General features: G+C 51.7%; 7 protein-coding genes across 8 annotated transcripts; 4 read left to right on the top strand and 3 right to left on the bottom strand.

Moving 5' to 3' along the window:
* Nucleotides 1-7082: 7082 nt before the first annotated feature.
* CSTL1 (cystatin like 1) lies at nucleotides 7083-10344 on the top strand (the record flags this gene model as incomplete). The annotated part of the gene is made up of 3 exons (XM_082360703.1): nucleotides 7083-7298; nucleotides 9491-9604; nucleotides 10261-10344. 3 exons carry the CDS (start codon nucleotides 7083-7085, stop codon nucleotides 10342-10344), a joined length of 414 nt encoding a protein of 137 aa, XP_082216829.1.
* Nucleotides 10345-16465: 6121 nt separating this feature from the next.
* On the bottom strand, nucleotides 16466-17695 carry CST11 (cystatin 11; the record flags this gene model as incomplete). The annotated part of the gene is made up of 3 exons (XM_082362350.1): nucleotides 16466-16519; nucleotides 16793-16897; nucleotides 17471-17695. The coding sequence occupies 3 exons, from the start codon at nucleotides 17693-17695 to the stop codon at nucleotides 16466-16468; spliced, it is 384 nt and encodes a 127-aa protein (XP_082218476.1).
* Nucleotides 17696-42880: 25185 nt separating this feature from the next.
* LOC309613497 (cystatin-8-like) lies at nucleotides 42881-50279 on the top strand (the record flags this gene model as incomplete). The annotated part of the gene is given in 4 exon segments (XM_082360346.1): nucleotides 42881-42940; nucleotides 42942-43112; nucleotides 46164-46277; nucleotides 49901-50279. Coding segments are annotated over 4 exon segments (429 nt in total). The 3' UTR covers nucleotides 49985-50279.
* Nucleotides 50280-60329: 10050 nt separating this feature from the next.
* On the top strand, nucleotides 60330-72183 carry LOC309613583 (cystatin-13-like). The gene is made up of 3 exons (XM_082360540.1): nucleotides 60330-61366; nucleotides 69095-69208; nucleotides 70920-72183. Exons 1-3 carry the CDS (start codon nucleotides 61139-61141, stop codon nucleotides 71001-71003), a joined length of 426 nt encoding a protein of 141 aa, XP_082216666.1. The 5' UTR covers nucleotides 60330-61138; the 3' UTR covers nucleotides 71004-72183.
* A 2228-nt stretch (nucleotides 72184-74411) lies between these two features.
* On the bottom strand, nucleotides 74412-105892 carry LOC309613411 (cystatin-9-like). Of its 2 annotated transcripts, XR_014235711.1 has the most exons (4): nucleotides 96807-105892; nucleotides 76685-76866; nucleotides 75590-75703; nucleotides 74412-74818 (listed from the first exon to the last, which is right to left on the bottom strand). XR_014235711.1 is itself a non-coding variant. In XM_082360193.1 (3 exons), exons 1-3 carry the CDS (start codon nucleotides 76928-76930, stop codon nucleotides 74726-74728), a joined length of 453 nt encoding a protein of 150 aa, XP_082216319.1. In that variant the 5' UTR covers nucleotides 76931-79379; the 3' UTR covers nucleotides 74412-74725. The 2 variants fall into 2 exon arrangements, 1 of the variants encoding a protein (XP_082216319.1); XM_082360193.1 differs by lacking the exon at nucleotides 96807-105892 and having other exon boundaries at nucleotides 76685-79379.
* Nucleotides 79828-83934, top strand: LOC309612694 (cystatin-9-like). The gene is made up of 3 exons (XM_082358706.1): nucleotides 79828-80830; nucleotides 81986-82096; nucleotides 82866-83934. Exons 1-3 carry the CDS (start codon nucleotides 80585-80587, stop codon nucleotides 82956-82958), a joined length of 450 nt encoding a protein of 149 aa, XP_082214832.1. The 5' UTR covers nucleotides 79828-80584; the 3' UTR covers nucleotides 82959-83934.
* Nucleotides 105893-114584: 8692 nt separating the features above from the next.
* Nucleotides 114585-118447, bottom strand: LOC309612706 (cystatin-C-like). Its single transcript, XM_082358723.1, has 3 exons — nucleotides 118096-118447; nucleotides 115475-115588; nucleotides 114585-114925 (listed from the first exon to the last, which is right to left on the bottom strand). The coding sequence occupies exons 1-3, from the start codon at nucleotides 118339-118341 to the stop codon at nucleotides 114842-114844; spliced, it is 444 nt and encodes a 147-aa protein (XP_082214849.1). The 5' UTR covers nucleotides 118342-118447; the 3' UTR covers nucleotides 114585-114841.
* Between the last annotated feature and the right edge of the window lie 21768 nt (nucleotides 118448-140215).

The following is a 140215-nucleotide window of genomic DNA, read 5'->3' as shown; positions in this document are numbered from 1 at the left end:
GGCAGGTGGAAGAGGCCAAGGTACAGACCTCACTCTTCTCATCCTTGCCCCGCAAGGCTCTGCAGGGGCAGTCCTTTCCCACTCAGTGGCCCGGGTACCAGTCAGGAAAAGGGGTGGTGGCAGGAGGGGGACTCCAGTCTGAGTGTCTGTTCCACAGGAAGCTCTGTGCTTATTCCTGCCCACCCTTCATCCATCCATCCATCCACCTGCCCACCCACTCACTCATCCATCCATCCATCCATCCATCCACCCAACTGTCCATCCATCCTTCTATCCATCCACCTGCCCACCCACTCACTCATCCATCCATCCATCCCTCCATCCACCCAACTGTCCATCCATCCTTCTATCCGTCCATCCACCTGTCCTTCCATCCACCTGTCCACTTACTCATTCATCCATCTGTCCATGCATCCGTCCATCCATCTGTTCATCCATCCATCTGTCCTTCCATCCACCTCTCCACCCACCCACTCATCCATCCATCCAAACTGCTCTTTGGAGGTATAATTGACATACAGTGAACTCACATATTTAAACTCACACTTTGATGAGCTTTGACATACGAATCTCCCCTGAGATCATCTGTACAATCCATAAAAATGAACACATCTACCCCCCAAAGTTTCCTCATGCCCCTTTGCATTCCCTCCTTCCCACCCCTTGTTCCATGGACATACACAGGCCCCATATTTCCATGCTATAACCAGGCCATATTTTCCCCTTCTTCTATTGACAAGAACAGGGTTCCCATTTTTCACTTTTCATGAACATAATCAACGAATGTACCCTTATTCCATGGAAATAGTCAGGCTCCCTATTTTCCTCTTACCCCTTGGCTGTAACCAAGCAACATATTTTCCTATTATTCCATGGAAATAAATACGTCCTCTATTTTCCCCTTGTTCTGTGGACATGATTGGGCCAGATACGGAGCCAGGGCCTCTAGTTCCCTGTTAGTTATTTCATGGACATAACCAAGTTCCCTATTGTGAGATAATAGAAAATATACATACTGGTGTCTGCCCCTGGTTCCTGGCACAGGGCTCCTGGAACCCCATAACTTCCTGGGTGATGGGGTGTCTTCTGTTCTAATGATGTGACTCTGGGTGGCTTCTGGATGGATGGAAGCTGGTCACCAGAAAGACCAAGCCATGGTTGGAAGCTTGGGATTTTTAGCCCTACCTCTGCTTTCTTTTGAGAAGGGAGAAGGGCTGAAAATGGAGTTCGATCATGCCTACCTGATGAAGCTGCCATAAAATCCCGAAAGTATGGGATACAGAGACTATCGGGGTTGGTGCACACATGGAGGTGCTGGGAGAGTGGCGCCTGGGCGGGGCGTGGAAGCTCCGTACCCCTCTGCACACACCTGCCCTACGTGTCTCTTGCATCTGGATGGTTGTCTGTATCCTTTATCCTTATATCCTTTTATAATAAACTGGTAAACCTAAGTAAATGGTTCCCTGAGTTCTGTAAGCCTCACTAGCAAATTAATCGAACCCGAGGAGGGGGTCATGGTGACCTCCGATCTCCAGCCGGTCAGTCAGAAGCACAGGTGACGAACTGGACTTGCGGTTGTCCTAGAAGTGTGGGGCGGGGGCCGTCTTGCAGGCCTGAACCCTTACCCTGTGGGGTCTGATGCCATCTCCAGGTAGGTGGTGTCAGAATGGAGTTGAATTGTAGGACGTCCAGCCAGTGTCACAGGGAGTTGCTTGTTGTGGGGAAAACACCCACCTATTTGGGAACCAGAAGTGTCAGAAGATGTGTTTAGTGGGAGTAGTAAAGGAGATTCATGGGAAACAAAGACACAGTCGGGGAGAAATGGGTTTTTCCTACACAGGTGGAAAGCTGAGCTTTTCCTTTATACCGATTTTCCCCTTTCCCGTAGAAACGTCCAGAGACCCTCCTTTCCCTAATCCCATGGGTATGCCCAGGTTCCCTGTTTGCCCTGTTAATGGATGTGATCAGGCCCCTTCCTCTGACTTCATGGACTTGCCCAGGCCGTGGGTTCCCCCTTATTCCCCGGACATAGCCGCGTCTTCTCTTTTCTTCTCACTGCTGGACACCAAGGGCTCCACTGTCCCATGACTCCACGAAGCAATCAGGCCTCATACTCTCCCTTTCTATGCATTTTATCAGTCTCAATATTTTTCTCCTAATTTGTGGACAGAGGCCCCTATTCCCACCGTATTTCATGGACATGACAGGCCCACGGTTTCCCCTTATTTTATGGACGTTAAGTTGTTGCCTTCCCCCGCAGCGTGTTCCAGCTATTTTCCCTTATCCCATGATCTTAACCAAGCCCCTGTTTCCCCTTCTACCGTGGACATGACCAAGGCCCCAGTTTCCCCCTCAACTATGGAAACAATCCGTCCTCTGTGTTTTCCCTCTGATTCATGGATGGAGTACTGCTGCCTGATTCATCTTGCCCCGTGGATGTCATCCGGCCCCTATTCTTCCCTTTCCGTGGATGGGACCAGGATGCCATTTTCCCCTTAGTCCATGATCATGCCCTGCTGCATCCTTACTCCTGGGGAGAACCGTAGCCCTGCTTTTTCCTCATTCCACAGGCATGACCGGGACTCCTACTTTTCCCTTAGGTATAGAATTGATGGGGCCTCCTATTTCCTCCCATTTCCTCCTGTTTCCTCGGATGTGTTCATTCCCCTTCTCCCTTTCCTGGGACGTGACCAGGGCCCCTGTCCTCCCCTTGTTCCATGGATATAATCAGCCTCCGATTTTCCCCTAGTCATCGTGTGATAGGCTAAATAACGTCCCTCCGCAAGATATTCACATCCTAACCCCAGGAACCTGTGAACATAATCTTAAACGGTAAAGAAGGACTTTGCAGAAGTGATGAAGTTCCAGATCTTGAGGTGGGCAGACATCCTGGATTCTCCAGTCTGGCTCTGAGTGTCGCCCCTCTATCCTCATAAGGGGGAGGCAGAGAGGAGCAGAGAGGCCACGTGACCACAGGGGCAGGGATTGGCGTGATGAGGCCACGAGCCAAGGACGTTGGCAGCCCCCAGAAGCTGGAGGAGCCAGGGAACAGATTCTTCCCTGGAACCTCTGGGGGAGGACAGGCCCCGCCGGCACCTTGATTCTGGTCCAGTGAAAATGACTTCAGACTTCTGGCTTCCAGAACTGCAAGAGAATACATTTCTATAGTTTTAATGCATCAATTTGGTGGTGCTGTGTTATAGTAGGCACAGAAACGAAAACACACGACCCTGTACTGTCAATTTTCTTCTTATACCATAGGCGCTTCAGTGGGTAGAACTGTGTTACCCCCCAAATATACGGCCATGTCCTGACCCCTAGTACCTGAGAATGGGAACTGACTTGGATACAGAGTCTTTACAGATCTAATGAAGTGAAGGATGTTAAGATGAGATTATATAAGACTGATATTCTTTTTTTTTTTTTATAAAATTTATTTATTTATTTATGGCTGCATTGGGTCTTCGTTGCTGCGTGGGCTTTCTCTAGTTGCGGTGAGCGGGGGCTACTCTTCATTGTGGTGCATGAGCTTCTCATTGCAGTGGCTTCTCTTATCACGGACCACAGGCTCCAGGTGCGTGGGCTTCAGTAGTTGTGACAGGCAGGCTCAGTCGTTGTGGCTCACGGGCTCTAGAGCGTGGGCTCAGTAGTTGTGGCGCACAGGCTTGGTTGCTCCGTGGCAGGTGGGATCTTCCCGGACCAGGGCTCGAACCCATGTCCCCTGCGCTGGCAGGCAGATTCTTAACCACTGTGCCACCAGGGAAGCCCCAAGACTGATGTTCTTATAGGAGAAAGATGAGACAGGTTTGAGACCAAGGGAGGCAGGGGAGGCCATGTGAAGATGGAGGCGTGGATTGGAGTGACACTGCCATGAGCCCAAGAACTCCGGGAGTGACACGACAAGGCTTCTTTTAGTTTTATTCTATGGACATAGCCAGGGTCTATATTTTCCTCTCATTCCATGGAAATCACCAGAGTCCCATATTCTCTTAATTTATGGGTGTCGCCAAGGCCCACATTTCTTAAGCAGATCTATTTGGTGTGTGTGTCGCCCCGTGTTCACGGGTTTTCTAACACAGCTCATGGACGTCACCTTCCCCTCCTCAGGTCCACAGTCTGATGGCATGTCCAGGGTGGCTGTCCACCCAGACGTCCAGGGCGGGCTGAGCTGGTCCAGACCCAAGCATCTCGCACATCCCTCTCAATCCTTCCGTATCTGTTTCATAATGGCACTCCGGCCGCCCAGGCTCAGGTATTCCAAAGTGGCCACCTCCCCCAGCTGGACAAGCCCTGCAAGGCCGTGGGGTCAGGGAGGACACCGTGGCAGGTCCTAGCAGGACTTTCATGCCAGAGGGTGGTCTGGATTCCAGGACACTTGGGGTCCGGCAGGCCACGGGCTTCGGCGTGTGGGTTCAGAGTCACAACAGACTAACATGGAGGGTGTTCTTGCCTGGCTTGAGAAACAGATTTCTCGCCTACGTTGATTGTCTCCACCCCAATCCAAGATTAGTCGTTTTCCCCGTTCTCATCTTACAGATGAGGAAACTGAGGCTGGGGAGACGAACCCAGCAAAAACCCAGGAGAGCCAGATTGCAAGGCCTGTGCCTCCCCCGCCATATCGTGCTGCTTCTCAAAGTCCAAGATCCTATTTATTTATATTTGAACACTTTAACCTTTATTTTGAAATAATTTCGGACTTACAAAAAAGATTACAAGAATAGCATAGTGTACTCATATACCCTGTACCCCACTTCCCCTCATGCTAACATCCTGCATAACTCCAGGACAACGGTGGAAACCAGGGAGTTAACATTCTTACTAATGGAAGAAATGTTCACATATTGAGGTAAGAGGTAGTCATTCTGGCTTATACGTGAGTTGACTTGAATTTTCTGCTAATTAAAACAGCCTGTTTGTGGTCCATCAAACATACATTGCATATCTGCTTTAATCATTAAAGAAAAAGGCACGTTATCCAGAAGTAAATAATGTCTGAAGATAGAGATAAATGCCTTCCTCCCTGGGACGTCAATGCTGGGACTCCTTTGATGATAAGACTCCCTTCCCAGGTGCCAAGGCTGTACTGACTCTCTGTATGCATTCTGATCCAGTTTTTTTTTTTTTTTTTGAAACCTTGAAGGAATGTATCCCTGACTTTTTGATGTTCTTTGTTCTGACAAGATATAAAACTGTGCTGAAGACCATGCTTCTCCGAAGCAGTTCTTCAGAGTTATCTGAGAGGCTGAGTCCCAGGCTATAGTCCTCAGTTTGGCTGAGATAAAACTCTTTTCTCTTCCTATTACAGATTGGTTATTGATTATTTGTATCAGCAGTATTATGCTATTAATCTACAGACTTTATCCACATTTCATCAACTGTCCCACTAATGTTCTTCTTCTGGAGCAGAACCCCATTCAGCATCCCACCTTAATGAGTGTTTTAAAAATAGGGAGCTTGGGCTTTCCTGGTGGCACAGTGGTTGAGAATCTGCCTGCCAATGCAGGGGACACGGGTTCGAGCCCTGGTCTGGGAAGATCCCACATGCCGTGGAGCAACTAGGCCCGTGAGCCACAATTGCTGAGCCTGCACGTCTGGAGCCTGTGCTCCGCAACAAGAGAGGCCGCGATAGTGAGAGGCCCGCGCACCGCGATGAAGAGTGGCCCCCGCTTGCCGCAACTGGAGAAAGCCCTCGCACAGAAACGAAGACCCAACACAGCCATAAATAAATTAAAAAAAAAAAAAATACAAGGTGCTATAGAAGCACTTTAAAAAAAAAAAAAAAAGGGAGCTCTTACAGGCTTCTGGGTGCAGGTGATGGGGTTCAGGACATGCTACCCCCAAATATGGCACCTTGGCTTATGGACTGTCTTAAGCTAGAGGAGTCTGAAAAAATGGCAGAAGCAGGAAGGTCACTCTGACCTCCCACTGGCCCTTCCTCCCTGAAACAGGAGATCAATGTCCCAAGTGAAAGGTCCCCTCTCTGCACATGAAGATAGAGGATGTCCTGGTAACCAGAGACGGGAAGGCAGGGCCAAGGAGACTGCTTAAACTAACTTGTTACCCCTTCACCACTGGGCACCCTGAGCCCAACCCCTTTGTCTTGGCAACTTCACAGATTTATTGTGTCCCTATCTACAAAGCATGAAAGCTCCCCGTTCTGGTCACTTCTCTGGGTCTTCATTCTCTTGTGAAGTCTCCCACGTACATGTCAAAGCCAGTAAAGTTTGTATACTTGTCTCCTGTTCATCTACCTTTTGTCAGTTTAATTCTTAGGCCCAGCCAGAGACCCAAAGAAGGGAGAGGACATTTCCCTTCCCTACACGGGCAACACCTAACCTTCAGGGGTCTGCAGGGTTAATTTCTGAATAAGGCCCACAGCTCATTCCTCCCTCACAGAAGGGCTGGGATTACCTCACAAAGTTCTGCTGGTGTCACACCAAGATGGTAAGAGCTGGCGCTGGGGTGCAGGCACAGTAGGATCCAGCAGGCCGAACTCTGTGGTGAGTGGGTGTCAGAGATCCAGTGTCTAGACGAAGCAAGGAATAGTGGATGGCCGGGCTAGACAGCTGGAACCCGCTGTAGGTAATGAGGAATGTATCCCGTTCTGTGTCCCTGATTCCTTGCATCCCAGTTCAAACACTACCTTCTCCATGGCCTGCCCCGAGTCCCACCAATGGCCCTTCTCTGTCTGATACACCAGCTCTTCTTGCCTGTGGGGTCTGTTCTGGGGGCTTTTGTCCTCACTGGGTGTGAAGGTAACGAGAGGGTCTTGCCCGCCTTGGTGGGTGTTTGGAAATCACACTTGCCTCAATCACTGAAGAACCCAAGAGGCAAGAAAGGTGAACGAGCTAACAGCGGGTTGGGCAGCCGCGCGGGAAGACTTCCCCGGCGGGTCCTCCGGTCAAGTCATGGGCAGGCCCCGAAGGAAGGGGTTGGGGCCTCAGTCTCTGTTTTATGGCAGGCGGGCATCTCCTGGGGAAGCCTGCGTGGGTGACGGCTGCGGGGAGAGAGGGTGAGTGGACGAGGCTGGCACCTTTCTACCTGGAAGGCCCGGTGGAGAGGAGGCTTCTGAGGCCACAGAGATGGGAGCTGGACCCTGGGGGAACCCTCTGCTGCTGCTGGCGGCCCTGGCCCTGGTGGCCAGGCTGGGTCAATTGCAACAGTGGAGTGGCTTCCAGGAGTCCACGAGCCCGAAGAATGTGAACTCCACCCTCGCCTTCTTCATGGAGACGTACAACAACAACAGCAATGACTCCTACCTGTTCCACGTGGACCAGCTGCTCCGAAGCCAGGTGCAGGTGAGAGCGGGTGAGCAGGGCCTCGTGGGCACAGGTATGTCTCCCAGAGGGGACCAGGGGGCGCCTTCCCGGGAGCAGGGTTGTTCAGACCCAGAGCCGCCTGAGCACCGAGGTTACTCTCATTTGAACGGAAGTGTCCCTGAGCTCCTTAGCTGCTCTCCCGAGGGAAGTATCGCTTTCATTCAGAAATTTGCCAGAAGGGCAGCAAATGAGGATGGTCTTGCCTCCTTTATTATTCCTGTCGTTTGGCAAAACATAAGTGTTCTCTGTAGGTTCCCCTCAGCGATAGTTTTTCCATGTCCAGGGTTGTAAAATCTGAGTCTGGATGTTCTAGCTGTGTCCTTCAGAAAGCTAGAATGACACAGAGGACCTCTAGTAGGCTCCTATAGGAACCTGGAGGTGCACGTCATCTCTCATTTTGTTTTACATATAAAGTTTCTCTGAAATACATCAATTGAAGGATAATAGAGGAAAGAAAAGTTGTTAAAAAACCACTTTTGTTGGTCCAACCTGCCCTCAAGGTTAGATAGTAAACTATATGAGTTAGGGCAGAGGCAATAATGCATCTTCGTTCAATTAACTGGATTTGGAAAAAATCTGACTAGGAGAAAAGGGCTAGAGAGAGGGACAGCAGGAACACAGAAACCAGTCAGGGTGGGGCAGGGCAGGCGGGCAGTGCTAGTGTGACGCTAAGGGGCCTCACAGGGGGTGGACAGCAGCCTGTCTGCCTGAGTCACACACTCTTGCTGCAAGACGGCGGCTTATGGCGCCAAGGACATTGAGGTGACATGGCCACAAGGTGGCAGCCATCCACCAAATTCTGCCCAAGTTGGCATTTTCTCCCCCATCAGTCTCTGGGGTGAAGCTGGAACCCAAGGAGGCCAGTCGTGTGGAGTTGGTCCTTTATCACTAACAGTTAACTGAAATCATTGTTTATAAGCAAACTTTTGATGTCATTCAGCCGGATTAGTGGACAGAGCGGGTGCACCCCTGGGTAGCTGGGTGACAATCGCCTGCTGCCCCGTGATTGTGTCCATCTGTACCTCACAGAGGGCAGGGAGGGGATGCGGTGGCCGTCTCTGCTGGGCTCCTGGTCCCCCTTCTGGGTTTGACACCCAGCTCCTCCTAATCGTGGAGTCTTGGTCAAGCACCATCCATACTCTCCAGGCCTCAGTTTCCTGACCTGCAAAGTGGGCAGAATAAGAGTGAAGCGGCACCTGTGAAAACATTTGTATCATCACGATTATTCCTATTATTATTTAACTAACGAGCCTAACAATGAATAAGAAAACACTGCGCACTCTGAAATGTTAGTTAAATTTGCCACCAGTGTTTTAATTTCTTCACACATGCGGGGTGTGCTGAGGGTCAGTGTGAAACGTCTAGGCACCAGCCCTACAAGCAGGATAGAGCCGTCCTTCGATGGAGAGCCAGAAGCCCTGCATCCTGAGGTCCTTCCAGTGGCTGCCGGGACCACGGCGGTGGTCCTGCCCCAGGCCCCTTCCCCTGCTGCTCTGCCCTGAGGTTTTTTGGGGGTTGTCCTCCCAGGGGCCACCCCAGAGAGTGCCCAGCTTTCTCACTGGTTTGACCACTGACTTTGGGACAAGGCAGTGGGGAGGGAGGAAGAGGACAGAGGCAGAGCCCAGGGAACAGATGAGGATCCATCCATGCATTCTGAGGACCGTTGTGCAGACTAGGGGGTACGATGGGGCTGCAGCCAAGTTGCCTCCCTGGTCCCAAGGATGCGAGGGAGACAGGTGAGAAGCCACCTGTGGCTGCAGCAGTGGAGCCGGTGCAGAGCAGGGACCGGGCTCCGCACATGCTGGGCGCTGACTGGGGACCACTGGGCATCCTCCAGCCAGGAGGGGAGGAGGGAATGGGGACAGAGGCTCCTGGGACTTCACTCTCCAACCCAGCTCCTCCTGAGGAGCATCAGCAATGTTTGGAGTCAAAACTAACAGCCCTTTGGGACTTTCTTGGCGGTCGGTAGGTAAGACTCCGTGCTCCCAATGCAGGGGGCCCAGGTTTGATCTAGTTCTAGTCAGGGAACTAGATCCCGCATGCATACCGCAACTGAGTCCACATGACATAACTAAAGATCCCATGTGCCACAACTAAGACCTGGCGCAGCCAAAATAAATATTTAAAAAACAAACAAACAAACAAATCTAACAGGCTTTGCTTCTTGGTAGCTGACGACAGGTGTAGAGTACCTGGTCACAGTGAAAATTAGCCGGACCAAGTGCAAGAGGAACAGCACGAACAACCCTTGGTGCCCCATTCAGAGCAAGAAGAAGCTGCAGAAGGTGTGTGCCCACAGCTGTCTGAGAAGGCGCTCCAGTCAAGGGGGGAATAAACGTTTTACAAGGAAACATGGACAGGATGTCAGAAGCTCTGGCGGCCGTGTGGCTGGGACGGAGCGAGGACGCAGCCCCAGGGCTGCCTGATGCCACCGGTGGTGCCTGGGGCCGGGAGAGGGGGAAGGGAAGCCCTCTGACTGGGTGTCTCCCCACCCTGCACTGGCACAGCCCTGGCCCCTGGCCTCCCGGCCACTGGACGCCTCACCCACCTGGCACACTCCCCGGCCCTTAGGTGGAAGCGGCTTTACCTTCCTCGGGGACCTTGTTGTGTCTGGGTCTGCACCGCTGGGTCCACGTGGATTGTCCAGTCACCTCCTTGTCTTCCAACCTATGTCCTCCTCCTGGTCCCTCTTGGCAGCACCTCCTGCAAGCTGGCAGGTGCAGGAGGACTGGGCGGGGGAGCCCAGGGTGACACTCCTGTGCCAGCTCGGCTGACCCTCTCACCCCCAGCATGTGCCAGTGAGTAGATCTGGCCTTGCCCACGTGTCAGGCCGGGTCCAGACTCCCCAGGCAGGGGCTGGGGGTGGGGACAGGAATTTTTGTTGCCTTCAAAAAAATATTTCCCAGAAAGCTGATTGTCCGTTTCCTTTCTCCTTCCACAGAGTTTCATTTGTGACTTTCTTGTATACACTGTACCCTGGATGAACCATTACCAGCTCTGGAACAACTCCTGTCTGGACGCCTAGGTGCATATGTGCAAAGATCCTTGATGAAACGTTGAGTGGTCGTGCTGTGTGCTTTGCATTGTAGAATCTGAAAGGCCCTTGAATCCCTCATCAGGATCTCGATACACGCTCACACGTACATGCACAATCACAGCCACCCAAACCTCACACATGTGCACTCACACACTCATGCCCAGAGTCAATGGTCTTTAGGCGGCTGATGTGGTTTGAGTAGAAGGTTGTTATTCCTTTGGGGGAAGCTCGTCACTTAGTTTCTACCTCCAGCCCGCACCTCTGAGGCTTTTCACGCGTCAGGCACATCCTGACTTGAGCTTGGAGACCCCAGTTTCTGTCCCACGCACGTACAACTCTGTGACTGACACCTGTCTTTGTGAGTGTGCCAGGGGTCCCCACGCCCACCCTCTGGCTCAGGAATTCACTAGGAGGACTCCCAGGACGTGGCAGGTGTACAGTCATACTCAGGGCTGTGAATTTTACAGTGAAGGATACAGGACAAAATCAGCCAAGGGAAGAGGCTCGTGGGGAGAAGTCCCTGAAACCAGGCACAGGATTCCAGGGTCCCCTCCGGGGGCAGCCACACAGGACACGCCTCATTCTTCCAAGAATTAGGTAAATTGTGTGCCAGGGAAACTCCCCAGGGACTCAGTGCCCCGGGATTTCACTGGAGCTGCTCACATAGGCAGCCTCTGCCCAGCATGTACCGAAATTTCAGATTTCTGGAAAGAAAGCAGGTGCTCAGCATAAATCCCATTGTTTGTATAAACATTGTAGACCTAGTGAGGCCCTCTTATCACTTAGGGAAAGTTTTATATCGGGAATGGTTTACCGTCCTAGTTCCCAGACTCCAGCCAAGGCCGACTTTGCAAGCAGGCCTTTCCAAGGACCCCGTGTCTTGGGCTGGCCGTGGGGTGGTCTTCCTGACAGAGAGTTCTCGAGCCGCTCACGGGCTCACTGCTGGTGGAGTGAGACCCACGGTGTCTTCCGTCATGTGACTCACAGTCAAGCAGAGAAGGTGTGCCCTGGATCACACACAGGGAGCGGCTGTGGGCTGAGATGTGCCCCCAGACCAGCTGGTCTCCTCCCCAGGGAGCAGTCCCACCATCAGTCACAATGGCAACTCGAGAGAGTGTTTCCGGAGGGGCAAGAGTAAACACACAAGCCAGAAACTCACATTTGCCGGAGGGGCCTGAGGCAGAGGGGAGGATGGAGGTGAAGGGTTAAAGGTGGTGAAATTCTTGTGCAAAAAAGAGGGAAGCTGGAAGCATCTGGTTTTGCAAATCTGATGTCACTGGGGGCTGCCTGGGGGCCTGGTGCTGCCTGCTGCCCTCACTACCTTACTTGACAGCCCTATAAAACGGCAGCTTATCCCCACATCACAGGCCAGGAGCCTCCAAAGGAAACTCTGTCCAGATCCTAACATCCCAGCCAAGGCTGGCCTATTGGCTGAACTTCTAGAAATGGAATGTAAAGGAAGGTAAACTTTCTCTCAAACTGGTAGAATACTGACACCAGTAGACCAAATTTTATATACATAATGTAACATCTAAGCAACCACTAAAAAGGCTATGCAGAGATACACTCAAAAACAGTATAGGGCTTCCCTGGTGGCGCAGTGGTTGAGAATCTGCCTGCCAATGCAGGGGACACGGGTTCGAGCCCTGGTCTGGGAAGATCCCATATGCTGCGGAGCCGCTAGGCCCGTGAGCCACAACTACTGAGCCTGCGTGTCTGGAGCCTGTGCTCCGCAACAAGAGAGGCCGCGACAGTGAGAGGCCCGCACACCGCGATGAAGAGTGGCCCCCACTCGCTGCAACTAGAGAAAGCCCTAACACAGAAACGAAGACCCAACACAGCCAAAAATAAATAAATAAATAAATAAATAATTAAAAAACAGTATAGATATGTGCAAGTGGAATTCTTAAAAAAGTGTTCAAGAAACTCACAGGAAGAATAAAGAAAACACAAATAAAAAGCAGAGAGAACAGAGAACAAATAGTAAAATAGACGTAAGCCCTGACATGTTAATAATGTCATGCATGGTATGTACAAACCACATGTAAATTGTCTAAACAAGCCAATTAAAAGACAGATAATGATAGAGTGGATTAAAAAAGTGACCCAACTGTATGCTGTCTACAAGAAACTTACTTTAAATATAACGATACAGGTAGGTTGGAAGTAAAAAAGTGAAGAAGGTTATATTATGCGAACATTAATTGGAAGCAGGAGAGCCTATATTAATATCGGATGAAGTTGACCTCAGGGCAAAGACTATCACCAGGGATAGAGAGGAACATTACGATACATCTACTCTGGAAAAGTTTGGCAGTTTCTTTAAAAAAAAAAAAAATCCTAAAATATACTTTAGCGTACAAGTCAGCAATTACATTCCTGGGCATTTAACCTAGAGAAACGAAAACTTAGGTCCACACATGAACCTTACATGCTTGTACGTAGAAGCTTCATTTGTAATAGCCCAAAACTTGAAAGCAACTAACACACCTACAATAGGTAAATAGTTGACTGTGGTACTGAGGATGCCATTGAATGCCACTAAGCAATTAAAAGGCACACACTACTGTTGCATGAAACAACTTGGATAGATCCCAAGGGCATTGTGACCAGTCTCCAAAGGGCACACACTGTATGATTCTATTTACACAACACGTTTGAATTGCCACAGTAATAAAGATGGAGAAGTGAGTGGTTGCTGGGAGTTTGACATGGTGAAGGAAAGGTGTGACTACAGAGGGGTTAGTGCAGAATGTCTTCGTGGTGGCGGCCACACAAATCAACACATATGACAAAATGACACACATACACACTGTACGGTGTCAATTTCCTGCTTGTGATATTTTTCTGTAATTACAAAAGATGTAACCATGGCGGGAAGCTAGATGAAGGGTACAAGAGACCGCTCTGTACGCTTTGTAACTTCCTGTGAATCTACATTTCAAAATAAAAAAAAGTTTCAAAAACCCACTGGGCTGAGAAATCCAAAATCAATGAGCACAAATGTCCTACCTTTCCTTTATTCTCCCCTCCAACCCTCACCTCCAGACATAGTAACCAAAGTGCCGGAAGAGAGCTGCATGGCTGATTAGTATTAAATTAGGCTGCTAGTGCCCGTATTCTTACGAGTCACTGTTTGTTTGAATATCTGCTTTGTGTTAGGCATTGTGTTAAGCAACTTACAAGCATTATCATCATTAATTTTTGCAACTCTTCCAAGAAATAGGTACTGTCATTCTTGTTTAAAGATGAAGAAATTGTAGGTTAGCATTCTCCCAGACAGTTGGCGGAGGGAACTCTCACCTGGGTCCCACCTGAAACGGGGTCCTGAGGACTCCGGAACTTTCATAGGGAGAGTAGAAGTTGAAAAACATTGTTCTTTCAAAGCTCCAGCCTTCTCCAGCTGGTGGGGACGTGGGTGGCCGCTGTCAGCTCACTATTCACCTGTCCCTTTGGTGTTCTGCCTGTGCCCTCTCACATCTCATCCTTCTGTGCACACCAGCTCCAGATTCCAACACCTGTGCCCTGTCACCTCTGGCTGTTTGCTCTGCCCTTGAGCCACCCCAGGCCAGAGGTTCCAGGGAATTAATGCCCCACAGGAGCTGTCCTGCAGCCAGTAACTGGGGATAAATGCCCCAGCTCCCTCTCTCTGCCGGTTGATGGATGCTGTGTGTGCTGGTGTGTTTTCCACAGAGTCCCTAGAATTCCCCTGCGATATTAAACCCCAAGGCTTTTGCCCGAACTCTTGCGGATGGGCTCGTCCTTTCCCTACTGGATGTGAACGAGGGCAGATGTGACCCAGTGAACTGCTGGCACCGTCTTGAGACCACATGGAGGAAGTCGAGGGGAGAGCTGAGCCTGATGACATTATTTGAAACACTGAATCAAGCTGGTGGGTGAGGGATGCTTATTCCTCACTGCTAATGTGACATCCATGAAAAGGGCACCACTTTAATGCAGCACTCCTGGTTTCACTCTGCCCTCGATCATTCCCCTCCTGCAGGAATTCATCAGATGGGTCTGTTTGGGAAGAATAAACGGGGCGTTATACCCACGTCCTCCTCCTCTCACAGGCGCCCACGGTTTCCTTGCCAATTCTGGGAGAGGAATCCCTCTGGGAAGGGACCTGCTCTGGTCCAATGTTGCTGATGCTGGAGGTGTGAGTCTAATTCTGGAGTCTGGTATCAGAAAGTGCATGTGTCTGCAAAAATAAGGCACATCTCCCAACCTAGCTCTTACCAGTAACAAAGGCCCTCCTCTTTTCAATTACTTGCATTATTTCTCTTTGTTTCCCCTTGTTTCACACTTTAGGCAAGCAAGATTCATTGGGTCCCTCAGAGATGCCATCACAGGCATTCTTGCCAGTATCTCTTAGCTGTTCATTTAAGTAATTAGAGCATCTTCCCTCGTTCTCCTTCTCCTTTTTCTCATCTCCTTATTTTAAAATCTAAAGAATCCTACTTGATATAAGGATGAGGTTGAAGGTCTGCTATCCCGCGGGTAGAGGCTATAAGGCCAAAAATTATACATGTCACCTCATTTGGACCCCCAAACTGCCCTAGCCCAGAAGACCTTCAGATCATATTATTATGAGTTGAAGAATTTTGGGGAAAAAAGAGTGGAATCATAAACATTCAAAGCATTAAGAGAATAGGCTGACCAACATTTATTTTCTATATTGAGAACTGCTGATAATGCAGGGTTCTTTTACACACAGTGACTCCGTGTGGGCTGCACTCTGGGACACCTAGCCATCCGTGCAGTTTTTGGCCAGAATTTTATACTTTTCAAACCAGGGAATAACAAATACTGAGAAGAAGCAATCGATTTTCTGAAAAAGACAAGAAAACAAAATATAAAAAAAGATCAACATGGAAAGAGGAAGGTGTAAGACAAGCAGATGGGGAAAATGACCCTGCCTCACCTGCCTCCAATCCACAGGTGGGTCCATCTTTATTTTGATTTCAATGACTTGAGAGTGTCACTGCTGAAACCACCCCACAAAACGTCCTTCTGCTTGTGGTTAGAATTGGAGACTGGAAATCAAGTGTCCACCCGCCCACATCACCATGGTAACGACTGACTCTTCCTCTTCTTTTCTGCTCAGGTGCTGTTCACATCACACTTACCCTCACTTAGCTCCCTCTCTCTCTCCCTCCACCCACTCTCCCACCTCATCCCTCCTGCTTCCTTTCCCCTTCCTCCCACCCAACCCCTCCCCTCTCCTTCCCTCCTGCTGTCCTTCCTTCCTTCCTTCATCCATCCATCCATCCGTCCTTCCACCCGTCATCACATCCTCTCCTCCCCCTTCCCTGTTCTATTCCAGGATCCCCTTTCTTCTCCACCTCCCTCTTCTCCCACAAGGAAAGATCAATCAACATATTTTGCACATTATTATCATTTCGTAGTGCGATTTTGCTTTCCTGCTCTTCGCTGGAAAGCCAGAGCGGGGACGAGGTGGCGTGGGAGGCATAAATGTTGACATTTCTCCTAAAGTAGAATTCAGAATATTAACCTCACAATTTAATCTCTCACAGTGATGAGACTCTCTAAGTTTACCTTACTGTTATCGTCAATTAGTCTTTTCATAGATTTCATGATCTTCTCCAGGGAAGAACCAAAAACATCTAACTTGCTAGATTTTGAAGACTTCTCCATGGAGTGGGGAGCCCGTGGATGGACATGTGTTTGTCTTGAGAACACCTAGGCCATTAGAACTAGGGTGACCATGGAATCTATGAACCAAACGAGGACATGTTGTAGGCAAATGGGGATGCTGTTAAAAATGACACTAAGAAGCTGGGCACAAATCAGGACTGTTCTAGGCAAGGTGGGTCATGTGATCACCGTCATGTTAGTTCCTTTGGGTAAAGAGCAGAGGTTTGCAGGGCTTGTAGGACTTGGGACCTTCAAGGCCCCTGAGCACGTGGGCCCACCTGTTGCGTGTGTGTGTGTGATGGTCCACCACTTGCAGTGATGATGGCCCAGCCGGCTTCCCCGATGTGACAACACTGGGTGGGGACGAAGCCACTGTTGGGGAGGTGGGCCCGCATCGGGTCACTTGCCTGCAGGCTTGTCCCCTCCCTGACCCATCCCACCACCGGTTGAACTATTTCTGAACGCATTTTCCCACCTCCTCCTCCTCGTCTTTGCCTAAACACTGCTGGATGAAAGAAACAGAGGCTGCAGCCCAGCGACTGTGTCTTACGTCAGGCTGAGGTTCAGATATTCAGTGGGTGCACCAACAAGGTCCCCCGGCTGCTAAAATATTATTAAAATCAGCTACTTCCCTCAGGACCAGAGTGTCCCCCAACTCCTCTGCAGTTCAGCCACCTTGGCTTCTCCCTCTGGACCCCCCAACTGCTTCATCATTCTTCCAGCGACAAAGGAGCAGAGCACTGAGAAATAAGCTCTTTCTGGGTGACGTGCCCAGTACCTTGTAGAGCTCGCCTTCCTGGAAGGAGCAGTTGTTCACCTCCATCTTGAGGCAGATGGTCCGCCGCATCTCCAGGTTTATGCGATACTCCATGTGGTCGGTCAGCTGTCGGAGGCAAGGACAGGGGGATAAAGGACCTCCTCTCCCTTGTCTGTAGCTTCCGGGGCTGGGGACTCCTAGCGTGGCGCCCCAGGTCGAGGGCCTGCACTGGACAGACCCGTGGGCTCCCCCCACCCCCTGTCTGCCTCCCGTGCCCCTTTCTGCCATTTGAGCAGAATTCCCCAGAAGCCACTCCATGGGCAAAGTCGCCCTTGGGTGACCCACGTGATGCTCACGGTTTGTAAAGGGCAGAGAGCAGCAGCCCAGACTCTGAGGGCCAGCCCGTCTCAGCTGCGGGTCCTGGCGCTGCCGCCCCACGTGGAAACAGCCCCCGACGTGCACACATGTGGTGCGCCTGGCACCCCGGGGACCCCTCACGCGGGGCCACAGGCGGCTCGGGCCCTCAGGCTGGGGTGTGCAGCCCTGGTCCTGGGTATCAGTTAAGCAGCTCCACTTCATCCACTCCAGGGGATTTCTGCTTCTCTTAAAACCTCCACTTTGGACTAAACGAGGCTGAGTTCACTTGTGTGGCCACCCCGAGCCTGTGGTGCCCTGGCGCGATGGGAGGGGGGCACTGACCCTCTTCAGGACCTTGAGGACGCGCACAATCCGGAAGTTGTACGTGTCCTCGCTCTTCTGGTTGAAGTCCTTGGTCACAAAGTCCAGGGTGGTCACCACGACAGGATCTGACACCGGCACCTCGTGGACACTTATGAAGGTTTTCCTCCTTGTTTGGTAGGTGAGGGCCACCAGGGCCCCCATGATGGCCAGCAGCAGCCGGGCGCCCTGCTGGGGTCTGGCCATGGTGGCTCACCCTGCCAAGGCTGCTCCGCCCAGACGGATTTAAGGCAGCTGGGGGCGCCCATGCGTGTCCTCCTCCCTCGTTACCTGCAACCGAGCCCGCGGGGAGACCAGGGCAGGCTCGCGTCCTCCTCGCAGGCCTCCGCATCTCACATGCACACACACGCCGAACTCCCCTCTCCCTTGGGGGGGCTGCTCTCCCAGCAGCACAGACCCTCCTGCTGCCCCAGCATCTCTGGGTGGGAGCCAGGCCGGGGGTTTCTGTCCGCTGAGCTTGGCCCAGCCGGGTCGTGGGAGGCCTGAGCAGCAGGCAGGAAGCGATGGGCACTTGGGAGCGCTGGATCCCAGGGCGGTGGAGCGAGACAGAGCCCTGAACACCTCGTCCTCCTGTCCCTGTGATCTTCCTCAGACTTTCCGCTGGTCGTCCCCTCCCCACTCCTCGGGCTGGCTGGGATGCAAGCTCGCCCACAAGCCCAAACCTTGGCATCTTCCTCCTGCTAATATTTCTTAGCCCTGGGAGGTACCTGGGCCTCCCTGGAGAAGCTGATACTCCCCAGAAAACGGAGGGTGTGCCCCGTACGGGAAGCTTGCGGTTGTGGCCACGACGCGGCTCTGTGTTCGTGTCCTGCTGTCCCTGTGGATGCACCAGCCATGCTCTCCATCCCTGCGACCCTCTGTGGCACTCGTACAACACACGCACCCTCGGTCCAGTACCAAGGGGCCAGGGTCTTCAGATGCCCAGAGCTTAGAAGGCACTTGGAGCTGCCCTTTTCCATCTTGGAGGCCTGCCTGGAGAGGGAGAGATGGTTTCTGTCATTCTCCCCTGCCCTCTGTCTGCCCTGCCTCCCATCTCACCACCCATGGGTCCTGGACCTTCCTGGTCTGGATGAGGCGAGGAAGGGGAGGGACTGGGAAGGTCCAGCTGCGGGGCTCCCGCCCCGGCGGGATTCTGGAGCTGACTGCCAAGCGGGTCCCTTCCCTGTTCTCCCCCAGCCTCCACAGCAGTGACCTCTCCTCTCTTGGCACCTGGTTAGTGTCCTGTGGCTGCGGTGACAAGTGACCACCAACGGTGGCTTAAGACGACACACACTTATTACGTCACAGTTCTGGAGATTGGAGGTCCTAAAATTACGGTGTGCGCAGGGCTACACTGCTTCCAGAGGCATTAGGGAAGAACATTTTCTTTGCCTCTTCCAGCTTCCAGAGGCATTGCTCAGCCTGGGCCCCCTTCCTCCATCCTCCCAAACAAAAATATCAACATTCCCCATAGGATGTAAATAAGATATAGTCTCATAACACAATTTTCAAATGTCCCGGATACAATCCAAGATTACTCAGCATATGAAGAACCAAGAAAATTTCTCTCTGTTAAAGAATTCCCTTAGCCCTTCTTTTATAGCAGGTCTGCTGGCAATGAAATACTTTAACCTTTCCTCAACTGATAACATCTTTATACCACTATTATATTTTCCCTAAATATAGAATTCAGGTTTGGCCGTTCTTGTCTTTCAGAATTCAGAATCATGTTCTACTTCCTTCTAGCCTCTGTGTTCCTGGTGAGAAATCTGCAAGCATTCAAATCTTTGTTCTTCTGTAAATTATGTCTTTTCTCTAATGGCTCTCAGGTTTTTTCCTTTGTCTTTAGTTTTCAGTAGTTTGAGTATGATGTGCTCTGATGTGGATTTCTTGGAATTTACTTGTTTTGGGGTTCTCCGAGCTTCTTAAATCTGTGTTTTTGACAAATTTGGGAAAGTCTCAGCCATTATCTCTTCCCTTTCTTCTCCTTCTTCTCCTTCCTCCTTCTCCCCTCCCCCTCCCCCCTTCTCTTCCTCCTCCTCCTCCTCCTTCTTCTTCTTCTGGCACAACACTTTCTCCTCTCCCTCTGGGAGTCAAATGACATGAAAGACTTTTTGATATTGTCCCATAGGCTGCTGAAGCTCTATTCATGCTTTTTAATGTTTTCTTCCTCTTTAGTGTTCATAGTGGATAATTTCTATTGATCTATCTTCAAGTTCACAGGCCCTTTTCTCTGACATCTTCAGTCTGCTCTTGAGCTCATCCAATGAGATTTTTATTTTGGTTTTTGTATTTTTGCAGGATATCAGTAAAATATCCATTTGGTTTTTATGGATATCTTCTATTTCTTACTAATAGTTCCTACTCTTCCAATTTTTGAAGAGTGTTTACCCTTACTAGGAACCTTTTGATAACAGCTGCTTTAAAGTCTTTGTCAGATATTTCCAACATCTGAGTTATCTCAGCATCAGCGTCTGTTGATTGTTTTCTCCTGGGAGAGCTGAGATTTTCTTGATTCTTCATATGCTAAGTAATCTTGAGTTGTATCCTGGGTGTTTTGAAAACTGTGTTATGAGGCTCTATATCTTATTTATGTTCTTTGGGGAATGTTGGTATTTTTGTTTCAGCAAGTGATTCACCCAGCTGCATTCAGGGTGCAAATTCTGATCAGCCTTCTGGGGGTCGTGATTTCAGCGTCAGGTCAGCTCTGTGTCAACCCTCTGCAGGGCTGTTTGGGTCTGTGCATGTGTGTTCTTCTAGGGGCTGGGCTGGCTGGGTGGTGGTCTGTCCCTTCCTTCAGTTCACATCTTTCGTGTGCCATTAGGGTTATACCCACACTTGTGCTGTTCAGGGTTCACTTTCCTGAGCTCCCATGATCCCTCTGGTCCTTTCTCATTCCCCGGATCTTCCTCACGTTGCTCAGCTTTGCAGACCCACATCTACACCCAATTCTGGGGCCACAGAGTAGGAGGACAGAGATGGGAAAAAGCAGTGGAGGTTTGCCCCACCCTCTTAGAACCACAGCTGCTCTGATCAAAGAGGGAGGCTCCCCCCTCCCCCAATGTTTATGTGGCTGCAGTATCTGCCATCCCTTTTCTGCTATCAGTACTGCTGCCATGGATCGCCCAGGGCCTGGGGCGGGCGAGGACTAAGGAGAGAAAAGACAGGACTTCTCCCACTGTTCCTGTGCTTGCGAGCTCCCCATCCTGCTCCTAGAGGGCTTCTCCCAGAGCTGTCTGTCAGCTCAGCCCCAGCTACATACATGAGGATGGGCACGCCTGCTCCACCCCCGGTAATAATGGGGCGTCAGGAGGTATGTGCCAGCCCTCCCCAGAACACTTCCAGAAAGCCCCCATTCTCCCCATTCTCCCCTCACAGGGGCTGGAGCAAGGACACGAGGCTGGGCCAGCACAGCCCTCCTGCCCCAGGGCATTGCCAGGAGAGGGACAGGATCACCCCCCAGGGGACAGAGCAGCAGAGGGCCCCGACGTGCCTCCCAGCAGAACCGGGCCTCCTACCATGTGCCCTGTGCTTTGCCTGAGGCTTCTCTGGCCGCGGGCATGTGTGCCCATGGGTGGGGACAGGCCAAAGCGGCAGGCGGTGGGAGAAGCCTCTATACAAGACAGACAGGAGCTGGAGACTTGATACCCCCCTCAGGTGGGCCCCTTCGAGGCACACACTCCGTGTTGCCTCCCAGGAGCCCTAGAGGAACGGAGCCAGTGTCACCTGCTCGCCAGCATCCGCGCACCGGCTTCCCTCCGCCGCTCTCACTGTGCGCCCTGAGCGCCACCAGCACCATGGGGCCTCCACCTGCCTGAGGAAGGCGGGCCTGAAGCTCTGCTTAGGGCCCCCTCTGATGGTCTGGGGACTTCAGCCAGAAACGCTCCCACGGAGCTCTGCTCCCCTCCCTGTGGAGGCGGCGCTGGTCTGTATTTAAGTCACCTCCAGCTGCAACAATGTGTGATTCCGTGTCAGAAGCAGCAAGGTGCGTTCCCGTTGCTGGATCAGGAGCGGTGGTCCCAGGACTACCCGGGCACACCCCCCCATTGCAGTTGGTGTCCCCCGGTGTGGGGACAGCCCCATCCTGCTGGGCTCACCTCCCCTCTTCTGACCCATATCCACATACTGAGGGGATCGCTGTGTCTCAGTCCTGCTGTGTTTTCAAAAATAGGTTTCATTTTTAAAAGAATCTCAAACTTAGGGAAATGCTGTAATTACAATGCAAAGAAGTGTTTCCCTTGAAACATCGGAGAGGAAGATGCCAACGTGTTGCCTATCACCCCCAGCATGTTAGTGAGTGAGGCCCACACACAGGTGGGTCCTTCTCTCCAACTGCAGTGCAACCAAGAGATCCCCCTGCTGGTCCTCAGACCCGTCTGGCATCAGGGGACATGCATACCCCCTGCCTCAGCCAGTGACCGAGCACCAGAACATGGAAGCACCTTTCCTGCCAAGAGCTCCTATAGAGAAGGATGTGTTGATCGTCTTCCATCTGGGACGATCAGTCTTTCATTGACTTCACGACCTTGAAGCTTTTGAAGGGTCATTATTTTGTAGCGTTTCCCTAAATTTTTGTTTCCCTAATGTGGACAGTAGCCCGGCACCATGGCTCGTGCTCTCTCAGGGCAGAGGGTGATCCGTGTATCTCTCCTGTCTGTGCCCACTGGCCTCCGTGAGTGCACCCCCTCACCCCCCACTCCCTGACATCACCCAAGACCCCCTCTGGCCCCACTGCCCCGAGAAACGGCAACTCTGTTCTTCCAGTGGGTGCTTGGCCAGCTGTCCTGGTCTCTCCCGACTTCTGAAATAGCAACAATCAGACCCGCTGAGAGCTAAGGAGTAGGCATGTCCTGTAGTTGCATGTTTAGTCACAGTTCTATCATCCCAAGGATAAGGTTGGAGGCATGGGATGAGGCAGGAGAGCAGAGGCCTGCTGGCCTTGGTTTGCTCCTTGGGCTTTTGAACAGCCTTAGCCAATGTCTCTGCTTTTCCAACCCCCATGTTCCTTTTCAGCAAGGTTCCCTACGATGCTCACAATGGTATTTTGCCAGATGCTGGGGAGAAATGTCACTGGAGAAAAGGCATGTTCTTTGCTTCAACTGGGGGAACAAAACCTGGGGTTCAGAACCTGCCAAGAAGGGCTGTGGTAAATATACCAGGATTTCAGTTGAGACCATGAAGGGCTGCATCCTATGAGTGAAAGTCAACTGGGAGTAGATCATTCTCAGAAGCCTCACTTTGAATCTTCAAAGAACTGAAATCAAATAGGTAACAACCTAGAATTCTATAGCTAGCAAAAGTAGTCTTCAAAAATGAAGGCAAAATAAAAACATTTCAGACAACAAAAGAGGAAAGAAATCTCAAAAATTTCAAAAGATTGACATGGTTCAGAGTATGTTCTCTGTTCACAGTAGACAACTGCAATAAAAACTTAATGTGAAAACTTCTAGCTGCCCATAAATGTAGCCGTATAATTCTAAATAATCCAGGGATCAAAGAAGAAATCGTATAGGAAATAAGAAAATACTTTGAATTGAAAGATAGTGAACATACGACATAGCAAAACTTCTGAGATGCAGCCAAAGCAGAGCTTAGAGGAAAATTTATAGTCTTAAATTCATATATTAGCAATGCTAAAGGGACACAGAGAGGAGAGAGGAGAGAGACTTGGCTGAACCACTAGAACAAGGGGCTCCCATAGAAATAGAATTGTTTAGTGAGAAGACAGCTTTTTCCAAAAACTGAAAGATGTATTAATAATATCCAACCCCCCCAAAATCCTTAGGAGAGTTCTTTAGGGGAAGGGGAAATGATCCCTCTGGAAGAAAAGTTATGTTGAGGGAATGATGCCCAGCAGAAGGGTAGGTATGTTGCTAAGTCCAAGTGAATAGTGAATGTGTAAGGCAACAATCATATTGTTCTATGGACTTTCAAATATGACAACAATAACACACAAGGCAGAAGTGAGGTTAAGAGCAATAGTGTTCCCGCCATCCTTGAAATGGTAAAGGTACTAATTTACAGTAGATTCAATTAAGTCAGTGGTGCTCATTACGATCGCTTGAGTTACCACTGAGAGAAGAGAAATAAGGGCAAATAAAGCCATTGAGAGGAAGAAATGGAACAATGAAAAGACCATGAATAATCCAAGAGAACACAAGAAAGGAGAAAAGAAGGAACAGAGACAACCGATATGAAGAGAAAACACACAGTAATATGGTAGATTTGAACCTGAATATACTGATAACAATCAGTAATAGGAGTCATCGCAAATGGGATAAATCCCCCAAATAAAAGAATGCTAGACTGATTTAAAAACCTACATGCTGTTTACAAAGACACATCTTAATTATGAAGGTACCATCTTTGAGTAAAAAGATGGATAAAGATACATAATGGAAACGCTAATGAGAACATTGCTGATGTGGCTACTCTGATGTCAGACAAAGCTGATGCTAGAGCAACAGCATCACTGGGAGGCAGAGGTGTGATTGATGAGGATAAAATGGCCTAACAGTTCTGTTTGTACAAGCACTTAATGACAGAGTCTCAAATATATACAGCAAGAAATGAATTATGAGAAAAGAAGACCAGACAAATCCACAATCATAATCACAGTGAGAGATTTTAATGCATCTCTCAGAAACAGACAGAACAACAGACCAAAACCCAAACCCAAACCAAAGAAAACTCAATAAAACAAAACAAAGTAAAGAGAGTCAATATGTGGAAGGTTTGGTCACATGGGCAACCTGAGATATGTCAATAGCTAACTCTGCACCTGAAAAATGCAGAACATACAGTCTTTTCAAGAACCTGTGGGGACCTCCCTGGCGGTCCAGTGGCTAAGACTTTGCCTTCCGATGCGGAGAGTGTGGGTTCAATCCCTGGTCGGGGAGCTAAGATCCCATGTGCCTTGCCGCCAAAAAAACAAAACCTAAAACAGAAGCGGTATTGTAACAAATACACTGAAGACTTTAAAAATGGTCTACATCAAAAAAAAAAAAAAAAAAGAACCTGTGGAATATTGGCCATAAAACAAATCTCAACAAATTTCAGAGAAGAGACATAATGGTAAGTATATTCTCTGACTGTAGTGGACTTGAGCTGGAAGTCGATAAGAGAAAAGACAGGAAATCAACTATGGTTAGTAATTCCTATCAGGGCAGTGATGAGGACAACTCCTCCTAGACACCTCCACTGCTGGCTGCACAACCTGTACTCCCCTGTGCCCGGCTGGTGGTGTTGGCTCCAGCCAAGGTCATAGGCAGGCTTGGCTTCCTGGAGCTCCCAGGAAATCACAGGACTCTGGCAGTCCCTGCCTGCACAGTCCCCAGGGCAAGCAGGGGGCATGCAGGGCCGTGCGGAGTGGGACCCTGTCAGGATGAAGCCCTGAAAACAAGGGGGACAGAGCCTGCTCCGTGCGTGTCCCTGCGTCCAGGCTTTCTGTGGTGAGGCAGGGATGTAACCCCCTGCTCTGCCTCTTTAGTGCCGGCAGGAGGGACAGACAGGGGATGCAGAGGAGGAGCTGGGCACAGGCGTCTTCAAAGCGGGAGGCCAGAGCGCAGGGCTGCGTGGGCTCTGGGCTGCGGAGGGCCACCCCCCCCCCACCGCCCCCCATCACCTGTCTTTCGTGCTGACTCTGGACAGCATGTTCCCAAAGGCAGCTCTGCTTCTGGGGCTCACTGTCGTGGGCATTCACGTCCGGACCATTCAAAAGGAATTTGTAGACATTAGTAAGGACCACGATTATTTTGCGGTGTCTGTGGAGTTCGCCGTGGCTTGGTTCAACAGTGGCCATGAGGAGGGGCACACGTACAAGCTGCTGGAGGTCAGGCGAGCCCAGCAAAAGGTGAGTGGCAGTCGTGGGCCCAGGCTGCCGGATGGCCAGCCCCGAGCCGGCCCAGGTCAGTGAGGCTGTGATGTGAGGGTCCCCCGCTGCACACACTACTGATGGGACAGGAGGCTGGCCCCCTCCCTGCACAGACGGCCCTGGCTTCCCTCATGGGTCCTCATTTCCTGACCGGCTGGCCCTCCTCTGGGCTGCATCACAGCCCTGGACCTGGGGAGGCTGAGGGCCCCTCGAGCATCACTGCGAACTCAGCTGCCACCCCCGCCCTGCCCTAAGCCTGTCCTCGCCCAGGGTCCAGCGGCAGTGCAAGGGGCTGGGCATGTGTGTCTCTGTGTGTCTGTGTGTCTATGTGTGTGTGTGTGTGTGTGTGTGTGTGTGTGTGGCTGGTGGCATCAGCTGCAGGCATTCCTGAGCCCCTAAGGAAGCCAGCTTTCTAGACAACTCCAGGTCAGGGCCGTGCTCCTCCCTATGGAAGTTTCTGGTTACATTCCTCTCCGTGTTGGAGTTCTTCCGAGTTTTCACGACCTCTCTGTAGGGGATGAAATCCTACCTTGTGTTAACTTCTTAGAGAAGCTGATGAACACACAGAGCAGCACCCGGTTCACAAACATCCACCTGATGAAGGTTTACAAGGTGAGCCCTTTGGTGCCACAGCTGCCCCAGGAGAGACAGAGCACCCAGCCCCCAGCCCCCTGTCCTGGTCTGGATGCTGCCCCCGAGGTACAGGGCAGCTCTGACGGCGGCTCGGTGGAGAAGCGCCCCCGTCCACCTCCCTAGAAGGAGCCGTGCAATGCCCTCCGTGTGTCTGGCTGATGCGATTGAGAGCTGGGTCTCGTGTCAGTTGTGCTGTGCGTGTGCTGTCAGCGCCGGGGCCCTACCTCATGTGCATATTGTAGTCTTTTGGCCCAGTTTTCTACTGGATTCTCTGCCTTTCTGTTTCCTAATTTCTCCTTGAGAGAACTGGACAATGATATAATATATTTAATGGACCTGGAGCTGGGCCGCACAATTTGTAAAAAATACGACGAAGACATTGACAACTGCCCCTTGCAAGAAGGCCCAGAAGAGAAAAAGGTTTGAGAGTAAAATCAACCCAAAGCATCACAAATCTGAGAAGGAAAAATCATATGACGGAGGGTGTGTTAGGAAAACACATAGTTCCCATGCATCTCCTTTATTCCCCACACTGAACACCTCTCTCCTGACCCTTCTGGTCACCAAATGTGTGGGGGTTTTCCCCCACCGAACAATTCTCGGGGACACCAGTTACCTACCTGGAGGTGGCATCAAGTCTCACAGGTTAAGGGCTCAGGCCCACGAGACACCGCGACCCATTCAGATGCCAGTCACAGGGAGTAGGTCCCCAGGCTGCCCACAGCTTCTGTCCAATTGACCACAAATCGGAGGTTCCCATCTCCCCCTCTTCAGGGTTGATTAATTTGCTAGAGTGGCTCACAGAACTCAGGGAAATACTTACGTTTCCCATCTTATTAAAGGATATGGTAAAGGATACAGATGAACAGCCAGATGCAGAGATACACAAGGTGAGGTAGAGGAGGGTTCTGAGCACAGGAGCTTCTGAGGATCCAGGTGTATCACCCCTCCCTCCAATATGTGGATGTGCTCACCCACATGGTTGCTCTGAACGCCACACCATCAGGATTCTAGGGAGGCTTCCTCACGTAGGCAAGACTGTCCCGAGCCCCATCATTGGTCATCATTGGTCTTTCTGCTGACCAGCCCCCAGCCAGGAGCCCACCCAGAGTCACCTCAATAGAACAAAACATGCTCCTGGTGTTCTTATCACTTACAAATTTACAAGGGATCCAGGTGTTCTGTGCCAGGGATACAGGCAGAGACCAACATAAACATTTTCTTTATCTCACAGCATGCCGAAGGGAGGGTGTTTAGCGAAGTCCTCAGGGATGACCGTGGGGCAGAATGACAGGTCCTGGCCCCTCCCCACCAGGTCCCAGGGCTCCCCCTGTACAGAGATGCTCCCAGCACAGCAGCAAGCTGGGCCCTGTGCTCACAGCCCGGCTGGACCACCAGAGAACCCCACAGACCCCCATGGGCCCTTCCCTCTTGGATGGAGCCTCCCCGGGCCCCAGCCTCCAGCTTCCTGAGAACTCGGGTTCAGGAAGATGCTGTTCTCCCTGTGGGCCTCTCCTTCCTTTGCTCCGATTCTTCTGGACAGGAGGACAGTTTAGCTTGCTGGTCGCCCCACCCCTCCCTCTGGTCTCCTGGGCGGCAAGGAGGAGTCCTGGTCAGTCAGACCCCTTGTCATCACCCTATGAACTGATATCTGGTCCATTGGACTGAAATCTTGGGGATGGGCCTCAGTCAGGGTGATGCCCTCAGTGGGGCTGGGGTCTCCCCGGACCCCAGCCTTGGGGCAGCCTCTTCTTGGGGTGGGTTTGCAGCTGCAGCTGATGGCTGGGTGGGCAACAGCTGGACCATCTCCTGGGCAGTCTGCTGGCACCCCCAAGAGCTCACGGGGCAGAGACCCTTCAGGCAGCGTCACGTGCCCTGGGTGGGGGGGACCCTGAAGGGCAGGTGATGGTCCCACCAGGCACCCTCTCAGGAGCCCCTACCTTGATGGTGGAGACTTGAGCACTGGAGCCCGGCCCCAAGCCACTGTTTGATTCTGCTTTTCTTTCCTCTTTAGTTCTTAATGCACCTTGAGCTCCTGGTAAGTCCTTCCTGCTAAGTGTTCTCCTTGTTACATTGTTCTGACTTTATGTCGTACATAAAATTACTTTCTTCAGGTGAGCTGCACTTTCACTGTGGACTCACGGCCATGGTTTACCCAGTTCACCCTCCTGAACAGCACCTGCCGCCAGCAGAAATGGGGGGAGGAGCTCCCGGCTCCCACAGCAGCTCCTCTCCTCCTGAAGAATGAGGGTCTGGAGTCCTAGGTCTGCGTGGCACCAGAGCAATTAAAGGCATCTCAGAGCACGTTCTGGGTCCCTGTCAGTTTTCCATTCTCCCTGATGGTTTATTTCCATGGATGTTGCTGCCAGTGACAAGCGATGGAGAATCTACCATTGTTGTCCTCACCTTGGCTGTGGGTGCCGGGTGCTGAGTCAATCAAACTCCTCAGCTCGTGGGAGGGTGCCCTTCCTGGTTCTTGCAGGGTCCTCATGATTGGTGTGTGTACTCTTCATTCATTCATTCATTCATTCATTCATATATTATCCATCATCTGTCCATCCATGCATCCGTCCATCTTTCCATCATCCATGCATCCATACATCAATCCATTTATCCCTCCTTTCATCCATCCATCCATCCATCCATCCATCCATCATCCATGCATCCATTCTTCCATTCTTTTGTTCCTTCATTCTCCAATCTCTCCAGGCCCCCATCCATTCCACTCAAAAGGAATCCAGACGGTTTTGCCAGGCGACAGCCACCTGTGTCCCTTCTGTGTCCATCTCTGAGGCCAGATTCACAGTGAGTGGCCCTTCTGCGGTGGTGGTGTTGGGTTGATGCCCAAGCACAGGGGTGGGAGGTGGGTGACAAAGATGACAGAAGGCTCTGTCCTCTGTGGATTCCCATCAGGGCATCTGCCCTGGATCTACCTGACTGATGAGAAATCTTCTCAGGGCCTCTGGGGTCAGCTCAGAAGATGGCAGCTCAGTCACCCCCTCCCCTCCTACTCCCTGACCCCTTGTTCCCCCATCGGCACCTGGCCTGGCCTTCATGGCCGTCAACACTGATGACTAGCCCTGGGACAGGCCCTGAGGTGACAGAGCCCCCCATGAGCACCTCTCTCTTCCCGGGTCCTGGTGGGGGCAGCCCTGGAGGGGCCGAGGGATGGGGGCCTGGGGCCCTAAGTGGGGCAGAGAGGCCATGGGATGCTGTCTGGAGGAGGACTTCAGACGGAGGGGCTGAGGGGTCTTCCCTCCACCTTTTGAGTTCGGGGATCTGATTTGCGTGTCCCGTGGTTGGCAGACTGTCCCTTTCCTGACTGACCTATTGCCATGATGTGGCCATAAGCACTGGTGAAACAGGTCTCCCCCTCCCTGCCCCCCAGCTCCGGGCAGCTCCATGAGCACAGCTGGCCTGAGCCGGCTTTGGTCCTTTAGTACCTGTGATTGGGATTTCTAACATCTGCCCACAATTTGATAAGGGCAAGTACAAACTGATAAGGGTGGCTGTGTGGTCAGCCAAGCTTCCTTTGAGGGCATTTGGGCTCAGAGGGGTGGAGCCATTGTTCCTGGGCCCCGTGCCGGCCGAGGCCAGACAGAACCCCCTGAACAATGGTTCACCTTCACCTCAACTCCCGTTTCCCATCGGAAGGCCTGTGTCCTGCTCTTTTCAAATCTTCTGTGGTCTGACCTCAGGTGCACTTAAACTACACCAGGGGGCTTTGCACATGTCCCTCAGCATTCAGACCCAGTCATGGGGTGATTTTAAACCCACCACAAGCCTCCCGTGGGGCACCAGGGTAGGAATGCAGGTGCCAGAGGCTGACTGCAGCCTCCGTCTGCTGGCTGTAGCTCTAAACACATACAGGATTGGAAACGTGGCCTTTGGGGAACTGACTGTCACAGCTTTGCTTGGTTAAGGAAGTTACAACAGGTCTCTCAGGGGGGCCACCTCTTCTCCTGGTCTCTGGAGAAGTAAAGTCACACGTGAAAGGACCAGGGGGAGAACAATCAGATGTCTGGCCCCGGGGGGAGAGTGAAAGCACCCTCTCAATAACTGACAGAGCCCACCAGGTGAAACTCAGATGATATTTACAAAAACCTAAGAATTCATTTAACAAATTTGATTTTGATTACTGTGTTGAGTTTAACTAAGCTCCTCCATGGGGCGTCCAGTTTGTATGGTCAGGTGGCTTGTGGGGACCATACACTGACACCAACCCCTCATATGAGCATGTGCCCAAGAGAGCAAATAAAAGGCTTTGTGTGACTTCCCCCAAAGGCTCCCCTGCCCCCCAGGGCCCGCCCCTGTCCCACCCTTAGATAAGACCCCTGCGGAGCTTTTCAGAACCTGCTTTCTTGGCTTGAGTTGACCAGTCTGGCATTACCCGGGAGCCCAAGGCCTCGGGTGAGGGCACGTGCCTCTTGGTCTCTGTCTGCTTCCGGCTGTGACCACCCCCAGCCCACACCACGTGGAAACTGCCGGTACCTCCTCCAGGGCCTGTGAGCAGTAAACGTCTCTGTTTCAGTTTCTCTGTGGTCTCTGCTGAGCCATGGCTCACCACCAAGCGCCCTGGGCTGCACCTCAGTGTTGATTTGACAAATTAATAACAACTACGTAGAACATTCACCAGCAGCTGCAGAACATGTATTCTTTTTGAGCTGATAGAACACTTATCCAAATTCAGCACATTCTGATCCAAATTTCAGTGGATTTCGAAGAACCTACATCATATAGAATGAGTTCTCCAGGCACAGTGAAGTTTAGGTTGAAATTAAGGAGGAAAGTGAAAATTCAGCAACACACCCCTAGGTAACATGAGGGCTGGAGAAGCCCTCTCGTTTCAGGTTGGGGTATATGTTTAAAGTAAATGATGAAAAACTTTATGATGAAACATACTCGAGAAGCTGCTGATGTTTGGGTCCAAGGAATGTGAGATCTGGACATCGCAGGCGCCCGAGGTTGGACAGGGCTATGGCCGGTGATCTGTCCCTCCCTCAGTGGGAGGAAACTATCACAGGAAGCAGAAGGAACGGGAAAGAAAACAGAGCCTGTTGGAGACAATCGAGGAATCCAACAGCCGACCCTTCGCAATGTCTCATGAGGCTGCTCCTCCAGCAGGAGGTATCTAGACGTGGAGAAGGTGGGAAGGAAAACGGGGCCTCCTGACAGATCCTGCAGATCTCGGAAGACTGCAGATGCTACAGTCACCGCTGCCAGGGGTGGGGAACCAGCCTGGGGGCCGCAGCTTCTCTGTGGAGGAAACGATCAGGCCCGCACACACCTCAGAGAAGCTTGCTGCATCCTCATCGGGATCGCCCTGACGGGACCCTGCCGTGTCTCTTAGACCCCAGGCTGACAGCCGTCCACTGAGGCGTGACCGTGAGGGTGGTGACGAGGGTGTCCCCACTGTGTCCATACTCCCCTCTCTTCCTGGGCCAGCCCCAGTCCTGTCCTACAACCTGTCCCCACGGCGATGGCCCAGGTCCCGCATCCTTTCTGGGATCATCATTAACATACAGGAGTCCGTCTCCCTCCTCACCTCCACAGGCAGCACATTCCACTTTCCCGGCCTGCTCCCTCCCACGGCCTGGTGTGCATCCCAGGCAGGGCACATCAGTAACACGGTTCCCGTGAGAAGAGCCTGACACGGCCACACGGCAGAGGCCACAGCGCCACAGATGGCAGATCTGCGTGAGAATGCACATTGGCTGGGGTAAGGCAGGGCCTGACCTTCCCCAGCCCTGGAACCCCTCCTGCCCATGGCTACTACTCACATCCATTCCAGCAGAGCCCCTGCCTTGGCTGGCTTACCCCTTGTCCCCTGTCCACTGCCAAGCACGGCCAGGCCTCCTGTCATGTAGGTCAGCAGGTGCCAGCGGTGGTGGAGAGGATGGTGCCCCGGCCCCCGTGCTGCCCCTCACTGGACCTTCCCGTTGTGCCCTGAGGTCATCGGCTGCAGCCAAGGTCAGATGTAGATCTGGTTTTCTCCTCGGCTCCCGGGACTCGGGACCCACCAGCATTCGTAAGTGCCCGTGACTCTGCCTGCCCAGGGAGGCACTGCCATGAGGGCAAAGCCCAGTGGGCTTGAGACCCTCACCCAGGCCCTACCGAGGCTGGGCTGGGAATGCCCTGGAGATAAGGGGGAACGGCGCCTGCATGTCCTTGGGCCCAAGGCTTACGTGATGAGGGGTGGAAATTGGGACACGCCCCCGCCACCACCTCCCGTCGGGGGATGATGGGAGGGACAGAGAGGAGGAGCTGGGCAGAGCGCCTGGCCAGCAGCACAGGGCTGTGCGGGGCAGGGAGGCACTGGCTGGGGAGCTGGGGAGGGCGGCCCACCGAGTACTGCTGGCCTCCAGGCCGACGCCGGACAGCATGTTCCTGAAGCTGTCTCTGCTCCTGGGGCTTCTTGCTCTGGGGCCTCATGTCTGCAGCTGGAAGTTTGAGGACATCAGTAAGAGTACGCCAAACTTCCGCTTGTGTGTGGAGTTTGCTGTGTTTCACTTCAACGAACACGAGCCAGATGAGTACGCTTACAAGCTGCTTTGGGTGGGGCGGAGCCAGCGCAAGGTGAGGGGGATGGGAGTGGGGGATGGGGATGGGGGATGGGTGTGGGGGGTGGGAGTTGGGGATGGGTGTGGGGATGGGAGTGGGGGATGGGAGTGGGGGGTGGGGACCGGAGGGTGAGGCAGTCTCCCTGTCTGCGGCTCCACCTTCTCCCTGAAGCCGGGACCGCGGTCGGGGGAAGGGGCAGTCTGTGGTCTGCAGGAAAAGGTAAGGGATGTTTCATTTGGTCAAGGATGTTTAAAAATACAAGGTACCAGAATAGAAGGGCTCCAAGTTTCTGATGTGTTAGCTTTCGCTTGGAACAGGGAGAGAAGGAGAGGGAGGCAGAGGGCAGGTGAGGAGGGAGACGGAGGGGAGGCAGCGCTCCAACATCAAAGCCCAGGCAGGACGGGCAGCGCAGAGTGGAGCCGATCGCAGGCCTCAGCTGCCAGGATCACTGCCTGGATGCTGGCCTGAGGCCCCTCGTGAAGTGAGCCGGCCTTGGCCACGTGGCCGCCGTGGGTCAGGCCTGGCGGGAGGCAGCAGAGGCAGACAGGGCGCGATCTCGTGGGGCTGTTACGCTGGTGGTGAGAAGCACACAGGCCCCAAGTTCTCGGGTGAGATAGTGGAAGACCTGGACAAAAGTGGTCAGTGTATGGCCGCAGGGCTGAGGGGAGGGGTGGCCGGGGGGGCGGGCAAACGCTCTTCATGACGGGCACTCCTGGAAGGACCCGGCCACGTGCAGGTTTGGGGACAAGAAGGGCGGGCAGCCCCGGAGAGGGCCCTGGACTGAGCTGAGCCACGAGTTTCCGGCAGGGCCAGCCTGAGGGCTATGGGCCCATGTCTCAGGGAAGGAGGTTCAGAGAGGCGGGCGTGCAGGGTGGGCGTGTGCCAGGGCTGGGTCAGGATGTTATCCTCGGAGGAGCGGGGACTCACGGGAGGTGGTCGCTCAGCTTTGTCCAGCATCTCTCTGGACCCTGGTGGGGCAGTGGGCTCCACAGCTTGGGGGCAAGTTGAGACCAGGGTGCAGGAGCTGGGCCCTGGACGCCAGGAGGCAAAGGCAGAGCTGGCTTCTGAGTTGGCTTGGAGGTTGACATGGCGTGTAGCGGGGCGGGGGTCAGGCACAGACCCCAGGTCTTTGTCCTGAGCAGGTGGGCAGACAGCAGAGTGCAGGGCGGGGGAGACAGGAAGATGGCCGGGCCGAGTCCGTCACAGTCAGTGTTCCCAAGGCAGTTCTGGAAAAGAAGGTTGTGGGTTACAGAGCATCAGGGTGGGGAAGAGGGGGGACCCGATGGGAGTGTGGGTGTCCTTAGCACCTGGCTGTGCAGCGCTTTCCCACCGATGCTCATACCTCCCCCACCCCGAATACTTTGTCCGGATTAGTTTTTGTCCAACAGTCCTGAGCCCAGACCCATTCTTGGCCCCGGATGGCCAGCCCCAAGCTGGCCCAGGACAGCGGGGCTCTGATGTGAAGGTCACCCGCTGCACACATTCCTGATGGGACTGGAGGCTGGCCCCCTCCCTGCACAGACGGCCCTGGCTTCCCTCAAGGGCCCTCATTTCCTGACCGGCTGGCCCTTCGCTGGGCTGCACCCAGCCCTGGACCTGTGGAGGCTGAGGGCCCCTCGAGCATCACTGCGGACTCAGCTGCCACCCCCGCCCTGCCCTAAGCCTGTCCTCGCCCAGGGTCCGGCGGCAGTGCAAGGGGCTGGGCATGTGTGTCTGTGTGTCTGTGTGTCTGTGTCTGTGTGTGTGTGTGTGTGTGTGTGGCTGGTGGCATCAGCTGCAGGCATTCCAGAGCCCCTAAGGAAGCCAGCTTCCTAGACAATTCCAGGTCAGGGCCGTGCTCCTCCCTATGGAAGCTTCTGGTTACATTCCTCTCTGTGTTGGAGTTCTTCCGAGTTTCCACGACCTCTCTGTAGGGGATGAAATCCTGTCTTGTGTTAACTTCTTAGAGAAGCTGATGAACACACAGAGCAGCACCCGGTTCACAAACATCCACCTGGATGAAGGTTTACAAGGTGAGCCCTTTGGTGCCGCAGCTGCCCCAGGAGAGACAGAGCACCCAGCCCCCAGCCCCCTGTCCTGGTCTGGATGCTGCCCCCGAGGGACAGGGCAGCTCTGAGGGCGGCTCAATGGAGAAGCGCCCCGTCCGCCTCCCTAGAAGGAGCCGTGCGATGCCCTCCGTGTGTCTGGCTGATGCGACTGAGAGCTGGGTCTCGTGTCAGGTGTGCTGTGCGTGTGCTGTCAGCGCCGGGGCCCTACCTCCTGTGACCACCCCCCTCCCCACCGCCATGTACTCGTGACGCGGCTCCTGGGTAGCAGCCCTCAGGAGGGCGGCAGGGAAGAGTCCAGGCTGGAGCTGCGCTCAGGGACATCTTTTTGTAGGAAGAGTAGAGAATTAAAATGGAAAAGTAAAATAATACATAAATTACAAATAAGAAAAATGCACCTAGGTTTGTCCCAATTTATACACATGTGCACATTCATACCCATTTGCCCATTTTCTACTTTGTTCTCTGTGTTTCTCTCATTACTGCAAAGTAAGTATTTCACAGAAGTTTCTACAATCTCTCCTTGACAGAAGTATAGGTGGATATATTTAATGGACCTGGAGCTGGGCCGCACAATTTGTAAAAAACACGACGAAGACATTGACAACTGCCCCTTGCAAGAAGGCCCGGAACAGAAAAAGGTTTGAGGATAAAATCAACCAAAAGCATCATAAATCTTCAGAGAATGAAAAATAATGTCAAGAAGGGTCTATGAGAGGAGGCTTGGAAGTTGTCAGGGATGACCGTGGGGCAGAATGACAGGTCCTGGCCCCTCCCCGCCAGGTCCCAGGGCTCCCCCTGTACAGAGATGCTCCCAGCACAGCAACAAGCTGGGCCCTGTGCTCACAGCCCGGCTGGCCCACCAGAGAACCCCACAGACACCCATGGGCCCTTCCCTCTTGGATGGAGCCTCCCCGGGTCCCAGCCTCCAGCTTCCTGAGAACTCGGGTCCAGGAAGACGCTATTCTCCCTGTGGGCCTCTCCTTCCTTTGCTCCGATTCTTCTGGAAGGGAGGACAGTTTAGTTTGCTGGTCGCCCCACCCCTCCCTCTGGTCTCCTGGGCGGCAAGGAGGAGTCCTGGTCAGTCAGACCTCTTGTCCTCACCCTATGAACTGACATCTGGTCCGTTGGGCTGAAACCTTGGGGATGGGCCTCAGTCAGGGTGATGCCCTCAGTGGGGCTGGGGTCTCCCCGGACCCCAGCCTTGGGGCAGCCTCTCCTTGGGGTGGCTTTGCAGCTGCAGCTGATGGCTGGGTGGGCACCATCTGGACCATCTCCTGGGCAGTCTGCTGGCTCCCCCAAGAGCTCACGGGGCAGAGACCCTTCAGGCAGCGTCACGTGCCCTGGGTGGGGAGGACCCTGAAGGGCAGGTGATGGTCCCACCAGGCACCCTCTCAGGAGCCCCTACCTTGATGGTGGAGACTTGAGCACTGGAGCCCGGCCCCAAGCCACTGTTTGATTCTGCTTTTCTTTCCTCTTTAGTTCTTAATGCACCTTGAGCTCCTGGTAAGTCCTTCCTGCTAAGTGTTCTCCTTGTTACATTGTTCTGATTTTATGTCGTACATAAAATTACTTTCTTCAGGTGAGCTGCACTATCACTGTGGACTCACGGCCATGGTTTACCCAGTTCACCCTCCTGAACAGCACCTGCCGCCAGCAGAAATGGGGGGAGGAGCTCCCGGCTCCCACAGCAGCTCCTCTCCTCCTGAAGAATGAGGGTCTGGAGTCCTAGGTCTGCGTGGCACCAGAGCAATTAAAGGCATCTCAGAGCACGTTCTGGGTCCCTGTCAGTTTTCCATTCTCCCTGATGGTTTATTTCCATGGATGTTGCTGCCAGTGACAAGCGATGGAGAATCTACCATTGTTGTCCTCACCTTGGCTGTGGGTGCCGGGTGCTGAGTCAATCAAACTCCTCAGCTCGTGGGAGGGTGCCCTTCCTGGTTCTTGCAGGGTCCTCATGATTGGTGTGTGTACTCTTCATTCATTCATTCATTCATTCATTCATATATTATCCATCATCTGTCCATCCATGCATCCGTCCATCTTTCCATCATCCATGCATCCATACATCAATCCATTTATCCCTCCTTTCATCCATCCATCCATCCATCCATCCATCCATCATCCATGCATCCATTCTTCCATTCTTTTGTTCCTTCATTCTCCAATCTCTCCAGGCCCCCATCCATTCCACTCAAAAGGAATCCAGACGGTTTTGCCAGGCGACAGCCACCTGTGTCCCTTCTGTGTCCATCTCTGAGGCCAGATTCACAGTGGGTGGCCCTTCTGCGGTGGTGGTGTTGGGTTGATGCCCAGGCACAGGGGTGGGAGGTGGGTGACAAAGATGACAGAAGGCTCTGTCCTCTGTGGATCCCCATCAGGGCATCTGCCCTGGAGCTGCCTGACTGATGAGAAATCTTCTCAGGGCCTCTGAGGTCAGCTCAGAAGATGGCAGCTCAGTCACCCCCTCCCCTCCTGCTCCCTGACCCCTGTGTTCCCCCATCGGCACCCGGCCTGGCCTCCATGGCCATCAACACCGATCACTAGCCCTGGGACAGGCTCTGAGGTGACAGAGCCCCCCATGAGCACCTCTCTTCCCGGGTCCTGGTGGGGGCAGCCCTGAAGGGGCCGAGTGATGGGGGCGTGGGGCCCTAAGTGGGACAGAGAGGCCATGGGACGCTGTCTGGAGGAGGACTTCAGACGGAGAGGCTGAGGGGTCTTCCCTCCACCTTTTGAGTTCAGGGATCTGATCTGCTTGTCCATGGTGGTTAGTCTGTCCTTTCCTGGCCAGTTGGTTCCCTTGAAGTGGTCATCAGTGCTGATGGGACAGCATTTCCCAGGACCACTGAGGACAGCTCCACTGGGCAGGTCACAAAGACAGCGGCCTGGGTCAGCTTTGGCTCCTTGTCCAGCCTGTGTGTAGAATCTGTAACATCTTCACGCCCTGATAGGGGCATGTACACACTGACAGCGTGAGTCTTATGGTCAGCAGAGCCAGCCTGTTGCCCAGCCTTGGCTTAGAGCTCTTAGTTCTGAGGGTCGTTGCTCTGGGCCGCAGGCTGGCCCAGGAAAAACAGCCCTGCCCTGAGGGCTGGCGGGCTCTGCTCATAGGTGAGCACTTTCAGCCCAACCCCCATTCCCCTGGGGAAGGCCTGCCATCTACTCTGTTTCATTATAAGTCAGTCGTTTTCTACCTTGGAAACCCCAGTGGCTTCATTTCACTCATCTCCTAGAGACCCACTCCCCCCATCTCTGCTACCTGATGTCAGAAACACACAAAGTCCCCAGGTGGTTGGCACTTGTGCCCAAGATTGGGAAATGGTTTCTAAGGAAGCCCAATATTTCGAGGTGTGTGAACCGCAGTGAGGATATTTTGTTTGTGGCATGCATCTTGCCTCTGGCTCCCACTCTCTGGGAATATGGGGTTAAAACCATGGCCCATTCACCGAGCTGAGGCTCAGGGTCCTGGGCCGTGTGAGGGTCTTGGTGGGGCTGGTGAATTTTATGCCCACCACTGTTGTCACTGGCGAACCCACGTTAGCAGGTTGGGGCTGATGGTCCACCCCCTAAAGTCAGTCACAACCAGGAGTGGCCTGTCCTGTGTCACCGTGTCCTGGAGGAACCGCTCCAGATTTAGCCTAGTCAGTAGTCGTCCCAAATCAGTAGGAAGTGAAAATATACACACAAGCACACAATAGAAAAATGGACATGTATTTTAGAAATTCTTGATTTCCACAAAACACAAACTGCTTTCTGGGATTACCTGGTTTGGAGAAGCAGGGCCCTTTGGGATACCCATGCTGAGACTCCTCCTTAATCCAAGTCTCAGCACTGGGGAATGCGTGCAGAGGCAGCAGGAAAGGATGAGGAGGTAAGAGAGAGAAAAGTCGGGTGATTTAAGGGTAAAAGTTGAAGTACAAACATCTGTAGAACTGCAAACCTAGGAACACCAAAGGAAGAGAAAAGGAAAAAGATAGAAATATTTGAAGAAATAATGGAGATATATTTTCCAAAATTAAAGGAAGACACAATGCAAAGATTTTGTATCAATTAGCTCTTGCTGCATAAGAAGCAGCCTCAAAAATATCAGTGACACATAGCAATAAGCATTACTCCTTCCTGACAGGTGTGCAGGATAGGGGGATTATTATGTTCAGAGCTGCCCAGAATTAAACTTTTCTAGGTAATATCAACATGCTGTTGGGGTGTGTGTGTGTTTGCACATGCTTGTGAAGTTCAAAGGCTTATGAGAGTGTTAGGGGCATAATATTTGGTTCTTTTACAAAATCAACAACAGTAACCACATATTTCTACAAAATATCCAAACCCTAGAAATATCACTTCAGTTTGGTGAATTTTGGTGTACTGATCAGCTCTTGGCACAGAAATGCTGCACTACAAACCCCCCTTGACCTCAGCAGTGCGTCACAGCAAGAGTCCATTATCAAGTCATGGGTCTGAGGCTGACCTGGAGGCGTGGCTGTGTGGCTTCCCTTCAGATCAGCACAGCTGGGCTCACCCTGGAGTGGGGACAGGTCTGTTCCACCTGTTCTGGGGCCCTGACTAGGTGTTTCCAAACAGCTGGACCTTTAATAGTTCCTAGACCAGGTTGCTGGACGCTAGGAGCACCCACACCACGTGTTCTCAGGCTAGGTGCCCCCAGGGCACCCCTCACCTTGAGAGACCACCCGAGAGTAGGAGGAATCTTCACACCTCGTCCTGACACTGTCAACTCTGCCTCCACGGCACAGGTGGAAACCAGCCATGTGCCAGGCCCACCACAGTGGGAGGCTGGGAAGTCAGGGCAAAGTGTGCAGATGAGCTAGTCTTAACCAGGGAGGGCTTGAGGACCACAGTGGTGCTTCCGTGTGCAACAGTTGGTGCCATAACCTTGAATGGACAGCCCAGGTCCCAGGGCTGCATGTGCCATGATGGATACTCGTCTTTTCCCAAAGTACAAAACCCAGCAGAACTGGGCATGTCAGGGTTGCGGACACTGGTGACGGAGCTCTGAGTAAAGGCAGGGATGAGAAGCGCAACATCCAGAGTGGGGTCACAGGGCAGCTGAGGACTACATGTCAGAGACTGATAACATTCCAGCTCTCGGCTTGGGTGATGGATTCATGGGTGTCCATTGCGTCATACAGCTACACGTGAACCAATGCCAGGAGTGCCACAAACCAAGACAGATGATGTTTAAGGTGACTTTGGGCAACTAGTGTTCATAAGAAAAAAAAAGGCGAGCAAACAAAAACCTCAAACGCACCCTAGAGTCAGACAAAAGTCCAGCAGGTGCTTTGAACTTGGTAGTTCATGGGGAAAGGGCTGAGGGGCAGCTGGTGGGGTTACTCCATCAGCCCAGCCTTGGAGGACATGGGGGTGGGGGACTCCATGCACTGACGACCCTCGAAGAGGGCTCTGCATCTGCCGGGTTGGGTCTTCGGGTTTGCCCTCCATGACCCCCCGGCCTGAGGGGCCCAGTGGGGCCTCGGGAGCCTGCCAGCCTGCATGGGTTCCCCTCCCAAGGGCCCTCCCTCACCCCTGTTTCCCTGGGTCGTGGGAACCACTGAGCGTAGGAGATGGCCTGTCTGCTTTACATTCTCGGCCATGACAGAACTGGGAGGGGGACCAGGTGCCCCGATCCCAGGAGGCACGTGGAAGCCCAAGGAAGAGGCCGCTGTGGGCTCTGGAGCTTAATCTGCCCCCAGAGCGGGGTCTCCCCTGGGTCAGACCTTGTGCTATGGTGCCTGAGGCCTCCTGATCCCAGGAGCAGAGGGGCATGTGTGGCTAAATCCCTAGAGGTGAACAAATTGTCAGGCCTCAGGCCCGGTTCCTCTTCGATCTTCTGCCATGAGCACAGGAACTGCCCTTCGCTCTAACCCCGTTTTTATTTACGTACCATCATACCGTTGCTAAGGTTATTTTCCTTTTTTTCCTAATTATTGAAGTAATGCATATATAATATAGAAAACGTGAAACAATATAAAGAAAAGTCAGAAATGAATGTTTTTTCATCAAAGCAAAAGCATTTCTCACTCAGTCCACAAATATTGACACGTTCTCTCTGTGTCCCGCCTGGCTCCAGGTTCTGGGGGCGTCGTGATGAGTGACAGGAAGAATTCCCTACCCTTAGAAAGTCCGTTTTATTTCTCGTGGGGAAAGACAGGCAACAAAGATATTCACCAGTAACTAACTGCAGGTTGTGATGGGTGACACAGAGGAACAAACAGGGTGATAAAAACCGGAGCCGGGAGAGGCCCTGGAGATTTGGGGGGTGTCTGTGTTGAGACTTGCAGGGGGATGAGCCGGGATGAACAGCTGTGTGGAGGTGAGGGGGGAACCCCAAGCCCCCGAGAGAAGGCTGTGCCCGGCAGGGCAGGTGGGGTGCCAGCCTGGTGCTCGGTGCAGTGGGAGGGGCCGCCGGGGATGAGGGTGAAGCAGTGGCACACACGATCAAAGTGTGGTCAAGATTCTCCTACATTTTTTCACAACACATTTTTATTTATGAAGAATTGGATCATATTTAGTGTTTTGCATCTTGTGCATCACTTTTTTTTATAAGCATTTTCCAACATTGTTGAGAATTCTTTAGTTTTTAAGTCAACGTAATAGGCTTCTTTTATTCATATCATAATGCATTTGTATATTTACTAAAGGTGGGAACCTCTTAAACTCCCCTGGTGCTTTTAATATGCAGTAAAATTCAAAAATCATGAATACATTAGAGTTGACCTTAGAACAACACGGACTTGAACTGGGCGGGTCCACTTATAAATGGATTGTTTTCAATAAATACATATATGGACTGTAAATGCATTTCCCCTTTTTCATGATTTTCTTAATAACATTTTCTTTTCTCTGGCTTACTTCACTGCAAGAATACAGTATATGATACATCGAATATGAAAAATATGTGCCAATCACCTGTTTAGGTTATTGGTAAGGCTTCTGGTCAAACGTAGGCTATTAGCATTTAAGTTTCGGGGGAGGCCAATGTTACACGTGGATTTTCGACTGTACTGGGGCTCGGCGCCCCTCACCCCTGTGCTGTTCAAGAGTCAACTGTACTAGTAAGTGACCGGCAATCGGCCGTTTATACTAAATTTAAATTCGTGTAAAGCTTTTGCAACAATTCTCTCTCTGTCTTTTATTATACAGAAATACTTGCGTAATTTTTCAAAGATACTGGAAAAGTGTTGTCCACTACAGCACTGTTTGTAGCAGCTGAAAATGAGAAACAACCAAACCTCCAACAGTTTAAGTACAACGTGGAGGAAGGGTTCCCACCCAGCAGTGGTTCCAGCAGCCGGATGTATGCAGCAGGGCTGTGGTTTCCCATACATGGCCCAGTGTCAGGAGCCCATCAACCTTCACATCCTGGGACCAATGCCCACCTCTCTGTCCCTCCAGGAACGTCCAAGAGCCCAGGGGTGCCCACGCCCCCTCCCACTAAGGTGCAGGCCTGAGCCGCAGGGTGGGCTGTGGCCACTTCTCCCCGGAGGACGGGACAGCAGAGGGCGGTGCTGGGGCTCCAGAGGAGGGAGTCAGAGGCCAGACACTTAGGAAGCCAGGGTCACGGCGTGGGTGGGCCCTCCGCCCCGAGGGCAGAAGCAGGAGGGGCTTGCCTGCTTTGTGAGCTGCCAGGACCACGGGCCAGTGGCCGGCAGGGGAGAGGTGCCCTCACTGAGACAGGGTCACCGGTGTGGGATTATATCACAAAGTGGGAGCTCCCTGCAGGGCATGGACTCAGAAGGTGACCACACACCAGGGCTCAGGAGCGAGGAGGCCCCAGACCAGGGCATAGATGCAGCTGAAAGTGCTGGGTTTGTGGGAGAACCCTGGGCTAGGGCACCCAACTCCACAGGAGGGGGAGCAGACTGGAAACAGGGCCAGGGCAGGAGACCTCAAGGCAGTGACACCCTTCACAGCCGCATCTTACAGGCCTGAGACACAGAAACAGGAGTGGGCGGAGAGGCTCGCAGGGGAGGTGCGGGCCCGCCAGCTCTAAGCTCTCTCCCTGGAGCCACAGAGCCACCCAGGAGGAGAGGGGCTGGTGGGGGGGACTCCTGAACTGGCTTCTCGTGGGCAGGGTTCCTTGGAAGACAGGGGGAGTCCCACCAGGTGACCCTGACAGTTCTGTCTTCATCCAGCTGGGCTGATGTTCTCAGGGTAAGATCTCTGGACCTGTAGTGGCACCCGCGGCCACCCCACCCCACCCCACCCACAGCTCCAGCCCTGGGAGGACGAGGGCGTTCACTTGTGCCCCCGGAAGGAGGGACCATGACCAGACTCTGGGGGTCCTGCCTGCTCCTGCTAACCATCCCGGTGGTCCTGGTGGAATAGCACATTCCTATACAAGAACACAGGCAAGGTGTTGAGGGAATTAAGGGCCATCAGCACCTCAAGTGGCAACGTGAAGCAGTGTCTGTGGTTCGCCATGCAGGAATACAACAAGGAGAGCAAGGACAAATGCCTCTTCCAGGTGGTCAAGGTGCTGCAGGTCCAGCTGCAGGTAAGGGTGCTTCCTCCCAATTTGCATATTTGTTCCTGGCAGCACAGACTGAAGCCAGGCTGAGAGAGTGGGTGTGTGAGCATCCCTGGGACCGAGTGGTTCTGGACACTCGTGCGCCGGACCCCACGCCCAGCGTCTTTTCTCCACATGCTGCAACCTCTGTCCTAGGGGCCCCAACCTGTGAACTCAGTTAAATCCCAAACTGCAAATCACACGTCTGTGATCCGTGTTTGCTAAGGCTGGGAGACAAGTTGAGCGCCATGAATATTTTGTAATGATGCAGCCCCAGGCGACATTCAATCTATCCACGTCCCATGGAATGTGGATTGATATCAAATAGATAGGCTCATAAAGTGCCTCCTCCCAGATTCCTTCATTCTGTCAGTCCTACATTTCTTTAGCGGCAGTGGAGACATTCTGTCCACAGAACCCCTCCTCGCAGGACCTCAGGTGGCCCAAGGCTGGGAGACATTGCTCGCTTGATTCCCATGTGGGTGACGCTCCACATGGCCCCGCCTGCCAAGTCCAAGAAGAGGCCCTTGGCGTTGAAATTCCGCTGACTTGCAGCCTCAGTCGGGTGGTTGGGGCATAATTGCACCGGAGGTTTGCAGGGATGAGTTGTAAAGAGAGTCGGCAGGCAGGCCATTGAGAAAGACTTACCCCAGGTGTTGGACTCCACACTGCCTCCGTTGGCAGGGGCGGGGCCAGTCTACACGTGACCCCACCTCCCGGAACAAGTGCACCATCGACACGGTGTTCCCAGCACACGAGGCTGATGGCTGCACACTCCAACAGGGGCAACCCCGCTGCCCTTTGAAGTTAAGGCTCCCGGGTCCTGTAACTTCCACACCCCCTTCACAGTTCTCCCCTTTGGTACCCATTCATCATGGGCATGCAGCCTTTCTGTGCCAGCCGCTCTAGATGGGGCTGAGATGGACACAAGTGATCACAGCCTTTAGGGAGCCAGGGGACCAATTAGAAGACAAGCCGCCAAGCCAGGCCTGAGAGCTGGGATGCTGTCTGTGGCGTGGTGCTCGGGGCCAGGCGTCAGGGGGCTTCCTTAGACAGCTGGTGGGACCTGGGTCCCCTACACAGTCATGGTTGAGCACCACCTCCCCAGGGAGAGATGAAGGTGCAGCCCGAGGGCAGATGGGCTGCAGGGGAAGGAGGCTGGTGGGCAGTGTTTTCTGGCGGGTCCCCAGAAGCAGACCCTAGTGCTAGTGTTCCAGTGAGGTGGTTTATTTGAGAGGCCATCCAGGAAGCACCAGGCAGCCTGGAGAGGATTGAGAGGGGGCAGGGAAGTGGCCAGTGCAGGGGAGCCACTGAGCAGGTGACCACCAAGGGCATCTGGGCTCAGGGTCCCTGGGGCCTTGGGGAGAGGGGGCAGCACCGCCGAGCTGGGCCACCTGCAGGAGAGGAGCTGGGTTCCTCATCCACAAACTCTCACCTGTCATTGGCTACGAGCTGCTCCAGGAGCCCTTGGCTCCTGCTGGCAACAGGGAGCCCCGGGAAGTGACAGCGTGGGTGGGTGCCTGGGGCCCCACCCATGGCATCTGCCGCAGGAGGGGAGTGGGGAGTGTTTAAGGGTGCGGGGGAGGGGAAGAAGGAGCGTGGCCCATTTCAGCAACCCTAGGGAGCCAGTGTGAGCGGCCAGACGGGTGGGCAGTGACCAGGCCAGGCCAGGCCTCGTAGGCTGTGGGCAAGACTTTCAGGCCACCTTAGGAGGATGAAAAGCCAGAGAAACATTAGGTCAGGGAGTTCTTGGGATCCATATGATCAGATATGGGCTTTGAATCTGTCACTCTGGTTAACTCACCTCCAGAAAGGGGTGTGAGCGCTCAGGTTCCCGTTTCCCTGGAATCAGCACACAGCCATCCTCTTCCTTCCTGTGGCCGGATGAGCAGAGAGGCCGGGCCCTCTGGGAGGTTGGAGGAGCGGGGACGGCTGTTAGGGGTGTGCGTTCTAGTGCCCGACGCCCCCGTCTCAGCCCTGGGTCGGCCGCCAGCTGGCTAACCAGCTTCTCCCACTACAGTCCAGTCACCCTTGTTAGTTCTTTGGAAAGAAAATAAATGTCACATGACCTCGTTAAAGGCTGGAGTTGGCAGTGAGGGAAGGCCTGGCAGAAAAGCGTGAGTCCAGGTGAACCTGGACCCAAGCTGCAGACACACCTTTCATCTCCTGCTGTCATCTTCTTTTTGACCTCACTGGTCATCAGAATCACCTGGAGGCTTGTTCAAGCACAGACTGCGGGGCCCACCCCTGGAGTTTCTGATTCAGTAGGTTGAGGACCTGCATTTCCATCAGGTTCCCTGGTGATGCTGTAGCTGCCGGGCCAGGGACCCCACCTGCAAAGCCTGGAACACCACTGCAGAAGGACGGCCCTTATTCCTTCTGTGATTCCAAGAGCTGATGGGAGAAGGATTTTCTGGGTGGCGGGCTTGGCCATCTCTAAATCCTGCTGTAATCTTTTAAAACCAGATGGGAGCAGATTTTAAACGGACATATGAGCAGCCTTTACCTCACTCAATTGTTAGCAAATTCTGTCAATCACTGCTGTTCTGCTTCCTAAACACTTAGAGAACAGGAAGACAAACCCCGGCCACGTGGGCCCCTGGGGTGGTGGAGGAGCCTTGGGTGGGGAAGTCCCAAAGGACAGGGGATTTCAGATGACATAATCTGAGGGGGGTATGTGTGGGAAGGGACTCAGGGAGGGGGTCCTATGTGGTGGAGGGGCCTGTTCCCATGGGGCACACGTGAACTGGTAATATCCCGGGCCCAGGAGAGCCCAGGACCTGGAATTAGAAGGTCTTGCCTTCAAGAAAGCCCCAGGCTGGATGGAGCCTTCCCCGGGGAATCCAGCTCCACGTGGTAGTATCAGCGTGTGGTGGGCATTATAGGCCATCCCCTAAAGATATGTTTGGAGAGGGGGAGAGGGGAGGAGGAGACAGGGAGAGAGAATGAGGGGGAGAGCAATTTGTTAAGGGTTAGCTGAACCTTTTAAAAAGTAGAAAAAGCTTTTTTGAACAAAATTGCATGATTGCTAATCAATAGGTCACAGATCGTCTGGAATACTTTATTGATGCTGAAATTGCCCGCACCAACTGCAGAAAGCTTCCAAACGGTAACGAAAACTGCGTGGTTAAGGAAAACTTCAGACTGGAAAAGGTAGGTGACAGACTAACTGTCTGCGATGGTCTTGGCTGCTCTGAGCCCCAGGCAGAACTTGGGGTACACAGACCCTCTCCTTGAGGTCGGCATCAGTCCCAGTGTTTCGCCCCAGAAGTGGCCAGCCCTGTGGCCTTCAGAGCAGAGGGCAGGGCAGCAGGATGTGGAGGACCCCTTGTCCTAGGGACAGGATGCTGTCAAGGTCACTCTTACTGCAAAGACTCCATCCCTCCAGGCTCCTGGTGCAGGAAAACTTGCTAACACACATTCACTGGGAGTCTGCCCTCTCGGACCCTGATGCACCAGCCAGCTGTTGCCAGCCCCACAGTCGTTCATCCTTGTGAAGGCACAAAAGGGAGTCCATTCACTCAGTCGCCCATCAAAGCTTACTTGGCGCTTGGCGCTATTCTGGGTGCTGGAGATTAAGCAGTGACCAGGCCAAGTGGTGTCCCCACCCTCCCAGGCTCAGCCATGGTTTCCACAAATGTCAGGGAAGAGCCCCAGGCTCTCAGTAGAGGGCTGACATGGCCTGGGGGCTTTTGGCCTCCAGCCTGTATTTCTGACTCAGGGTGGGAGTGCCCGGGGCTCATCCAAGGGCTTCCTCTGAGGTTGGTGAAGGCCCCGGGCTCCCTGAAGGTGGGCCCCTTCCTTCACACCCGTGGTCCTCCAAGTGAGCCATGTCAGAATCACCTGGCGGCCTTGACACACCTGGATGGCGGGGTTTCCCCCTGCAGAGTCTGATTCAGTAGGTCTGGAGAGGAATCCAAGAACTGGCATTCCTCACGAGCTCCCCAGGCTGGGGGTCCGGGACTGCTGCTCTGGCCTTGCGACCATACTCAGAACCACTGCTCCATGCAGCTACTGCACGGGAACCACAAGGGCCCGTTGACAGGAGCCTAAAACTGCCCCTGTGAGCTCGCCATGAACAAATTCCATCATTTCCAGCAGAATAGAGGCCCTTCAAGGACAAACATTCAAGCAGGGAGCGTGTCTGATGCCATCTTATCTTTTATGTTAGTTTTGTTTATCTTTTCCTGGTAGTACAAGTATGGTTGGTTGAAGTTTATATTTTCTACTGGGAGCATTGTGGATAAGGGAACGTTGTCGCTTTTTACGTCTTTGTAGAAAATATTAAAGAGAATTAAGGAAACTTGTCTTCAGGAAGCTCTTTTATTCTCTGTAAGGTTTCCATGGCCCATCTTGGTTTTAAAGCACACGTTTTAAAGCACACATTTATCGATAATGAAAACTTTGTTCCTTTCTTTCCAAGTGTTTGGAATAATGCTGAAGAGGAGTAATGCTGGGAATTCTCTCTTATTCCTGGGGGATTTAATGGGATTCTCTTCAGTATTTATACCTTATTACTAAGTACTGTACCAAGTGTTGATTTCTCAAGCTCCTCCAACTCCCTCTCTACCAAGAGTTAGTTTTTAAATTAGGAATGTTTTCTTCTATCAATTATTCTTTCAGTATCTACCAAGTGTATTGAATAATTTTTTCTTCTTTGACCCATTACTATAATAAATTCAAATAATAGATTCCCTAATATTGAGTCATCCTTACGTGTCTGGAATATGGAGCACGTGTCTTTTTTTGGTTTTCTAGAAATATAACTTTCTTTGAATGGCGTGATTAGTTCTCATCCACACTGACTGAAAGTGGTGACAGGTACACAGGTCACCAGTGTGCAGGCTTGTTGGGGGAATCTGCATCTTCAGCAAGGTTTCTGGACGACTGCTGCACAAGGACACTGCAGGGGACTACCCTTATTCCTCTGACCCAATTAGCTTTGTTGAACCTGCTGTGGACATGCACACCTGGCATCCCCACCTCTTTTATGGCAAATTCTGGGTCTCTCTGAGTGCGGGGTGTGATTCCTGAAGGCCAATTGTGGACGTGCTTGTGCACATGGGGAGGGTGTTCTCCAGTCACCACCTCGTTGATGGCAGGACAGCCCCTTCTTCTTGTCACCTCCCTTTGTGGAGACACTCCGTGGGGCCCTGGCTGGAAGGGAGAAGTGGCGTGGGTGGTGTCCGCCCTTGTCTCTTAGAATACAGAGGGATCGATATGCCACTTTTCGTTTAGGAGTTTTGCTTTTATATATTAAACAGTCAAACTTCCCTAGAGAATGACTTGGAGCGTGTGGTGCACACAGGCACTCACGTGCACACACACGCACACACGGGCACACACACGTTCCATGGCCTCATCCCAAACCTACTGAATCAGAATGTCCCGGTACTGACATCCACACACTTCATGTCACAGGAACGCTGAAAAGCACTGCATTAGAGACAGTAACTGTTTACTATGCAGCTGCTTTTAATTTGCTGGTATTTTTTTAAGGCTATTTAGTAGGTAAGTTTGGGTTATAATTTATTTCTCAGCTATATTTTGGTTTCAGAATTTCTGTGGTCTGGTGTAATGAGAATGGGGGCTTTCCATTTTTTCCTGTGATCTGGATCAGTTTAAAGACCAAAAGAGCTTTGGGTTCTCAAGGCTTGATGTAATTTGCCTATAAAAATATTTTGACTTGATATTTTGTTGGTTTGTGGGGAATGAGGCCCCCATAATACTCCTTTGCGTGTGTCCAGAACTCAGCGGAGACCTAACGCCATTCTCTCTGACACCGTTTGCCTCTTAACTCCTGAAATGCCCCAATGTTTCCAGCCAATTATTGAAGATGCCCTTTGCTGTTTTTCCAGGACTGCTACCGACCTGTTCATCTATCTCTCCATCTCTCCCCTCACTCATCCGTCTATCACCCGCACATAGAATATTTCATTTGTCATTTCAATGGCTTTTTAAAAAAATTTTATTTATTTATTTATTTTTGGCTGTGTTGGATCTTCATTGCTGTGCGCGGGCTTTCTCTAGTTGCGGTGAGCAGGGGCTACTCTTCCTTTGCGGTGGGCAGGCTTCTCATTGCGTGGCTTCTCTTGTTGTGGAGCTCGGGCTCTAGGCGCATGGGCTTCAGTAGTTGTGGCACGCAGGCTCAGTAGTTGTGGCTCACGGGCTTAGTTGCTCCGTGGCATGTGGGATCTTCCCAGACCAGGGCTTGAACCCATGTCCCCTGCATTGGCAGGTGGATTCTGAACCACTGGGCCACCAGGGAAGCCCTCAATGACATTTTGAAGGGGAGAGAAGGGGTCTTTGGAATAAAAGATATGTTAGGCCCTAGAACCCTCTAAATTGTTCTTATCCTGACATATTTGTTGTTAGAACAAAAGGCATTGTTTGATTATTAAGATGGCTTACGTTAGTTTATACCTGGCATAGAATTGCATACAATCTACACTGTAGAAAATATTAAAGAGAATTAAAAATAAAATCAAGGTTACATCTGATCTCCCACCAAAATATGATGATTATTAGTATTTGCTGTCTATCCGTGGGTGGGACGGGGACAGATACCCCTCCAGTTACCTGCTGGTGGCTACAAAGCTCTGCAGCCTCCAGCCAGCAGATTCCTGGGGACAGTCCTTGATGGGTGACGACCCGTCTTCCAACACATTCCTAAGCTGACACTTAGCATCCTAAGCTGACACCTGGCAACAGAGCCATTTTTTTTCTCTTCCTCTTGGCACACTGCTGACTTTTGCTGTGGTGGTGGTCTTTTTCAGAGACGAATGTGCACCTTTCTGGTGGGCGCACTCCCGTGGCACAGTGATTTCACCGTGATGAAGAAGAAGTGTGTGGATGTCTAGGGCCTCTGGAGCTCCTACCACCATCCCTTCCTTTGTCTGTGAAGCAGCAATGGCCTGTGAGCCGTCACCAGCACGCTTGCCTCATACATGTCCCCCTGCTTGCTGTTCTGCTTTCTAGATTCAGGTTAGGTGGTAACGAAAGATGGGCGGGACCAAGTCCTCCTTCCTGGCCTCACGGGAGGCCACTTGCCTTTGGCCAGCATGATGGCCCGCCCCCAGGAATAAGGAACATTTGTCACTGAGCACAGAGGGTGGGGTGCGGTCTGATTCCATTTCCCACCACACCCCTGGGAAGGAATCTCTTTTTGATCTGGTAACCCCCCCCGCCCCACAGAGGGCTGAATGCAGTGGGTACTCACGGGTTCCTTCTGGAAGCCTCCTTTGGCCTGAGGCCCCTTTCTCCCTGGGTCCTGAGTGGATGGGTCACCGGTGGGAGATGAGGGGGACGCAGCTGGGAGACCCCCTGGCAGAAGCAGCAGTCTTCCCCTTGGGGGTTCTGTGAATTGGGAGGATTTGTGTTTCTTTTTATGTAAATGTCAACAGTGGTCACAGATCTAGAGGGGTGAGGACAATAAGGCCTTCAAAGGAAGCTGCAGTGTTCACATGTGTCTGTGGGTGCACGTGTGTGCAGGTGTGTGCTGGTGTGCATATGCAGGTGTGTGTATGGAGAGAGACGGAGGAGGGATGGGGGTATGTGGAGAAGGAAGTACACAAACAGAGATGATAACAGGAGATAAAACTCCCTCAAAGAAAGTAATCATTAAAAATAGGTGGGCTTCCCTGGTGGCGCAGTGGTTGAGAATCTGCCTGCCAGTGCAAGGGACAAGGGTTCGAGCCCTGGTCTGGGAAGATCCCACATGCCACAGAGCAACTAGGCCTGTGAGCCACAACTACTGAGCCTGCACGTCTGGAGCCTGTGCCCCGCAACAAGAGAGGCCGTGACAGTGAAAGGCCCACGCACCATGATGAAGAGTGGCCCCCGCTTGCCGCAACTAGAGAAAGCCCTCGCACAGAAACGAAGACCCAACACAGCCAAAAATAAATAAATTAATTAAAAAAAAAATAGGTGTGTCTGAGGGGGAATTCTTTAATGGATAGAGTTTTAATTTCACTGGAGGAAAAGCTTGTGGAGATCAATTGCACAACATTGTGAATATACTCAACACTACTGAACTATACACTTAAATGGTTTGGATGGGCGATGTTGCATGTATTTACCACAATTAGATTTTTAAAAAATAAATAGGCTGTTTTAAATGTGGTGTTGGGTACAATTTGGGAGAACAACTGTGTTTCCAACGTTCAGGGCTTCACCTCAGGGCCTGGTGGGTGGCGGGGATTCAGCATTCCTGCCCGAGACAGACTGAGGCCTCGGGACTCAAAGGCCACTTCTTTTGTCTCAGGTTCCTCCAAATTAAGGTCTCACGGTTGGAGACACCATGCCACCTGGGGTGACAGGGGACAAGTGGCATTCACCTTGCAGAGCCCTTGCCTCTCCTCTGATTGTCTCTTCCCCCCTGTCAGCCCCCCTAGTCTCTCTTCCCAGCCCACCCATGTGTGCCCCGCTCTCCTCCGACACAACTCCTTCTCTGCCCCCAACCCCGGGAGCCTCCACCAGGTAAGGGCCCAGGATTTGGATATGAAACAGGCTTAACATCACTTGGACCTAATACACTTATCCTGATTAAAAACTACTCTTCCCCTCAGGCCAGGAGGGCTGAATCCAAAAGTGCCCCCCAGATACCCTGGTGGGATGCCCCCTGCAGGAGCAACAGACCCACTGCCCAGCCCTGGTGCCCGGGTCGGACCACAGCTGCGCATCCACCCCTGCTCGCGAGGCACATGTAGGCACCTTAGGAAAGACAGCCTTTTGGGACCAACCTCTTGGGATGGTCCTTCCTTCCAGACAGTTGGGTGGGAACTGCAGGAATCCGGTGTCTGCAGCAGGCGGGCAGGGGACAGTGTGGGGCTAGCCGGACGTGCTGGGGGCGGGGTGATTGCCCCCCGGCTGGTACAGTTGTTCCTCCCACGTGGACAGAGATACCCCGTACAGGCCTACTTCTAAGTGTGTGTTAACTTATATCAAAATTTAATCTAACTTCACCTCTTTTCAACCTGTCTCTCCAAGTCTCTTCTTTTCATTTTCTCTTTCTTCACATGAAATAAGATGCCAGGCAGGCCTCGCTTTCCCTTGCTGGGTTTCATGTCCTTTCTGCTGAGATGTTACTGGAGTCTCTCTCTCTCTCTCACACACACACACACACACACACACACACACACACACGTGCTCACTTCCCCAGTGGGAGGTCAGACCCATAGCCTCTACTCCATTCTGCTGAAGCCCCCCTGCACCCTGGACCCAACACTGTCCGCCTCAGTCTGGGACGCAGGAGCAAAGGGGCCCTGGAAGGCCACAGAGATCAAGGAAATGCCGCCCAACAAGACTGGCCACGTGGCCTCGGAGGCTGCCCAAGCTCCGGACTGGTCTGGGGGTCCCGCCCTCTGTCCTGCCCCCATCCTTGCGGGGACCCAAGGCCTTTCCAGCTGGTGACCAGTCATGGCCATCCTCTGCGAGAACAAGGAATCCATTTAGCCCAATCCTTGACCGGGCTGTGGAGACGCCACAGGCCAGTGGGAAATGAGGCCAGAGCTGGCAGGACCAGGGATGGGTGTTCCAGGGATCACCTGGGTAGCAGCAGCAGGGAGCTCAGGGCCTCCAACCTGGAAAAGGGCCAGGTGGGCTGTGGGGAGGGTGCAGGCTGGTCCTGGTCTCAGAGATGTAAGCCCTGTCCCAGCTCTGCCGTGTCCACTGGGCGCCGCACCGCTGACCACACCCCAGGTCTGCTCGCCTTGACCCAGGCCAGCGTGGGGACCGCCTGGCTCCCAGGCCCTGCTGGACTGAGAGCCCATGGGGAGGGGCACAGACTCATCACCCGCGTGCGCCTAGCGGGTGATGTTCCCCTTTCTGTGTGGTAGGTACATGCAGACACAGGAGGTGCATTTCTAGGGTCTCCAGAGGAGTCAGGGACAAAGGGTCAAGACGCGGGCACTGGAAGTGTGCGGAGTGGCCACCAGTGCCCACCCTGCGCAGGGCATGGGGGGGGTGGCTACGTGGGAGCTCTAGGATGGACCCAGGCCAGCAAAGTAGCGGTTCCCCTCCGACCCCGGGAATGAAATAACAAGGCCGATCTGTTTCCAAGGCACATGAGATAAAGATTTGGGTCCTCTCCCGAGACCAACGGACTCAGCCAGGGGAGAGGAGAGTAAGCAGAAGCGGGGCTGCAGCCGGAGCAGAGGCCCAGGGGGTGAGACGGGCCTTCTGCGGTCCAGGGGTCCCTTGCCCACAGGCTGCTTTCCTTGGTGAAGGGCACTCTTGCCAGCTCTCCACACGTCCACCGTGGAGGGCTCCCTGATTCATTGGCAGGTCCTGGACGGAGGCAGGCCGCTGCACCAGCCTGGCCAGAAACCTCTCCTGTCTGCCCTCCTGGCGTCTCCAATCTGAGCCAGGGCCACCCCGCAAGTGTTGTCCCAAAACCAAACTGAGCAGGACATTTCCCTCCTCCCATAGTCAACGGCCCGTCAAGTGCACTCGAGCATACCTGGCACAGAAGCCCGTCTCTGCCCCAGTCACCAGGCCCCTGCTGGACGTGCAGGGCCAGGTCAACGCACTGCCGTGGATGTCACCTAGGGCCAGCCAGAGGCTCTTCAGCTCCCCCCGGGGGAGCCATCCTCTCCTGCAGATTGACTGGTGTGGATCCTCTGGAAGGAGAGGCAACTTGCAGGGCCTGGATGGCCCCTCTATGGGCCGGTGACCAAGCCGGTGGGGACCGGACGGTGCCTTTGTGCGCCCACTGTGCCCCGAGCATTTTATGCCCACCTGCTCTGCACCCATGGCCCACCCTGGGCCCCCTGCCCACCGGTGGAGACTCCACATGGGCACTCACACACCATGTCCCCACCCTCAGTGGGGCTGCCCCCCGTGACGGGCAGCCTCCTGACTCCTGGCTGCATCTGTGGGCCCAGCCTGGGCCGTGGAAGGATGGAAGCCCAGGAAGCCACGGGGAACAGAGGACAGAGGGGCCCAGGACAACAGGGCACACGCAGGGGAGCTCGGGACCAGGCTTGGCAGGGGGCAGGCCCTCTCCCCACAGCATTTTACGGTCTCTGCGGGCAGATCCTGGCTACCTGGGTACCAGTCCCAGCTAACAGCCTCCCTTCTTGGGCATGAGCGTGTCTGAGCACGAGGAGACGAGTCCTGGCTGAGTCACGGAGCCCCCCAGCCAGGGGAGTGAGGCCAGGTGCAGGGTGGGCTGTGTGACCACCTCCCGGACACCAGCATGTCTGAGCCGTAGGCTGCTGGCACCTCGAGGGCAGGGGTACAGCCACAGGCCAGCACAGAAGATGGAGTTCTTGTCCCAACGCTGCCACCTTCTAGTTCAAAGCCCTCATGGTGTAACTGGGCCCTCAGTCCGCTAGCCTTCATCTTGGAGGACAGAATTCCTGCTGGCTCAGTAGGACCAGGCGATGTGCTGGGTCAGCTGCATGTACGTCCGTTACAGCGGGGGAGGTTGACGACTCTGCTATCCATGTACTGACACAACATTTGCAGGTTTCTGCTGGGGTCAGGCCAGCTAGCGGCCTTAGGGACAGTTGGCAGCAGAGACCTGAGCCCTGGCCTCTGTTGCCTCCTCCCACTTTTCACTGTCAGCCTCGTCCCACCAAAGACTTGAAAAGCATTAGTTCTACGGTCACTTTTGTTCTTGGGCTGACACAGAGTTTAATTGTTGCAACTTCAAAGTAGGCCAGGGACAAAACAGGCTGCAAGGCTCTTGCCCAAAGAACAGAGGGTCCTTGGACCAGAGGATGGGGAGGGCTTGGGTCTGCGCGTCCCCAGCTCTTATCTGGACACTAGGTGTGCCGGCAGCGTTTACCCTTCCCCCTGTGAGGACAGGAATGTGAACCTGGGGGCCTTTCTCAGGAAAAGAATTGTCAACAGCAACGAACTGGTCTCCTGTTCCACATGGTCTCCCACCACGGACACTGCAGGGACAGGTCCCCGCGCTGTCTGACTTGATGGGCTCAACCCGAGTTGTGCACATGCCCAGTGCCCAGCTTGCTCTGCTTCCAGAACCCTGCCTGCGCCTCCTGGCCGGGAACCTCAAGGCCTCAAGGTCAGCACCCTGGGCACACGCAGAGAAGCCCCTTCTGCAATCACTCTCTCACTCTCACCTTGCCCGTGGAAAAAGCAAGAATGTGGGGTTGTGACCGTTGCCAAGATGGAACTGGCTGTGTGGTCGACCTAGCTTCACCTTGCTCAGTGTCACAGCAAACTTCACCCATGGGAGAGGCCCAGAGCCAGGCCGCAGATCAGGGGATTGCTGCAAAGTGCTGGGGACTGGACCGTGGCCTTCCTCGTGACGAAAGGGGATTTGTGATGAAATGAGGGTGATTTCTGCAGGATCTTTCCCAATTCAGCCACCCCTGGAGCAAGACTGAAGGGCATTGCTATAAGAAGAACTGCCGACTGAGATGAACCAGGCGGGAATTAATGTCACACAGCCCGGCTGAGTGCCGGTGAGGACGGGCAACTTCCCCAAACTAGGACTGGAGCCAGGTGTCTGGCCCTCGGCGGTGCCTCCTGTGAGCCCAGATGGGCTGGGCGCCGTCCTAGCTTTTGCTGCCCTTGCTTAGCACCTGCCTTGGTAAGCGGCCAGCAAATGTGGATGTGGAGATAGGTGATGGGGCCTTTTTCCTTCCAGGCTTTTTGCTTTCGAGGATGTTGGCCTGAACGTAACAGGGCTCCCTCATGGCGGAGTTCGGGCCTCAGCTGCACAGCCTTTCATGGGGGCCTCTCCTAGGGAGAGATCTCAGCCTCCCCCCCTCCGGCAGACCCTCAATCCTGCAGGTCGGGAATGACTTTAGGTGGATGGTGGAGAGCTTTGGCGGGGGGGTGGTTCAGAGTGGAGGGACAGAGGCCTGCAGAAAGGGGAAATAAATCACCAAACAACTTATTTCAGTAACGCTATCTGGCCCTACAGCCCGAATGGCTCCAGAATTTCTGCCGAGGAGGGTTCACCTGTATCGATCCGGGTGGAAGAGGAGTCCAAGACTTGTCTTGATCTGCTTCCCACGGTTTATACAAGAATGACAAAGACGCAGTGGTCCACGTGAAGAAGTGGAGAAGGTGCTGATGGCCGGAACTGTGGAGCGACAGGGGCCAAGGCCCTTGGCTGACCCCTCAGCCCCCCCAAGCTTCTGACTGGGACCCGTGTCAGTGTGATCCCCTTCCCTCCCCAAGCACAGCCTCTGATACAGGTTGTGAAGCTCCCTCTACACCAAGTACCCACGGGGCGTCCCTCCCCTCCACCTAAACCCTGCCTAGGATGTCGAAACTGATCTGTGCTGACAAAGTTGGTGAAGATGCCATTTTGTAAACAGTTGTGTTTTTCCTCTGTCCAACCCAAGCCTGCTCTCTCCAGCTGAAGGTCTGGGATAGGCGCAGTCTATAAAGACAGAAAAATTTAGGTAATAACTACTCTACTCCAGCCAAGAAAAAACTGTGTCCCCATGCCCTTTTGTGCATGTAGGCAAATATTTCTGTGGGATAAACTCCTGCATGTGGATGTGTTGAGGACTGTGTAACTTTTAAATGTTTAACAGAGATTGCTAAATCACCCTGAGCAAAGACATTGGATTCCTACTCTATCAGTGCTGATGAAGGCACCTTATCAACCAGACACTGTCATTGTTTTTTAACTTTTTTCCAAAGTGTAGGAGAATAGTGACACTTCATGGTTGGGTTCATTTGAATTTCTGTTGTTAAGGAAGCTAAGCATATTTTCACACATGTATTAAAGACATTTATATTTCTTTTTCTGTGACTTCTGTGTTGATTACTTTTCTCCAAGTTTCCTGTTGGATTTTTCTCTTTTTAAAAATTACTTGCAAGAGCTCTTTGATATTATGGAAATTAAAATGTTCTGCGTCACATTTGTCAAAGTCTAACCACTTGTCTCCCTTCATACCCACTAGGCTGGCGATCATCAAAAACAGAGATAGTGGGACTTCCCAGGTGGTCCAGGGGTAAAGAATCTGCCTTCCAAGGCAGGAGACGCGGGTTCAATCCCTGGTCAAGGAACTAAGATCCCACATGCCGCAGGGCAACTAAGTCCACGCACCACAACTACTGAGCCCGAGCGCCTCAACTAGAGAGCCCACCTGCCGCAAACTACAGAGCCCACGTGCTCTGGAGCCAGCGTGCTACAACTGGAGAGAAAACCTGCACGCCACAACAAGAGAGAAGCCCATGTGCTGCAATGAAGATCCCACCCATCCGTCGCAACAAAAGATCCCACGCGCTGCAACTAAGACCAACGCAGCCAAAATGTAAATAAATAAATAAATACAGAGATAGTAACCAGTGCTGGCAAGGATGTAGAGGAATGGAACCCTCATACACCGCTGATGGGAAGGTAAAATGGTGCAGCCACTTTGGGAAACCATCTAGCCGTTCCTCAAAAAGTTAAATACAGAGTTCAGGTAACCCAGTAATTCCACTCTGACCTGTATACCAAGAGAAATAAAAGCATATGTCCACACAAAAGCCCAAATATGAAAGTTTGTAGCAGCGTTAGTCATAATAGCCAAAAAGTAGTCAAAACCCCCATGTCCACTAATTGGTGAATGGATAGATGAAACCCAGTACACACATACACGAAGGAAAGTTATTCAGCGATAAAAAGAAATGAAGTAGCAATTCATGCTGTAACGTAGATGAACCTTGAAAACATGCTAAGAGAAAGCCATACACCACAAGACATATACAGTATGATTCCATTTATAGGAAATGTCCAGAATAGGTGAATCTATAGAGAAAGCAGATTCGAGGTTGCCTAGGATTAGAAGGAGGCGGGGAGATTGGGAGGGTATTGGTTCAGCCTTGCTGGGAAAGCCGACTGTGGTTTTGGATGTAAAACTCTGTGAAGATACTAAAAGCCATTGAATCGCACACTTAAATGGTTGAATTGTATGGTATGAGAATTATATTTCAGTAAAGTTGTTTAAAAACCACCCTGCCCCTGCAGTGAGCCCCGTGTGTCCCAGCTACCCTCTGGCCGCACCCCCTAAGGCAGCCGGGGTGAGAAGCTGCAGCCGGCCCCTCCTGGAATCCCAGTTCCCACCGTCAGGGGCAGAATGAGATGCTTCATTAGGGGCAATCGCTTCTGGAACAGTCAGTATCTGCCATTGCCGATGACCCCAAAGCAGCTGGGGTGAGCCCGCTGGGGGGGATGGAGGGGAGTGGGGCCATGCCCAGAGGGCCCGGGGGCTGTCTCCCCTCCGTACTCCGTCAGTGGAGGCCTGAGCACCAGCCCAGAACTCAGCCCCGTGGGTCCACAGCCATCGCAGCGTCGGCACCCCGCCCCCGCCCTTGAACGTTCCCCGGGACCAGCTGGGTGGGCCCGGGCCGATTCCCAGGGAGAGATGTGGGGGCGGGGGCGGGGGGGACGGCGGGTCAACCAGGGCGGCTGGAGAGAGGCCTCAGCCCAGGCCACAGTTTTCAAACGATTCATGGGGCCAAGAGGGGAAATGGACTCCTTTCTGGACATATTATATGCTCATATCTTTGGCTCCCTTTGAGCCGAGACAAGTGAGGAAATTGTCTTTTTCTTTCGGATTTTAAAAGCAGCCGCATAGCACAGGGAGATCAGCTCGGTGCTTTGTGACCACATAGAGGGGTGAGATAGGGAGGGTGGGAGGGAGGGAGACGCAAGAGGGAAGAGATATGGGGACATATGTATATGTATAACTGATTCAATTTGTTATAAAGCAGACACTAACACACCATTGTAAAGCAGTTATACTCCAATAAAGATGTTAAAAAAAATTAAATTTAAATTTTTTTAAAAAAAGAGCTTTTCCCATAAAAGGGAACTTAACCCTTTGCCAAATATCTTCCAGATAACGTATTGTGTTCCCATTTACCTGTTGACTTTGGGGGCGAGAGCATGTGAGTGTGTGTGCGTGTGTGAGTGTGTGCTGTACAAAATGTGTGGCCAGATTGATGGTTCTTTTCTACCTGGCTTCTGTGTTTTCTACAAGCTCAGAAAGGGCTCCTGATTTCCAGCCCAGGATTCTGCCTCACACATTTGACCCTCCAGCAGGTGACTCTCAGGTCTCACAGGCCTTGTCTGGATTTTATCTTATGGATCTCAGGTAGGAGCCTCCTTGGGCTGATGTGTATTTTATCCTGGAAAGAAAAGTAGTGATTTCCCAACTTCTGAGTTCTTGGGAGCCCCTCTCTGTGGCCGAGCCAGGCCCCAAAAGCAGAGTGGGATGGAGTCCCGACCATCAGGGCAGCCTGGCGTGGAATGAGAATCGCACACAAGAGAGGAAACCGGACAAGGGCAGCCTGCCAGGGACAAGGCTGGAGATGGGGAGGAATGGCTGGCGGGCCAAGGGGGATCTGCCCTCTGTTCATCCCACAGAGGCTTATCACGCCTGAGTCTGTTGCCAGCCTTCTACTTCGTGTCCTTGGCACCACCCCTGGCCTCCTGACCTGAGGGCTTCTGGCCCCAGGTCCCCTGAGCCTGGCTGTTTGGTGTCTCTAAGACTGAGGGGCCACATGACGAGACACTGATGGAAACAGCCCTGGAGGTGACTTCACTTCCAGCTGCCCATCCAGAACGCAGAAATTTAGAAAGTCAGGAGCCAAGGGATGGGAGCTGGGACTCAGCACGTGGGGCAGATGCTGGGGGCTCCTGGCGAACCTGTGGACTTCTGAGGGCAGAGGGTCCCCTGACAGAGGGGCCGGTCACTTAGGCAGCATCAGTGGGGCAGGGTTTACATCACAAAGGGGCAACAGAGGTGACCACTGGCAGGGAGGGCAGCTGAGGGCAGACACACCCTGATGCCAACAGACACCCTGAGCAGGCGCATGGCTATGAACTGAGCGTGCCAGAGGCAAGCGGGCCACGGGCAGGAGGCACCGAGCTCAGGTCCTGAGGAAGGAGAGAGACCGCCTGCGGCCGGCGACCAGCTCACGGCTCGGCCGCAACATCGTGGAAAGGAGCTTGGTGCTCAGGTGGGTCCCAGGTTTAGCCGTGCTGGGTGGAAGACGGCCCAGGGCAACCGCCCCGTGTGTCTGGGCAACTGCTCCAGAGGCCACAGAGCGGGTCTGAACCGCTCCAATCCCACGTGTGTCACGTCAATGCTGCCGTCGAGCGGAGGCTGGGCAGGAGGGGACAGGTTACCACGGGCCAGGCCGGCGGGCGGAGGGGACCCGGTGTCCTCACGCATCAGCCTCCCCACAGGCCCGTCTCTGGGAGGCACACGGGAAGGTCACCTCCCGCAGCCTGGGTTTGGTTGGCGATGCCTGGCAGAGGGCACGTGGACCAGAGTGGTGTCCTGGGTGGGCAACCGAGCTAAGATCCCGGGAGTGTTCAGTGCTGGGTGTCTGTATCTAGAGCCTGATGGACACCAGGCATCTCTTGGTTTGGCCATCACGTCCTCCTGTTCAGCTTGGACACTCTGTCCCCACTTCTCTGTGGCGAACACAACCCACGGACCCTGCTTTGTCTCGAGTGGCTTGCTCCTTGTCTGCATCTGACACATTAGCCGCTGCCTCTGCCTCGTGAGCCAAATCCTGGTGACCTTCTGTGGCAGAAGGGATTCCTCTAAAGCAAATGCACTTTACAAGCCGTGATCCCTCCTACACGTGGGTGAGACTGAGGCAGGGCAGCCCTGGTCTGAAGCAGACACACAGCCCCATGGCCGTTTCCTCCTGTGTAAAGGGTTTCGCAGCCCCACGGGGCTCTGATGATGAGAAGCCACACAGCACGTGCAGTGCCTACCACGGGGCCCAACCCAGTCGGCCGGAAGGACAGGCGTGTGTGTGTGTACACGTATGTGTGCATCCCGCCCACACGTGAGTGCACAGAGGTGTGTGTCCTTCCAGAAAGGAAGCATCCAAGATGGGAAAATGGACTGAATTGCACATTTCGCAGGCGGCTTCTTTTTTGGGCAGACGATGTTAACCGCTGTTCTCCCCTTTCTGCCCGCAGCAGAGCTGGGAGGGGCCGGGTGCAGAGGCAGCAGGACCCTGCCAGCCTTGCAAGGACAAGAGGGACTCGGCCGCGCCCTCTGGGCTGAGGTGCCATGGCCAGGCTCCGCCCTGGCCTGCTGCTCCTGATGACCACGGTGGCCCTCGCGTCCAGAGGTGTCCAGGCCTGGGGTTCATCGAAGGTGGTGAGGAAATTCCAAGACGTTCCCGAATCCTACGTATACGTGCAGCAGGCACTGTGGTTCGCCATGAAGGAGTACAACAAGGCCAGCAAGGACATGTACACCTTCAAGGTGATGCAGATTCTGAAGTCCCAGGAGCAGGTTGGTGGCTTTCACTCCCCGTTCTCTGTCCCCACACTCTCCTTTGTGGCAGGGCTGTCGTCCGTGGAGAGCAGCTGAGAGACACCTGAGCCAAAATTTATGAACTTATGGCTTTTGGAAGAAAGTTAATTAAACTTCCTCCTTTATCATTCTGGGGTAAAACATAATATATCCATTCAAATAACTTAAACTTAGTTATAGCCACATCAGAAAACACAGGTAAGAGTCCAGAAGGGCTCCTGAAGGGGTCAAGGTTGGGACAGTTTGAGCTGATATCATCAACCTAAGTGGCTACAGGGATGGATTATAATGCAGTGAACACGTGAACAAACTCCACATCCAGCTTTCACTGTAAAAAGGAACCAGGGCAGAAGGGAAGGCTCTTTTTTTACAGAAAAATGCCTACTTAGAGATGTGAAAGAATATGAAACTAGAAAATCACCTTTTGCAACCACCATGGTAATAACTAACTCAGGCCAAAGATCAACAATGAATCCTCCACCCGGTGTGGGGGGAGAGGGGGAGGGGGAGGAGGAGGGGGGGGTGGGCCGCTATAGAGATTGCTTGTTAATTAATTACAACCAGGACACATGGGACAAATTGACACCGTGTGCCTCTGATGTGACATCACTGCAAGGACACAGCGTCTCCTGTATACGGTGTTCCTGCCCCAGGTACCTGAGGGTGACCTCGAGGGACAATTAGGCTAGTCCATATTATGCAGCATTCTCTAAGACCGCTTAAAAATATCAGTGCTGTGAAAGACAGGGAAAAAGCAGGAAACGGTTCTCACTAAAGGAGGCTTAAGAAACATGACGTTAAATGCGAGATGTGATCCTGTATTGTCTCTTGGATTTAAAATTATACTGTAAAGGATGTTCTTAGGGCAGTTGGAGGGATTTGAACACGGACCATGTCTAAGAAGAGTGCATTGAGCCAGCGCTGTGTTTCCTGAGAAAGAGGGTTGTCCTGAGGTTTATGCAGGAGCCCGAGACGGGAGGTGGTGGGGTGAGCAACGAGAGGGGTCGGCAGAGGGTGAGGGGGCCCCACTGGGCCCGGGTTACGTGTGACGCCGGCCTAACCTACACCTCTGCTCCTCTTCCTCCTCCACTCGCCCCATCTTCCCTCTAACCTGTGCTGCCCACCCTCCAGCCACCGTCAACCTGCCTCTGTTTCCTGTTTTCTTACGTGGGCAGAAGTTTCACTCAGCGTCTGGATCCCCTAAGAGGCCGGGACACCTGGCTCCTGGCCACCTGCACAGGCCGTGGGCCCCGGGCTCCTGCTGGTTCTCCGTGTGGCCCCAGTTGTGTGGTTTGTAGTTTTAGGCAGCGACACCTGGGCCAGGATGTGCGTCCCCAGTGGGTGGCTGAATTAAAACCTCATGGATGTCGACACCCCAGGGGGCTCAGATTTGGTACCTGTTCTTAGTGAAGTTCCCATCTTTCCCAGGATTAGTCCACTTTCTTGGACGTTTTAATCTGTGCTCTCCATCTACACAAATAGATATAGATGGTTCTGCTTTAAAGGCAGGTATTTAATAATAAAATAAACCAAAGACCCACATAGCTCAAGACTAACGTATCATTTCATAGTGTTTGCTACTTCATTTCACGAATGTATATTTTTTGTGTGTGGTATTCTTTTTTTGTTTTTGTTTTTTAACGAAATAGCACCATTTGTTAAAAAGAGCATTATTTCTACACTATACCACAGTGTCACCCCTGCCAAGCATGAGGTAGTTCTGCAGATGTAGGACTGTTTTCTATTCTATTAAGTTTTTTTTTCTGAATTTTTGAATTTTACTTAATTTATTTTTTTATACAGCAGGTTCTTATTAGTCATCCATTTTATACACATCAGTGTATACATGTCAATCCCAATCGCCCAATTCATCACACCACCACTCCCACTCCCACCACCACCCCTGCTTTTCCCCCCTTGGTGTCCATACGTGTGTTCTCTACATCTGTGTCTCAATTTCTGCCCTGTGTCTCAATTTCTGCCCTGCAAACCGGTTCATCTGTACCATTTTTCTAGGTTCCACATACATGTGTTAATATACAATATTTGTTTTTCTCTTTCTGGCTTACTTCACTCTATATGACAGTCTCTAGATCCATCCACGTCTCTACAAATGACCCAATTTCGTTCCTTTTTATGGCTGAGTAATATTCTATTGTATATATGTACCACATCTTCTTTATCCATTCATCTGTCAATGGGCATTTAGGTTGCTTCCATGACCTGGCTATTGTAAATAGTGCTGCAATGAACATTGGGATGCATGTGTCTTTTTGAATTATGATTTTCTCTGGGTATATGCCCAGTAGTGGGATTGCTGGGTCATAGGGTAATTATATTTTTAGTTTTTTAAGGAACCTCCATACTGTTCTCCATAGTGGCTGTATCAATTTACATTCCCACCAACAGTGCAAGAGGGTTCCCTTTTCTCCACAACCTCTCCAGCATTTGTTATTTGTAGATTTTCTGATGATGCCCATTCTAACTTGTGTAAGGTGATACCTCATTGTAGTTTCCATTTGCATTTGTCTAATAATTAGTGATGTTGAGCATCTTTTCATGTGCTTCGTGGCCGTCTGTATGTCTTCTTTGGAGAAATGTCTATTTAGGTCTTCTGCCCATTTTTGGATTGGGTTGTTTGTTTTATTAATATTGAGCTGCATGAGCTGCTTATATATTTTGGAGATTAATCCATTGTCCATTGATTCGTTTGCAAATATTTTCTCCCATTCTGAAGGTTGTCTTTTTGTCTTGTTTATGGTTTCCTTTGCTGTGCAAAAGCTTTGAAGTTTCATTAGGTCCCATTTGTTTATTTGTGTTTTCATTTCCATTACTCTAGGAGGTGGATCAAAAAGGATCTTGCTGTGATTTATGTCAAAGAGTGTTCTTCCTATGTTTTCCTCTAAGAGTTTTATAGTGTCTGGTCTTACATTTAGGTCTCTAATCCATTTTGAGTTTATTTTTGTGTATGGTGTTAGGGAGTGTTCTAATTTCATTCTTTTACATGTAGCTGTCCAGTTTTCCCAGCACCACTTATTGAAGAGACTGTCCTTTCTCCATTGTATACCCTTGCCTCCTTCATCATAGATTAGTTGACCACAGGTGTGTGGGTCTGTCTCTGTGCTGTCTATCTTGTTCCATTGATCTATATTTCTGTTTTTGTGCCAGTACCATATTGTCTTGATTACTGTAGCTTTGTAGTATAGTCTGAAGTTGGGGAGTCTGATTCCTCCAGCTCCGCTTTTTTCCCTCAAGACTTCTTTGGTTATTCGGGGTCTTTTGTGTCTCCATACAAATTTTAAGACTTTTTGTTCAGTTCTGTGAAAAATGCCATTGGTAGTTTGACAGGGATTGCATTGAATCTGTAGACTGCTTTGGGTAATATAGTCATTTTCACAATATTGATTCTTCCAATCCAAGAACATGGTATATCTCTCCATCTGTTGGTATCATCTTTAATTTCTTTCATCAGTGTCTTATAGTTTTCTGCATACAGGTCTTTTGTCTCCCTAGATGGATTTGTTCCTAAGTATTTTATTCATTTTGGTGCAGTGGTAAATGGGAGTATTTCCTTAATTTCTCTTTCAGATTTTTCATCATTAGTGTATAGGAATGCAAGAGATTTCTGTGCATTAATTTTGTATCCTGCAATTTTACCAGATTCATTGATTAGCTCTAGTAGTTTTCTGGTGGCATTTTTAGGATTCTCTACATATAGTATCATGTCATCTGCAAACAGTGACAGTTTTACTTCTTCTTTTCCAACTTGTATTCCTTTTATTTCTTTTTCTTCTCTGATTGCCGTGGCTAGGACTTCCAAGAGTATGTTGAATAATAGTGGTGAGAGTGGACATCCTTGTCTTGTTCCTGATCTTAGAGGAAATGCTTTCAGTTTTTCACCATTCAGAATGGTGTTTGCTGTGGGTTTGTTGTATATGGTCTTTATTATGTTGAGGTAGGTTCCCTCTATGCCCACTTTCTGGAGAGTTTTTACCATAAATGGGTGTTGAATTTTGTCAAAAACTTTTTCTGCATCTATTGAGATGATCATATGGTTTTTCTTCTTTAGTTTGTTAATATGGTGTATCACATTGATTGATTTGCATATATTGAAGAATCCTTGCATTGCTGGGAAAAATCCCACTTGATCATGGTGTATGATCCTTTTAATGTGTTGTTGAATTCTGTTTGCTAGTATTTTGTTGAGGATTTTTGCATCTATATTCATCAGTGATATTGGTCTGTAACTTTCTTTTTTTGTAGTAACTTTGTCTGGTTTTGGTATCAGGGTGATGGTGGCCTCATAGAATGAGTTTGGAAGTGTTCCTTCCTCTGCAAATTTTTGGAAGAGTTTGAGAAGGATGAGTGTTAGCTCTTCTCTAAATGTTTGATAGAATTCACCTGTGAAGCCACCTGGTCCTGGGCTTTTGTTTGTTGGAAGATTTTTAATCACAGTTTCAATTTCTTTACTTGTGATTGGTCTGCTCATATTTTCTATTTCTTCCTGGTTCAGTCTTGGAAGGTTATACCTTTCTAGGAATTTGTCCATTTCTTCCAGGTTGTCCATTTTATTGGCATAGAGTTGCTTGTAGTAGTCTCTTAGGATGCTTTGTATTTCTGTGGTGTCTGTTGTAACTTCTCCTTTTTCATTTCTAATTTTATTGATTTGAGTCCTCTCCCTCTTTTTCTTGATGAGTCTGGCTAATGGATTATCAATTTTGTTTCTCTTCTCAAAGAACCAGCTTTTAGTTTTGTTGATATTTGGTATTGTTTTCTTTGTTTCTATTTCATTTATTTCTGCTCTGATCTTTATGCTTTCTTTCCTTCTGCTAACTTTGAGTTCTGTTTGTTCTTCTTTCTCTAGTTTCTTTAGGTGTAAGGTTAGATTGTTTATTTGAGATTTTTCTTGTTTCTTGAGGTAGGCTTGTATAGCTATAAACTTCCCTCTTAGAACTGCTTTTGCTGCATCCTGTAGGTTTTGGATTGTCGTGTTTTCATTGTCATATGTCTCTAGGTATTTTTTGATTTCCTCTTTGATTTCTTCAGTGATCTCTTGGTTATTTAGTAACGTATTGTTTAGCTTCCATGTGTTTTTGTTTTTTCCTTTTTTTCCCCTATAATTGATTTCTATAAATTTATTTATTTATTTATTTTTGGGTGTGTTGGGTCTTCGTTTCTGTGCGAGGGCTTTCTCCAGTTCCAGCGAGTGGGGGCCACTCTTCATCGCAGTGCATGGACCTCTCACTGTCGCGGCCTCTCTTGTTGCGGAGCACGGGCTCCAGACGCGCAGGCTCAGTAGTCGTGGCTCACGCGCTTAGCCGCTCTGCGGCATGTGGGATCTTCCCAGACCAGGGCTCGAACCCGTGTCCCCTGCATTGGCAGGCAGATTCTTAACCACTGTGCCACCAGGGAAGCCCACGAATGTACATTTTATTTCCTAGTTGACTGTCAGCTCAAATTCAGGTAAGGATGCAAAAGAATCAGGTAGAAACAGGTTCAAAAAGAGGCTAGAACAGAAGTGTTTAAAACTCCTTGGCATTCCAGCTACAAACTGCTGGAAAACATATTGAAGAAAGGGGATAAGAAAGAATGCAGCACCCCCCAAACAAAAATAACTCCTAACAAAAGCGAACAGAAAAATGCTGGGTGAAAATTCAGATAAAAATAACATATGCCCAGGCGCTATAGAAAGAAAACTGCTCTATTCCATTGGATGATTTAAGTTAAAAGTACAAAGATCTTTATCAGCAGTGGCCACTAACAGCCTGAAGCCAAATCTGGCCCACTGCCCATCTTTGTACATCCCGTGAGCTACAAATGATTATAAGAAACAAAAGAAGGAGACTATTTTGTGACATATGAAAATTACATTACATTGAAACTTCAGTGTCCATAAACACAATTTTATTAGGACACAGCCACACACACTTTTTGAGGATCCTCTGGGCTGTATTTGTGCTGCAAAGCCTGGAATATTTCCTCTCTGGCCCTTGAAGAAAAAGCACGTGGTCGCCTGCTCCAGTTCATAGCTGGCTGGGGTTCTGCTGCCGATTTCACACACAGCGAAGGCTGGTAGGAAAGACCGCCAATGGCAGCCTGGAGCCATGTTTACTTTGTGCTAGATCCAGTGGCTTTCCGTAGGTGCACTCAGGTTTTCCAGTTCACATAAGAGGAAACAGGCACAAAGAGGTCTAGCAACTTGCCCAGGGTCACACAGCTACTAAGTAGAAGAGCCAAGATTTAAACCCAGGCTGCCTGCTCTTAATCCGCCCATGCTACTGCCTCTGAGTGATGCTGGATGGGATGAAGGTGATGGGACATTGCAGCCAGCCAGGAGGGGACGGTGTCACAGGAGGCCAGGAGAGTCAGAGAGGCCTGGCCATGAAAGGAGTGAGGGGCTGCCTCCGTAGCTGGATCCCCATCTGCCTCCCTTTCCTGGGCAATTGGGGGTCAAAACGGGGCTGGTGGTCGGTCAGTGGTTGTTGAGTGTGATTTGGGAAAGTCTGTTTTCTTGATAATTTTCACTTGGATATATAACTCAAAGCTAAAGCACTCCTTCTCAACTGGGCATGGATTTTGCTCCACAGGGCATTTTTGGCAATGCCCAGAGATGTTTCTGGTCATCACAACTGAAGAGGCTGCTACTGAGATTAGGGGGGTGGAGGCCAGGGATGTGGGTCACCACCCTCCGGGCACAGCGCGGCCCCCCATGGCCAAGAAGGACCCAGCTCCAAATGCCAACAGCGCTGAGGCAGAGAAACTTAATATCCAGTCATGAAAAATGCGCTAGGGTTACATTTGGAAGTAGTTGAAGTAAAAAGTGAAAGTGACCACTGATTTCTTTCATCCCCCATGGACTCATCAATCCTGGGGGCACCCCACAAGTGTCCTTTCAGACACTTAGATGCATAACTGAAAATTTTTAAGTATAGTTTATATTCATGAAACTGTACTTAGAATTCTGCCAACACCCATTTTGTTCAATGCCCAGGTGACTTTTCTAGAACTTCCAAAATATTTACTGTATTTTCCAAATTATCTCTTATTCTTCTGGGCTCAGTTATGGTGTTTAACTAACTTGGTCATTGTCATTCACATGTTCTCTCCCTGACGTCTCGTAAACTTTGTTTTCCTGTTCATTCTTTAATCATGAGAGTGGACATTTGCCATTGTTCATCTGCATTTCCCTGTGAGACCCTTCTTGAGTACAGCGTTGACGGGAGCTCTGCATGGGGAGGGGAAGGGAGGGAAGATGCCCAGAAAGTCAGGGATTTGGGAGGGTGTATGACGTGGAATAAGGCAAGGGTGACTAAAACTACCAAAGCTTTAAAGGGAATTGATACACTCTCAGTGGATTTCAATGAAAATGCTGTTTATTTCCCAAGCTCCAGTGAGCAAACCATTAGTTTTCCCAGGAAAATGGTCTTTAGGGAATAGTTTTCTTGCTTTATTTTGGTGACAGTTGTCATTACTTTAAAATTAAATACCATAATGAGAGAGACTGAGAAACAGAGAGAGAGAGAGCAAGGTAAGAACCACCTCCGCGTTACTCCAAAACTCTGGTCAGAAAAAAAAAAGCTGTAGGAGGGAAGGAGGTGAGAAGACATCTTTTGCCCTAAGCTGTCAGTGACATGTTTGTTTATCAGAAATGACAATTGATACCACATATTCTTTTATGATCTCTAACTTTAAATTACTCATGGACAGGTCACGGATAGTTTGGATTACCTTCTTGAAGTCAAAATTGCTCGGACAATGTGCAAGAAAGCTTCAGGGGAAAATGAAAACTGCTTAGTACAACGGGATCCCAAAATGCAGAAGGTAGGTGCTAAGACAGTTCAACAGCCTTGGATCATCTTGCTCAAAATCACATTACCCTCCAAGGATTCCTCCCAGTCTCTGCCTTTGCACGGATCATGGAACTAGAGATTCCCCATCTCTGACCTCCTATAGATTCGAGCTTATCTGTTTTCTTTATTTATTGAGACTTAGAAAGGATGAAAGGGTAACTATCTGAGCTCCTTGGAAAATAAATTGTAAAACCTGATACTGTTTTAAGTAGTAATAGGCCCGATTCACTTAAGGTAGAAAATTTAGAAATTTTCCGAAGTATTAAGTAGCTTAAAATCAACTACAGAAGAAAACAACAATCAACTAAAAATACCTTTATGGAAAGTTTACTGCTATCAACTTATTTTTATACATCCTAGTTTTTTCTATATTTTACATTTGTATTTTTGTGTAGTGGGGATCACACTGTACACTGTTCCACAATTTAGATTTTTATTTAATAATAAAATCTAAGGATTTCCAAAACCGTAAAATTATTTGAAGGCATTATGTAATGAAACTATTTGACTTCGTTTAATGGTGTTTCCACATATTAGTCAGCCCCTGAGAATTGATTATTTAAGTTTTTCTAATTTTTAGCTATTATGAACAGTGCCATAATGAATATTCTTCTTTATTTCTGTTTGTGTGTATATCTGATTGTTGTTGCCTTGTGGGCAGAGTTCCAAGAAGTTGAATTCCTCGTCCAATATTTTTTCACCTCTTAAAGATTTTTAATATGTTAATACAGTGCTAAAATATCCTCTATGGTTGATTTTAATAACTGGGTTTTCAATCCCTTTATTTCGCGATTGTTTCCTGTCTACCTTGGCGATCACAAGTTAAGCAATTAGTTAACCCTCTGATAAATGCACTACCTGCCCTCCCTGCCACTGCCAGGAATCAGCCCCACCCATCCTGATGCCCCTCCGGCCTGGACACCCCGCCGACCTGGCCTCAGTTCCTCCGTGGCCTGTCTGGGTTACTGGTCACTTGGTCCTATTTCCCCCTCAACCTGACCCCTCTGTCTGTGCATCTTATGCAACTTCACTTCTACTGGGTGTTGCCATAAAGAGCTATTCGTACTTTATATTTTTACTCTAATTGAATAAAGATTTTAGGTGAGAGGAGGGACACAGTGATCTCATCCACACCAGGAGCCTGGAGCCCCGCTCCCACTGCAGGCCCTGTGTCTCCTCCCAGCTCCCCAGCTGCAAGCTTTCCCTGGTGGAATCTGGCCAGACTCAGACACCGCTTTCCAAGGCGTGCAGGACCCTGGCTATTCTTGTGGTGCTGCCTCCCCTGGGAAGGACCCACTGGGCCCTCCACGCCGCGTGGGGTCTCCATGGGCTGCAGGAAGTTGGCGTGTCTGGAGAAGGGCCAGAGCTGGACACGAGGATTTCTTGAGGATAATTGGTCCTGAGCTCCAACTCTTGCTCACCTGGAGCAAACAGAGCCACAACCGTGATGGCTTCAGCTCTCAGGGAGGTGAACCCATGGGGGTCCATCCCAGTCATGAGGCTGGCTGCTCTGCCATTGGGCCAACAGCTTGGGGGTCTGTGGAGGCATGGCTGGTTCAAACGGCCTTTTGGCCCTCTTGAAGCCAAATCCTGGCACCTGGAAATAGGAACTTCTGTGTTTTTTTGACTTTTATTTTTTGCAATTTTTCTTACTAGCTGGTTATTGTTTTTGTCTCTTTTAGATGTTTCATTGCACCTTTATTGTGGCATCCAAACCCTGGAACTTTGAACTCACTATGCTGAAGAAAGAATGCCAGCCTGTCTAATGGTCTTCTAGCACATTCTGCCGCTCTCATGAGCATGTAAAGAAGCAAAGACACTCGCAAAACATTTAAATAACACATCTGACCTATTGACTTCATTTTGTAGCCTTCTTGCTTTTTTGTGCATTCTTCAGGCGTGCAGGCTGAGAATGTGGTGCTGGGCTGGGTAGTGTCTTCTGCTTGGCCAACGCATTTACCAGCAAGGGCAGTCTGTTCCCAATGAATGGAAGAGAACACGAACCTGCTTCCGTATTTCACCAAACTCTGGGCACAAGTTACTTTTCACTGACAGCTCTTTGTGTGGAACTAATAGGAAGACCCACCCCTCCACTGCTTCAGCCTGGTGGGTAGTTTCTGCAGGGCTCTGAAGATGCGTTGAGAATGTCCATCCATGGATTTCTACAGAAATCTCCCTGCCCAGGACTCTGGAAGACACAGCGAAATGGCTTTAGAAACAGTTTTAACCCCCCCGATCCAACCTGGGAGCTAGCTGTATCATTTGGAGATTTGTGTTTTACTTTTGGTTTTGAATTGAGGCAGAAAAATGCAAGAGTGATGGTACACGGAGAGTAGGCTGCATTTGTGCATGTGTGTGTGTGTGTGTGTGTGTGCACGCGTGTGTGTGCTCGCACAGGGTAAGAGGTATAATCTAATGCTGCGTGACTGATCACCCTGCCCTTGGTGCTTAAGCAATGTATTTATGTCTCCGCGGTGTCTGTGCACCAGGGGTCTGGGGTGGCTTGGCTGATGTCACCTATCCTGAGGTCACACTCAGGCTCTGATGGCACTGCCCTCGTCTGAAGGTGAGTTTGGCCCCGGAGAACCCCCTCTCCGGGCGGCTTGTCCTCCCGGGTGCTGGCTGGCGTTGCTGTCGGCAGGTCGTCTCTGCTATCCTCAGCGCAGGCCTCTCCACTTGGCCTCTGTGCGCTGGGGGAGGGGGATGGTTTCCTCTGGACAGAGTGTCCAAGAGACAAGGATGGAAGTCACAGCGCCCTCGGTGCCCCAGCTTCAGTTGTGACACACTATCTCCTCTTTGTGTTGTTGGTCACCTAGATCAGCTCTGGTTCAGTGTGGGAGGGGGGGCTTAAAGGTGTGATGACCAGGAGATATGGTTCAGCAGAGGCCATGGAGGAGGCAGGCTCTCGCTGTGTGTGTGTGTGTGTGTGTGTGTGTGTGTATGTGTATGTGTAGGGCTGGGCTGAGATGGTGAAGCGGGTTAATATGACAAGGAGAAAGCACGTTCCAAAACATAGGTGTGGCAACTCCAGCACTGGTGTGCAGGTGAGGGCCAGCCAGGTAAGTGTCAGTAACAACACAGGAGCAGGTCGAAGCCCACCTGGCTGACAGGTGAACCCTCCCTGGGACTTCTCCTCTGGCAGGACTTGCCTGCGGTGAGCATCTGTGAGGGGCGGGCTGGACAGGGGTGTGCCTGATGCTCCTGAGAAGAGCCCTCAGCCAGTGCAGGACTTGGGGGAGAAATACCTCAGTTCTTTTTTTATAAATTACGGTGTAATTGACCTACAACACTGTTAGTTCCAACTGCGCAACAATATTCCTCTATGTTACAAAGTGATCCCCAAGATAAGTCTAGTTACCATCTGTCACCCTATTGATACAAAGTTATTACAATATTATTGACTGCCCCCATGTTGGACATTTCATCCTTGTATCGCATTTACAACTAGACTTTTGTACCTCTTTATCTCCCTCGCCCTTTTCATTCACCCCCCCTCCCCGCAGCATAGATCATCAAGAATTTTGGGGGAAAAAAAGGAGAAGGTGCATGTTGCTTTCCCGGGCTGACCACCGCCACAAGGAAACCAGCGTCCAAATCCCACGGCTGTTCTAGGTCCCTGGGAGTCTGGGGACCAGGGTTGGGGGAGGTGCAGACGGGAGAGCGGGCTGAGGAACACACAGGGAAGGGACAGCCAACTGCTGGGTGCGTCCCTGCGTCCATCACCTGACAGCCCCGCCCCTTGCTGTCCACCGGAGAGGCCTGGGCAACTGCAAAGTCCTCCCAAGGTCTCCACTTGCTTATTCCTTTGTGTTGAGTCCTTACTTATTGAGCCCCAGGGCTGTGCCTGGACTCTGACACATGGGAAAGCTGAGGAAAGTGTCCGAATGTCCCCCTGGCAGATGGGCAAGTGGACACAGAGCAGAACACAGGGTCTGGAGGCAAGGCATTTGGTCACTGATGCTGCATTTCCTTTCATGGCCCTGTTGATGCCCAGCTGCAAGCCTTCGTGACCCAGAGCCTATGGCCGAAAGGTCAGCAGCTGGGATGGCAGAGTCCCCACTAGTCTCTCGTTTCAGGAGAGGGGGGTGCCTGCCTGAGCTGTGGGCTGTGCTTGGAGCCCAGCAATCCTGCCTCTGCCTCCGGCGGGGTGTTGCCCAGGGATGGACAGCAGGGCCAGAAACCCACTTCCCTGATTCTTCAGCGCACAGATTCCAGTGGGAGGAAGGGGCCCAGGACACGCCATTCCAGGCACAAGTGCGCAGGGTCAGGGAGAAGGCTCCTCCCACCAGGACAGGTCCCTCAGTCCACACCTGTGCTCACCAAGCTAAGCAGCGCAGGTGTCCTACCTTCTGGACTAGTGAGGGATAGTGGGGTCGGGACAAACCCAGGCCCTGCAGCTCCCATCCAGGGGCAGATCCACTGGCAAAGCCCCACGCGTGTGGGCTGACAGCGCACCATCCCTGGCAGAAGCCGGGTTTGACGCCCCTCCCAGGGTCCCTCCACGGCCCCAGGAAAGGGGTGAGCTCCTGAAGGGCCGGGCAGCTTCCCCACGTTGGGGTGACCCCAGAGGAGACCCTTTCCCAGGAGTTGCTTGAGGAGAATTGTGGTGTCGATTCCTTGGAAACACGATGGGAATCACAGTGCGTAAAGGATCCTTTAAGCTTCCTTTGGCGGAAACAGCCAGGAGTCAGGCAAGGCCTCAGAGGGAGAAGGAGGAGGGGTGGGGGAGGGTCTTGGAGAGCGACTTGCCTGGTCCAGGCCCAGGTGGCAGGGGGACAAGAGCACAGCTGTGCCTATGCTGAGCAACGCCCACCAACAGCGAGGATGCCCGTGTCTGGGCTCCCGTTGGCTCTGCCGGAGTCACGGGCCTGGGAAGCCAGCCAGGTGTGTGTGGAGGACGCATCCTGAAGAAGTCCTCACACCACACAAAGGCTCCCCTCTCCAGGAGACCCTGCGACACACACTTGGGAGCAGGTTTGGATTCAGGAGGTGATCGCGGGCAGCACAAGGAGAGGAGGCAAGGATGGAGAAGGTCCACGTGGCTGCCACCAAGAGTCCCAGGGCAGCCACGGGCTTTTGCACACCCACCTCTGAATGGCCGCCCTGGGGCAGGGATGCTGGGCCCGGAGACACAGCTCAGACGCACCCGTGCTCCTAGCTTGTGCCACCTGCGGCTGGCTCAGGTGTCCACGGGGGAGAGACCCACACCCTGGGCCCAGCCGGCTGCCCTGCTGGCAGGACGGCCTCAGCTGCCCAGCACCCAACCTCTGGAACCAGGCTGCACAAAGCTGCTTGCAACGCTGACGTTTAATGACCAATTCTACAGGAGGAAATGGACAGGGAGGAATGTCCACATTGCCCGGATGTGACACCCAGACACCTGCTCACACAGAGGACAGAACCAGAGCTGCTCAGCCACTGAAGGGCCACGACAGGGCGTCACTGGTGCCCAGGAGGAGGACAGCGGAGCCCAGGCTGGTATGTGGTCTCACTCAGTGGAGCCCGCCGAGCAGGTGTTGTTCAGGAGTTGAAACTTTGTTCTCCATGGGTCAGTGATGATTGTAAAGAAGCAGGTGATGGTCTGCGGGACAAAGCACAGGGACAGAGAGTGGGGGGAGGGGCCTCGGGAAGCGTGTGGCTCCAGCTCTAAAGCCAGCATCCCCCCAACCTTGCCTTCCTGGGGTGGGCAGCTGAGGGTACAGGCTCTGGCCCTCAGTCCTGGATGTTCCCGACCTGGGACTCTCTCCTGACCCCAGAGGCACCTGGGTCATTCTCCCCTCTCCAGCTCTGTGGTCTCCAGGGACCCCTCCCCCAGGATGTCCCAGTGTGACTCATGCCCCCAGTGTCCCAGCAGGGCCTCTGATCCAACTCGGTTTGTCCCGGGGCGGGACTCACCCCCCTTATCACCAGGGCAGGGCCTGGGAGGGAGGGCAGTGGGGCTCCTCAGCCTCCACCCCTCGGGCTCTGGGTCAGTGGCAGGGGGACCCAAGAGGGGGCTACTCAGCCAAGGTGATGTTGCCCCCCACCCCGCACTTCTCCTGAAGGCAGGGAAGGGAGGTGGGTGAACACCAGGGAGGGGACATTCCCGTCTCTGGCCCAGGTGACCTGGACCCAAGTGGTCAGGAGCAAACTGACCCAAGTGTGACCTGGGGTGCAGCGGCTAGAATGGGGCCAGTGAGCAGACAGGCCAGGGACATACAAGTGACCCGAGGCTGGCCTGCCTGGCTGGGCTCCGTCCTGCAAATGCCCCCTCCGTGTCCCTTGGAATGACATTGCCATCACTCCCCACACCCCCTGCTCTGAGGCAGCGTCCACGGCCGTGTAACCTGAGGGCAGCTGTCGCGTGTCTTACATTGTTCACATCTGGCCTTGCTTGAAATGGACAGTTGTCAATGTCTTCGTCAAATTTCCCACACCTGGTTCGGCCGAGCTGCAGCTCCGTGGAGAACACGATGCCAAAATCGACCTGGGTTTGTACAGACACTGAAGTGGACGCAGCCCTCCTGCCCCTTATGTAGCCAATAGAGTAGATCCACGCAGTGTAGGCAGGACAGGGACCTGAGGGGCGGGGTGCTGACTCTCCAACTTTGCTGGATAAATCAGTGCTGAGAAAGGGAGATTCCCCTCTGTGCCCCCTTGTCACCCCTTTCACCTGCCCTACAGCAAGACAAATGCCACGCAAAGCTACTGCTACACACACACAACCTCTCTCTCTCACACACACACACACATACTCACAAGCACACACAAGGACACACAAGCACACATAGGACCAGAAGTTCTTCTACCGCGGAGTGTTCTCAGTGTTCGTGTCGGCAGCACCGTGAAAATCACACCCCTGGTTGCATTCTGCAGGATTGCGTTGCTAGGGGAACATTTTAGGATTAAGAATGCCATCTGGGAAGAGTGTAAATCACACTCGGTCCACGTAGGTGGGGACCCAGAGGGAGCCCAGAACACGTGGAGTCAGAGGAGAGGCTGTGAGCGCCCAGAGGCTCCTCAGGACCAGGGGGCCCTGTGACTCCTGAGCCGCTCTCCCCCTCCCTCTGTGGGTGTCTCTGCGTATCTCTCTCTGTTTTTCTTAAATTAACCTATTTTAATGTTATTTCTTTGAAATCTATTCGAAATCTCTCTAATCCAATATTTTCTGTCTGGCTCTTTTTTAACTAAATAGCTTTATCCCCTCTTAGTCCATATTTGGTCATTCTTCATTAAACAAGGTCAGAAATGATGAAAACTGAAAATACACCTTTACATGAGAGTAGACTGACTGCAGTTTAAAATGTTCCCAAGTTATTTCTTTTATAAAAACTGAAACCAACCGAAGAGATTGTATTAATATTTCCCTCTATTTTACGGGCTATAAACGATGATCAAGATCCCTTGTTAACTCCCCTACCGCCGCTGGCCCCTCGTTAACAGCAACGGGGGAGGAGGTGGTACCTACCGGCTCCTTCCACGACCTCAGGATGCGCACCACCTTGTAGGCATTCCTGTCCTGGCTCCTCAGGTTGAATACGTGTAAGCCGTACTCCACGGTGGCAAGGAAGTAGTTCTTTGAGGCTCGCTGGTCATCATCATTCGCTTCCTCTTGGGAATCCCAGTCTTGAGTCACCAGGAGCTGGGGACCTAAGAGAAGCAGGAGCAGGGCCCAGGGCTGAGCCCACCTGCACGTCCACTGCCGGCAAGGCATGGCTGTGGGCACCCGGGCACCCAGGCTTCGCCCTTCCCCGCACCAGCTCCCACCCAGCCTCCCTGGGCATTGGGCCAGTTCATCTGCTCCGGGACATACTCCTGGCCCTGGTCCTCCCCTCTGGCGTCACACCCTTGTCCCTTCCCTCTTGTGACCCTGCCTCCTCCATCCAAAGCTGATAAAATTGCCTCCTGTTCAGGAAAGAGAAGCGAGACCCAGGCAGGGTGGGGGGAGAAGGACCAGCCTTGGAGGACGGACCCCCGCAGCTGAATCCCAGCCACATGCTTCCCTCAGCACCTCAGTGGGAGGGGAGGCTTATTTTTGTGCCCCAGATTCAGACAATGAATCAAGGTCACAGTTGCAAGTGATTTAAGTGGAAGGGGGTCCCTGGACACAGCAGTAGGTGAGGGTCAGTGAGACAAGGAGGGACAGAGCCAAAGAGGATGAGTGGCCCAGAGCCAGCTTTGTGGGTGATAGAAGGTGGCCTGCAGTGGCTGGGAAGGATTCCAAAACTCCTGCCTGAGAATCACAGGCCTGAACGCTGGGGGCCTTGGCTCCGTGCAGTGTAGGCTTCCCTAGGCTTCCACCTCCTTGGTGCTACTCCCTTGCTGTAGGCAGACCAGCCTCGTGACAGAGAGGTGAGGAAGGCAGGAGGTGCTGACAGCCGCCAGTGGCCACGGGCAAGGATGGTCCACGAGGGCTTCTGCCGTAGAGGGGAGGGTTTTTTTGTAAAAGTGGGCGTTGGCTTGGGAATCAAATGCCAGGGGAGGCAGAGACAGAGGAAGGAGCTTGGGGACGGGAAAGATGCCAGGTCATCAGCGCCTGGTCATTTTCTCCCGAACACAGCTGGGCACGGGTACTGCCTGTGGCCAAGCTCTGACAACGGGGTGAGGAGGCGGGTGAGGAAGTCACATCCAGGTCCATGACACCCCTATGTGCTCGCCAGGACAGCCACGTGCAGATCCCAGGAGGGATTTCAGCACCGTGATTATCAAAGGCCTCTGAGGTCGGCTGGGGAGGAGCCCCGGCAGGAGTAGGAGGGACACAGGCCTCAGGCAGGTGGGCGCCAGGAGCCCCGGACCTGAAGGACGCGTCCTTCCTCCTCCAGCTTGCCCACCTGGGTCACCCCGACGCCCTCCCCTCACTCACTGGAAACACGTGGGATGCCCCCTGCCCCACACAGCCTGGGCTCCCCCATGCTGGAGCTGCACCCACTGTCCTTTCTGGACCCCAGAAGCATGGGGTGTCCGACTCAGGTTCCCTCTCATGTTAAGACACGGGGGGCAGACTTGTCCCCGTTAACAAGACTTCCCCACCAAGTGTAGACACTGTAGAAGTCCCTTCTTGTTGTCTGATTCCCTCACCTCCGTCACTAGTCAAATAGCACCTAGGAGAATGTCCATGGCACTGGTCCAGCTCAGGATGGGATGGAGTGCTCAAGCTTCCATAGTAACGTGGCCTAGGTTATGGGCATAAGAGACATCATGCATCATGAGCTCTAATGCTCTAATGGATAAGGATAATGTGGTATGAATACAAAATGGAATATTACTCAGCCATAAAAAAGAATGCAGTTCTTCCAGTGCAGCAATGTGGGTGGACCTAGAGAATATTATGCTTAGAGAAATAAGTCAGACAGAGAAAGACAAATACTCTGTATCAACCTATATGTGGAACCCCCCAAAATAATACAAACAAATCTATAAGCAAAACAGAAACAGACTCACAGACATAGAAAACAAACTAGTGGTTACCAGTCAGGAGAAGCATGGGGAGGGGCAAATGAAGGGTAAGGGATTAAGAGAGGCAGAGTACTATGTATACAATAGATAAGCAACAAGGATGTATTATATAACACAGGGAAATATAGTCATTCCTTGCCATAACTTTGAGTGGAGTATATCTGTGAAAACCTGAATCACAATGTATATACACCTGTAAGTAATATAATATTTTAAAGCAAATGTAATTCAATAAAAAATACATAGAAAAAATTTTCACAGAAAAACTCCTTGTAATAGTTGTAATTAGAAAAACTTCAACAGTCAATTCTTAGGCATTGACTAAATACGAGAATGACTTTTGAGTGTTAGAAAGACACCAGCTGTGAGCGAGTCAGTGCAGGTGACAGGGGGACAGGCTGTCAGGGGCAAAGCCCCTCCTCTCCCTGACAAGCACAGTCTCTCACTGATGCTGGGCTTCTGGAAACCCACCTTTTTCTCTGTCCCCAGGCATGGTATTCTTACCCCTTCTCCGATCCACTGTGGCCACCAGAAACCATTCTCAGGCGCCCAGACCAGAGCCCACACAAGTGATTGATTTCTCATTGTGACTCTGCTGTGGCCACTCCTGGGGACCCTGAACTGTGCTACTCAACGTGTGGACCAGAGGCAGGGACAGCACCGTCCCCTGGGAACCGACTAAGAGGCACATTCTCCGGGCCTGCACAGACCTGCTGGGTCAGGATCCTGGGGGAGGGCAAGGCCCAGGGTCGGGGACATCCACAGGCCTCCGGGATATGCTGGGCCCCTCGGAACTGCTCCAGGTGCTGCGGACAGAGGCCAAAGGCCTGTTTCGGGGGCACAGAGGCAAAGTCTTGTCTGGAAAGAGTGTGTGTGTCATTGTCCCAGAGCTGGTTTGTGCCCCAGGAAGGGGAGGCTGTGACGATCTCTTCCTCGGACGCAGGCCCGGCACACAGGAGTTGTGTGCCCGCTGAGCTGTGGCCCCGAGGCGCCGAGACACTGGCGCCTCCTGCGGACTCAGCTCAGCCTCCTGAGCGCCTTGGCTTCCTCCCCTCTCTCTGCTTCCCCGTCACTCACTCTGCCTCCTCCGGCGACACCCCGACAAGGGGGCACCCGGGCCCAGGGTGTGTCAGTGGCCACCCTCCGGTCACACCTCTGGAGGGAGGGCGTGTCCGTCAGCCAGCCAGGCCCCAGGCTGAGAACTCGGGGCGGAGGGGTTGTGTCACGGGAGACGCAGGGATTTGGCGGGAAGCTCCTGCTTCTAGGACCTGCAAGTCCTCTCCCCTGGCACCCGCCCAGGGGCCTGGGCGCCTGTGTTCCAGACCTCGAGGGGACTGGGGGCCACGGGGGATGAGGACACACCTGCACTTGTCAAGACCTCGGCCCTCTGCTGCTTTCTTAGCGTGAATACGCTTCACCTCTGGGCAGGCCGCCGTCTGTCACCCGCAAAGTTGGCTCTGGGCCACTCATCCTCTTTGGCTCTGTCCCTCCTCTTCTCGCTGACCCTCACCTACTGCTGTGTCCAGAGACCCCCTTCCAATTCAACCCTTTGCAATTGTGTCCTTGATTCAGCGTCTGAAACTGGGACACAAAACTCAGCCTCCCCTCCCACTGAGGTGCCGAGCGGGTTGTATGGCTGGGCTTCAGCTGCGGGGGTCCCTCCTCCACGGCTGGTCCTTCTCCACCCACCCTGCCTGGGTCTTGCTTCTCCTTCCTGAACAGGAGACAATTTTATCAGCTTTGGATGGAGGAGGCAGGGTCACAAGAGGGAAGGGACAGGGTGTGACGCCAGAGGGGAGGACCAGGGCCAGGAGTATGTCCCGGAGCAGATGAACTGGCCCAATGCCCAGGGAGGCTGGGTGGGAGCCGGCGCAGGGAAGGGCGAAGCCTGGGTGTCCGGGCGCCCACAGCCATGCTGTGTCAGCAGTGGAGGTGCAGGTGGGCTCAGCCCTGCGCCCTGCTCCTGCTTCTCTTAGGTCCCCAGCTCCTGGTGACTCATGGCTGGCAACCCCAAGGGGAAGGGAATGGTGAAGACCAAGCAACCTTGGAGCTTTACTTCCCTGCCACCGTGGAGTACGCCGTACACGTATTCAACCAGAGGAGCCAGGACAGGAATGCCTACAAGGTGGTGCGCATCCTGAGGTCGTGGAAGGAGCCGGTAGGTACCACATCCTCCCCCCTCCCCCACTGGCCCACACCTGGTGTTAATGAGGGTCGGGAGGGGGGGTGTCATCAAGGGATCTCTATCACCATTTGAAACCCATAATATAGAGGCATAAACTCTATTTGGTTAGTTTCAGGTTTTCTAAAAACAATAACTTGGGAATTTTTAAAACTGTCAATCTACTCACATATAAGGTGTGTTTTTAGTTTTTGTCATTTTTGACCTTGTTTAATGAAGAATGACCAAATATGGACTAAGAGGAGATGAAACTATTTAGTAAAAAAAAGAGCCAGACAGAAAATACTGGATTAGAGAGATTTAGAAAAGATTTCATGGAAATAACATTAAAATAGGTTAATTTAGGAAAAACAGAGAGAGAGAGATACACAGAGACACTCACAGAGGGAGGGGGAGAGCGGCTCGGGAGTCACAGGCCCCCCTGGTCCTGAGGAGCCCCTGGGCACTCACAGCCTCTCCTCTGACTCCACGTGTTCTGGGCTCCCTCTGGGTCCCCACCTACATGGACCGAGTGTGATTTACACTCTTCCCAGATGGCATTCTTAATCCTAAAATGTTCCCCTAGCAACGCAACCAGGAGTGCGATTTTCATGTGGGCTGCAGACCCAAACCCCGAGAACATTCTGCAGGAGGAGCACTTCTGGTCCTGTGTGTGCGCGTGTGTGGTTGTGTATGTGTGCTTTGTCTGAGTGCTTGTGTGTGGTGGGGCGCTGGGGCGTCACTCCCTGTGCACCTCTGGATGGAGTGATAGAAGGAAGGCAGAGGGCCCTCCACGCTGCTGGGCTTCACTCCGTGGGCACTGGAGCTGGTCCTGGCTGGTCCTGCTGCCCTGCGCCCTCCAGCTGGGCCTCTGTCTATGGTCTTTGGCCTGGAGTCCAAGACTGACTCTGGGTGTTGGGAATAAAGGCCGGGGTGGAGCCAGAAGACACTGCAAGGCTGAAGGACCAGGGAGTGGAGAAGAGGACAGAGACCTTCAGAGCTCACTTAGTGAGAAGGGGTGATGTTTCATAGAACCATTGTCCCAATCCTGTGAGTGTGCCTGTGTGCTTGTGTTCTCGTGTGTGTGTGTGAATGTGTGTGTGTGTGGGAGGGGCAGGGAATGCGTCCACTTCAAGGTCTGTACGAACGCAGGCAAATGGCATCGTGTTCTCCACGGAGCTGCAGCTCGGCCGAACCAGGTGTGGGAAATTTGACGAAGACATTGACAACTGTCCATTTCAAGCAAGTCCAGACGGGAACAATGTAAGACACGCGACGGTGGCCCTCAGGTTACACGGCCGTGGACGCTGCCTCAGAGCAGGGGGTGTGGGGAGTGATGACAATGCCATTCCAAGGGACACGGAGGGGGCATTTGCAGGACAGAACCCAGCCAGGCAGGCCAGCCCCGGGTCACTTGTGTGTCCCTGGCCTGTCTGCTCACTGGCCCCATTCTAGCCGCTGCACCCCAGGTCACACTGGGGTCGGATTGCTCCTGACCACTTGGGTCCAGGTCACCTGGGCCAGAGACGGGAATGTCCCCTCCCTGGTGTTCACCCACCTCCCTTCCTTGCCTTCAGGAGAAGTGCGGGGTGGGGGGCAACATCACCTTGGCTGAGTAGCCCCCTCTTGGGTCCCCCTGCCACTGACCCAGAGCCCGAGGGGTGGAGGCTGAGGAGCCCCACTGCCCTCCCTCCCAGGCCCTGCCCTGGTGATAAGGGGGGTGAGCCCCACCCCGGGACAAACCCGAGTTGGATCAGAGGCCCTGCTGGGACACTGGGGGCATGGGTCACACTGGGACATCCTGGGGGAGGGGTCCCTGGAGACCACAGAGCTGGAGAGGGGAGAATGACCCAGGTGCCTCTGGGGTCAGGAGAGAGTCCCAGGTCGGGAACATCCAGGACTGAGGGCCAGAGCCTGTACCCTCAGCTGCCCACCCCAGGAAGGCAAGGTTGGGTGGATGCGGCTTTAGAGCTGGAGCCACACGCTTCCCAAGGCCCCTCCCCCCACTCTGTCCCTGTGCTTTGTCCCGCAGACCATCACCTGCTTCTTTACAATCGACACTGAACCCTGGAGAACAAAGTTTCAACTCTTGAACAACACCTGCTCGGAAGGCTCCCCTGACTGAGACCACGTACTAGCCTGGGCTCCGCTGTCCTCCTCCTGGGCACCAGTGACGCCCTGTCGTGGCCCTTCAGTGGCTGAGCAGCTCTGGTTCTGTCCTCTGTATGAGCAGGTGTCTGGGTGTCACATCCGGGCAATGTGGACATTCCTCCCTGTCCATTTCCTCCCGTAGAATTGGTCATTAAACGTCAGCATTGCAAGCAGCTTTGTGCAGCCTGGTTCCAGAGGTTGGGTGCTGGGCAGCTGAGGCCGTCCTGCCAGCAGGGCAGCCGGCTGGGCCCAGGGGGTGGGTCTCTCCCCCGTGGACACCTGAGCCAGCCGCAGGTGGCACAAGCTAGGAGCACGGGTGCGTCTGAGCTGTGTCTCTGGGCTCAAGGGATGACCGTCGTCCTCAGAGGGGCATCAGTACAGCCTGGCAGGGAACCCTCTGTGCAGGATGGACCCAGACAGGGCCTCAGGCCCCTCAGCACCTGCCCTGGGGTCTTGCTCACACACACCCACTGGTCCAGGATGTTCGAGGCAGGGCAGAATGTAGGAGGGGCTCCAGCCTCCACTCAAGGTGGGCCCACCCACCAGAAGCTGCAGTGTCTCCTGGAGCCTCTTAGAAACATGCAGCCCCAGGGTCTCTGGACTTTTGGATAGGGAGGCTGCATTTTCTCTAAACCCAGGGACCACCAGGTTATCAAAGTTGAGAGGTGCTGGTGATGCCAATGATATGGAGACCCTGCGCAGATCTCCCAGAACAGGGCTGGGCAGATGTATCCGTCATGGGAGAAGCAGGAGCAGGGCCCAGGGCTGAGCCCACCTGCACCTCCACTGCTGACACAGCATGGCTGTGGGCACCCGGGCACCCAGGTTTCGCCCTTCCCCGCACCAGCTCCCACCCAGCCTCCCTGGGCATTGGGCCAGTTCATCTGCTCCGGGACATACTCCTGGCCCTGGTCCTCCCCTCTGGCGTCACACCCTGTCCCTTCCCTCTTGTGACCTTGACTCCTCCATCCAAAGCTGATAAAATTGTCTCCTGTTCATGAAAGAGAAGCGAGACCCAGGCAGGGTGGGTCGGGAAGGACCAGCGGTGGAGGAGGGACCCCTGCAGCTGAGGCCCAGCCATACACCCCCCTCGGCACCTCAGTGGGAGGGGAGGCTTATTTTTGTCCCAGTTTCGGGCGCTGAATCAAGGACACAGTTGCAAGGGGTTGAATTGGAAGGGGGTCTCTGGACACAGCAGTAGGTGAGGGTCAGTGAGAAGAGGAGGGACAGAGCCAAAGAGGATGAGTGGCCCAGAGCCAGCTTTGTGGGTGACAGAAGGCGGCCTGCCCAGAGGTGAAGCGTATTCACGCTAAGAAAGCAGCAGAGGGCCGAGGTCTTGACAAGTGCAGGTGTGTCCTTGTCCCCCGTGGCCCCCAGCCCCCTCGAGGTCTGGAACACAGGGGCCCAGGCCCCTGGGCGGGTGCCAGGGGAGAGGACTTGCAGGTCCCAGAAGCAGGAGCTTCCCGCCAAATCCCTGCGTCTCCCGTGACACAACCCCTCCGCCCCGAGTTCTCAGCCTGGGGCCTGGCTGGCTGACGGACACGCCCTCCCTCCAGAGGTGTGACCGGAGGGTGGCCACTGACACACCCTGGGCCCCGGGTGCCCCCTTGTCGGGGTGTCGCCGGAGGAGGCAGAGTGAGTGACGGGGAAGCAGAGAGAGGGGAGGAAGCCAAGGCGCTCAGGAGGCTGAGCTGAGTCCGCAGGAGGCGCCAGTGTCTCGGTGCCTCGGGGCCACAGCTCAGCGGGCACACAACTCCTGTGTGCCGGGTCTGCGTCCGAGGAAGAGATCGTCACAGCCTCCCCTTCCTGGGGCACAAACCAGCTCTGGGACAATGACACACACACTCTTTCCAGACAAGACTTTGCCTCTGTGCCCCCGAAACAGGCCTTTAGGCTCCGTCCGCAGCACCTGGAGCAGTTCCGAGGGTCCCAGCACCCCCGGAGGCCTGTGGATGTCCCCGACCCTGGGCCTTGCCGTCCCCCAGGATCCTGACCCAGCAGGTCTGTGCAGGCCCGGAGAATGTGCCTCTTAGTCGGTTCCCAGGGGACGGTGCTGTCCCTGCCTCTGGTCCACACGTTGAGTAGCACAGTTCAGGGTCCCTGGGAGTGGCCACAGCAGAGTCACAATGAGATGTCAGTCACTTGTGTGGGCTGGGGGCTGGGGGCTTGAGAATGGTTTCTGGTGGCCACTCTGGATCAGAGAAAGAGTAAGAATACCATGCCTGGGGACAGAGAAAAAGGTGGGTTTCCAGAAGCCAGGCATCAGTGAGCATATGGTACCTATGGGGGTAGAGAAGGGGCTTTGACCCTGACTTTCTGTCCCCCCCTCACCCCCGCCCCACACTGACTTGCTTAGAGCTGCTGTCTTCCCGGGAGCGGGAGCTCTGAACCCTGCCCAGGCCTCCCCTCCTCGGGGTGCCCAGGTGCACGAGACCAGCTTACATCTCATCCTCCCCTCCTTCCTCCCTGAGATCTTGGCCTGGCCCTCGGCAGTGAAAGCTCAGAGTCCTAACCCCTGGACTGCCAGGGAATTCCCTGTGATTTTTTTTTTTTTTTCAAGCAGTTTCCATGGTCACTGTTCCCTGGTGTCCAAGCACAGGACTCAGTCCTGGCTGGAAGATGTCATTTTGCCATTTGGTGTTTGCAACAAAGAAGCAAGGCAATATGATCAGGTGTGAGAAGCAGCCAGATGTGCAGGAAAACCTGAAAGAGGTTGTGTCTCTGGACTACCATTCAACCTCGAAACAGAAGGACGTTGCATTAATGTGGATGGACCAGGGGGAAATTTTAGTGACAGAAGCCAGACAGAGGACAAAACATTGCTTGATTCCACTGTCATGAGGACTCCAAAGTACTCAAAGTCACAGAAGCGGAAAGTGGAATGCTGGTTCCCAGGGCTGGAAGGAGGCAACTGGAGGGGATGTTGGTCAGAGGATATAAATTTTACTTTCAAGATGGACAATTTCTGGATGTGTACTCTACGACACAGGGCCTGGAGCTGACACTGCCGTGGACTTGCACCTGGGCTGAAAGGTCAGATGTTGAATGACTGCTCTCAACACCAGAAAAGAAAAACATTAAATAAAAACGTGAAGGTGATCGTGTATAGCCTGGACAGTGGGAGCTTTCTCACATGGATCCCAACCTCCAAACTCTTAAGTGTAGACATTGGATATGTGCAGCTTTTGTCTGTCAGTCATATTTTCCATAAAGTGATGTAACCAGAAAAATCCACAACAGGTTGTCCCTTTTCTCAGATGGCTGTAAGTTCACTAAAACTAAAAAGGAAACGGAAGTGACATGGCTTTTTTTGCCGGAGAATGAATGTGCAGGTGTAGGGGTGGGATGAGGTGATCAGCAATTGTAGGCACGTCTCAGTGGATTTTCGGGGCGAACAGGCTGTGGAGACGTGAGTGAGTAGAGTTCTGACACACCTGGATGGATAGCAAGTATCCCGACAGAGGCCAGCAATGCCCACAGTGGCCACTCACACTTTGTCACCAGAGGAGCCTGAAAAACACGGGTCTGTCCTGTGCATGTCCTGAGGGCAAGCAGCCCTGTGCATTCAAAGCGGGTGTCCACACACACTCTCATATGAGGGACAGTGTAGACCCCTGTGCACAGCATCCCTCCTCTCGGTGCAGCCCAGGAGAGGACGGGGTGGCCACAGCCAGCCCGGGACACAGCACGTGGACACAGCTGGCCCTTACAAATGTGTACAGAGCCCCCGAGTCCTTGGTGGTCTGGTGGTCTCCCTTCCCAGACTGAGAGCTATGGGCACATCCAGACAAGAGCCCAGGGAAGAAGGGTTGAATGTGGGCCTTAGGCTGGGAGGCCCTGAGACGTGGGCACAGACAGAGCCGGGGCCCAGGAAACCCAGAAGGTGTGCAATCCCGGCTGGGGGCCCTCTGCCTGGCCCTGCCTCTACCTGGGATTGGGCTACCTTTGCTCTCAAGACTCCTACTCATCCCTCAGGGCCCAGGCCAAGTGTCACCTCTTTTCCAAAGCTGTCCTGACTCCCATTGGAAGAACTCTGTCTCCCTGGACCGGGTCATGGGCACCAGTTGGCCTGTCTCCCGGGGGAGGGAGGGCTTCTGTCATGCCCATGTTCGTGCTGCTGGCACCAAGCACTCCCTGGGCGTCTCACAGGGAGTTCTCCAGAAGTACTCACTGAAATGGGCCTGATTCCGTGAAGCCCAGCTGTGTGTGCTGGAAGCATCCCTTTCAAGGATCAGAGAGTGTGGGCCATGGCCAGGACCAACCACCAGCCCTTCTCTGGGGAGCTGGGGTGAGCAGTCGGTCATCTCTACACAGGACACACGATGATCCTCCTGGACAACGCCCCCAGACTCACAGCTCAAAGCCATCCTTCCGGGGGGTCTGGTGCCCTGAACTCACTGCCCAGACTGACCGGCCCCTCCTGTCTGTGCCTCCTTGCCCAGGATCGCATGCTTGGCTTCCAGACCGCCTCCTGCTTGACACTCCCCTCGGGGCCCCACCCAATTAGCCCAACATCCCCCAGGCTCCCCAGGAGCTGGGAAACAAGGATGTGCCTAGGGTCCACGTGGTCAGAGGAAGAAATGGGCAGAGAGAACCCCAGGACGGAGCTGCGTGACCACCGTCTGCCAGAGGAATTGAGACAGGCTGGGACCTGGGACCCTTTGCTGCAGTTCTACGATGATTGCACCGGGACACACCTCTCCTCCAGCAACAAAATACAAAGAAACTGTATGGGACTAAAAATAACTGCATGCATGCAGTTAGGGCAAATTCTGGACAAAAGAGACCAAAAAACCCAACTGCCACTTTTGAAGAGCCCAGAGCACAAGCAGCGTACTGCGCATGCCCCCTGCACACACCACCACCTAAGGGGTGGGCAGACCACCTGAGCCACACCTCCAGCCCGACCCCTGGACACACCCCTACCCTCACGCCATATAAGGAACAAGCTCGCCCCTCTCAGGGAGCGAGCAAGCAAGGGAACCTGTTGTTTGTTCTCCCTCCTCCTTGCTGCAGCAGGGGCCCCAGTAAAGCCTTGCCTGAATTTCTTGTCTGGACTCGGATCAATTTCTATTGATTGGGGAAGGCCAAGAACCCTGACTGGCATTAGATTTATGGTGCCCAACATGGGGCACTTGTCCCCTTCTGGGGAGAGGATCTGGACACCTCCAGGACCAGTGAATTCAGCTTCCCCATGGGTGACAAGTGGCCACCTGAACCTCCTGTTTCAGCATCACCACGTTTGATAAGTCTGCCTTCCTGACTCCTGGGGGCCTCAGTACCCTCATTCAGGCAACGCTTTTGCCCTCCCCTTTGTCCCTTTCCCTCTCCTGAAATCTCTCTGCTTCTCTCTCTGTCCTGTCCTTCCGAGAGAGTGGACGTCAGGCAGCTACAGCATCACTCCTCTCAGGTTGTGAGACCTGCTCCCTCTGGCCGGCAGCGGCTCACCTTCACGGGTGACAGGCAGAGGTGGGAGAGGCTCGCCTCACACCGTGCAGACCCTGGTCCAGCGGGCTCTTCCTGATGGGAGACTTATGAGAGTGATAGAGGTTCAAACTTCATATCGTGGAGTGGCTGGAAGTCCTATCATCCCAGTATTCTCACCTTTATTTTCCTGCTGTCTATTTCTCTTTTTCAGTCTTTTCTGTCCCTTCTCCCTTTACCTCTCCCTTGATCCTTATACATTCACTCCCATCTCCTTTATCCTGAAAACTTCTTGTGTCTTTAGGTTTTTGTCATTGGTATCTCTGTTTTATGTAGTTTTTTTATCGACCAGGGCTCTTGGCCTCCTTAATCAATAGAAATTGATCAGAGGGCAGACAAGAAATTCAGGCAAGGCTTTACTGGGGCCCCTGCTGCAGCAGAGGGGAGGGAGAGCAAACTACAGGTTGCCTTGCTTGCCACTCCCCAAGGGGGCGAGGGTCAAGCTTGTTCCTTAAATGGGGTAAGGGTAGGGGTGTGTCCAGGGGTCGGGCTGGAGGGGTGGCTCAGGGTGGTTTGCCCACCCCTTAGGTGGTGGTGTGTGCGGGGGGCATGCGCAGTACCCTGTTGTGCTCTGGGCTCTTCAAAAGTGGCAGTTGGGTTTTTTGGTCTCTTTGTATCTTTTGTCCAGAATTTGCCCCAACTGTGCATGCATGTAGTTATTTTTAGTCCCATAGAGTTTCTTTGTATTTTCTTGCTCCAGGAGAGGTATGTCTAGGTGCAAGCGTTGCAGCACTGCAGTAAAGGGTCCCAGGTCCCAGCTTGTTTCATTCCCCCCAAGACACTCTACACCCTTTTTTTAAAATTAATTAATTAATTAATTAATTTATGGCTGTGTAGGGTCTTCGTTGCTGTGCGCGGGCTTTCTCTAGTTGCAGCAAGCGGGGGCTACTCGTCATTGCGGTGTGTCGGCTTCTCATCGCAATGGCTTCTCCTATTGCGGAGCACGGGCTCTAGGCACACGGGCTTCGGTAGTTGTGGCTCACGGGCTCTAGAGCGCAGGCTCAGTAGTTGTGGCGCACGGGCTTAGTTGCTCTGTGGCATGTGGGATCTACCCGGACCAGGGCTCAAACCCATGTCCCCTGCATTGGCAGGTGGATTCTTAACCACTGCACCACCAGGGAAGCCCTACACCCTTATTCTTAAGGGGTAACGGGCCAAAGTTCTCTTCTGAAAATTCTTCTTGCTGGACAGGGGCCGCAGACCCTAGCCTATGCTAGAGGTGTAGAAGTCCCTCGCTGACTGTTCCAAGGACCTGAAGGGACCTGGGCCACTCTCTGCTGGAATGCGCTGAACTCCTTGACCCATCATGAGCCTTACTTCAAACTGTTGGAGCCTAAAAGACACAAACTTAACCAAAAGGTTAAACAAACAAGGGCTAAAAAGGAGAACAACAACAATAGCTATTAAAGGGCCTAGAAAGGGAAGGAACCAGGTTAACTTTGGGCTTCCTTAACTGTTGACCAGACAGGGGAGGTGATATTGCCCCTGCCAAAATTATGAATCCACTCTGCCTGGGCGCATATTTCCCTAATATTAACTTTTACATGTCCTGTCGCATGGATCCAAGTGCAGCAGGAAGTATTAGCTGTCGCACAAACTCTACCTTGTTCGGCCAGAAGGTAATCAAGGGCCAGATGATTGTCAAGAACCACCTCAGCCAAGGAAACAGAGGGAGGTCCCAAGTCCCGTTAAGGCTTCAAATACGAGCCAACCCACTGCATCATGTTACCTATCTGTTGATGGTGCCTGTCTTTCAAATAGGTCTCTCAGATCATTCACTGGCTCACAGGTGTATTGTTCTTCTGTTGTGACCTGCCGGGTTTCTGGAGGTAAAAGCTTTAGTCTGGACAAATGTACCCAACTAGATATCCTTCACAGTCTGACGGCAGTGGAGGGTGGTTAAAATTACTGTATAGAGGCCCTTCCATTTTGGCATAAGTTGGTCTTCGGGGGACCCCTCTTTCCAGGTTTTAAGAAGAACTTGGTCCCCAGGGTTATTTGTGAAGGAACTGCTCCTTCCTCTGTAGTTTGAGTGGGAGCCGGCAGTGCCTTGCCGGCATAGTCCTGGATTGCCTTCTGAACTCGTCCTACGTTAATAATATATCTCAGGGCCTGGTTCACGTCCTCATGCGGTAGAATGTCAGTAGTAAGAAAAGGCCTCCCACAGGTCATTTCAAATGGGCTAAGCCTCAGACAACTCCCAGGGGGCTACACGGACCCTGAGGAGTACAATAGGAAGCAAGTTGGTCCAGGGTTCATGAGTGTCTTGGCAGGGCTTTGCTAAGGTTTTCTTTAAAGTATGGTTCGTTTTCTCTTCCTTCCCTGAAGACTGGGGATGCCAAGAGGTGTGCAGCTTGTAGTCTATCCGTAGGGCCGTTGTGAGCCCCTGTGTGATTTCAGCTATAAAAGAGGGCCCGTTAACGCCCTGCAGGGACTTTGGAAGTCCAAACCGAGGAATTATTTCTTTTAAAAGGGACTTACAGACATGCAGAGCCTTTTCAGATCCAGTGGAGAAGGCTTCAGCCCATCCTGTGAAAGTATCAACAAACACAAGAAGATATTTATATCTTGATCATGTGGGCATTTGGGTGAAATCTAACTGCCAGTCTTCCGCCGCGTATGTCCCTCGGCATTGAATTGGCCCGAGTAAGGAAGGGGGGGGATCGGATGGGTCTGTGGGTTATTACAGGCACATAAATCACAGGCAATTGTTACTTGTTTTACTGCTCTTTTAAGCCCCTTCCCTGAAAAAGCCTTTTGCATTAAGTCCCATAGTGCACCCCGCCCATAGTGGGCGGCATCATGTAAGCTCTTGGTGAGTTTCCATTGTTGGGCCTCAGGGATTGGAACCTTACCTTCCTTTTTATACCAGCCTGTGCTTCCCTTCTCATAGCCCCACTTCTCAGCATTTTCTTGTTCCTGTGGGCAATACTGGGGAAGGCTAGGGAGTTCAGGGGGGGCCAATCACTAGAGCCATAACTTGTTCAGGTTCCTGCAGTCGAGCTGCCTTTTTTGCAATTTCATCAGCATTGCTGTTCCCTTGGCTCACAAAAGATCCTTCCTCTGATGGCCCCTACAGTGGATTACTGCTATTGGGTAGGAAGCTGCGCTGCTTCTAAAAGAGCCAGAATCAAATCTTTTATGTTTTAGGGGGAATTTCTAGAAGTTAACATTCCTCTTCCTTTCCAAATGGCAGCATGAGCATGTAGCAAGCAGGTGGAACCCATCTTCAGAATCAGTAAAAATATCTAATTTCTTATCCTTCCCTAATTGCAAAGCTCTCATTAATGCAATTTAGTTCGGCCTTCTGCGCTGATGTCTGGGGTGGCAGGGCCTTGGCTCCTGTGACTTCATCTAGACTAACTATGGCATACCCCGCCTTTCAGGTTCCCGTTTCTACAGAACTGCTCCCATCAGTAAACCATTCGACCTCAGGGCTGTCAAGAGGCTCATCTAGAAGATCAGACCTGCTGGAGCAAGTTTGTTCTATGGTCTCTATACACTGATGCACTAAGTCTCCACTCTGGACCGTTGGAAGCAGAGTTGCCAGGTTCAGTGTTTGGCACACCTTTAAGGTAACGGCAGGGGTGTCCATTAAGAGGGCCTGATAAATCTTGTTAACCTTCCTCCAGTCAACCAATGATGTCCTTTGACCTCCAGCACAGATTGTACCTGATGAGGGCTTAACACATCTACATGTTGGCCCAGGGTGGGCTTGGAAGCCTCATTAACCAACAGGCTGCTCTTGCCCGCAGGCAGCCTGACCATCCCAGGGCCACTGAGTCCACTTGTTTTGAAAAGTAAGCCACTGATCTCTGATCCAGTCCCAGCTTTTGGGTCAGGACTCCTAGAGCTACCCCTGACCTCCCGTGAACGTACAGGGTGAAGGGCTTGTCCAAATGTGGAAGCCCCCGTGCTGGTGCTCTGCTCAGCTCAGTCCTTAGTGTCTCAAAGGCCCACTGGTGGTCTTTATACCATTGGAGGGGTTCCCTTTGTTCTCCCTGTAGAGCCTCATAGAGGGGTTTTGCTATAAGGCCATAATTTGTAATCCAGATACACCAGAACCCAGCCATCCCGAGAAAGCCTCGGAGTTGCCTCTTTGTGGTTGGATGGTAATGTGCTCATTGCTGTTCAATCTCTGGCCAGTGCTCGTACGCCTGGGTCAAAATAAATCCTAAATAGTCAACACGTTGCTGTGAGATCTGAGCCTTGATTGGAGAGACTATATATCCCCTTTGTGCCAGAAAATTTAGGACCCTAACAGTATTTTGATCTGAATCTTGTTTGGTCTCACTACTTAATAAATCATCAACATATTGTAACAGAGTTCCCTTCTCAAGGCTCAGTTCCCTCAGTTCCCTTGCTAACGCACTTCCAAAAAGATAGGGGCTGTCCCGAAAACCCTGCGGTATACTGGGCAGCCTCCAGGGGGTCAGGATCCCTCCACTCAAAGGCAAAAAGGTAATGAGAGTCTGGATGTAGGGGAATACAGAAAAATGCATCTCTGAGGTCCAAAACAGAGAAATACTGAGCGCTCCCTGGCACTTGGGCGAGGAGGGTCTATGGGTTTGGCACCAGTGGGTGAACAGGAATGATGGCCTCATTCGTTACTCATAAGTCTTGCACAAACCGACACTCCCTGTTAGGCTTCTGTACTAGGAGGATTGGGTGCTGCAAGGGGATTGGCAGGGCCTAATGAGTCCATGTTTTAGGAATTTGCTGAGCAGCGGTTAGATTCCCCTCAGGGCCTCGGGCTTTAAAGGATATTACCTCTTCCAGGGGTATTTTCCCCCAGGCCTTAACCTTATTTTTATTGGGGGAACACATTTTGCCCTTCCTGGCACTGAGGTATCCCAAGCTGTAGGATCTACCTGTCCTCTAATTTCTTGGGGGATGTCTTCGGGAATATTTTGATACCCAGCAGGTGGGTCATCTGGGGCTACTAATACATGCATTCTCTGTTTGGATTCTTCACCTCTTTAGACTTCACCCTGTCCTAAGAATACACTAGCTCCTAACTTATTTAGCAAATCTCTTCTGAGGAGAGCGACAGGGTATTCTGACATATACAAAAAAGAGTGAGTAATAATAATGGAGCCGATTCCACAGGCAGGCGGAGATATAAATCACCTTACCTTTGGCCGTCCATCAACTCCTGTCACAGTACAGTCACGGTTGGAGAGGCGGCCAGCTGCCCAAGTGAGAACAGAGCAGGCGGCTCCAGTGTCTACAAGAAACTCGGTTCTCCTACCTGTCACGTGGAGGGTGACCCGAAGCGTCGCTGGAGTAATGAGGATGGATCGAGTGGGATCTGGAGCTGGGCAGGCACTCAGGCCCCTTCAGTTGGTGTGCGGGAATCTCTCAACTGGGAGATTCGCAAGGAACTGGGTCAGGTCGGGGTTGCCCCTTGGGCCTCCCACAGGAGGGCGCTCAGGACATTCCCCCTTCCAGTGCCCCCCTTTTCCGACAAAAGGCACACTGGCTCGGGCCCAGGCGGCTTCTTGGTGGTCTGTCCAGCCTTCTCGGTCCTCCAGGGTCCCCTCGAGGTGGTGGGCGAATCAGAGCAGCCAAAAGCTGCGTTTTCTTTATCAGTCTCTTATCCTTATTGGCCTCCTCCGTTAAGTCTCGGTTGTTATCGACCTTGAAGGTCTCCTCTACCAAGGTTGACAATGGGGTTTGGGGCCCAGCGTCAAGCTTTTGTAATTTTCTCCTGATATCAGGAGTAGCCTGGGTGATAAAATGCACGGCCAATAGTGTCCTCCCTTCTGTGGACTCGGGTCTGTATTGGTGTACTTGCTGAATGCCTGTCACCCAGCTCAGGACGACTGCCGGGTTTTCACCTTTTTCCTGTGTAACCCCTCAGACCTTATCATAATTTACAGGCTTCACCATACACCTTTTCATTCCTTCTGATAGACAAGTAATATAATGTCTCATCCTAGCCTGGCCTACATGATCTTCATAGTCCCAGTGTGGGCCATGTTCTTGGATTGCATCCCCACCCACCTGAAAAATTTGGTGATGTGGATTGGTGGCCAGTAGGCCATCTGTGTGTTCCCTGGCCTTTCTCAGTATATGCTCCTTTTCATCTGGGGTGCAACAGTGGGCCAGAATGACCATGATGTCCTGCCAGGTGAGAGAGAATGTCAATCCCAGCCTGATAAATTCATCCCTAAACTTGTCAGGATTGTCTGAGAACCTGCCAAACTTCTCCTTACAGATTCCTAAGTCTCCCATCGAGAAGGGGACATGCACTCTAGTAGCCCCTCCATTCCCATCAGCTACTTCCCGAAGGGGGTAAATGCCTTGTGGGGCAGAGGTAGAGGCTAACTTTGAACCTATTCCTAGGAAAACTATATTCTCATAAGAGAGAGAGAGAAACTAAATCTTGCATCAGCCTACTCTTAATAAAATCCATTTACCTAATTAAATTTAATCCAACCTTAGAAAACCCTGACCACATACAAAATTCTTTTCTCCATGTTCCTCTTCCGCAAACCTTCAGCAACTTTCTGTAGCCATACTTTGTCCCTTATTCTTTTCCCATTCAGAAATAGCCAGCTCTAGGACAAAACCACCCTTTTTCCTTTAACAAAATGTGTTTCCATTCCTCATACCTTCTTTTCTGAAAACATGCATCCTACTTTCCTTAAGCAACCATGAACTGTCTTTTCCATTAGCATTCCATAAATTGGTAGAGAACATCTCAAGGTGGCAACTCACAGCTTAATTTCTCTCTCACAAGAAAAAAAAAAAAAGAGTAGGTAAATTTAGACCTGTTTAGCAATCAATGTTCCAATATTTTATCTCATTTGAAGTGGCCTGGATATTCGATTAATTCCTATCACTTAATTTAATTGTTTCAAATTTACCAAAATTTGGAGAGACTGTTTTGTTTTAGATAGACATTTCCAAAACATAATTATTCCTAGAGTTTACCAAAAAGTTCATATCCCAGTTACATTACTTAAAAATTTAATCATATCAGGTTATTTTCCCTGTTGACAGATTCTGTAACAGGAAAAATATGCACTTACTGACTTCCAGTAACCCTAGATACAGTGAAAGTATTGTACTTAATGCTGATGACTCTAAAGATGGGTCTGTATTAATTAAATCCACAAGCTTAAACTAGACTTGTTGACTTCTACAGAACCAGAGATCTCATAGTTTTCCTGCTTGAATTTAAAATGGCCCCCTTTTTTCCCCCTCAGTCTGGGGGACTACAGATGAATCAGGTAGTTCCTGAGAGCCCAGGTAGAACAGCTACATTGCAAAAGCAGAGAGAGATGCAAGCCCCTCCAGCTCAGGCGGAAAGAATAGTTACATTGCAAAGGAACAGGAGAGAGGTGTAGGAGCCCTGAGCCCAGGTAGAATAGTTACGTTGCAAGAACAGAGGAGGGAAAGTGCAAGCTCCTGTCTTTTCTTTTTGTTCTTTAAGATCCCACTAAGTAATCCAAGGCTGGAGTCTCAGGCAATGTGGGCTGTTTCTATTTCAAGGCTTAAATGTTCCACTGCCCACAGTGTTGACAGAGACTTGCAGGAGCAGTTGGACAGACAGAACTACATCACAAACAAAGATACCAATCACAAAACTTAAAGACACAAATAAGAAGTTTTTAGGGTGAAGGCGATGGGAGTGCAGGTATGAGGACCAAGGGAGAGGTAAAGGGAGGAGGGATAGAAAAGACTGAAAAAAGAGAAAGAGACAGAAAGAGAGAGATTGCCATTTCAACCTGCCCCTCTGTGGGTGTCTATTCAGGCACCAAGCTGCACGCTTCCGGAAGGGCCAGTGAAGGAGGGAGGACGCTGTCCACTGCCCACCGGGGTGACCAAGCCCGGAAACAAGCCAGCTGTACCTCGTCTGTGGGACAGCAACCCACAGATGGGACTCTCACCCCCGCATACACCAGTATATAGAAATCTGCCGCTTCAGCCTGTTCCCAACAGGACTTCTCTTGGCGGCAGGAAAATAAAGGTGAGAATATTGGGATGATCGGACTTCCAGCCACTCTGCCATATGAGGTTTGAACCTCTATCACTCTCATAAATCTGCCGTCAGGGAGAGCCCACTGGACGAAAGTCTGCACGGTGTTAGGCGAGCCTCTCCCACCTCCGCCTGTCACCCGTCAAGGTGAGCCGCTGCCGGCCACAGGGAGCAGGTCTCACAACCTGAGAGGGGTGATGCTGTAGCTGCCTGACGTCCACTCTCTTGGAAGGATAGGACAGAGACAAGTAGAGAGATTTCAGGAGAGGGAAAAGGAAAAGGGGGAGGGGAGGGAAAGCATTGCCTGAATGAGGGTACTGAGGCCCCCAGGGGCCAGGAAGGCAGACTTACCAAATGTAGTGATGCTGAAACAAGAGGTTCAGGTGGCCACTTGTCACCCACGGGGAAGCAATGTTCGCTGGTCCCTGAGGTGCCCAGATCCTCTCCCAGAAGTGGACAAGTGCCCCACATTGGGGGCCACAAAATATGTTATTGACCAGGGTTCATGTCCTTAATCAGTAGAAACTGATCAGAGGCCAGACAAGAAATTCAGGCAAGGCTTTATTAGGGCCCCTGCTGCAGCAAGCAGGAGCGAGAACAAAGAACAGGTTCTCCTGCTTACTCACTTCCGGAGCGGGGGCGAGCTTGTTCCTTACATGGGGTGAGGGTAGGGGTGTGTCCAGGGGTCAGGCTGGAGGGGTGGCTCAGGTGGTCTGCCCACCCCTTAGGTGGTGTTGTGTGCAGGGGGCATGTGCAGTACCCTGTTTGTTCTCTTCAAACGTGGCAGTTGGGTTTTCTGGTCTCGTATCCTTTGTCCAGAATTTGCCCCAACTGCGCATGCACGTCGTTAGTTTTAGTCCCATGCCGTTTCTTTGTATTTTGTTGCTGGAGGAGAGGTGTGTCCAGGTGCAAGCATTACAGCACTGCAGCAAAGGGTGCCAGGTCCAAGCCTGTCTCAGTTTTGTCTGTCCAACTGCTCCTGCAAGTCTCTGCCAAAATTGTGGGCACGGTGGAGCATTTAAGCCTTGAAATACAAACGCAGCCCACATTGCCTGAGACTCCAGCCTTGGGTTACTTAGTGGGATTTTAGAGAACAAAAAGAAAAGAAACGAGCTCGCATTTTCCCTAGTCGGCTCTTGCGACGTAACTGTTCTACCTGGGCTCAAGGGGCTTGCATCTCTCTCCTCTGCCTTTGCAATGTAACTATTCTTTCTGCCTAAGCTGGAGGGGCTTGCATCTCTCTCTGCTTTTACAATGTAACTATGCTGCTTGGGCTCTCAGGAATTACCAGATTCATCTGTAGTCCCCCAGACTGAGGGGAAAAAAGGGGCCATTTCAAATTCAAGCGGAAAAACTGTGAGATCTCTGTTTCTGTAGAAATTAACTTGTCTAGCTTAAGCGTGTGGATTTAATTAATACAGACCCATCTTTAGAGTCATCAGCATTAAGTACAATACTTTCATTGTATCTAGGGTTACTGGAAGTCCAGAAGGATGTATTGTTCCTGTTATAAAATCTGTCAACAGGGAAATAACCTGATATGATCAAATTTTTAAGTAAATGTAACTGGGATGAGAGCTTTTTGGTAAACTCTATAGGAATAATTATGTCCTGGAAGCGTCCATCTAAAACAGTCTCTCCAAATCTTGGTAAACTGAAACTAAATTAAGTTAAATGATAAAAATTCATTGAGTATTTGGGCCATTTCAAATTAGGTAAAATATTGGAACATTAATTGCTAAACAGGTATAAATTTGCCTACTTTTGTCTTCTTATGAGAGATAAACTAAAGCTGTTTGGTGCCACCTTGAGATGTTCTCTACCGATCTATAGCATGCTAATGAAAAAGACAGTTCATGGTTGCTTAAGGAAAGTAGGATGTGTGTTTTCAAAAAAGAAAGTATGAGGAATGGAAATATATTTTGTTAAAGGAAAAAGGATGATTTTGTCCTAGAGCTGGCTATTGCTGAATGGGAAGAGAATAAGGGACAAAATATGGCTACAGAAAGTTGCTGAAGGTTTGCGGAAGAGGAATATTGAGAAAAGAATTTTGTATGTGGTCAGGGTTTTCTAAGGTTGGATTAAATTTAATTAGGTAAATGGATTTTATTAGGAGTAGGCTGATGCAAGACTGGATTTGGTTTCTCTCTCATAAGAGAACAAAGTTTTCCTGGAATGCTGCTTTCGATACCAGATTTTGTGAGTCTCTGTGCCTCTAAGTGATCTGTATTTATTTTTGAAATCTGTTTTTTCACCTTAGCTCAAGGAATAATTGTTTCACAGAGACTTATGATTCTATCCGACCAGGTGTTTTAAAACTTTTCGAGATTTTTGACAGACTTCCCAAATATCAAATTCTAACTAAAGTTCCTTTGACCTCCAACTAACTTTGGGGTGCTACAAAGGGCCCCTGGAGCCCTTTGAGACAGATCCTAAAGAGAGATCCTGGGACTTCCCTGGTGGTCCAGTGGGTAAGACTCCGTGCTCCCAATGCAGGGGGCCCAGGTTCGACCCCTGGTTGGGGAACTAGATCCCGCATGCATGCCACAACTAAGAGTTTGCATGCCACGACTAAGAAGTTCACATGCTGCAACTAAGCGTCAGCAAGCTACAACTAAGCAGTCCGCATGCCGCAACAAAGATCCTGTGTGCCACAACTAAGACCCAGTGCAGCCAAAATAAATAAATAAATAAATATTTTAAAATAGAAAGAGAGAGAGAGAGAGATCCTAAACTAATTGGGTCCGTTTGGTATGTTAAATTACATGGGAAACATTGTCCAAACTCGCTGTTGCCTATGTCAGATGGAATCATCAGGCTCTCCCCAATTTTATCACAGCCGCTAAACAGATAGGGGAAACGGTTTTGGGTTCTCCTGCTGTCTAGTCTCGCACCTTACTCTACGTCCAAAAAAATCCCCTGTGGGAATACCCCCACCTCTAGGCCCTCAGGTCCTGACACCCCGTGGCATTTTCCATTGTGCCCAACTCCAATTCCTCTAGGAGTTCCTTTTTGCACCTCTAGGACCTCCTTCACTCCAGGCCTTGGCAGCCCATACCTTGTTACAGACTCCCTACTGGGCTGGTCCAAGCAGCCCACATCCTAGGCTTTATAGATGCTCAATCTCGAGGAATACACCCCAACGTAGGGAAAATTGTTATAGGGCATAAGCTTTATAGACAACAGATCCCCCTCAAGGAGAGCCCTGGCAATGCACTGGCATTGGTTCAAATGTCCCCTATTGGGGACCCCTCGCACGAGGGACTGGGTCTACCAGAGAGACGTCTGGTTAGGAATTGATGGGAGAGTAGAGGATGCTCAACATCCTATTAGGTAAGAAGGGAATTCAGAGGCCACTCCGATCCCCTTCCGACAAAAGCCTCCTAGTAAAGTGTCTCTGGGACACTGGACTCTATCTCCAGGAGCGCTCTCGGTTGCAGTTTACTCAACATGGGAGGATCCTATTCTAAGCCAGAAGAGACACCTCTGGAATGTATCCTTAAAAATTGGAAATTAAAAATAGGCTGAAAAGGGAAAAACTTAAATTCTACCGTAACACTGCCTGGCCTTTACATAAGTTGGGATGATGGAGAAAAATGGCCTGAAAATGGGTCTCTAAGTTACAATACCATCTTGCAATTGGATCTTTACTGTCACAAGATGAGAAAATGAACTGAGGTTCCCTATGTTCAAGGGTATGTTCATGGTCCTTTACCAAAATCCCGCTCTAAGCAGCTTATGTAATCAAAAGCCTGGGGAATCAGAAAGCACTCTTATCATTTTAGATGATCCCCTTCTAACCTTTCCCAATTCTCAGGGGGGAAACCAAGTTTCCCCTGCTTCTCCAGAACCACCTACTTCTTCAGATCCCTCTGACCAATCCCACGCTCCGCCTCCCTATGTCCCTTTATACCCTCCACTACCCCAGGAGGGAGAGACTGGTCCCTCCCAGGTAACTCGTAGTGGAACTTCCTGTCACCCAGGATCAGGAAAAGTGTGCCCTCTTAGGGAAGTGGCAAATGGCGAAGGGACAGAGTACATGTGTCCTTCTCTTTAACTGATTTAGCCCAATGCAAACAGAGACTGTGCCGGTTTTCTGAAGATGCTAGTACGTTTGCTGAAGGGTTTCAGCCCTAACTCTGGCCTTTGATTTAACTTGTAAGGGTGTCCAAATTGTCCTATCTACTTGCTGTACCCCTGAGGAAAAACAGAGAATTTGGGCAGCAGCCCAAGGGCACAGTGACCACCTTGCCAGGGACCAACAGGAACATTTTGTTATGGGTGGAGACGCAGTCCCAAATCAGGAGCCCCATTGGAATTATAATTCCCAGGAGGAAACAGAAGCCAGGAACCACATGATCCAATGTGTATTAGAAGGGATGAGAAAGTGTATCAAAAAGTCAGTTAACTATGAAAAGTTTAAAGGAGTGACCCAAGAAGAAAAAGAAAATTCAGCCCTCTTTCAGGGACGGCTTGTGAAGCCTTTTAGAAAATTTACTAACATTGATCCATCTACTCCTAAGGGTCAATCCCTGCTGGGAAAACATTTTATCAGCCAGTCTACCCCTGATATTAGGCAGAAACTCCAAAAGTTACAATTAGGCCCACAAACCCCATGCCCCAACTCCTAGAGGTGGCCTTTGAGGTATTTAATAAACGAGATCAAGCTGAGGAGGAAGAGAGAACCTGATGTAAAAACAGACAGGCCAGGGCTCAAGCTAAACTGATGGCCATAGCTTTCAGCCATGTCTTACAACCGCAGGACAACCCAAGGGGGCCAAGGAAGTTTAACCATCTGCCTGGGGGTAAAACCAGCAAGGGGGAATGCTTCAAATGTAAGTCAAACAGCCACTGGGCCCAAAAGTGCCAAAAAGAACCTCCTGGTCCATCCCTAGTCTGCAAAAGAACAGGTCATCGGAAGTGGGACTGTCCCCAGTCCCAAAGGGGAAGGGGGGCTCCCACTCCCGAGATGGCCATGATAGACGCCTGAGGTGGCCCAGGGATTCTGGCGGCTCCCCCACAGTGAGATGTCCATCTTCATCGAGGAGCCGCAGGTGGTCCTTGACATGGCAGGTAAGGAAATCAATTTTTTAATTGATACGGGCTCCACTTACTCTGTCCTGATCTCTCATTCTGGGCCTCTTCAAAAGCTCTACTGTGACTGGTGCCGACGGAAAGCCTTGCACCTGTTACTTCACTGGGCCTCTCACTTGCCAATTTGAACAGCATTTGATCTCACTTGGCTTTTTAGTTGTGCCTGAGTGTCCTACCCCACCACTGGAAGAGACCTTCTGGGCTCCCTCAGAGCCATACTCTGGTTGGGAGGCCCCGAGCAGCCCCTTTTCTTGACTCTGACTGAGACAAATCAGCTGGAAGATCAAGGGCCTATTCCCAGCCATATTCTACATGCAGTAAACCCTGTAGTTTAGGACAAAGGAATCCCTGGGAAGGCTATAAATGCCCAACCTGTAAAATTTAGACTTAAGCCAGAAGACACTTATCCTAACAAGAGACAATATCCCATAAAGTTGGAAGCAAAAAGGTTTGCAACCCCTCATAGATAAATTCTTAAAACATGGCCTCTTAATGCCCTGTCAGTCTCCATGCAATACCCCTATTCTGCCAATTGTTAAGCCAAATTGTTAAGCCAAATATTGAAGGGTGCAAGACCTTAGAGCAGTAAATGAGGCAGTGGTCCCCATACACTCCCTTGTGGCCAATCCTTTTAATATATTAGTCCAGATTCCTGGAGTTGCCGAATGGTTTACAGTGTTTGACCTCAAGGATGCCTTCTTTTGCACCCCAGTTCATCCCCCATCACAGTATCTGTTTGCCTTCGAGTGGACTAACCTCCACTCAGGCCAAATGCAACAATATACCTGGACCGTATTGCCTCAGGGGTTTTGGGACAGCCCATACTTGTTCTCCCAGGCCCTAGGAAAAGAACTAAGGGAAATACACCTAAAAGAAGGGGCCATTCTGTAGTATGTAGATGACATATGAACATGAAGTCCCACCGTGGAGACCTCAGATCAGAACACCATTGAAGTTCTTAATTTCCTTGTGGCCCCGGGGCTACAGAATCTCCCAAAAAAAAGCACAAATCTCAAAACAACAAGTTAAATATCTGGGATCTATTATAAACCCTGGAAGTAGACAGTTATCTCCAGACAGAAAAGAAGCTTAGAAAAGAAGCTATATTATGCCTAAGCGCCCCAAAGACAAAAAGAATCTTTGTACTTAGGCATGGCAGGATTTTGCAGAATTTGGATTCCAGGATTCGGACTGATGGCTAAGCCTCTATATGAAGCCACTAAAGGCCCAGATACAGAACCATTACTTTGGACTGGGGAATGAGGAAAAGCTTTTTATAATATCAAACAGGCCCTCACCAGAGCTCCTGTTCTGGGTGCCCCTAATTAAAAAAAAAAAAAAAACGTTTATCTTGTACGTAGCTGAAAAACAGGGGACAGCTCTGGGGGATCCTTGTGCAAAAGCTAGAAGTTCCTTGGCTTATAGGCTATTTTTCCAAACAGCTAGATTCTGTGACCTGAGGTTGGCCTGGCTGCCTCTGGGCGGTAGCTGCCACTGCTTTATTCGTGGAAGAATCTAGCAAGCTTACCTTTGGACAGCCGCTGGAAGTCCAGACCCCTCATCAAGTACAAGGGATTCTGGAGATTAAAGGCCACCACTGGGTAACTGGAGGCCACCTAACTGAGTACCAGGCTTTACTCCTTGACTTCCCAGAGGTAACCCTCAAAACTTGTGACACACTCAACCCAGCTATACTAATGCCTGCGGAAAGCCCAGAGCTAACACATTCTTGCCTTGAAACCCTTGACCAGGTTTATGCCTGTAGGCCTGACCTAACAGACCAGGCCATAGAAAACCTTGAGGAAGAATGGTTTACTGATGGCAATAGTTTCATTAAAGATGGAGTCAGGAGGGCAGAGTGTGCTATTGTGAGTGATTATAGTGTTATAGAAGCAAAGCCTTTGCCACCTAACCCTTCAGCCCAGAAGGCTGAGCTAATAGCCCTAACTCGAGGCTTAACCTTAGGGGAAGGAAATCATAAATATATATACAGACTCAAAATATGCCTTCCTTGTTTTACATGCCCACGCAGCTATCTGGAAAGAAAGAGGACTTTTAAATGCAAAAAATTCCCCTGTAAAATATGGGGCTGAGATTTTACATCTCACAGAAGCGGCTCAAAGAAACCAAAACTAGTAGCAGTCATTCACTGCCACGGGCATCAAAAGGAAAATTCTCAAAGTACCCAAGGGAACCACAGGGCAGATCGGGAGGCAAAGAAAGCAGCCCTGATACCCATACCATGTAGCAACGAACACTGAGAAAATTCGACAACAAGCCACTTGGCTTCAGCAGACAACCACCAATCCTCGCTATTCGATATGGGTGGGGAAGTTAAAAACTGGTTCTCTAGTTTGTTCTCTTGGATCTCACAAGGTTTAAAAAACCTTCTGGCAGGAGATTTTCATTTTCTTATAACCCTTTTCTTTTCAGTCATACTGATTTATGCTGTATTTCGTCTAGTGCTCAGTTGTCTTCCCTACTGTTGTAAACCTGTGACTCAGACGTTTCAGTCCAAGAAGGAGACCTGGGATCAACAGGTCCAGACCTTCCATTCTAAAAATAGAGAAACATGTTAAACATTAACCCTGAGATTAACAAAAACATACACCCAAGCAGAACGGCTTCTTGGCAGGGGTGACATCTCCCCTGTCTGGTCAGCAATTAAGGAAGCCCTCCCGGATTTAACCTGGTTCCTTCCCTTTCTAGGCCCTTTAATGGCTATTGTTCTTCTCCTTTATGGCCCTTATTTAACCTTTCGTTTGAGTTGTGTCTTCTAGGCTGCAGCAGTTTGAAGTAAGGCTCATGATGGCTCAAGGAGTTCAGCCCATTCCAGTGGAAAGTGGCTCAGGTCCCTACAGGTCCTTGGAAGAGTCAGCAAGGGACTTCTACACCTCTAGGTAGGCTAGGGTCTACGGCCCTTGTCCAGCAGGAAGAAGTTTCAGAAGAAGAAACTGTTAGCCCGTTACCCCTTAAGAATAAGGGTGTAGAGTCTCTCAGCGGGGAATGAGACAGGCTGGGACCTGGGACCTTTTGCTGCAGTGCTTGCACCTGGACACACCTCTCCTCCAGCAACAAAATACAAAGAAACTGTATGGGACTGAAAATAACTGCATGCATGCAAAGTTGGGGCAAATTCGGGACAAAAGATACAAAGAGACCAAAAGACCCAACTGCCACTTTTGAAGATCCTGGAGCACAAGCAAGGTACTGCGCATGCCCCCTGCACACACCACCACCTAAGGGGTGGGCAGACCACCTGAGCCACACCTCCAGCCCGACCCCTTGGACACACCCCTACCTTCACCCCATATAAGGAACAAGCTCCCCCCCCCCCCCTCAGGGAGCGAGCAAGCAAGGGAACCTGTTTGTCTTCACTCCCCCCTGCTGCAGCGGGGGCCCCAACAAAGCCGTGCCTGAATGTCTTGTCTGGCCTCTGATCAATTTCTATTGATTGGGGAAGGCCAAGAACCCTGGACGGTATCAGGATCAGCTGGAGGAGGGCCAGGACAGCCCCTCTGCGCGGGCCCAGCCCCACCCCGCCCTGCTTAGCGCAGGTATCACGTGACTTTGAGTTTTGTTCACTTAAGGAATGCCATTTAGACTTCCAGCAAATTTAAACTGAAAAAGAAGAGCTACAACAGCATCTGAAAATGACACAAAGAAAAAGAAAAATATAAATGTTACCACAAAGGTTGTGAGGCCTCCTCCACTGGTCCAGCCGGCAGGGGGAGGTGGGGGCCATGCACAGGACCAGGGGGAGGCAAAGCAGGGCCACGGAGGCCCTCGGGGCTGACACCTCTGAGCTGGGGCCTCATTTACACTTCTTCCTACTCGCCGCCCCGGGGGACACATTTCTGATTCAAGTCAGCTTCTGTTTCCACGACCACAGATTTCGAATCACCCAGCATCTGCCTGGAGGGTGGTTATGAGATGAACGAGGTAATGTGTGGATGGCACCGCAGAGACCCTGGCAGAGCCAGGCACTGACAAGCAATTCTGTGCCACCCATGCTTCTCCCTGGTCATGGGACAAGCGTCCCTCGGGAGCCAGGCGTGGTCCTGACCACCCTCGTCACCAGCGGTGAGCACTGGGGTTCTGGGCTGTGCGACGGGGTGTAGGGTTGTTAACGCACGTTCGTGTGCCCTACGCACAGTGAGGCCAAACAAACCGAAATGTCGGAATTTGGAGCTGAGAAAGGTTTACTGCAGGGCCAGGCAAGGACACCAGGTGGCTCATGCCCTAAAAAGCCTCGAGCTCCCGGGAAGGGTTTCAGCAAAGCACTTTTAAAAGCCAGGTGAGGGAGGGGGCTTGCAGGTCTGTGATCAGCCTGTGCACAGTTCTCTGATTGGCTGATGGTGAGGTAGCAGGGCGGTGTCACAGGGGTTAACATTCTCAGTCCTTAGGCTCCAGGAGGCCTGGGGCTATGTGCTCTTGGACATCAAGCAGTGACCATCTTCCATTTGTTGCGGGGGCGGGGGGTTACATCTGCAAAACAACTCAGGAAGTTTGCATCAAATACTATTATCTAGGTACTTCGGAGAGGAGCTAAAGCAGAGGATATGGGGGAGGGGTCTGTCCCCCCACCCCCACCGGGAAGGCCCCATGGGGTCCTGCTCAGTTACAGGGTCAGCAGAGGAGGGCTTTGCAGGCTCCATCACTGCCTGTCAGGTCCCCGGGATGGGGTGGACGCAGGTACGGGGGCGGGTGTTGCTACTTGGCCTTGGTCTGATTCACGCTGGGATCAGAGCTCAAGAAAACTCATCCTGGAGAATCGAGTAGGATGGTTGCCTCTTTGAAAGGCTCTGACAGCCAAACTCGCCCTCCCAGCTTCCAATTCCACGTGTTGGGGAGCTCAGGGTACAGTCCCTGTGTTCTGACCCCACAGCAGGTACTCAGCTTTCCCAGCCCCTCCCCTCTTCCTGCACATGGCTTGGGGTCAGGTTCCCATGACGGGCGTAGGCAGCTGTGGTGTGTGGCCTTTCAGCCCCGCTGAACTGGGGCTCCCGGAACCCCGCCGTCCCCGCCCCACGCCCAAGTCAGCAGCCCTGGGCTCTTGTTCTATCCTGGGATGAAATCAGGCAGAGGATCCGCGCGATCGTCCGCCAGCCAAGCGCCTCCCTTCCTCCCTCGTGGCCGGAGCCCCTCTGCCTGGGCCTTTGGGGCTGTCCCGCCCGGGGCCACTTTCTCACGCTGTACGGAAACCTGCAGACTTTTCATTTTGACAGCTCTGGGCAGTGTTTACCGCTGCTCTTTTCAAAAGGGTCTCTTTAGACGCTGCCAATCTGACAAGTGTGTCTTTTTTGCCTTCACGGCTACCCCGGCGGAGACGCCAGCTGCTTTTCCTTGAAACGAGTCCATTCAGACTCGGTTTTGGGTCTCCTGCGGCAGTTCCGTCAACTCGGCCAAATTTCCACTTCTTTAATTCGTGTTGTTCGGGGATCAACCACAGATGCCCAGCACTGGCACTTACTTTGGAAACATCACACAGGAAAGTCAGTGCGGAGATAACATTCCCTTTGGGGGAACAAAAAACTGATTCCATCCATTTTCCACCTTCTTTACTTTTTCAGGCCCGTCAGCTGTTCTCAACTAAGGGAACCTCTTTCTTAAGCCTCCCACCACCCACGTGAACGCAGGCTAAAGAATTAGACTTGGATCTACCTGTCCAGCATCCACGCACAGTGGTTCAAGTCCAAAGGTGACCCCTAGCAGTAGTGAAGCGCGAGCATCAGATACCAGAGGTGGGGCGATGCCTGCGTGTGTCTGCTGCTCCTGTCACGTCAGAGATCAGGCAGGTAGCCTGATACTGGCCAGTTCAGGGCAGTGGTGTAAACCCGTGACCAGACCAGCCACAGGGAGGCCCTGGGAAAACTGGGACACAGTGACCTGCTCCTGGGGCCTGGACGGTGGCTTGGAGCGTGAAGGGGTTGCTCGTGTGTTGACATTAATTTGAAAAAAGAAAAGAAAAGAAAAGAATGGTTCTCAGCTTTTTGCATCCCTGTGAATGCAAAGAAGCTGTGAGACCCCACAGAGTGATGTGGGTATGGGGACGGGGCAGGAGGACGGTGCCAGCAATAGCCAGGGCTCACTTGGGGAGTGATCTGTGGCACTTGCCTTTAGACTTTCTGTCTAAATGGTCTAAGATAATCACGGGAGAGAGTTCAAATCCCTTGCAGTCAAATCCTAAGGTGTTGCCTTGCCCTCAGGCTTCCCATCTACCCCGTCTTTGTGCCCCTCCCTCTTTCCCCGACATCCCTCCTCAGAGTTTGCACCTCATGAGATTGCAAGATTGCTTCCGGGAAAAACTAAATTCACAGCAGTGTTGACTTATTCTGGCACTAAAAAACCCAACCAACCAAACAAAAAACCACAAGCAACCAAAGAACTCCTTAATGAAAGGGCAGAAGACCATCAAAAACTTTCCTGATCCTTGCTGAAGGGCAAGGGGAGGAGTAAGAAATCTGATTCAGTTGGTCTCTGACCATTCCTTCAGTGAAGCAGTGGTTCTCAACTTTTGCCTGCTTCAGAAACCCCTGAGGGCTGGTGAATTAGTTACCCATTGCTGTGCAACAAATTAGCAACTTCAAACAGTGAACATTGATTGTCTCACAGTTTCTGTGCCCCAGGAATCCAGGTGCAGCCAAACTGGGTGCCTCCAGCCCAAGGTACCATGAGGTTACATCAGGCCGTCAGCATAGATGCGTCTCAGATGGAGGCTTGACTGCTTTGGCTGGTGGGCGGCTGATTCCAAGCCCCTCCATGTGGCTGCTGGCACGTCTTGGTTCCTCGTCTGTGAGTCTCTCCAGGGGCTGCCTGAGTGTCCTGTGGTCACAGTGAGCCATCGAGTGCCCGAGGCGGAAGCCACAGTCTACAGATGTTATGGAAAGGTTGGTCAGTGATGCCTCATCACATCTGCTGTGGTCCTTTCATTAAAAACTAGTCACCGAGTCCAGCCCATACTCAGGGGAAAGGGATTACACAAGGGCATGAATCCCAGGAGATGGAGATCAGGGGGACCAGCCAGGGGGCTGCTTGCCACAGTTTCTTAACATGGATTATTGGGCTCCACCCCAGACTCTGATTCAACAGGGCTGGGCTGGAGCCCAAGAATGTTTATTCCTAACCAATTCCCGGCTGGTGTTGCTACTGCTACTGGTCCAAGGACCACATTTTGGGAATTGCTGCTTTAAAACCCCAACACCCAATCAGAGTGAGAAATGGGCTCTAGTTGCTGCAGGAAATTGGACTTCACCCAGGTACCAAGACCAGGAGCCTCAATGGCTGAGATTCTGGCTGAGCCTGAGCCAAATAAAAATTTGGGGAGGATCCTTGGTGAACTGTAACTTAAGACTTTGGATTTTTAACTCACAGAAGAACAAGAGCATTCTATTTGGGGTTTTAAATCCTTTGGACTTTAATTTCTTAGGACTTCATCTTGCAAGAGGAGTTAATCTTGAATTTGATTTTTCCTGGGAATGAGATAATAGGGGTCAGGTGGGCTGGAAATGTCTATGTTGGCTTGTCATTAGAGTACAATTGTTTGATTGTACTCATTTAATTTTGTTGAGGCTTGGAAATGTGGCCGGAAATTATTTGGGATGGGAAAGAGAACAGGCAGGAAACATTTGGTTTGGGTCAATTGTAGCTTTGGGATGAATTTTTTAAAAACAACTTTATTCAGATATAATTCACAAACCACACAATTCAACCATTTAATGTGTTCAGTGGTTCTTAGTATATTCACAGAATTGTGCAACTATCTCCACAATCTAATTTTAGAACATTTTCATTATCCCCCAAAGCCACCCCCTACCCGTAACAGTCACTTCCCACCCCTCTGCCACCCCCAGCCCTGGGCAACCACTAGTTTACATTCTGTCTCCATAAATTTGCCTCTTTTGGCCATTTAACATAAACAGAATCATATAATATGTGGTCTTTTTGTTGCTGAGTTTTTTCAAATAGCATAATGTTTTCAGAGTTCATCCATGTGGTAGCATAGAGCAGTACATCCTTCTTTTTATTGCCCAACATATTCTGTTGTGTAGATATATTACATTTTGTTTACTCGTTCATCAATTGACAGACATTTGGTTTTTTTTTTTCTATTTTTTGAAACTATGAATAATGCTGCTATAAGAATTCACGTATAAGTTTTTTATGGTCATGTTTTCATTTATATCAGTATCAACAGAGGAGAAGAATTGCTGGGTGATGTGGAACTCTACATTTAACCTTTTGCAGTTGCACCATTTTAATCTCCACCAGCAATATATGAGGATTCTAATTTGTTATTGTTTGTCTTTCTTCTTATAACCATGTAGTGGGTGTGAAGTGGTCTCTCAGTTTGATTTTGATTTGCGTTTCCCTAGTGGCTAACGATGAGCATTTTTCATGTGCTTATTGGCCATTTGCATGTCTTCTTTGGAGACATGTCTGTTCAGATCTTTTGGGATCTTTAAATTGAGTTATTTGTTTTTTTAAAAATTTCATGTTATTTTTTAATTTTTAAAATTGGGGTTTATTTGTTTATTTAAAGATGGGTTAGTTGTCTTCTTATTGAGTTGTAAGAGTTCTTTATGAATTCTGGATACACGTTCCGTATCAGATATATGATTTACAAATGTTTTCTTCCATTCTGTGGGTTGTCTTTCCTATTTCTTGACAGGATTGTCAAATGACAAAATTAAAACAATTTAGGAACGAGTTTGATGCCCTTTATTCAAGGGAAAATAATTCATGGGTTGGGGGAGTACAGTGGCACATTCTTCTCGAGGGATTTTGGTCAAGAGCGAGTTTATAGAGTGTCGGAAGCAGCAATGTGGAGACAGGGCATGATTGGCGGGGGTTGCATATCTGATCTTGTTTAGAAAGATCAAGGAACAAGGAAATAAGCGTGGAGCCAGAGTTGGCTTGGCATTTGCGGATTGGCTGACTGGATATTCTGCATTTCTGGTCAAGTGAAGCATTTACAAGAACCTTGAAGTTCAGTTTGCTGATGTGGCATCTTCAGCCGGAGCAGCCCCGTCTTGGGCCTAGATATTTATTTCCACGGTCCGCCCCCTCTTGGTCATCCTCTTGGCCACTCCAGAGGTTTGACCAAAACCACTGGCCTTAGTGTGACTCAGTTACCATTGCCTCCTTGGGTCTCAGTGTGGTGTTCACAGGAGAGGATGTCAAGCTCGTATTCTTGGAGCCGGTTATGTCCTCTGTTCTCTTTCGTCTTTTAGTCCGCGAGAGACCGACTATCACCTGGTCATGGCTGCCCACATGCATTTAAAACTTCCAAGAGATTGCAGTGTATTAGGGAGACAATAATTATTATTAGAAACAAAACAATGCCCATGGTTTGGAGAGCATGCCTGAACCAGAGTCTCCATGACCCAAACCAGCTAGAATCAAATAAGTCAAGAAATGATCCACAAAAAGGGGATACAGATCCTCTCAACTTACAATGGGCTTACAGCCTGATAGACTCATCGTAAGTTGAAATATCGTAAGTCAAAACTGCATCTAATACGCCTAACCTACCAAACGTTGGAGTTTAGCCTGGCCCACCTTAATTGTGCTCAGAATACTTACATTAGCCTGCAGTTGGGCAAAACCATCTAACACAAAGCCTATTTTATAATGAAGTGTTGACTCTCTCATGTAATTTATTGAATACGGTACTGAAAGTGAAAAACAGAGTGGTTGTCTGGGTCCAGAATGGTTGTAAGTGTGTCGGTTGTTCACCCTCGTGTTCACCAGGCTGACGGGGAGCTGTGGCCGCTGCCCAGAGTCACGAGAGAGGATCAGAACATGTTAGAAAAAAAAAAAAAAAAAAAAATAACATATTTAGAAATAAATAAATATATTTGGAAATAAAATTTAGAAAAGAATAAAGAGGATGGCTCTTACCCAGTGGATATGAAAACATTGTATTAAAATGGAGTAGTTGGCACAGAAAAATGAACCCAGCTAGATTTAGCACTGAGATACAGAAAGTGACCCCCTATGCTGCGGGAACGAAAAGCCTCATCTTTTGAAGCAGTTCTTGGAAAATTCACTGGAAGAAGAAAGGCTAATCACCTCATTTGAAAAAATGACATTAGACTCTTGTAAGACACCACCTAAAACTAAAGTCTGTTGACATTCTGACTGGAGACATGAGATGCACTTATGTGACAAACTTCAGTGGCTTCATGTGTTGTGCGCTGTTCTAGGTGTTTACAGACATGAACACACGGGATTCCCGCGACCCCATAAGGAAGGAGCTCTACTGCCCCTCCCTCCACCCCAGAACGACACCTGAGGCTCAACACAGCGGGAGCTGGAGGTCACGTGGCCAGTGGGACATTCACCCAGCCTCCCTGGGCATCACCCCTTCTGTGCCTGTGTGCTCTCCACACGCACCTGCCCCAGACCCACCGCCATGTGACACATCCCTCGAACACTAGGAGGTGCGGTACAACAGCCATTGTCTCTTGCTTGGGGCTGTCACGTGACTGCAATCAGGTGACAGCCGGGGCTGGATGTCCAGGTGGGCTGGACATCCATGGTGGCCCACTCACCTGGTGGCCGGTGATGCCGGCTTTGGCCGGGAGCTCCTCTGGGGCCGTCCGGTGGGCACCCCAGGGGGCCTCTCCACATGGCTTCCCCCAGGGCAAGTGTCCGAGGGGACCTGGGGGAAGGAAGCTTTCTCTGCAGCTTGAAGGTCACAGGGCCACTTCTTCTGCAGTTTTCGGGTGAAGGGGTCACAAGCCCACCCAGAGTGAAGAGGCAGCTTACGGACCCCACCTCTCAATGCAAGGAATGTCAACGTTTTAAACCACTATAAAATATAGTTAGATCAATGAGAGTTCATCCAGAGCCACACCCTGTGCTAAACCTATTTATATGAATAGTGTCACTTCAATTATACACAAAGAGAAAACCCACAGCCCCCCAGTGGCGTCACACAGCCCCCCCAGTGGCGTCACATGTGCTAAAGCCCAGGATACAAAACCTAGATTTAACACCTCACCTAAGAGCAGTCTTGACCTTCCCCAGAAATGTCATCTTAACAGCATGGGATTTTCTGCTCAGCACAATGAGGTCACCTGTCACGTGGGGCCTCCGCATCCCCAGAGGAAGAAGAGGCAGCCTGCACAATAAAACCCATGCCTTTCCTGCTCCTCTTCCTCCCAAAGATGTCTAGGCCCCAAATAACCCTTTTCTTTGGCTGACTTCCTCACCCACCCTCCTTTCTATAGCAACTTCCGTGCTCTCGGGCTCCTCTGCGTGCCCTTCAGGTCCCTCCATGAGATGCTGCCACATTCATGAGCCATTGGATAAAGCCAAGACCTTCAAATTCACTCAGTTGAATTCTGCTTTTTAACCACACTTATACTTGCGTTTAAAATAAACAAGCATAAAAGTACAACTGTGCAGATGAAAGTTTCAGGGGCTGTGCTTCCTACCGAGACACACCGGTCTGGGTGACCTCCTGGTCAGTGAGGCCTCCCAGTCACGCTGTCCCATCCACTGTCTCACCTGGGGCGGCACCGACCTGAACCCTGCCGTGTGGGCTGCGGAAGTGGGGGCTGGGTGGTGGGAGAAGCAGGTGAGCCAAGCAAAGCACACCCGGACCCAGCTGCCCAGACTTCCACGAGGAACAGGGCGTTGGAAGCATCACAAAGGGATGAGTTTATGGGAAACCAGCCTAGCTGCTGGCTGCTTGTGGAAAGGCAAGATTTTGCACCCAGGAGGAGAGTCTCTGCAGGGAGGCCTTTGCCCCAGGTCACCACTTCTGTGTCCACAAGTCCCAGGACCCCCTGCAGGGCCCAGCCCCAGGTCCAAACCTGGCCAGTGCCATGGCCTGCAGACAGCACCTCACTCCTTGAATCCCAAAGCCCTTCTGTTAAGTCAAGTCTCGGGTGCGAAGGCTCTGCTATGCGTTCGGTGAAGACAGAGATGGGGGGCGGCAGGGAGAGGGGGGAAGCCCTCGGGGCCCAGTGAGTCAGGGGGCAGCAGGTGGAAGGGGACGGTCCCCACCCTCTTCCTGGCGTCCCAGTTCTAGCTTTGCAGGTGCAGTTGTGGCCCCTGGGATGCCAGCCTTGGAGTCATCTGGGTGAGTTCCCTTTGTCACTTCGCCTTCTGTGGTCACTGCAGCACAACAGGAGGGCTGGGCAACGCTGACCTGAGCATGGTGGGCATCTGGGAACAGAGGAAGCGTCACCCTCGGGAGCGAATGGTCAACGTGAGGACAGTGCAGGGAGCGGAGTTGTTCCCAGCTTGGGGCACTAAATATCCACTCTGCTGTAGAACGATGGTGACACTAAGAGGTGACATCGCCTATTAATTATACAGTCCTTAGGAAAAGAAGAAGGCCCACTATGTGTCTTAAGTTCTACACCCCTTACGTGGAGTTCTGCACTAAGACCCGTTTTATCTAGGAGCCCAGAGAAGAGCAGGAGCGGTGTAAATCGGTAAAATCCTTGTAGATTCCACGGCTCCCGAAATGTATCAGAGAAGGCCTGCTCTCGTTCTATTGAATTTCCAATTCCGACCTTGTTTGACCTTGATTCTGATCAGTATTCCCTCGCTCCATCAGTTACACATACTTTTTGGTCTTTGTTTCTTCATAGGTACCCAAAGTTGTTTGTGGAAAGAGGTAGACGTAAATCATTATTTTGCTTCTAGGGAACGTGACCAGTGAGAGTCATCCCAGGAGTCTGATCAGCTCAGCACACGTACAGCCCCTCGGAGGGTGACCCAGGTCTCAGGCTCCATCACCTCCCCAGCCTCCTGTCCAGCCCCAGCACACGGTCTGACTCATTTGCAAACGCAGCAGCTGAGTCTCTGGGGTCAGCAGCTTAGGTCCCCCCTCCTCTCCACTGTCCAGTTATCAGGAGTACCAGAGCTGAAGGTCCAGCTCCCCTGCCATGCTCACTCCCCGCCCCTCCCCATTGCCTGCCCTCAGAGCCAGCGAGACGAGACGGGGTGCCTCCATAAAGTAACTGCCTAGAACTTTCCCGCTGCACCGCCCGAGACAGTGAGCAACTCAAGCAGTAGCTGCTGTTACCTTTTTATTGAGTAAAATAGCAGAGCAAGGGCGTTTGGTTCACTTGGAAAGCAATTAGAAGAAAGAAATGCGTTAGAGCCCCTCAGCAGTTCAACAACTGCCCAAGGAGCCTTCTGTGTGTGTCTGCTGGGATGGCACATGGAGGGCACATCCACCAGGCAGGTCACCCATCAGAGGGAGGTGTGAGCGCTCTGGGGGGGGTGTGAGTGAGAGGCGGTCAGCGGCCTGCCTGATGCCCAGTCCCCTATTCATCCTGGCAGCTGAACTTCTCCAGGGAGATGATGTTCATCCAGGGGACAATGTAAACCTGGAAGGCACACAGCTTTTGCTGCGAAAGGGAAGAGAGGGATGGTCGGTCAGGGTTACAGTTAAAGAGGAAAGTGCACTGGCCCCAGCCCCCTCCCCCAGCGGGCTGGCACTGAGACAGAACCAGAGGGGAGGACCCAGGGGCTGGGAGCCAGGTCCAGGAAACCTCCTGCAGAGGTGGGGTCCGGGAGGGGTGACAAAGGAGTGCAGCCCTGCCCGAGGCCGAGACCCCTGAGAACCAGCCAAGCCCCCAGGACAGTCTGGCCTTTGGTGAGCAGGTGGCATGGTGGGCCGGTTACAGGCCTCCAATTCCCTCTAATCTGCCCGGGGATGGGGGCGCGAGGCTGGGATTAAAGGGCCCTTTCTCCCTTCCCAGCAAACACCCGCAGCTGGGTCCTCCATCCCGCAGGCAACAATCCCCAAAGCAGACGGTGCCCCAATTCCCCGGCTAAAACCCCATAAATCCAGAGCAGTCACGTGCACACACATACCCTTCCCCTCACAGCCCCGGCAGGCACCCGCGATGCGCCCCCATGGGCACCCCCAACCCCTGCTCCCATCAGGCACGTACCTTTTTCAGGTGTGGCTGGTCATGGAAGGGACAGTTGTCCAAGTTGGCCTGGGACTTTGTACACGTGGTTCGGCCAACCTCCACATCCAAGAAGTAGTTCATCCCGGACACAACCTGGACATGCAGAGAGCACACACGCTTACAACACCTGCCGGCTGCACACACGTGGTTACCTTCTTCCCAACGCTCCTCGCGTCCACAGGCTGCCAGAGCCACACCCAGGAAGCACAGCCGCCTCCTGACGGCCGCTGCGCCCCAGGCCCTCCCCAGAACTTGTTTACCAGCTGCTCCAACAAGCCATCTCCCACAGGGACACAGAGGGGGAAGCCAGGGACCAACACCCTAACTGGGTCCAGGAACAGAAGGCATAGCTCCGAGGAGCCAGCCAGGGTACAGGCAAGCAACTGGCCAGCGCCCAGAGCCAGGCAGGGGACTGAGCGCAAGGTGGTGGCCCTGTCTCAGAGTCCACACTGCATCCGCAGGAAGGCTGTTGCCTGGTGATTACGCTTACGCTGAACTCCAGTCCCCAGGGTGGAGCCCACAGCATCCCATTCCCTGCATGTAGCCCAGGTTTATTTATTCCCTCCCGGAAGAGGAGAAAATGAGAGCTTCACGTTCGCGGACGTTTAGGCCAATAAAAGACTGCCTGGAATGCCTTCCTCTTAGGTGTGATTTTTGACGGGAATATTTCTCGTGTGTCATATATTGCGTGCCTTTTACACTTGAGATTACAGAATAGAAGTGAACTCTGGCTTCACACGGGCATCCCAGACATGCCTCGTTAGAACCTGGAGAAACACGGAATGAGGGGCCAGGGACCAGGCACCAGACCCCACCTGGGTAGAACCATGATCCCTCTGCTGTCAGCTTCCCCATGCGGCCAGTGAGCTAGTGTCACACTGGAGAGGAGCAGGCTGGAGGGGACCCGGTGAGCGGGGAGAGCAGGTCCTATCCAAAGGGGACAGCACCAGCCCACTGCTGCAGGAGGAGAAATGGGTCTGGTCTTGACCCATCTTCTGAAGTTTCAAGAGAAGGTGGCAGGGAGCCCTATGGCTGGCATGCAGGACCACACTCTCGGTGCTGTGTGGCTGCGTCCTGCTCTCCAATGGGACGCAGGCCGGATGGTCTAAATTCTAGCCTTCCTTCAAGGACCAGCGCAAGGCCCTGTAGCCCGTCCTAACTCTCCCTCCTGCCCTCTTCTCAACTCTGACAATGGGCTCCTTATCTGGCCAGAACCCCAGGCAGGCTGGCAGAGGCAGAGGTCAGTCTGTCAGCGACCGTGTGCCCATCTCAGGGTGGGAGTGAGATGTCACAGCCCGGAGGCTGCTTGCATGGGTGTGACCTGCAGGTGGAAGTGACGGTCCAGGAAGCTTTGTATTCTTATGCCAGACCCCCTGCTCTGGGACACACTGGACACCACGGGCCAACTCACGGACTTGTCTGTTTGCTGATAACCTCCGGGTGGTCTGGAGGAAGTTCAGAGTGTCTGTCCCCAACGCCACTACACGACAACATGGTGGCCAGGTACGTTTAGTGGCATCTGCTGACAGGAGGCTCAGAGCGGAGCATGCCTCTTCTGTGTGACCCGAGGCTCGCTCATCTCGAGGAAACATCAGGCCAGCCCAAACCCACCGACAGTCTGAGCCCCAACTGGCTGGACCCTTCAGAAACAACGCCAAGGTCATGAGACAGCCCAGGGGCTGCTCCAGAGTAAAAGGGGCTGCAGGACAGTGGCTGCATCGTGTGGCCTGGGAGTGTCCTTGGCTATAAAGGACACAGTGGGATGATCAGTGGCATCTGAATAAGGCCTGTGTATTAAAGAGTCCTGATTTTCAAAACTGTATTGCGGTTATGGAAGAAAACGCCCTTGTTTTTAGGAAATATACACAAAAGTGTTTACCTTCAAAGGGTTCAGAAAAATAAATGCATATATACATCCCTACACACATGTACGTGGGGATCAGGTGGATCAAGCAACTATGGCAACTTTTTAACGTTTGAAGAATCTGGGTGAAGAATCTACAGTGATTCTATGTGCTATTTTTGCTACTGTTTTGTAAGTCTGAAATTATGTCAAAACAAAAAGTTAAAAGGAAAAAGTGCTTAAGGGCATTCAGTGGCAGAGCCAGGAGGGCAGACAGGTGTGGGTCTGTTTTTCCCTCGCCTGTGGTCATTTAGTTGACATCTTGCGCCAAGCCCCCGGGTCCCAGGAGGCTGGGCCCTGACCCCAGCGTCGACCCAGAGGGCCGGCCGGTCCCGCGAAGGGCTGCGGGCGCCGTTAAAGGCCGGGGGCTGCGCCAGGGTGAGAAGTCCGTCCGCGTCCTTCGCGATCCCCGGGGCCTCAAGGGGCTGGGGGCTGCCCTCCCGAGAGCTGGTGGGGCTGGGGGGCGGGGCTGGTGACCGCGCAGGCCACGCCCTCTCGGGGGCCGGCCTCCCGCATTCAGGGCCGCCCGGCCCCGGCGCCCCTGACTTGTAGCCTGGCCCGGCGCCCACGGCCCCTGCACCCGGGACTCCGCGCCCCCTCCCCGGCCCCCGCATCCCGGCCCCTGCACCCGGGGCTCTGCGCTCCCTCCCCGGCCCCTGCACCCCGGGCCCCGCGCCCCCTCCCAGACAGGACGCACCTGCTTGAAGGCGCGCACTACGCGCACCGCGCGGCTCTGGTAGGCGTCGTTGCTTTGCTTGTTGTACTCGCTGATGGCAAAGGACAGCGCCTCCTGTACGCCCTTCTCGTTGACGTCCGCCTCCATCAGGCCGCCCACCATGCCCTTCTTTCTGGGGCCCTGCCCGGCCGCAGGGCTCACGGCCAGGGCCAGGGCGAGGGCCAGGGCGGCCAGCAGAAGCAGCGGGGTGCGCGGGGATCCGGCCATGATCTCTCGGAGGCGGACGGAGCTGCAGCCGAAGAGCGATCCGGTGACAGCAGCACAGCCCGGCCAGCCGCCGAGTCTTTATCCCTGGGCCGCCCCGGATCGTCCCGCCCCCGCCCGCCTGGCTCCTCCTCTTCCGCCCCGCCCCTCCGCCCGCCCCTGTCCTCCGCCCTAGTACCGCCCCTCCCCCAATCCTGCCCCTCCTCTCGCTTCTCTACCCGCCCGACGCGGCTCACTCTTTCCCACTCCCGGCCCTCTTCTCCGAGTCCCGTTTTCCCACTCGCGCGCTCCTCAACCCGACTCACCCCAGTCTCGCAGAAGGTTTCACCTCCTCGAGGCCGGCGATGCTTGTAACCCCGAGCTCTGTCTCCTGGTCTGAAAGGGGGAAGGGGCGTCTCTCGGCCCCCACCTCGGCTGTCCGCGTCTAGGAGTCCCCCGGCTCACAAGGCTGCAGTTTCCGAGGCAGACGAAGGAAGACCTCGTGTGCGCCCCGTCCTCGGGGAACTTCTTTGCCAAACATAAATGAATTAACCTTTATTTAGGAAAAGCTCATCGGGTTCTCTTTCTCACAACTCATTTATTTATTCAGCTGGCACACCTTTCTGGGGCTTCTCCCTGGCCAGAGGGTCTGGGGCCTGTAGACGGAGCATGGGCAGGGGAGCCGGGGGCCAGGGACTCCAGGTAGTAGAACCCCTACCTGATGGAGACATAAGGCGAACACTTGCGTAACTACATTAGCTAGGAGACACAAAAAGAGCAAAAAGAAACAAGCGTATAAAAACAATACTTTTTGTTTAACCCAATATATCCAAAATATTATTTCAGCATATACAAGCAATTGTGAATGACATATCCTACCCTCTTCTGTGTGTGTACATTTTACCCTTAGAGCAGGCGTCAGTGCGGACCGGCCTCATCTCCAAGCGTGGCTGTGGCATTGCCCGGGCCAGCGTTAGGGGGTGTGTGGGGGAGGGCAGTGATCAGTAATTAAGATCAGGGAGCTACAGGGGCTCTGTTAGAAGCGAAGTGAAGGGTGAAATATAGATGGGTGCCAATGGACCCCGGTCAGGGATGCCTCTGAGACGACAGACATTTAGGCTGAAACCTACCTAAAGGGCAGGAAGTCCTGCAGACACAAGGGAAGAGAGCGTCAGGCAGAGGGAACAACCAGTGCAAAGGCCCTGTGGTGGGGCTTGGCTGGCCTGCTCTAGGGGCAAGAAGCAAAGCGGCTGGTGTTTAAGCGGGGAAGGGGTATGACCTGGAATCTCACCCTGGCAGCTGTGTGCACCCTACTGTGGCGGGGGGGGGGAATGCAGGTGGAGGGGTGAGGATGACCCTTACCTGGCCGGTGGGGGAGGGGCAGCTGCTGAGGGCTCCGCTTGTCCCCTCAGGGAGGTGCATGTCTGGCTCTGGTCTTCTGTCCATTCTTGGAAACCTTTCTTGATTTTTAAAAATCAACTTGAATGAGGTATGATGCCCATACAATAAATGCCTCATTTTATGTGTCTAGACTAAGGAATTTTAGCACGTGCATACACCAGTAGTGCCGCCCCACCAAGCTCTAGAACATTTCCTCCTGCCTCTCTGCGGTCAGTCCTATGCACGCCCCTGGCTCTGGGTGATGCACACATCTGTCTCTGGACTAGGGCTTTGCCTCTTCTTGAACTTTCTGCAAAGGGCCTCATGCAGTGTGTGCATCTGGGTTTTGAGCATCCTTTTTGAGCCTCCTCTATTGTTGGGTTAACCTAATTATTGGTTCTGTTTCTCCCCGGACTGAGAGGACGTGGTCAGCTGGGTACTGTGTGGGCTACCAGACCTTCCAGCCCAGGACCATGCAGGTCTGGGCCTGAGCATGGCCCTGGGAGTGGAGGGGAAGGCTGTTCTCTTACCTGCACACTGTGTGCCTGAAGGTGGCCCAGTGACCGATGACCTATGGAGATGGTGACAGAAACACCAGGAGGCCTCTGGGCCCTTGGAGCAAACCCAGAGGAACTCTCCCGGGAGTGGTCAAGGCATCAAGGCATCATCCTAGAGCCGCTGTGGCCTTGGGGCTGGAGCAGCAAGGAGCCGGCATGGAATCCAGAATGATATCAGTAATGAATATTCATGTTCAGTGTTTCTGAGACCCTGTTGCCTGAGGCCCAGTTATAACTGTAGGGGCAAGAAATTTTTCCTTGTACCCTTCTAGGTTCTTTGGCTGGTCTAATAATTAAATTGCCATAAGACAGATTAACAGGAGAAAAATAAATTTAACTGTATACATTTAGGAGCCCCACAAAGATACGACACAAAGGCAGTCAGGTAGTTGAAGCTTATAAGCTGCCCTGATCTAAGGAAAGGAATGGGGGCCTGGGGCTTCAAATGGAGCCGGTGGGACTCACAGGAAGACGAGAAGAGGAGGTGCTTGAGGATCAGATGGCAGCCCTACCACACAGATGGCTCTTTCAGATAAAAACATGTCTCTGGTAGTGTCTCTCTGTCCGGTATCTAAATTTCTTGAGGCAGTTAGGAGGAAGTAAAAGTTTTTCCTGAGCCTGCTGCGTCTTGACTGCCTTCAGCTCAAAATACTCCACATGCCAAAGTGGCACATTTAGGTGTGGCATCTTCTGCGCTCTCCCTGCCCCCCCATCTCTCCCTGCTCTGACTCAGGAGCCTCTAGAAAAGTCACGGCACCCACTAGGTGCAGCAGAGATGCCTTTGCAGTGCGACGAGGGAGAAGAGGTGCTTTCTCAGTGAGCTAGAAGAGAGGGGAGCTCCACAGAGCAGGGCAAAGTGGACTGCCCCGGCCAGCACTTCTGAGCGGCATGACTGTCTCTGAAGGGCAGGGACTGATCCCCACTGGGGTTTCCCACCACACGGGGCAGCTGGGGCTGCAACATCAGAAGGTGTGCTGTGCAGAGACCGGCGGGGTCCTCACGTCCGTCATCACGGAGGAGGTGAGGGTCAGCAGAGAATGGGAGCACGGTGGTGGGTTTGAGCCTGTTGGGGTGGCCTGAACGGTGACACGTGCGGCTGGAGGTTGATGACACTGGTGGTAGGCGTCTTGGTACGGCGACATCTCCAATCCTAGCCCAGGGTGCCCACGGGAGCCACCGGAGCAGCCTGCAGGACAGTCTGATAAGGAGGGGAAGGCCAGGATGAGGCTGGGCCTCTGATCCAGCTGTGTGGATGATCTCGGCAAATGTCACAAGTCTGGTGAGGCCGGCCACTTTGTTAACTGTAGGGTCTGGGGGTCGGAAACACAGAAGTGGCCAGGCTTCGGTGGGATGTGTAAGCATGGTGAAAAATGACAGAGCAGCCCAAGCCCTGGTTTCTGGGGCCTGCAGCTCCTGGGATAAGCTAGCAGGAAGCCAGAGAGAAACAGTGAACTCAAGATGAGGCATGGGGTTCCGGCACCCACCCACCAAGTGCAGCATGGAGGGGGCACGTCTGCCCAGGATGTGAGTGTGTTTCCCTTCTGCCGGGTGAAAAGCAAACCAACCATGTTTCCACAAGGCTGCGTGTGTGTCTGCTCATCTCGTGATCTGAATTAGCAGAGTGAGAATTTAAGGTGAGGGAGTGACAGGAGTTCTCTGAAATCAATAAACAATAATAAGTGGATATTAAGTAATACTTCAATAAATAAATGACCAAGCACATAAAACATCCCCCGAAGTGGTAAGTGGTCACATCAAGTGGCCAAGAGTTGAGATTCTGAACACTAGGGCTTTGAGCAATTAAAACTTGGTGTCCACAATGGTAGCTTAGACTGAGCAAGTCGTGGGTTTTTGTGACATCTTAACATGGAAAGATTAGGAACCTCTCTTATGGGAGGCACGGGTTTCTCTGGGGTTGAGCTCTGAGGTCCCTTACACACACCTTCCCCCTGTGCCCCTTTCCCACCCCCACTTGAGGAGACATGGGGATGCTTCTACACCGTGTGCCAGTGTGGGCAAAGCATTTAGGGCTCTGCTAGGGATTGATGCCATGGCAATGGTACACAGGGATGCTCAAGGTAAAGGCTGTTGGCAGCCCCCATAGAAGAGGCCAGAGTGAGCGCAGCAGCCTGTAGCTGTTTTGCACTTAACGGGGGAGCAGAGAATCCTCTGGAAGCTTGTGCTCAGGTCCACGTGGAAAGGGCCCTCCTCGCCTTGTGCTGTCAATTACCATTTATCCTCTCGAGCGGCACATTTACCAGAGCAGCTCCCACGTGCGGGGGGAAGCAGCACAGCCAGGGGTGTCGGGGGAGGGAAAGGGCATCTGGGGACCAGGGCGGGCGCCTGTGCGTCGTCTCCCATGCTCCCCATCTCTCTGGGCCTCAGTCCAGCCTCGAGGAAAGCAGCGTGGCTCTTAGCCGGGTTTAGCATCCCCTTGGCACCTCTGGGTGGTCAGCGTTTCCTTTCCAAATCCTCCGTGTGGTCACCGCTTGACTTCCCTCCGGGTGTTTGTGCAGCCTCGTTCCTTCAGCCATCTGCCGTGGGGCGGCCCGTGAAAGCTGGCACCCTGGATGCTGGAGCTGGCACTCCCTGCCCCCTCCAAGGTGTCCCCTGCCCCCCTTCCTGCCAGGCTCAGACGACAAGTGTTGGAGTAATATTTCTTTCACACTAGAAGCCAGGCAGGCCGTGCTCTGCCCGACCCCAGGTTTTGCCTGGAACGTGGTGAAAATACTCTTGCCAAGTCTGGGCCTATGAGACTGGGGAGAACCAAAAAAGGGAGAGGAAAGAGAGGCAGAAGGGGGGTGGGTGCAGGGGAGGAGGGGGATGCATTTCCCCTGACATTTTATTATGGAAATTTTCAAACATGCAACCAAGTTAGAAGGGTTTCATCGAAAACACCCATATACTACTCACCACCCAGATTCTACCACTAATACTGCACCTTACTTTATCAGTTGTCTGTCCACCTGTCCTTCTTTCTCTTCAGCCATCAATCTATCTTTTTAAGTGCATTTCAAAGGGAGTTGTCGACATCAGTGCATTTCACCCCCAAATACTTATGCCTGCAGGGCATTAACTGGAGCTTGATGTTTATTTACAGCTTTTTCACTTGTTGGAAAATTTACGTACAGTGAAATGCACAAATCTGAAGTGAACAGTCACTTGATTTTTTTTTAATTAATTAATTTATTTATTTTTGGCTGCGTTGGGTCTTCGTTGCTTCCCGTGGGCTTTCTCTAGTTGTGGCGAGTCGGGGCTACTCTTTGTTGTGGTGCGCGGGCTTCTCTTTGCGGTGGCTTCTCTTGTTGCAGAGCACGGGCTCTAGGCGCGCGAGCTTCAGTAGTTGTGGCACATGGGCTCAGTGGTTGTGGCTCACGGGCTCTAGAGCGCAGGCTCAGTAGTTGTGGTGCACGGGCTTAGTTGTTCTGTGGCATGTGGGATCTTCTCGGACCAGGGCTTGAACCTGTGTCCCCTGCATTGGCAGGTGGATTTTTAACCACTGTGCCACCAGGGAAGTCCCCATTCACTTGATTTTGACAGATGCATGTAACCCAAACTCCTATCAGCTACAGAATGTGACCATCACCCCAGCAAGTTCCCTCACCCCCCTTCCCAGTCACTTTGGGTCCCCACCCCCAGAGACAATGCTTCATTGATTTTTAAAAAAATATATAGATTAGTTTTGTCTATTCTGGAAGTTCATTGAATGGAATTCTACAGTATGTGGCTTTTTTCACTCAGCTTGATGTTTCTGAGATCATCCCTGCTGTTTAAGTTGTATGTTTAGAAGTCAGCCTTTGACTGCCATGGGAACCCCTCCAGAAGAGTCTCAGGAGTGTCTCGGGCCCCGGATTGCAGACGCAGCTATAGTGACAAGGGCAGCAAGCCTTGGTTACTCAGAATGTTTGCTTCAGCTTCTCTTTTCAACCTGAAACAACTTCCTTCCCCTTTCCTCCCTGTCTGCTCTCGCACACCTTCCTTCCCTTCCTCGCCCCATCTCCAAAGCTAGTTTTAATTTTTGAAAAAAGTAGAGGAAAACCTGATTTTAAAAGACAAAGAGCAGATGTTCCCAATGCTTTCCTGTATTTGAAAATAAAAGTTCTTGTTGTTTTTTTTAAAAATCAAATTAGTACAATATGTTTGTTATAAAAACAAAAAAAAAGTGTAAAGGAGATAAGTTACATGTGTACATGTGACTGTGCGTGTACCTCTGTGGACATGTGTGCAGGAGGTCATGTGATGACTAATTCCTGCCATGTTTTTCACTGTCATTATGTCGTGAATGTTTTTCATGAAGTTAATCGTCTTTGAAAGCTCTGTTCTGCTCCCTATTCAACTAGTTTTTCCATAGTTTAATTTTTTCTCTAATGCTAGATGTTTAGAATGTTCCCATTTTTTTTTCTGTGATGAGTAATACTGTGATACACACTACTATAGGAATAAAGTCTTGGTGTGTATTTTGGATTGTTTTCTTCCTGGAATTGGAATTACTGGGTCAGAGGCTACAAAGATTTTTTTGGATTCAGATTGCCAAATAATTCTCCAGAAAGCTGTGCCTGACTCAGTCAGGTCCAAGGAGCAAAGAGAAAGCGGTGGTGGTCAAGGAGTGTCAGAAGCAGCATTTTGTGCTTTATTTTGTTTGGGAATATTTACAAGTGCAGGTGACCTCAGTGCCACTTTGCTGGACCCAAGACCCTCAGTGGTGCCACGCGATAGGCAGCTCTGTGCCAGGACTGCAGCTTTTCTACCTGGATCACATCGTGGTGGTTCCACCTTGGACTTACCCTCCTTGAGAAATGTTATCAGTTCCGTGTCTATGCTATTTATTCACTCATCAACTTCGAGAACATCCATGGAACATAGGATGTCAGAGACTGCCTTTAAAGATGGAAAAGCTCGGCTCCTGCCCTCCAGACATCCTGGTTTGAGGAGAAAGGCATGTAAACAGGTATTTCAACACCACATGATGCAAACTGTCACAGGTGCGGGAAGGCCCAGAGGCCCGTGTTCCGGGTTCTGCCTGGGCCTCTCACCAAGCACCTGGCCATGGCTGCAGAAGGAGCAGTGTGGTCTTGATTCGCTGTGAACTCCAAGAAACCTGGAGGGTGGCCTATCTTTGCTGGTCTAGGGGTGAAGAATTCCCTGGTCCAGCCTCCCCGCCATGCTCAGCCGGGGCCCTGCACCTCCAGCACCTCTGAGACTGCCTTCCCTCGAGGCGCACCCACTCACGGCTCTAATATCCTCCACGCCCACGACTCCCACTCTGTGTCTCCAGCACAGAACTGCCACCTTACCCCCGTGATGGTGTGATTTACACAGGGATCCCCGCTTTCCAAAGTTTCCTTTACGCCACCTCACTTTTACGAAAGACCTGTTTTCACTAAAGGAAGGAAATCTGAAGAGGATTTTCACTTTTACAACAAAAGGCAAGAAGTGAAAATTGCGTTCAGCATGTGTTTCCATTGAGCCTTTATAGGGGTAACTTGCACCCCAGGAGTGGGAGCGGCCCTGCCAGCTCCTTCCCTGGAACCACACCCAGTATCTCAGCATCGGCCACCAGAGCTGTGAGCTGTGTCTGTGAGCATCTGGGCTTTACCTCCATTTATTTTGTGTGTCTGTCAGCAAGATGTGTCCTGATGTAGTAGCTTCTTCACTCTATGACGTTTTGTCTATGAAAGGTTTCCTAGGAACGCTCTATTTTTGGATATTGGGGGAAAGCTATAGTAAGAAATATATATTTGGTCTCCATCCCTTTTTCTGGCACAGTGCTCCTAAAACTCTTGCAATTTCCTAAGGGATGAGAGCCATAAAGGTGTCGTCCGTTACGTAACGAGGTGCCTTTTGGACCCCTACCCAAGGCTGGGGGCTTGTTTCCAGGGGGTCTAACCATGTGATTAGAGGGTGGGAATTTTCAGTCTTGCCCGCCCCCGACCCTGGGGTTGGGGGAGAGGGGCTGGAGGCTGAATAAGTCTTGCAACTGGCTTCTGAAGTGGGTGGGTGGGTCAGTGGTGGGACTGAGCCCTTATCCTGTGGGGTCTGACGTCATCTCCACATAGACAGTGTCAGGACTGAGTTGAATTATAGGGCACTCAGCTGGTGTCAGAGCATTGCTAGCTGTGGGGAGAGCTCACACCTCTGAACTGGTGACCAGAATCAGTAATTGGTACCAGAATCCTACCTCCAAATCCATCTGATTGCCTTTCTACTTGGTGGCCGAAGACCCCCCCATGCTGCCCATCCCTAAGCTGGATGTGGCTTTGCCCCTTCCCTCCAGTGCCCACAGAGTTCCCCACTGCAGTCGGGGCTGTGACTTCAGGGTCAGCCCCTCAGTGATACCTTCCCCGACCTCACTTTTTAAAATCGTGAGCCCCCTTCTCCACATCCCCAGCCTCCTTCCCTGGTTTATTTTTCCCATTGCACCTTCTGAATGTGTGGATATATAATTTCTTTCTTCTCTATCTCTACCCACAGAATATAAGCTTGGTATTTCTTTCTTTTAAAAATAAATTTATTTATTTATTTATTTTTGGCTGCGTTGGGTCTTCGTTGCTGCGTGCAGGTTTTTTCTAGTGGCAGCGAGCGGGGGCTACTCTTCGTTGTGGTGCATGGGCTTCTCATTGCGGTGGATTCCCTTGTTGCAGAGCACGGGCTCTAGGCGTGCAGGCTTCAGTAGTTGTGGCTCGCGGGCTCTAGAACGCAGGCTCAGTAGTCGTGGCTCACTGGCGTAGTTGCTCTGCGGCATGTGGGATCTTCCCGGACCAGGGCTCGAACCCATGTCCCCTGCATTGGCAGGCAGATTCTTAACCACTGCACCGCCAGGGAAGTCCCAAGCTTGGTACTTCTGTCTGTTTTGTTCACTGCCATTACCCTTGCCTGGCCCATGACCATAATAATATGGGTAAGTATTACCTGAATTAATGAATGAACTGGATTAGCATTCTTAAACTGGTTTTTGTTGTTTTTGTGAAAATGTCACCATTTCCTCCCATTATAGCTTAACTCGTATGGAACTGGAGTTAATTCTTTCAGTAAGACAGGGAAGGGACAACCCTCCAGGGACTTGGAAAAAGAAGTACAATTGAAAACAGTCAAAAAAAAAAAAAAAAAAGAAAGAAAGAAAACAGTCCATGGTACCAGTTGTTTTTCATGTCTCAGGAATTTTGGGAAATGAAACCTACTGAGAGGTCAGGGTTCTGTGGCTGAGACACACAGCAGGCTGCCAGTTATCCGGGGAGGTCAGGTCTGGACACGCTCGTTTGGAAACAGCTGGCGGTTAAAGCGTAATTCCATCCTCCTGTGGTTCTTACTTGCCCTCCAGAGAAGCGTGTTTTCTGCACCTGAGGGGCTTGACGAGCCTAAACCTGCTTCTCCCTGAGCTGTTCTTGGTCACCCTAAAGTTGGGAGTCGGAGGCTACAGGCAGATGAGAACTGGCAGAGACAGTGACGCGAAGGGGAACCAGAGGGGGTCCCCCCCATGCCCTCACCCCCGCCTGGCTCCCAGGGTCAGGCGGCAACCATTGATTATGTCCAGCTTGTCCAAGAAGAGGACGTCTTTGCAACGAGGAATGAGTGTTAGCCGGAGTCCCCTGCCAGACGTGACTGCTGTGAGGGTCACCAGGGGTTCCAAGCTCCCTGGGCCACAACGGTGCGGCACCAGCTCGTTCACAACGGCGGCAACTGTGGTCATGTGCCTGCGTGTGAAACACTCAGGTCAGCCTGCAAGGTGGAGAAGAAACAAAGAGAAAACAGGGCTATTTGGGAAGGCTGGGATATGGGCCAAAAAAAAAAAAAAAAAAAAGGCAGTATAAAAGTAAAGCACAGAGTTTTACTTTGGGAGACTATAGCCTCACGTGTTCATCCAGTGCGTTCCTGCGGTTCAGGTTAGCTTGTGGAAGGTGAGAGAAAAATAAAATAATAAGAAAAATGAAAGAGATTATTTTGCCTTCTGCTATTCCTTTGCTTCCTTTCTTTAGGTGGATCTGAGTTTCTGGCCTGCACTGCTTTCCTTCCTCCTGAAGAACAAGTGATTCATCGCACATCAAGTTTCGAGAAGCAGCGGGGCTGAGGCCTGGCGCCCTGTCTGGGAGGGCGTGTGCTGATTTCCTCAGGGGTTAAAGGGAGGAGGGTCCGGTCCTTGCGTGGCTGTGAGGGACATGGGGGCAGAATTGTGCAGCCAAACCGGTAAGCCGGGCCTTCGGACCTTCAGGTCTGAGAAAGGAACTCGTAGCTCAGCACGTGAGACTTTTTATTTAGAAAGATTTCAAAATTATGGAAAAGTTGTAAAAGTAGATGGTGGGTTTTCTGTGTGACCTGGGCAGCCTTTCGTCCCCAGTTACTCAATCAAGCATTAACTCAGATGTTGTTGTGAAGGTATTTTGTAGATGTGATTAGAGTCCTAGTAGGTTCGCTTGAGGGAGGGGAGGGTGTCCTGGATGACCCAGTGGGCTTCACGCAGCAGGTCTGAGGCAGGAGATAATGGGCCCCACGCTTAGCAGCTGGAGTTTCTCCCCTGTGGACAGAAACTCCGTAATAGGAGGATAATAAAGGAGGCTGGGCCCTGCCCAGAGAAAAGATAAGAGACCACATATTTCTCATTCTTGAAGTCAAGGAGACCTTCCCGACTATAAAGCTCCTTGAAGGTCTAAAAGGGAGAGTGTGCCACCCCATAGTAGGTGATGTCAACCTACCCATAGGCCTCTTCACTGGCATTCATCTTGGCTAAGAGAGGCGCCTGCACACATGGCGGGATCCTGAGATAAACCAAATACGGACACAGAACCAGGCAAAGCAAGATGATTGGCCAAAGGAAACCCAGAAGAAATGCCCCATATAAATGATTTAAACTACCACGAAGGCACGACTCTCTCTCTGAGTCTGCCTGTGTGTCTCTCTACACGTACTGTACTCTTTTTCCTCCTAATAAACACTTTACTTGTTTCACTACTTTCCGTCTTTGTGGGAATTCTTTTCTGCAAAGCCAAAGGGCCAGGGCCTTGTCACTGGCTACTGGTCTAGTGGCTAGGATTCAGCGCTCTCACTGCCTCGGCCTGACCCCAGTCTCTGGCCGGGAACTGAAACCCTGCTTCAAGCCGCTGCAGGCCGATGCCACCTGAGATCAGGCCCAAAGGCCTGAGACCTGCCTGTCCCGGGGGCCGCAGCTCCAGCCCCACGTCCCGAGAAGCCTCCCTCCCTGTGGCCTTATTGCCTGTCTGCAGGCCAGTGACTCACCCTGAACCTCTGCACGTGCATTTCCTTCTGGTTCTGCTTCTCTGCCTGGGCCCTGACTGACACACACGTATGTACCAGTTGCTAGCGTTTGCTTGATCTACTCCCATACGTACCCACACATAAACACACATGTATAAAATTAAAAGTTCAAGTTTGCCCAAGTTGGCAAATGCCCTTAGTTCAAAAACAACTCTAAGGGTACCATTTAACTTTCAGAGATCTCATCTCCCCTTTCATTTTGGACTTTAGTTTCTTGTTATCTTGCCAAATCTTTGACGCTTTTAAGAAATTTAAAATATTTTTTGAGTCAGTGACTTTGGTTGTTTCTAGTGGGAGGTTGGTCTGATCCCCGTCCTGCCTTATTCCTAGACATGGAGTCCTTCCCTGACCTTCCCAGGCTTGGTTGAACTGCACACTTAGAAACTAAAACCCAACATGATTGTCTAAGCAAGTTAACATGTGGAAAAGCAAGTATATGTTTTTCAAGTCTTCTATACTTTATGCAAAGAATCACTGCAAGTTTCCCTCAGACTACAAAAATTGAATTGCATAAAACTATAAAAATTGAATTGCATAAAAAATATCTGAAATTTTCTAAGAAATGTTTTAAAACATTTAATTTTCTAATCACTACTAAATTATTTTAAAATTGCAACACTTTATCCAGAAACTACTGCTCCAGCAAACTCCACCCAAGAATATAAGAGTAAGGTAGAATGACTCTATGCAGGCCAATTATTATTATTAATTTTAAAAATTTTTATTAGAGTATAGGTGACTTTTCTAGATTTGTAGCTAGTCTCTGTAGGATTCTTTTTTAGATTCTTTTCCCATATAGCCCATTACAGAGTATTGAGCAGAATTCCCTGTGCTATACAGTAGGTCCTTATTAGTTATCAGTTTTATATATGGTAGTGTGTATGTGTCAATCCCAATCTCCCAATTTATCCCTTCCCACCCTTCCCCCTTGGTAACCATAAGTCTGTTTTCTACATCTGTAACTCTATTTCTGTTTTGTAGACAAGTTCATTTGTACCCTTTTTTTAGATTCCACATATAAGTGATATCATATGATATTTGTCTTTCTCTGTCTGACTTACTTCACTCAGTATGACAATCTCTAGGTCTATCCATGTTGTGTGCAGGCCAGTTAGATGGCAAGAGGTTCATCACTTTATTCACCAGATTATTCAGAGCTGATGAACTCTTACTTTATACACAATTCAAAGAAACCTCATTCTTTGGTTTTCTAGTTCATAAACCCTTAGAAACAATATCTTGAAAGAAAATATGCATTTTGAAAGGCAGGCTTGTTATAAGAGCCAGGAATGGCATCTGGAAAATACAATTATAAGTACACATGTATATACTATAATTGTAATTACTTGCTGATGCTTTGGAGAGTAAGTTACAGTATTATGGCCTTTTATGCCTAAATACTTCTCCTTGAAAAAGAAGTACCTCTAAGAAAATGACTTTTAAAAAAATATATAATCACAACATAAGGATCAAATTCAGGCAATTTAGCACCCAGGTCCAGCCGGGTCCTGCCCGCTGCTGACCACCCAACCCCCCCTCCCCCACCTTAGGCCTCCTCCTTCCCTCCCTCCCTGCCCACCCCACCCCGTTCTCTGTCATCTGTGATCTCCATGCCCTGCAGGAGTGGGCTGAGCTGCCCCCTGAACCCACCCTGTGACCCATGGCTTCCCCTGGGGTCAGGACAAAGGAGGTGGCACCCAGCTCGCCTGAGGGGACATCCCTGAGAGCCGGGTCTCTGGGAAGGGTCCCTCAGGGTCCAGCCAGCGGTTCTCCCCTGTCACACAGCAGGGCCCCAGGGGTGCTGTTTGGGGTCAGGCACCCCCCCCACCCCCAAAGCTTCTGGGTAACTGCCAGGCGTCCATAGTTTTCAGTCTCCTCGGGTGATTGCAGCCCGAGCACTGGGCGGCCAGGCCAGGCCAAAGGTCAGAGAGGTGCTCCCAGAGCCAGGAGTTAGTCCTCCCTCAGTCTAAGAATAACACCAAGTGTTTAGCAGTCAAGGATGCGAGGGACATCTGGCTTTGTTTCTCTTAGATGCCTGCCCAGGGGACAGAGGTTTCGTTTGGGAGGCCACCAAGCCCTCGGGCCACAGTGGGTGACCCGGGGTCCTGCTGGACCAGGATGGAGCTGAAGTCACTGCTTGGACCCACGTGCCACACCAACCTTGACCAAAGTTTCCGGAACAGGCAGTCCTTGCTGATGCGTCGAGTGCATACACCCACATCCTGCCATGTATTTTTATGTTCACAAAAAGCGCTGCTCACTGAATCTTGGCTGCAAGTCCACTTCCCAGAGGTGTGGCCGTGGGACTTGGACTGGGCCCAGCAGATTCTGGCACGGGGGCAAACGCTGTGTTGGGTGGCTGCTGTCTCCACTGAGAAGCCAAGCGCTCAGCTAATATTACTCGTAATTTACTGTAACAGGGAAGAACAAATCTGACTCCATATTGGATCTGTTTCTTTCACTTTAATCTTTGTTTTCTATTGCTTTTGCTATAAGTTAATGACTAAAGGGATGCTGCCTAAAGCTTAAAGTATACATAATGGCCCGTCTCCTGGAACCTCGCCTCCCATGCCTGAGTATTAAGCTAAAATACCGTTGTTTAGCTCCCAGGAAACCTCCTGACCAGGCCCACCTGTGAGTGGCTGCAGGAAGGAAGAAATTAAGGCATCCTCTCTGGAGTCTGGCTGGACCAGGTAATATTTGCAAGGCCATAAGTTTATGGCCTTTTTTATTTACCTCCTCACCTGCCCCTTTCTTTGTTCTATAAAAGAAACTAGCATCCAGACCACAGCAAGGTGGTTCTTTGGGACACTTGTCTACCCTCTTCTCAGTCTGCTGGCTTCTGAATGAAGTCGCTATTCCTTCCCCAGCAGCTCGGATCTCGATTGATTGCCCTGTCGTACAAGCTTGGACTAGGTAACCTTACGAGTCGGGGTCCACATTCTGGTTCTCCGGGTGTGACCCCAATTCCCTCTTCTGGGTAACGGTCCGGGGGCCGTGTGGTGATTTGAGGCCAAGGATCTGTGGCAGAAAGGGCCATCCTACGCATATGTGGGTTTCTTCCTAAAATTCCCACTACGGTGCTTAGGAAATGTAACTCCCTCTCACCCCGAGGCTTTGAGGATGGTGATGGTAAGTGGGGATGACCTCGAGGGGGCAAGGGTGGGAAAGGGGGAGGCGGCAGGAACAGAGGACGAGGCAGGGAAATGAAGGTGGTCTCAGGTCCTTCTTTATGTGCTTCCTCACTTACTTTCAGCCAATCCGAGAGGCATTACCTCTGATTTGTAGATATTGAAATCCACAAAGAGTTGGTGGTCAGCACATCTTCACACTCACACAGTCAGAAAGGGGGTGGGGACCAAGTGTGTTTCTTCTCCATGGATATGGAACTGGGCTGGGTGTGAGACAACAGGGTGTGGAAAGTGATGGATTGGGCCCAACAGGGACCAGAAGGGAGTGACAGGGTGAGGCTGGCACCCCACAGGCACGGTCCCAGGGTGGGAGCTGGGAGGGAGCACCCAGGTTTCTCTGCCAACTTGGGCACAGATTTCCTGAACACCACAGGGCTGCTGGTTATTGGTCGGTACCGGGGCGGTCTCCCGGTCCTTATGTGACCTAGGCTTACACTTGCTTCTTAGTGAGATTCAGCAACCCAGCCCCAAAGATCTGCAGACCTAAATATATCACCAGCCACACGCGGGGTTTTGGTGGTGAAGCTTCAAGAAGAAGGAAGTAGTGAGTGCAGAGAATACGTTTATTAAGGATGAAATCACTGGTGGGCATGCAGAGCTGAAGGGGTTTGTTAAAACAAAGAAGTGATTGATGGGAAAAAAGGCTCTTTCCTGGCTCAATTGTGGATCCTTTGGGTTCAAGGCTGACTTCCTAAGCAGTGTGAATTCTCAGCATTTGGTCCGGCATTCCTCATTAGCTGGCCTGGATAAATGCGAGCTTTGTCCCTTCCAGAATTTGAATTTCTCCTTGTGAGAATGGAGGGGGTAGAATAAAGGACTGTACTGTCAGCCAACGCTCTGCACTCACATCGAGGGGCAGCAATCTCAGGCTGGCCGGACTCTCCTGGACGGGGCAGGAGCGGTGTCTGGACCACATTGGAAAGGGCCTTCCTGTGTTGGGGAAGCTGGAACCCAGCTAAACACACAGCCTCGGCTACAGTGGTGTCAGGACACAGGGCTTTGTGTGTCCACTGTTTCGTGTGGACTCACTGTGTGTACACGTTTGCCCAACGGCTCTGCCCTCTCTCTGCCAGGGGTCCAGAGGCGTAAGGCAGGGGCTCCCACTGAGGAGGGGGTTTCCTTAGCTCCCTCACTTCCTGCCGCAGACAGCGACCTGCTTCCCACCTCCTCTTTCACTTCCTCCCAGAGGGTCTGGAATAAAAGGCCAAATCTCTCCACTGTACAGGAGGAACTCAGTCCTTCTCCATCCCCCTTTCACTTCCGGCTCTGAGCTAAGCTCCCTCCCAAGGACTGACCTGAGGCTGCTCCCCTTCCCCTTTGTTTACCAAGTGGATGAGTGGAGGGGGAGGGCAGCTGCACCGGGTCTGCAACTCACCAGAAAGACCTCCGAGGAGGTGGGGGAGTTTGCCCAGAGTGGGGCGGGCACTGCTCTGAGTTCAGGGCCGTTCTCCCGTTCTCCCGTGTGCCTCCAGGGAGAGAAGAGGAGGGGATGTTGTGAGGCCCTAATATTCACCATTCCCCAGGTGGAAACTGGGCTTGAACATCACAAGGTGACAGACGTCCAGATGTCCTAGCTCAGAGACTACCTGCCGCGCAGGACGTGGAACTGAGACAGGGAGCCCAGCGGGAAAGCAGTCCTGGACTGAGTCCACCTGCCAACAACGGGACAGCAACTTTGGCAACAAGCTGGGCAGAGCAGGTGGGCCGCAGCCCGGGCAGACCACCCCTGTCTGGGGCTGTAGAGCAGGGCTCCCCAAACTTGCATGTGCACGTGAAATGCAGATTCTGACCTGGCTGTTCTGGGATGGGCCTGAGATGCTGCATTTCAGTCCTGCTCCAGGGCGAGGCTGATGCCGCAGATGTGGGTGCCGGGAGCCTCAGGCTGGGAGTGCAGACCCGGGGCTGAGCTGCAAGCGTGGTTCTGGGGGTGTCCAGTCAGCCCTTGGCCTCTGTCCTTTCTTCCTGTTGGATGATTTACTGGCTCCCTTGTTTGGCTAACCTGGCACTGGGGGTCGAGGTGCGCAGGCCCACGTGGCTGGAGGCGAACGTGCCACGTCCAGCATTGAGCCCGTGTCCTCACAAGCAGCCGCTAGGTCGGTTCAGATGCCGCTCGGCACGAAGCGCATGCGCATATGTTTCACATCACATCATAAAAGCCATGACTTTAATTACTTATGACTCCGAAGTCTGCCGTCACTTTAACTCCAGCAACCCTGGTTGTCTCTCAGAAACACTTTGAGGAAAAAACGCTTTCAGCGCAGCCTGTGAAACTTGTGCTAACTGATGCGGCTGAAGCTATCTTAATGACTTAGCTCCTCAGTCAAATCTAAGATTTCAGGTTTCTGTACTGGACGTGTGCCGTTTTAATGTTTCATTTTGGGGGGCTGTCGAGAGTCTGAACCGGCTTCCCCTCTGGGGCACCCGCCTGTGTGTGTCCCGGCTGGGAGTCAGAACTCCAGCCTCGTCTACACGAGCTGAGAAAGCCAGACCCCTCTCCCGCCTCCTGGACCGTGGGACATGGACGCCAGTCAGACGCTCCCATTCTGGATTTTAAATTGGGAATAGGAATACAGAGAGACAGGAACACTGTACAAGGAAGCGTCCACGTCCTCCATGGCAGTGCCAGTGGCCGGCACACTGCCCTTTGGGCCACGGCACTGATGGCGGGGTCCACTGCCGAGCGGTGGTGGGAGCTCAGCCCTGACCGGTGTGGCCATGGCCGTGATCAGGCCACCCAACGCCCCTCGGTCTGTGCTCGTTTCTGAGCCGGGCTCTCCAAGCCTCCCCACCTTTGTGAACCACCTCATTTCCTTTCAGATGAGCCCTTTTCTCTGAAGTTGGTTAGACTTGGTTTCAGTTCCTTGCAGGGCGCTGTGCTCCTTTCCTCTAGAGAATCCCATTATTGGTGTAAAAGACGACACTGATGAATTTCCTCACTTTTTCCACCGCCAGCTGCTGATTCTGGATCTTCTGGAATTTCCCATACTTCTCAGTAAAATGACAGTGTAGCCATTTTAAGCTAAATTAGAACACAGCTACATGTCATTGGTTGTGATTTGTGAGTGTGTATGAAGTAATTTAATAAATATCTCCTCCGACTACTAAGTGCTGATGTTCTGGACGCATGCATTTTTCAGGGCATGGTTCCATCTGCCTGGGACCCAGATGCACTAAGTCCAAGACAGTGACAGTGGAAGGACCAGCACCAGTGTCCTCGAGCTGCAGCCCCAGTGTCCTTTCACCACTTGGGCTGCTTTCTAACACCAACTAGGAGAAGATAAAACTCCCCAAGTTAGCCATCGGGCGTTCAGAATTCCACTGGCCGACAGTGTCGGGCATTTTACATCAAATTGTTATGATGTTCCCTGATGTGTGATCAGCCACCCTCCAATGACACTTAATTAGCAATGACGTCCTCAAAAAGCTGCCATGAAAATGCCCAGGGATTTATTTCACTGCTAACAAACAAAAGGGGAGAGGGAATCACTGTACATCTTCGATTTCCAGCTGCTCACATTGGTACAAGGGTGGCAGTGACAGTACAAGCAACCTGGGCAAAACGGGAAGGTCAGGTTGAAGGCTTGCCTTCTCTTTTCTCTCTCTGGTTCCTCTGAGGACAGGGGAAATCCCCTTCTCTTGACATTTCACGCATGGAATCCAAGAGAAACCACCTTGAATCAGAACTGTTGAATCAAAAAAGTCATGTTATTTCTCCAAACATGAAGGTAAACAGCTAATCTCCATTAATGGGACTTACTTGAGTGAAAATGAAGGTTAAGAGGCTTATACCTTTAAAGCCAGAATTCATCTCCGAATTCCTCCTTTGCTTGATGAGGGCATTGAAGGAAATGCTGATTGGGCACCAAGTGAAAGTTACATGAACACACACACACACACACAGTGCTGGCGGGGCTAGGCTTTCTCGGTGTGGAGTGTGCCCCACCCGGGAGGTGTGCAACATTACGTGGCCTCTTCCATGTGGCCCGTCCACTTTGCCTCCCTGGCATCTGGCCTCCCACCTGGGTTGCAAGGAATCGTGAACCTGAGGCTTGGGCAATCCTGGCACCTTCTGTTAGCTCCAGAAGAAACTGAACAAGATAGGGGCTTAGGAAAATTATGGAAGCCTTGAGATTTGTCCCTGATAAGAGCTGGGTGGGCAAGGGCTGCACTGGGTCTCTATAATTCAGGGCTGGCTGTAGCCAACTGTCTCTAAGTTCTAACCCAAACCCTGAACTTGACCCTTGGTGCAGCCTGGTTGGACCCCAAGGCGTGGCTCAGCCCCTCCTAACTCAGGTGAGCGAGGAAGACAGACAGCTCCAGGGGCAGAAGCAGAGGTAGTTCGAAAACCCAGGTCTTCAGATTCGGCTGGGATGCGGGAGTGTGTCAGGTATTGAAACCATGGGAAGATGAGCCCCTCACGTCGACTCCCGACCCACCCACCTCCTCCCTCATCCCAGCAAGCTGTTGTTGCCGAGGGGACCAGTCCAGGAACCTCGGCAATCGGGGGTCTAGAGGAAGGATTGCAGGCGGAGCCGGGCCTGGGCATGTCCTGTGACCTGTGACATGCTTACCCATCGTGGGGTTTGAAACGGGGACTTTACACCTGCTTGTCACGGTCCTGCTGTCGAGTCTCGCTCTTCAGTCTTGCGGCAAAAGTAACATTTTATTCCGGGTTTCATTTCTCTGAACTCACCTTCTTTTCCTTTTCCTTCTCTCTCCTGAATGCTCAGCTCACCTGAGGAGGAGTGATAGTAGAGCCATTTCAGGGGGGGTGTGCTGGCGGGCCAGCCACGCCCGTGGTTACACAGACGGCATGGATGGAGGAGCCAGAACTTGGCTTAGCACCGGGAGACGAGCGGAACCCTGGGCTTCCTCTCCTGAGATGAACACGGTGCACGGTGTTTAGGGAACAAGGTACTATTGTCTGGCGGGTCGCGTCTCTGAGCTCGAGGAGAAGGTCATGGGTGGGCGGGTCCGTCGGAATTTTTGAAGCTCCTGCCCACGTTGTCAGTGACGTACCTGCAGGTTAAGGGGACGCAAGGTCCTGTAGTGTCACGGCCGGTCCAGGTGATCATTCCTGTTGCCTTTGGGATACTGTCCAGCATCATATCCACACTCCCTCCTCAGGCCTTGCCTGGGACCTTGTGTCGAGGCTCAGGACACTAGGTCCCCAGCCCCACACTTGAAGTCTCCACATGAAGCCAAGGACGCCTCCTGTAGCAGGGCTGCCCCCCAGCCCCCCTCCAGGCTGGTGTGCCCGTCCCCTCCTCCTGCGGATGCTGCTTCAGACAGGTGTCCTTGGCTGAGGGCCTGGGTGACTGGCCCCCTGCCCTTGGCCAATGACCATCTGGAGCCTGGACCACGTGCCTCCAGGGGGACAACGCTGTGGTGCCACTCAGGCTCCAGGGACCCTGGGGTCACCCTGAGGCTGGAGCTCACCTGAAACCCACCTCTGCTCACAGCTTCCTCTGCCTTTCCTGCCTGCCCCTCACTCTGCGAGTTTCCCCTGGAAACACCCCTTCAGGAAACCCATGTCCTAGAATCCCATCCCAGACTACGCCTCTAGATACCCGGATCCAAGACCACCATAAACGAGGCGGGGGTGGGTGAGGAGCGCCCACGGTTCTGCCCAAGGAAGGCAGATCACGTGGGCCTTGGCGAAGACAGGGTGTAGCCGAATTCCTCAATCACCAGGGTTGCCGAGAGCATGTGGGGCTAAGAGCTGTGTCCCCGCTGCTGTTTGTCATTTACTCCACGACATTAAGAAAACACATACCAAGAATAAATGAAGAAAATATGTGTTGGAACTCTCGTTACATTGGGAAAGAGGAAACTGGTAACAAATGCTAAATTCACAAATGCTTTTTAAGCCTTTGGTTACGGTGCACCTGCTAACATTACATCATGTAAAGCAAGTCACACAGTCACACAGCCCAGCCCACAGTGAAGTGGTGGAGAGCTACAGGCCGCCATGGGGCGGGTGTGTGTGTGTGTGTGTGAATATTCTTAAACAATAATCTAATGTGCCACAGTAGTGTCGTGCCCTGCCTCCTGGGGGTGTTGGGAGTATTAGGTGGGATAAGATTTGTAAAGTGCTTAGAACTGTGCCTGGCATTCCTTTCTTCCTTTCTTTCTTCCTTTCTTTCTTTCTTTCTTTCTTTCTTTCTTTCTTTCTTTCTTTCTTTCTTTCTTTCTCTCCCCTCCCTCCATCCCTCCCTCCCTCCCTCCCTCCCTTCCTTCCTTCCCTTTCTCTTTCTCTTTCTGTCTATTACCTATCTGTCTATTTATCATCTGTCTATCCATCTGTCTGTCTATCAACCTGCCTACCTACCTGTCTATAATGTTTCCACTTTATTCTTCATCTTTCTACAACCAGTAAAAAAAAAAGAAATGGAAGACTTGCAAAATCCTCTTAAATATCTTTTAAGTGTGTCATTCACCCCTACTGCAATAGCTATAAGGAAGCCCATGGGTTCTCCTGAGTGAATTACCTTTAAAGCACCCCAACTAGACTCCAGGCTTCCTCTCCTGTGCCTTCCAACCCACTGCAGCAGAGCGGGTTGCGATTCTTTTCTTAAAGCCCTCGATGGCTCCTAACCACCCTCTAATTAGTCCATGACATGACATATAACACTGTGGCCTTGCTCCCTGGTGCATCCTTCAGGCTGCTGGGCAATGGCCTGGCCTGGCCTTTGGGGAGAGAGTCTGGACCACACTCTGCCTGGTCGTCATGCTGTGATCCTGTGTGTACCCGTCCTGGATCTCTTTTGGGTCCTTTGGGAGGCAGATTCCCGGTAGTTCGTCTTGATGGGTTCTGAATACACTAGTGCTTTGGAAAGAGGATGAAAGCTAGAGGGAGGAGACTGATGGGCCATGACATAGGCTGGACTCAGAAGGGAAGAGTTGGGTCCATGTGCAGTGTGACCATCATGGGCACCAGAAGAAAGCTCGCAGCCTGTGGGCCGAGGAGGTTCGCCTTCTCTGGACCCGGTGTGGGTGGGGCAAGTCTTTGCTGTGGGGAATGTTTAGGACTTCCTGAGTGTCAGTTACCTGTTGCTGCTTAAGGAGCCTTCCCACAGCTTAGCTGCCTAAAAGAGCATGAGGCTTTCCTCATGCTTCTGCAGTTGTGCGGCGGCCCTTCTGCCGACCCCTCCTGGGTTCATTGGTGAGACTGCTCACTGGAGGGTAAAATGGAAGGTGGGCCCAGAGGGGACAGTTGGGCCCATCTCTCATCCTCAAGGAAGACAGACAGTTTGTCTCCGCATCAGGAACGTTGTAAGAGCACAAGCTCCAGTGAACGGGCCTGGCTCCAGCCCTGGGAGCACATGTACACTGATGTCTCATTGGCCGAAGAAGGTCACATGGCCAAGCCCAGAGTCAGGGTGGGAGGGGCTCCACGGGTGTGGGCGCCCCCAGGCCTGATGCCTTGGTGGCCATTAACACACCAACCTGCCACCCTATGTGAAATCCAGAGAAGGAGTCGTAACTCAGAGCCTTCCGGTT

The sequence above is a fragment of the Balaenoptera borealis genome (assembly GCF_965194805.1).
Source record: "Balaenoptera borealis genome assembly, chromosome: 16".
Lineage (NCBI taxonomy): Eukaryota > Metazoa > Chordata > Mammalia > Artiodactyla > Balaenopteridae > Balaenoptera > Balaenoptera borealis.
Note: the sequence above shows the minus strand (reverse complement) of the source record. Positions and strands in the feature narration are given on the sequence as shown.

Bases quoted from the DNA above. Each gene is read 5' to 3' on its own strand.
- LOC309613583 (XM_082360540.1), top strand. From the start codon at position 61,139: ATGGCCAGGCTCCGCCCTGGCCTGCTGCTCCTGATGACCACGGTGGCC. The intron at 61,367-69,094 runs GTTGGTGGCTTT...ACTCATGGACAG, and splicing joins TTCTGAAGTCCCAGGAGCAG to GTCACGGATAGTTTGGATTA. The intron at 69,209-70,919 runs GTAGGTGCTAAG...TGTCTCTTTTAG, and splicing joins GGGATCCCAAAATGCAGAAG to ATGTTTCATTGCACCTTTAT.
- LOC309613411 (XM_082360193.1), bottom strand. From the start codon at position 76,930: ATGCCTTGCCGGCAGTGGACGTGCAGGTGGGCTCAGCCCTGGGCCCTG. The intron at 75,704-76,684 runs GTAGGTACCACC...GTACAAACCCAG, and splicing joins TGAGGTCGTGGAAGGAGCCG to GTCGATTTTGGCATCGTGTT. The intron at 74,819-75,589 runs GTAAGACACGCG...TTTGTCCCGCAG, and splicing joins CAAGGCCAGATGTGAACAAT to ACCATCACCTGCTTCTTTAC.
- LOC309612694 (XM_082358706.1), top strand. From the start codon at position 80,585: ATGCTGTGTCAGCAGTGGAGGTGCAGGTGGGCTCAGCCCTGCGCCCTG. The intron at 80,831-81,985 runs GTAGGTACCACA...GTACGAACGCAG, and splicing joins TGAGGTCGTGGAAGGAGCCG to GCAAATGGCATCGTGTTCTC. The intron at 82,097-82,865 runs GTAAGACACGCG...TTTGTCCCGCAG, and splicing joins CAAGTCCAGACGGGAACAAT to ACCATCACCTGCTTCTTTAC.
- LOC309612706 (XM_082358723.1), bottom strand. From the start codon at position 118,341: ATGGCCGGATCCCCGCGCACCCCGCTGCTTCTGCTGGCCGCCCTGGCC. The intron at 115,589-118,095 runs GTGCGTCCTGTC...CTGCATGTCCAG, and splicing joins TAGTGCGCGCCTTCAAGCAG to GTTGTGTCCGGGATGAACTA. The intron at 114,926-115,474 runs GTACGTGCCTGA...TCCCTTTCGCAG, and splicing joins ACCAGCCACACCTGAAAAAG to CAAAAGCTGTGTGCCTTCCA.